The 144179-nt window shown below is 46.7% G+C and overlaps 2 protein-coding genes across 16 annotated transcripts; one reads left to right on the top strand and one right to left on the bottom strand.

Moving 5' to 3' along the window:
* Positions 1 to 13668: 13668 nt before the first annotated feature.
* LOC144888668 (uncharacterized) lies at positions 13669 to 37958 on the bottom strand. Its single transcript, XM_078767391.1, has 2 exons — positions 37385 to 37958; positions 13669 to 16154 (listed from the first exon to the last, which is right to left on the bottom strand). The coding sequence occupies exons 1-2, from the start codon at positions 37784 to 37786 to the stop codon at positions 15987 to 15989; spliced, it is 570 nt and encodes a 189-aa protein (XP_078623517.1). The 5' UTR covers positions 37787 to 37958; the 3' UTR covers positions 13669 to 15986.
* Positions 37959 to 38445: 487 nt separating this feature from the next.
* RABL6 (RAB, member RAS oncogene family like 6) lies at positions 38446 to 105873 on the top strand. Of its 15 annotated transcripts, none has more exons than XM_078767384.1 (18): positions 38446 to 38760; positions 46221 to 46369; positions 46586 to 46720; positions 46873 to 46920; positions 49114 to 49166; positions 49278 to 49369; positions 51617 to 51757; positions 51916 to 52021; positions 52138 to 52241; positions 63968 to 64148; positions 66455 to 66584; positions 76958 to 77078; positions 85206 to 85331; positions 91777 to 91832; positions 92408 to 92652; positions 103762 to 103936; positions 104047 to 104102; positions 104260 to 105873. In XM_078767384.1, the coding sequence occupies exons 2-18, from the start codon at positions 46234 to 46236 to the stop codon at positions 104443 to 104445; spliced, it is 2091 nt and encodes a 696-aa protein (XP_078623510.1). In that variant the 5' UTR covers positions 38446 to 38760; positions 46221 to 46233; the 3' UTR covers positions 104446 to 105873. The 15 variants fall into 15 exon arrangements, with proteins under 15 accessions (XP_078623510.1, XP_078623508.1, XP_078623509.1 ...); XM_078767382.1 differs by having other exon boundaries at positions 38462 to 38760; positions 85203 to 85331; XM_078767383.1 differs by having other exon boundaries at positions 38616 to 38760; positions 76955 to 77078.
* Positions 105874 to 144179: the final 38306 nt, after the last annotated feature.

Raw genomic sequence — 144179 nt, forward strand, 5'->3', positions numbered from 1 at the left:
CATTCATAACCTTATCATTTCTGTTCCTTTTCCCAATGTTGCTCTTTCCAATTTCCTCCCTCACCACCCAGTGTAGTGTAATATATTGATGCCTTATAAAAGGGCCATATCATGTATGTTTAAACAAGGAGGAGTTACTGCACGACCTTCTTGAACCATAGTACGGTTTATGAAAAGGTGAATTTGGAATGCTCTTCAATAAACCGGTATGACCCACTGTGAACCTCTGAAAGCATCGGCAGACAATTCTGGGCCCTTTTCCTTCATAAGTGATGCATTTTTTAAATCACTTGCATTCCACAACAGAGACTTTTATGGGAGAGTTTCTCTGAACATGCATAAATGATCAACATGTGGTCAGGTGCATTGTGGTTGTTAATTTTTAAATCCAATAAATGTTTATGCCTCTGAAGTCACCGGAGGCATTCTGTTTTGCGATTGTCCATCCGTCCGTGGTCGATTTTCATGGCTGAAGGGATCTAAGTCAAACATGGTACTGGTATGTATACTGATGTAAACATCTTGGAGCCATTATGAAAGAGCGAGTTGAAGACCGCTCGTTGGATTTTTTGGAGAGTGATAAGTGTTCCCGTGACAATTTAATGGATATAATCAACGAGGTCTTGGAAGGAATGAAAGGTGATACCTCTTTTGCAATTTGTTGAGGTCGGTTCGAACGCATTTGAATCTTGTAAAAGCCGCTGGCGGAAAATCGATTAAAAATTATTAAAGTCAGGTGTGCATCCGGTTGGGAAAAAGGCATTCTTTAGGGAAACACCCTTTTACAACTATTATAATGATGTAATAATGTGGGTGAAGGCATATCGGTCGACGGCGAAGAGTGCCATTCTAGTTTTGTTGAGTAAAATATCCAAGAGAAAAAAATGTTGCTTCCTTCCGTTGAAATCATTGTAATTGCTTCAGCCGTTATTGTGCTAGGCTGGATCATGTTTGTCAACAATTTGGTAGATTAATAATTTGGAGATTTTGCGATCTCTCGATTTGGTAATTTAGCGATGTATTCTCACATCTTTTTCTTCCCTTTCTTGTTACCCTGCACACACAAAGCAAAATGCAGAGTTAAGCAATAATTGTTTCATGACCCTCCGTCTCTCCCTCTGTCCAGAAACATCCATTTATGATCGAGGAACACCTTGATTTCAATAATTGAATGTTATATTATGAACACCAATTGGAAAATAAACCTGTAGTTTACCAGTACTTTCTCTGAATTCATCAGATCACACATGGACAGAGAGGAGTGAGATAATATTTTTAGTCTGATTGGCAGCCCAATTAGATTGAAAGTCATTGCAAACGGGGCACTTGCTGTTTTTAAGGACGCCATAAAGGACACAACAGGCATGAATAACTGATGAAATGTGTTAAATAAGGTGGTGTAAAAGACTGTCAATGGCAATAAATTCCGGAATTAATGTATGACTTTTACAATTTTTATTTGAATTGAATTATATACGAGAACACCAATCGCCTTCTTATCACTTCCAAGAACCTCCAGTTTTGCAGGACTGCACTTGGATGTGTTCAATTGGGTGTTGCATAAGACAGCTTCAATGGCGCTAAACGTCCAGAACTTTTTTTACGATCTTTAAAATAATTTTAATTCTATTGAAGTATATACTTGAAAACTTCATGGGGTAACGTGTTATATGAACTCTACTTAGTATTGAAAACGTTTGAGAAAAAGAGGTATGGCGTTTAAAAGTTTGTAACTACATTCTAAAGTAGCTTTTCTGGATATAATTTTGTACACATTTGATGGGGTGGCCATTTTTCCCCATGCCACCCAATGTAGGGAGCACTACTGTACTATATACTACTGCACTATGTACTACTGCACTACTGTACTATATGATACGAGGATGGCCTCGAGGCATATTAGCCTCAGCCATATAGCCCAGGTTTGATTCCGACCCAGCTATAAGCTGTTATCCCGGCGTTTCACAGGCAGGGTGATTCGACAATGTGTGCTGTACCTGCCATGGACGTTAAACTGGGCGACCCGTCTGTCGATATTAGTTGGTGTACGTTAAAGGTCCAATGGTGTCCTTCACGAAGAGTGGGCAAGTTATAAATTCCTGGCCTAACTAATGCTACATATCGTTTTTGAAAATTGAATTTTTTGAGATACTGTGTTTATCATTTTTGGCCATGTCTCTTAATCGTGAATAATCATTTTAAAACTTTCTGATTTGGATCTTCACCAATGTCGAATCGATTTGTCCTCACCAAACCTTTCCACCAAGTTTCGCCTGAATCCGTCCCAAAGCTCACGGATATCCTGCTCAGAGAGAGACCGACAGGGGTGAAAACATAACTCTCGGATTTACTTCATTTCGTACAAATTGTGGTAGAACAAGGATGACCGCACTGCGGTCAAAGCCTATGGCACACAATATATATTTTTGCCTACTCTGTCCACTAAACTCATCCATGCTATTGAAGGTATTGTACAATTAATCTCCGAGGGTCTTCATGGTTTTTTTCAATGTTAACTACGAGTCTGATGGACAGCTGGGTCTGATTTCACACCCCCTAAGATATTACGGAACACTTGAAGATGCCCTCCACCCTTTCCAACCACCATTCGACCCAAAACAAAGCCAATGGAAATCTGACGCAACTAACTCGGGCAGAGTATAACATTGGTCAACAAAATTTTTAAAGTTTTATGGTTCTAGTATATTTTGAGGTGATTCTAACCAACATGAACCTGTAGATTTCGATTATGATATCCAATTTTCACTAGCATATCCAGTTTTTGAGAACCAGTGTACCATAGGAATATCAGCCACAGCCGAAATTCGTCTTGTACTCACTAATCAGGACTTTGTAACGAGACTATCTGAGCTGGAAAGCGTTGCTTGGGATAGCTTTGTGGCTCTTGCTAACAATTACCTTGGAAATTTTCGAGCACCAAATTATGAAGAGCTTGTGGACAAGATGTTGAAGAGTTACCAGGCGCTCGGTGCTCGCATGTCACTCAAGATGCATTTCTTCCATTCTCATCTGGACTTCTTTCCACAAAATCTTGGCGATGTCAGTGATGAACATCGAGAAAGGTTTCACCAGGAAATTGCCATCATGGAGACTTGATATCAAGGCCGATTCAATCCAAACATGATGGGCGACTACTGTTGGACTTTACAGCGTGAAAGTGATTGCTCCTACAAACGCAAAAGTAAAGTTCAGAAGCACTTTTAATGTGATGTAAATAAAAATTTAAAGTTCATATTATTTTTGGAGATTTACATTTTTTTTATGTGAGGAAAATAAAAACTTTAAGTTCATATTATTTGTTGTGACAATAAATAGATTTATTGAGACTTGATCAAGAAATTCACATGCTCAAGATTTTTTGCACACTTATGATGTACTTCGTCAAAGTTACGTGATAGCGAAATTTTAAGGTCAGATTCGGATTCATGGGCACCAAATTAGTTATAAACAGTTGAAAATAAGTCAGAACCAATTTGGCTGTTGACCAGTTATAATCAGCAGAGGCCTCCAGGCCGGATGTGTTCGGCCCACCATAAAATCAATATGGCGGCCATATTTCATCTGGGTGCCATGGTGGGTAGAGTCACGCGACAAATGTGGGTGGGTTCGGCAGCTGTTGGACCAATGGGTGCACATTTCAAAAATCCACGAGTCATGATCAGTTTGTATGGTTATGTTAACATACTGTTATGTCTGGGGGTAAAGCAATATCTAGAGCCAGGTAGATCTGTATAGGTAGGTACTCGACTGTCACGATCGGGAATCTACCTGTAATAAGTTCTTCATGTTTAGGCGTTTGTCAGGATAAGATGTACGATTGTGGATCGACCAGGAGATTCGAGTGTTAAGTAGTTAGGGATTAAAGATAACGCCCCGGTGAGTCCAACCTGGTTGTTACATATTTATGGGAATGTATGTGAAGTACCATTCAGGTTGCTTATCCGTGTGTATTATATTAAGGGTTGTTGTGATGGGAGGGTCAGGAGCCCTTCGGAACCAGTGGCCGGAAACGGAAGTGGCCGGAAACGGAAGAAGAAAAGACACGAGGAGAAAAAGGACGGGGATTCTTTTTCCTCGCCCCGCGACGACGAGAAGGTGGAATCGACCTTGCGCTGCGCGGAACAAAGAGGCGTTCCGAAACCCGTTTGGCGAGAGGAGTTACCTGGACGCGTAATTACCTTTTGACACGTCAAGTCCCCGTGAGTTCGTGCACGGAACCAAGCGGTCGCACGTGGGGCCGCGCGCGCGCGTTGCAAACCGCTCTTGGTTTGGCCCCGTCTACAAGGACGCGTACGGGTCGCACGTTGAGCCTCGCTCGCGTTGCAAACCGCGTTTGGTTTTTGCCCCGTCTACAAGGACGCGTACGGGTCGCACGTGGAGCCTCGCTCGCGTTGCAAACCGCGTTTGGTTTTGCCCCGTTGCTTGGCAAGGAGGTGCGCTGCAACAGCTGTCCCCGGTACGAGACGGCACGTTGGAGCACGTCCGCCCGGGGTTCGTTCAACCGCCCGTGTGCGGAGACGAGAGACATTGTGGGAGACATTGACCACGGAGGGAGTCAGGAGTGGGGCTCACGTGAGGAATATATAAGATGGCCATCTTAGAGTTTGTGTAGATGAGTATACCTTTGTAATATTGACTGTGCATTGTTGATGGTTGTTGATTGCTCAAAGAATATATTATTGATTATTCCGGATCCTTGGTGTGGGGTTTCTTCTTGACCGGAATTCATATTGATTGCGTTACGAAAGCGAATAAACCATATATCTTTCTGGCGGGGTCCCTCCCACGGTCCGGGGGATCACCCAGACCAGGTAGTTACCGGGAGGACCACGTAACAGAATTGGGGGCTCGTCCAAATTACGATTTGCGGTTTCGCAATTGGGTCTACGTCCGGGATTTAAAATTGTATAAAATAATAAAATAATAATTTTTATTAATTAAAATTTATTAATTAATTATTAATTGGTAATTTTTTTTTTTTTTTTGAGAAATTGGGGTAAAATCTTGGGTGAAGGTTAACAGGTGTTAACGATAGGCACCATGGCGTTTGTGGCACAGAACTTTGGGGTAACACCGAGTGAGGCACAGTTCCGAGCGTTGCTAAAGTCGGACCTCTTGAAATTGGCCAAACATTTTAACTTGGAGGTCCGAACTAATTTGAGGAAGGCAGAGTTGCAGGCCACGGTGATACAATCTATGGTGGGATTAGGAAAATGGGACGAGTTAGCCTGGGAGTGGCTACCCGAAGAACCAGAAGACGTTGAGCTCCGGAAACTGGAGTTGCAGTTACGGAGCCAGGAACGGATTAAAGAAGAAGAAAGGAAAGCAGAAAAGGAAAGAGCAGAAGAAGAAAGGAAAGCAGAAGAGAGGAGAGAAGAGAAGCAAGCAGAGGAAAGGAGAGTGGAAAGAGAACTCCAGGAAAGGTTAAAAGAAGAGGAAAGGAAAGCAGAAAAGGAAAGAGCAGAAGAAGAAAGGAAAGCAGAAGAGAGGAGAGAAGAGAAACAAGCAGAGGAAAGGAGAGTGGAACGAGAACTCCAGGAAAGGATGAAAACAGAGGAAAGGAAAGCAGAAGCAGAGGAGAGAAAAGCGGAAAGGGAATTAAAGGAACGTGACATGGAGCTTCAGCAAGAAATCAAATTCAAGGAGCTGGAGTTAATGAGAGAACGGGGAGAGGCACCACCCTTGCTGACGGGGTCGACACCTAACCAGAAAACCTGGGATGTGGGCAGACATGTGAGGCTGGTTCCACCGTTCAGTGAAAAAGAAGTCGCAAAATTTTTTCCACACTTTGAGAAAGTGGCTCGACAATTAAACTGGCCGGAGGAGGCATGGACCATACTCGTGCAAAGTGTGCTGGTGGGGAAAGCTCAGGAAATTTATTCGGCGCTACCAATGGACCAATGTGCAGATTATGAGGTACTGAAGAAGCACATCCTCAAAGCCTATGAGTTGGTTCCGGAAGCTTACAGGCAAAAATTCAGGAATGCCAGGAAGAGGGAGAGTGAGACCCATGTGGAGTTTGCCAGAGTGAAAGAAAACATGTTTGATCGGTGGTGTGAGTCAAAAGGAGTCGGGAAAGACTTCGAGAAATTGCGGGACTTGATCCTGGTGGAGGAATTCCAGCAGTGTGTCCACGAGGACATCAAAGTGTACCTGCAGGAAAAGAAGGTACCAAAGTTGTGGGACGCAGCCACCAGGGCAGATGATTATGCCTTAACCCACCGAATAGGGGTCCAGGAACCTAACTCCTCGCCTAGATCTCCGCAGGGGAGGTGGGGAACAGCAGGTGCGGAGAACGACCATACATGGCGGCGGCCTCGAGAGGATTATGGGGACAACTATGATACCCCACCGGTTCGAAATCGGAGGGATGAGGGCCCAAGACAAACTTATAGTTCGGGGGGCCCGAGGCAGACCACGAGTTTTTCCTCCGGGCCTACTTGCGCTTTTTGCAAGAAACCTGGACACTTGATGTCCAGTTGTTACCGCAGGAAAAGCGAAGACCCAGAGCGGAGTCCGACTACTACGACTCCAAACGCAATGGCCATTGTGAGAAATCGCCATCAAAAGGGTTACCAACCCTTTATTTCAGAGGGGTTTGTGTCAAGGGATGGAGCCTCGACTAACCGGAAACCGGTTAGGATATTGAGGGACACAGGGGCACATCAATCTTTAATGCTTGAAGGCATTTTGCCATGGTCCGAGGAGACGGCAACGGGGGATAGTGTTCGTTTACAGGGGATCGGGGGCGGTGTTAGTGCTCCCCTTCATGTCATCCATTTGGAGTCCGATTTGGTGTCAGGACCGGTCAACGTCGGTTTACAAGCCACGCTTCCTGTAGAGGGTGTATCTGTGGTTATTGGGAATGATTTGGCCGGGGGTCAAGTTTATGGTAACCTGAGGGTTGGTAAAGAGCCCAGCAGGGAAAATAACGCCACACCAGCTCGGGATGGCGACAAAAGTGCCAAGTTATTTGTAGGGGGACTGAACTTCAAAACAGAGGAAGAAGTTCTGACCTCTGTCTTCAACAGATATGGGCCGCTGGTGGAAGTGCGGTTGGTAAGAGACTGGGAAACGCAACAGTCAAGAGGGTTCGGCTTTGTCACGTTTGCCAGCACAAAAGACGCCAGAGAGGCAGAGAAGAATTGGAATGGCAAGGATTTGGAGGGTCGGACCATAACAGTAGGGAAGGCATTTCGTAGGCGTCGAGAGGTCTACAGGAGAGGACAACTGGGCGGTAGTTTTGGTGGTGGCCGAGAAGGAGACCGCTATTCATGGGACTACAGGGACCAGTGGTCCCACCATAATTATTAGGGAAGTTCTGAAAAGTTGAAGCACTGAAGGCGGCGGAGCCGCCGAGCCAAGATTCCTACACGAATTAACCGTGAACGCCGTTCCTAAAGGCGTCCAGGCAGGGAACTTTCATGCACGGACTAACCGTGAACTCCACGTTCCTCAAGGCGCCCATGTAGAGAACTTTCCTGCACGGACTAACCGTGAACTCCGCGTTCCTAAAGGCATCCATGTAGTGAATACTCGGCTTGGCCTCCCGGAAAAAGTGCTATCGAGTTGCGTAACTTTGGATCTGTGATCAACCCCTTAACCTTCATTCCCAAGATACGGACGGGCAAAGTCAGAGGGTCCTGAGATGGAGTTTGATTTGGCAGGGACAAGGTCGTTGTTGGTACTTAGTCCAGAGGGAGTAATCTGGAGGGGTTGGGGTGAAATTGTGGTTGCTTTATTTTTAAGTGATAACTGTGCCCGGGGGGGACGGATAATGTGGGGGGGGTTGAGTTATCTGGTTTGTTTCTCCAAATTGGCCGGCAAAGAAAGTTTTCGCTGGGTTCAAACTTTCTTTCTTGAAGGGGGGGAGTGTTACATATTTATGGGAATGTATGTGAAGTACCATTCAGGTTGCTTATCCGTGTGTATTATATTAAGGGTTGTTGTGATGGGAGGGTCAGGAGCCCTTCGGAACCAGTGGCCGGAAACGGAAGTGGCCGGAAACGGAAGAAGAAAAGACACGAGGAGAAAAAGGACGGGGATTCTTTTTCCTCGCCCCGCGACGACGAGAAGGTGGAATCGACCTTGCGCTGCGCGGAACAAAGAGGCGTTCCGAAACCCGTTTGGCGAGAGGAGTTACCTGGACGCGTAATTACCTTTTGACACGTCAAGTCCCCGTGAGTTCGTGCACGGAACCAAGCGGTCGCACGTGGGGCCGCGCGCGCGCGTTGCAAACCGCTCTTGGTTTGGCCCCGTCTACAAGGACGCGTACGGGTCGCACGTTGAGCCTCGCTCGCGTTGCAAACCGCGTTTGGTTTTTGCCCCGTCTACAAGGACGTGTACGGGTCGCACGTGGAGCCTCGCTCGCGTTGCAAACCGCGTTTGGTTTTGCCCCGTTGCTTGGCAAGGAGGTGCGCTGCAACAGCTGTCCCCGGTACGAGACGGCACGTTGGAGCACGTCCGCCCGGGGTTCGTTCAACCGCCCGTGTGCGGAGACGAGAGACATTGTGGGAGACATTGACCACGGAGGGAGTCAGGAGTGGGGCTCACGTGAGGAATATATAAGATGGCCATCTTAGAGTTTGTGTAGATGAGTATACCTTTGTAATATTGACTGTGCATTGTTGATGGTTGTTGATTGCTCAAAGAATATATTATTGATTATTCCGGATCCTTGGTGTGGGGTTTCTTCTTGACCGGAATTCATATTGATTGCGTTACGAAAGCGAATAAACCATATATCTTTCTGGCGGGGTCCCTCCCACGGTCCGGGGGATCACCCAGACCAGGTAGTTACCGGGAGGACCACGTAACACTGGTCATCAAACCTTTGTCCATTATGGCACTGCAAACCACATAAACATTAGTTAGGACCTTTAGCACAACACTAAATGACACCCGAACCCCTGACATGACTTTGGAAGAAATCAGGCTGGAACACCACCACAATTGGCCGCCACCATTTACACCGCTGAAAGGCCTACCAACCTCGCATAGCACGTGCTATGAAGAAGGAGCAGGAATGGAGAGAGCGGCAGTGACGCAGAGGGCGTGACCTGGACGAGCCGGCGAGTCGTGGGAGGCTCTGATTGGCAGGGCAGTGCGCCAATGTGACGTCATCGGCCAGGGATATTATCGAGGGTCGGACGCCATTTTCGGCAGTGCAGATCGGATGAGCCCGGAGTTGGTGGAGTCTGAGGAGAATCGTTAGTATCCTAGTGGAGTCCGGAGTGCAGTCGAGTTGAGTGCAGTTCGGATGAGCCCGGAGTTGAGTCATGAGTTCATGTGCACAAGAGTTGAGTTGAGTGAGCACCGGACACCTTTGCTGGCAGTTGGATTCCCAGTCGAGTCATTCAGAGATCCCGACCCGAATTGGGCTGAGTTGTAGCCCGAGTGGAGCAGCGCTGGTGCTGTTGGAGCTTGGTGCACAGACCTCGTTGGCGGCGAGAGGATCGGAGCTTGGAGCGGGACCTCGGGTGCAGCGGTGAGGGTGTTGGCTCGGGCCTAGCGGGGCGTGCGAGGCGGACGGAGGATTCGTCCAGGCTGGTAAGAAGATGACAGGGACGAGATAAGGCTGTATCCGCGAATACACTTTACATAAAAGACGTGTTATTTTCATATTCATCTCCCTCGTATCGTGTTTGATATCTGTTGTGTGTGGGATCCCAATTTAGGCTTCTTATTATTTTATTACTGGCGTGTGCTTTTTCACTGTCTTTGCTTTTCATTAATAAATCCTTATATTATTTTTGTACATATACCTGAACGCAGTTTCCTGTTCGGTTTTAATAGCTAAGGCTGCAGGGATCTCGCTGTGTCCCGCCATTCCGCGTGTTTAAGTGCTCGAGTTGGAATCTGCTATTGAGTTTTGGCCTCGGGAGTTTAAAGCCTCGTAATCGGCCTCCGCAACTTTGATGTTAATCGCAGTTGCGTGACAATACATAAACAGCCGCATATTAAGAAAAGAGTGTGATCACACTCGCACACCCACAAAGGTGGATACTTCGAGACCTGGGAGGGCTCTGTTCCACCTGAAACAAGCAATTGGAGATAACAACCAATGGCACACACACACACGTTTTTGAGCATCGACACTGTCCCTTTATACATACATCGCTTACACTCCCTTCTGTTGTCCCATATACTTCATGGTGTCACTCTTTTCCATAGGTGGTGTACTTTCATTGGCTTGATTTCGTTTTTTATTTATTTATTTTTAGGTAAATTCCGTGCGCTCTCCTTGGAGAACTCGATCATCTTTCTGCTCCAAAGCTGCAGTTTTGTCGTCATCACGTCTGTATAGTTGGGATGCATCCGGAATGCCAGTTTGTTTTCACCCTCCCCTCCCCCCCCCCCCCCCCCAGCTACCGCAGACGGTTACCGCTGTCTACCGCTCCCCTTATTATATGTTCTATGTGTCGGTTTGACTTTTTGTGTGATTAGTTAGCTCTTTCACGAGCCTCGGCCTTGTATACAAAAAAATAAAGAAAAATAAAGATGGTCAGACTGTTATCAGGATCGGCAGATGGTTATCAAGATCGACCTACAGTTATCAAGATCGACAGACGTGCTAAAAGACCGAGTTAAAAAGAACATTTATCAGCAACCAGATGAAAGCAGCCGGAGAACGCTCGTAGACGGTGATGAAATTGCTCCTTGGATGATGGTGCGGGTGGAGGATCTGACCTCGAGCCCACCTCCAGTCGACCATAATATTGGGATCGTGACACTGGACCGAATCTGGCGATTCCAACTATGTATATATATATATCTTACTATAATTCACCAAATGTCTGTCCGTCCATCCGTTCGAAGGTACCGCAAAAACGGCTGAACCGATTGCAACGATATTTTGGGTGGGTAATCCTGGCATCTCCTGGAGTAAAATAGGCTATGTTTTTCCAATTTCAGCTTTGGCCTCCAGCATTTTCAGGTTTGGACTCCCGCTTAACGTTATTTTCCCGGGTGCCGCACAAACGGCTGCACCGATCGGACTCGGTGACCTCGGACAAAGACCTTTCATAAGGACATGGTTTGAATCCCTGTTTGAGAGAATGCCAACCCCCTCCCCGGCATCATGGCCGTCTCTCCAACTCACAATCCCATGAGATATGCGGAAAGGACGACCCAAAACCAATTATCTTTTTGATTCGTATATAAACATCATTAAAAGTAAATAATGACCTCTGCCAAAGTTCACACGACGTGGGTTTAATCTCTACATGAGAGAATTCCACATAGCTATTTGGGCAGTGTATAAGCCAACAGATCGCTGTCCATCGATCTTGTCGAGGCCGTAACACCTATCGGCTCAAAATCCTTTTAATTGTTGACTTGGTAGTTTTTACAATGAAGGAAACCTTTACAATGTTGTAAAAAGTTTATTTTGTGATTAGAGTTATGTTGTTTGGAATGAAAAAAGAGATATCGAGTTCAAGTAAATGATGACATGCCGTGATGGTTTCTACTTTCTGAACGTGAACTTTGCGGATCGCCATATGCAGATTCGCCACGGACCCACGATCGATGTTTCTATATGTGAACGTACCCGTTTTTCATGGAAGTCCTTCACGAACTTGATGTCCATGTCTGATGTGCGACTGAAGGTGCTACAGGAATGTGGAATTTAATGGTTTCATGCTTTAGCATTCGCTGTATCTGCATTGCCTGTTTGATTCTGGCCTCCCACCCGTGCGTAGCATGGGTACCTCACTAATATTTATAATCTTAAGCAGCTCTATTCTGGTCTTGCCCCTCAAACCCTCTGGCCTCGCAAGTCACCATTTTGCCAGAAACCCGAGTTTCCCTCAACTCAATACTCTCTCCTTTCCCTCTCCTTTCTTTCAGACGCTCTTCAATCACCTATGGTACTGTCTTATTGAGGGGCGTCTCCACAAGCCCCCAACCCTATTAGTGTGCTGCCAATTTCCACCTAGTGGTCTCTCCCATTGGATTTCCACTCATGAACTTTACTACACCCACTGAGATCCAGTTTGAATCCTTCTACAATATGATTTCCTCTCCTCGTCTTGTGCTGCATCGGTTTTCCCCACTTGTCCCGTTGCCCCCATTTTCTCTTGATTTGTTCTGTCGTCCCCGTGAGGTGGCTTGAGGATGAAAATTTCAATGATCGTTACTTGGTGGACAACACAACTTTTTTTTCACCAAAGCACCACATGGGCCAAAGGATTGAAAAAACAAGTCGAAACAACAAAAAAAAACAAGGGTATGCGAAAAGGTCTGGAAATCCACAGGTGGGATGGACAGACAGATGGAGAGCAAACCTATGGTCTCCTCAGGAAGGGGACTAATAATTACCCGTCAACCAAAAAATCTACCGAATATCGATTTGAATATGGCACATTATGATGTTTTACTGTAACTCTCCAACTATTGGTGCTTGTGATCAAATAATGAAGTGGTGATATTTCACCAAACTCATAACTTCATAACACAACTTCAATTAAGCGATTAAATTAATATTTGGAAAGCTTCAGAAATGTCCAAAAGATTTGATGATAAAGTCCAAAAAATAATGAAATACCACAATTTGATTGTTTGTTGTTTGCAGCAAATGTCCATGTACTACTGAAAAGTGTGAACTGATAAAAACTACCATATGCGTGAGTGCAACAATGTAACTATTCAATTCCTCAGCCTCAAACACATGTAATGACCCACCAAAAGCATTCAGTTACACATTGTACAGAGTTATGGATTTTAAGAAAACCGGTAGCCATTTTGAAAAAATTGTTACATTTGAGAGGATGATTTTATAAATCAGACTCGGTGGTGTAATGGTTAAGAGAGTCTGCTCCGAGTCAGGGAGGTCGGTAGTTCAAACCCCGGCCGGGTCATACAAAAGACATTAAAGATGGACATGCTTCCTTGGTAGACACTCAGCATTTGAAACGATAGAGCATGAACACGATGCGGGGAAGGCAATGACAAACCACCTAATATAATTCTTGCCAAGAAACTGCTTTGGCAGCACCAACGCTCTGTAGAGTATTGTACATCAAAATCAAATCAATAAATAGATGTTATGGTAATTAAGACATTATGACGACATACCTGCAATGTTAGTTGCAATGAGGCAAATTATACCACATCTTAACTAGAGGGGCACTCAGTAGAGAGCATACCTCCACCAGGCTGAAAAGTTTATGTTTTGTATCCCACTAATAGGCCGGATCTGGATTCAGAGCTGAACCAAAATTGAATCGGCTTGGGCTCGTCACCAAACAACTCATCCACCATGTTTTTGTCATAACTAGTCCCCAACTTTTGAGATAACGTTCTATTTATATCGTTTTTTTTGCCCTATCTCTCAATGGTGAAGAATCACTTAAATTTTTTAATTATATCCGGATCTGGATCTTCACCAAAATCGAATCATTTCGTCCTTGTCACGCACTCAACATGTCCACCAAATTTTGTCTGAATCCGTTCACAACTGTTTGAGATATCCTGCTCACAGACAGACAGGGGTGAAAACATAAGCTCCGTCTACGTTTGGTGGTCGAGGTAATTATTGATCACAAGCACCATCAGTTAAGAGAGTTGCAGGATAACATCATCAATGTCATTTTCATGTTGTTTGTTTCAGGGTTAATTGTTCGGCATGACATTATAATGACATGATTACACCTTATATTTTATTTCAAAAGACAAACGGTGACATCACCATTGAAATCGTTGGTCACAAAAACAAAGACGGTCACTTACAACCCAGTTATGGCATTTAAAGTTTGAAATCCTATAATTTATTTTAAGACAATTGAGAAATGACATCATACAAGACCCTTCCGGTTATCCAATTTTTTGGAGCTTTACTTAAAAAAAAAAATTTCAGCCCATGTGGTGCTTTGGTGGAAGAACTGGTGCGTTTGTAGACCATGTGACGATCCCATCATTAAGCTACCTCATCATTTCATGAATCTTGATACTGGTACAAAAAAAAACAAAAAAGCCTTGTGTCGTTTTACCGTTTACTTCAATCTTTGGCCTCATGCATCACCACTTGGCCTGTTGAGGTTCATTTACTTTACTTACTGATCATTTACTGGATAACTCGGAATATTAAAACAGAAGCGTAATAAATCTATACACGTCGTTGTGCCAGCAAATGTGGTATAATCGATGGTCTGTGCCAATTTTTAGCCACAAGTCCGTGGCGAGAGTTGCACAATTCTCAGACAAACGGTGAAAGGCCACAAGCCGTACAAGGCAGCTCTGGTGCAGTCCTAGTCCTTGTTTACAAGTGCTATTGATTGACTGAGCAGATGGAGCTGGAGGGTGTAACTTACACTGCTGGAATTCCCTCCTGTGCACTGAATGGTGGTTGTAAAACAAAATTAGTAACATGTTCAAACTTCACGCCCTTAGCAGAAATATTTTGGATACGGGGCGTTGTGGGGACTGCTCGGGGTTAGCATTCACCTTTCAGGCCTCTATTTGCATGAATGAAGTTGGTGTATTTTCAGTCTCAGTTTCGAGAGAATTTGGTAAACCCATAACCTCTGGGATGCCAGCTCGGTCTCCGCCAAACACGGCTACCATTACTCGATGTGTCGAAATTCTAAGCCGACGGTAAAAAAAACCCCAACTCAGTTGAATTTCACAAAGTCAACATGCAGTTCTAGTTTTGCTCTGTATGTGCGAAGCAAGTTCAGTCTTTAAAAGAATTTGAAGCAGTGTTTGTATTCAGCCTTTCAGCACCAAGTAATCTTAACCTCACTCCACGTTTGATGGCCCAGCTGGTGGGATATCTGACCCACAACAAGATCCCAATCCACTCCCACAGAGGCCTCAAAAGGAAAAGGAGTGCAAGAGATCCATCGTCGTCTTTCTACCATTACTCGGTGTCGAAATTCTAAGCCGACGGTAAAAAAAACCCCCCCAAATCAGTTGAATTTCACAAAGTCAACATGCAGTTCTAGTTTTGCTCTGTATGTGCGAAGCAAGTTCAGTCTTTAAAAGAATTTGAAGCAGTGTTTGTATTCAGCCTTTCAGCACCAAGTAATCTTAACCTCACTCCACGTTTGATGGCCCAGCTGGTGGGATATCTGACCCACAACAAGATCCCAATCCACTCCCACAGAAGCCTCAAAAGGAAAAGGAGTGCAAGAGATCCATCGTCGTCTTTCTACCATTACTCGGTGTCGAAATTCTAAGCCGACGGTAAAAAAAACCCCCCAAATCAGTTGAATTTCACAAAGTCAACATGCAGTTCTAGTTTTGCTCTGTATGTGCGAAGCAAGTTCAGTCTTTAAAAGAATTTGAAGCAGTGTTTGCATTCAGCCTTTCAGCACCAAGTTATCTTAACCTCACTCCACGTTTGATGGCCCAGCTGGTGGGATATCTGACCCACAACAAGATCCCAATCCACTACCACAGAGGCCTCAAAAGGAAAAGGAGTGCAAGAGATCCATCGTCGTCTTTCGTATGTAGCGCATGGCTGTAGGTTAGCATCAGTTCTCACAGGGGCATGGCATTGCTGGTGAAGCGGTGCCCCCGATAGATATGAGCAGCATTTTATTGAGGGTGCTTGTGATAGCTCGTGTACTCTTCAAGAAGGCCACTGTGGGATATTTAACGTCCATTAACTAATACTAGCAGACCGGACGCCCAGTTTAACATCCATCTTTGGGCCGGCACACACATTGATGAAACCTTATGGTTAAACTGAGATTTTTGAAATCAAGCGACGTAGGTCAGAGGTGAATGTGCATACCTCTAGGCCATCCTGCTATCCCTGCAAGACATCCAGACTGATGGTTATAACCGAGCTGTATTAATAGACTAGCGAGTAGATTTGTCTCTGGTTACGATGAAGCCCTTCCTAGCTGAAAAAAGCGCTCACCTGAAGCGTACGAACCACCTGGTTATTTTGTTAGCAGTGCAAAAGCTGCTGTGGTTACAGTGAAGTCTGGCCAGCAAAGTGTTGGTGAAACCACCCTTCAGCTGGATCCTCGACTCTGTGAGCATCGGGTCCATATTGCATTCAACTCCGCATCAACAAGCAAAGCCAAGAGGTGGCCGGTCGGCCCATCCAGCTGAGCCTTTGCGGCATGTACTGTTGCTCTTATATCGTCGAAGCATTTCTCATTCGCTTCTTCATTCTCAATCTGCAAAATACAAAAAAAAAAAAAAAAAAAAACTTGGCAGAGTTACTCAATCTCTTGCTCACTTTGACATCTACGATTTATACAGTATATATATATATATATACATATATATATATATATATATATAACAGACTTCCCTTTTGGGACCACAAGGCTGCACCATGATACACTATGAGGTCAAAACTATACACAGTTCTACCAAGAGGACTTTTCCCCAACTTCAATTTCAGTTTCAAACTCGGAACCAAGTTCCTTTCACTTTGCAACGGTTGTTTTTCTTTTCAAAATCTATCTATAATTCCAGTAATCTCTGTACGTTTGTACGTTTGTACGTTTGTCTGTCTGTGACCGCTGTTTCTCGACAACCACGGGTCCGATATACTTTTAACTTGCCAGGTATATTGCTGGGGACCCGAGGATGTGCCTTTTCAAGGTTTCATATTAATCGGACAATTACTTACCGAGCTATGTCCAAAAAACGATTCAACCAATCAGAGAGCAGCGAACGATCGCGTGTGCCGAACGTGGCGGGCACACTCTGCCTCGGATGGCACATTTGAGAGCGTATTCATTTATTTCACGTTTGCAAACTATGTTGGCGTTAAACTATGTTTTACAACTAATAAAAACGAATTTGCGATTCATTCGCTTTCCTGCGCGTTTGTGCACGCGATGGCGATTTCTTTACCAAACTCCGGAAGCCGTTCGCTTTGGACCAAACCATTGCATGTAAATAGAGGGGGGGGGATTGTCACCACTCGCAAGCCGTTCGCTTTGGACCAAACCATTTCATGTAAATAGAGGGGGGGGATATAATTTTAGATATAGATATAGTACGGGCAATGCCCTAGTATTTTAAATGGACCAAAAAACATTTACCCATCTATCCTTGGCAAATGCAATTTGATGGCAAAATTCTACAGATCGAAGTCTGAACAGAAAATGACTGGAAGTTGCCCCATGTAAATAAAGAAGGGTCAAATGAGGAGCTCAGGAGTTCAGACGTGCCAAGGAAGGACTTCGCACGACGGAGGATGCCCAGACAGCGACTCGCTTTGGAGGCGAGCTTGGAAATGTGGTTTTCCCCGGACATATCATGGCAGATATTGAGACCCAAAAGATTGAGTGACAGAACTTCTTCAAGAGGATTGTTCAGAAAGTAGATAGGAGGGTTATCCAGACGGTCTTTTCGGAGAGACATGGTGAGAGTGTGAGATTTGTCAGGATTGAAAGACATGTTCCACTTGTTTGACCAGTTTGTGATGTTATCCAGGTCTGCAGAGAGTGAGGAGGCTGCAGACTGCCTATCTGAGGGATGAGATATGGAGCGGCAGAGAGTGGAGGCATCAGCAAAGAGATAGAGAGAGCATTTTCCAGAGAGTCGGAGATATCATTAATGAAGACCAGGGCCCATAACACTGCCTTGAGGAACTACAGCCTGGACAGGAAGAGGAGATTAGAGAATTCCATTCAGGGTCACACGTTCGTTGAGTGCGACCAGAGAGGAAGTCGGTAAGCCATGTGTGGAGGTTTCAAAGGATACCATAGGAGGAGAGTTTGGTGAGTAGGGCGGGGTGCCAGACCGTATCGAATGCACAAGATATGTCAAGGGAGACAGCTCTGATTTCCTGTTTGGCGTTGAGGACCTCCATCCATTGATGAGACAATTTAATAAACATTGCATGTGTCATATAGCCATGGGGCAAGGATGGTTAATTTAACATTTTCCAAATTATTTATTTACTATCAAGGGTACCCAGCATTGCCTGGTGCTGTTCTAATCCTATTGGCATTTTGAAGAAAGAATTTTTTTTTTCAGCGCCCCCCCATGCAGTGGGAGACCGGGTTTTGTAATCACATGTGTGTATGTGTGTCCAGGCCATCCCTTTGTTTTACCATTTGAGCTATTGGCATCAAATTTTCAACAAAGCTTTATTCTGAGAATTTGGAGAGGAAGTAACTTTTTCAAAAGGTCAAAGGTCAGCATCACCTAAAATCATAAATTTTTATCCAATTGACCTGAAAATTAAAATTTTCATTTGAGTTTTGTCATCAAATTTTCACCAAAGCTTTATTATGAGAATATGGAGAAGGCAAATTAATAATGTTGTCAAAAGGTGAAAGGCCAGCATCACATAAAATCATCAATTTTCATCCAATTGGCCTGAAATTTTAAGAATTTGCATATTGGGTCACTGAATTGGTTCACCATTCAAAAGCAAGAAGCTGGTTGTTGTTTTTTTTAGATCAAAGGTCAAGGTTGCATAAAATTGTCAATCTTCATCGATCGACTTGAAATTTGAGCAGGGTTTGCATATTGGTTTGCTGAAGCCTGTTGCATTTGAGCTCAAAATGTCAAGGTCGCCTAAAATCGTCAAAGTTTTGTACACCGCTCCCTCCCTATTCCATCTCCAGGCGCTACATGACGTCATTGCCGGGCACCGAAGGGGGCCCGGCGATGATGTGCGCTGAAAGGGAGTTATCAGTTTTCACTCTGTTTGTTTGTTTGTCCGGGCGATATCTCAGCCATCCTTTGAGCTACAAAGCTGAAATTTTAGTCACAATAGTGAACAAGTGCTTTGGCACTTGATTAATCAACTGATTTATTAATTGCTTAATTATTATCGATTTATTAAGTACTTAATTATTTTCTTTCTCATCTGAGCAATAACTCAGGCACCTTTTTAAGCTAGGAAGCTGATATTTGGACACGACAAAGACCAAGTGATTTGGCTATAAAGGGTATTTTTTTATTTGATTAATCAAGTAATCGATTATTTAATTTTGACAATCAATTAATTAATTTTCAAAAACTTGCAGATTCGGATGAAACGGTGGTGGTTTCGGTATGCTATGAGCTAATTTATTAATAAATTAATTATTTTACGTTTATTATTTATTTTAATTAATCAATAAATTATTGTACACCGCTCCCTCTCAATTCCATCTCAATGTGCTGTAAGGTGGCATCACTGGGTGCTGAAGGCGCCCTGGCAATGTCGCTTGCTGGAGGATATGTTCTTTATTTATTTGGCATGGGGGTGGTGTACTTTGAACGGTTGAGCGCAAACCTCTGCCAGGCTGAACAGTTTGTTTTGTATCCCACTGATAGGCCGGATCTGGATTCGGACCTGAATCAAAATCTAATCGTCTTGTTCGTATCATCGACCGAACTCGTCCACCAAGTTTAGTCATAACTCATCCACAACTTTTTTAAATATCATGTTATATATCGCTTTTCGCCCGATCTCTCAATGGCAAAGAATCACTTAAAAATTAAATAATTCTCGTATCCGAATCCATATTCAGATCTTCACCAAAATTGAACCATTTCGTCCTTGTCACATACACTACCTCTCTGTCAAATTACGTCTGAATCCGTCCAACACTTTTTGAGATATCTTGTTCACAGACAAACAGACAGACAGACGGTTGAAAACATAATCTCCATGCACCTTTGGTGACGGAGGTTAAATAATAATTAAATAATAATAATTAAATAATAATATATATATATATATATATATATATATATATATATATATACATATATATATACATGAAGAGTTTCATCGCAATAAACGCCATATCCGACATTTTGGAGTTGGCACCACCCTTATGTTATATTGTCAGTGCATAGCCGGACGCTGTCATCAGTCTAGTTTTTAGCAACACGCGATATTTCCTTCAGTTTAAGCTCTTTGAATATCCGCTTTCTTTTCATACCACGATATGGGCCCTTCCCCTTTTTACACAAAACGCGATATATCCGCTCAGCCAATCAGCGCCAATCCAAATCAGAGGGAACAGTTTCCTTCCGGCAGATCGTGTCTTTGGTCGTATTGAGCAAACGATTCGAAAACACGACACAATCATGCTTCCTGAGGAGTATTATTCCATTATGAAGAAGCATGGGAACCTTCATGTCTATGGAGAAGACTGGCATGCGTTTGATTTTAAGTCTGAGACGCGTGCTTTTTTGAGGTCACAGAGGTCATTCAAACTGAGCGATGCCCGCATGCCTTCCCTTACCAGTGAGCAGGTTGGGTTTAAGTCGACTTATGCCGCAGAGTACTGTTATCACAGCGTCCTAAAACGAGGCAAAAAATGGGGGAACTTCAAACCAGAATCTCTTGCGCTGGTTTCCTATCTGCAAAGCCGCAAAAAAGAAGGATGTTGAAAACCTGTTGAGAGAAATGGGGGCTGAAGACGATATAATGCAGTTCTATGACTATTTTCCCGGTGTGTACCCCGGTTTAGAATAGGTACACGATCCCTGCGTGTCGTAAGAGGCGACTAAAAGGGTTGGCGTCAGGAAGGGCATCTGGCCATAAAAACATTGCCTCAAAAAGAGAACCATGGCAATTGCAACTACATATGGGCAGGGTACAGCCCGAAGTACCCCGTGGGGGACCCCACTCCCTCGTCAAAACTCAAGGTGGGGAACCCGATCGAAGCAAGGGTGGAAATCACTCCATTTATGACGACGAAACGTCTGATGCCCGAAGTGGAGATCGGTTTCTGAGGTTTGGGACATGGAATGTACGGACAATGACAGGGACATCAGGAGAAGTGGTGGAAGTATTGGTCAGAAGAAGAGTGGACATATGTTGTGTGCAGGAGACAGATGGAAGGGAAGTGGTGTGAGAATGGTGAAGGGTAGGCAGGGACACAAATACAAGTTTGTGTGGCAAGGGTGCCCAGAGGGCGTGCATGGGATTTGGTGTCCTGTTTTCTGAGGAGTTTGTAGACAGTGTGGTGAGTGTCACTAGAGTGAGTGATAGGTTGATGATGGTGAAAATGATGATTGGAAAGCTCTTGGTGAACATCATCTCGGGATATGCTCCGCAGGTTGGTCGGAGCGATTTTTTTTTGTATACTGAATCGAGGCTCGTGAAAGAGCTAACATTTACTTCACAAACAAATCAACCAGACAAACAAAATATATAAAAAGAGGGAGCGGAAAACAAGATGGGGAGAGAAGGGAAAGCACACAAACACAACATTTGAGAGCAGGGAGATGTGTGGAAGGGAGAGGGCTTGGGGGGAGGAGGCGTGGGAAGGGGGGTGGGGGGAGTGAGAAGTATAAAACACAAGGACACCAAGGACTTCCAGGACAGAAGTTGGTATTTCAAAAAAGTGGAATTGGGGTGAAATTAGTGGGGGTAGAAAAGATCAAGGTTTTGGATGGGGGAAGATAAGAGATGGTGGTGAATAGCTGTTTTAAAGACCTGGAGGGTAGAGTGGGATTGAAGAGAGTGAGGGAGTTTGTTCCAGAGGCGGGAGAAAAGAGGAATGAAGGAGTGAAGGTGAGCAGAGAGTCTTGATTTTGGCAGTTTGACCATAAGAGGGTTGCAGGCAGATCTTGTGCGACCTGTAGGAATATTTGCGGGACAGAGCCCAGAGAGAGCTGGGGGGGGCAAGGCCAGAGAGGAGTCGGTAGAAGACGGAAAGACCACCAACCTGCCTGCGGTGAGTGAGTGAGAGGCCCTTGGAGTTAGCTTCATCGCGGGAGATTCCAATGATTCTGAATGCTTTGGTTTCAACAGCGTGAAGACGAGCTAGGTGTGAGGCAGGAGCACCAGCCCAGAGGGGAGAGCAGTATTCCATTGAGCTGCGGATGAAAGCCTTGTATGTGGTGAGGAGCTCAGGTGTGCCAAGGAAGGACTTCGCACGATGGAGGATGCCCAGTCAGCGACTGGCTTTGGAGGCCAGATTTGAAATGTGGTTTTCCCAGGAAAGATCATGGCAGATAGTGAGACCCAAAAGCTTGAGCGACAGAAGTTCTTGGAGAGGATTATTCAGAAAGTGGATGGGAGGGTTGTCCAGTCGGTCTTTTCGGAGAGACATCGTAAGAGTGTGAGATTTGTCAGGATTGAAAGACATGTTCCACTTGTTTGCCCAGTCTGTGATTTTGTCCAGGTCTGCAGAGAGTGAGGAGGCTGCAGACTGCCGATCTGAGGGATGAAGAATGGAGCGACAGTGAGTAGAGTCATCAGCAAAGTGATACAGAGGATTTTCAAGAGAGTCAGAGAGATCATTGATGAAGACCAGAAAATGCACAAGGCCCAGAACACTGCCTTGTGGAACTCCAGCCTGAACAGGAAGAGGAGATGAGAGAAACCCATTCAGGGCCACACGTTGACTACGACTAGAGAGGAAGTCCGCCAGCCATGCGTGGAGATTTCCATGGATACCAAAAGAGGAGAGTTTGGTGAGCAGAGCGGGGTGCCAGACCGTATCGAAGGCACGTGATATGTCAAGGGAGACTGCTCTAATTTCCTGTTTGGCATTGAGGACCTCCATCCATTGTTGAGAAAGCAGAAGCAGCATGTCCAGAGTAGAGTGTCCAGGTCTGAAACCAAATTGATGATCAGAGATCAAGCCATTGGAGAAGAGGAAAGATTTCTAATCTGAAGCAATGATGGATTCCATGACTTTGCTGATAATTGGGAGAAGGCTGATTGGTCTGTAGTTGCTGGGATCTGTTTTTGCACCTTTTTTGTGCAAAGCGGTGATGTTGGCAGATTTTCAAGCAGATGGGAGATGACCTTGAGCAAAAGAGAGGGTGAAGAGAACAGAGAGAGGGAGTGAAAGAGCGGAAGAACAGGATTTTAGGACCCGTGGGCTGATGCTGTCAGGTCCAGTTGCAGAATCCGAGTCGAGGATTGACAGAAACTTTTCCACCTTGTCAGGAGGAAAGGACACAGAGTCCAGGAGCAGCTGGGTACGACTGGGTACGGTGGGTACAGAGAGGGATGGGTTTGGGACACAAGATTTAGAGGCAAACACAGAGTTGAGGCATTCAGCTTTTTCACGTGCGGAGTCAGCCGTGTGGCCATTTTAGGTGAGGGAGGGGATGGAGGGGGAACAAACACCAGAAACAGATTTGACCAGACGCCACCAGGATTTGGAAGAGGGAGACAGATAAGAGAGTTCGGTCCTGAGAATGGAGAGATATTGTTTCCTGGCTCTCCTGAGGGTGGACACACACTTGTTTCGGGCTTTGTGAAAGGAAATGAGATTTCCTTCCGTTGGATTTGCTTTCCAGGAGACGAAAGCAAGTTGTTTCTGGGCAATAGCCTCACCACAAGATTCCGTGTACCATGGACGGGAGGAAGGGTATGACAACAGAAGACGAGATGGGATAAATCTGTGCATGAGAGAGAGCAGTTTGCTTTGGAAGAATTCCCAGGAAGAATTTATGTCAGAGGCAGTAGAGATGGGAGAGACCAGTCCAGATGATTGATGGCTGCTTGAAGACCGTGCCAGTTGGCCTGAGTGAAATTCCAGACTCGTCGACGCTGAGGAGGCTCTCTGAGAATGGTCAGAGAGATGTCCACTTTAACAAGCACATGATCAGAAGAGCCGATTGGAGCAGAAGAAGAGGAGCAGACATTTTCAGGGAAGTTAGTCATAACCAAGTCCAGAAGAGAAGATGCTCCGTTGACAGAAATCCGGGTCGGGAAATTGACAGATTGTGTCAGTCCCAGTGAGTCACAGAAGTCCTTTGCTGAAGAGCCATGGCTGGTGAGAGAGGTACCCACACCCAGCCAACTGGCATGGTGACAGTTGAAATCACCACATATGAGGAAGAGAGAGAGTTGGGATGGGTAGATAGAAGTTGGTCCATATTCTCAGACAGCGAGATGTAGATGGAGTCATCACTGTTTGGTGGACGGTACAACACACATATGAACAAAAGGTGGGAGCGAAGGGGAAGCTGTAGCCAAAGGTATTCCTGGGGGTGAGGTGGAGAGAGGGCAGTGCAGGGCGAGTGAGGAAGAGAGTTTTTTTTTATAAAGATAGCAACCCCACCTCCAGGACGAGGCTCAGGTCTATCATACCAGAGGAGGGAGTAACCTGGGAGAGATACCAAGGAATCAGAGACATCATGAAGGAGGAAAGTTTCTGTTAAGCAGATCACGTCTGGTTTGTCAGAAGCAACCTGCATGGAGAGATCAGACAAGTTTGAGCGAAGGCCCCGGATGTTTGAGGTCCATACTGTTAAGGAAGAGGAAGGGGGAGCATCGGATACAGAACAGGGGGGGGGGGGGAGCAGTAGGGTAAGATGTGAAAGAGGAGGAAGAGGTAGGGAGAGCTGTTGAAGGTGTGTCGGAGATTACAGAATAGCTTGGAGAAAGGGAAGAATGGGGCGGACAAAAGGTTTGATGGTGATTGGGAGAGGCGCAGTGAGGTGTTATTTGACGAGGGGGAAGAGCGAGGCAGAAGGTTGAGGGAGATGAAGGTGAAAGTTGGAAGGGGGAAGAAGCGGGGAGGACGCTTTGAGGAGGAGGGGTGAGAGGGGAGTCTAGGAGGGGAGGAGCGAGGGAGAGTCTCGGAGGGGAGGGGTGTGGGGGGAGATTTGAAAGGAATGGGTGATTGGGAAGATTTGGAGGGGAGGGGCAAGGGGGAAGATTTGAAAGAGATGGGTGATGGGGATGATTTGGAGGGGAGGGGCAAGGGGGTAGATTTAGAGGGGAGGGGTGATGGGAAATGGGATTTTGGGGTGATGGGATTTTCAAAAGTGTACGATTAATGGGAAACGAACATTTATTGCAAAATGAGTTTCTTGAGACATTCGAGTCAAAAATACGTTTGAGGACGCTGGAGGGAGGATGGAGTGCTGGAGAGTTTAGGTGAATGAAAGATGCACGATAAGAGATGGAATTTTTTTTGGAATGAATAGATTTGGTGAGCAAGTCGAAAGCATCCTTTTATAGAAGAAGAAGAAAAAGGTGTTATAGAATATGACAGAGTACAGGTCTTCAGGGGACAGATGAGACATTTTTTAACGTCATCACGTGATCACAAACAACGTGGTCGAAGAACAAACGAATAAATAAGAACGAATAAACGAATAAGAACAGAAGGAAATGTTTTTTTTTTTTGTTTTTTTTTTAGATTTTAAAACAAGGAAGTATGGGATGAAAAGACCGTGAAAAACAGAGACCGGAAAGTAATTGCAGCGCGATCGGAGAACCGCTGATACAAAAACAAAGCCTCAAGCCAAGGTCGGACACGGGAGCCGAGTACTACACTTAGGCCTCAGAATACGCGATACGAAAGACCGACGATTCTGTACACAGGTATGAAAAACCAACACCAAGAATACTATTAAAGACACCCCAATAGGTACATACACCGAGAGAAAGATACAGTTTCGACAAAAACACAATTGTGAAAAGTTACTTCACTTCGAAAGCGAGCGCGCATGGACAGCTTTGAAGAGACGAGACCTCCAATCTTGCGCATGCGCAGGCGATGAAGAGAAGGACAAGTTCTGGTGTGCAATAGCGAAGCTGATGGAAAATGTGAAAGATGAGGAAGTTGTTGTGGTAGGAGGAGACCTAAATGGACATGTGGGAAGGAGTATGGACGGTTTTGAGGGAGTTCATGGGGGTTACGGATATGGTGTGAGAAATGGAGAAGGTGAAAGGATTTTGGAGTTTGCTGATGGAGCTGATTTGTTGATTTGTAATACTCAGTTCCAGAAAGAGGATAATAAGCTTGTTACATACACGTCAGGTGGGTCGACGACAACCGTTGACTACCTGATGGTGCGTAGGCGAGATAGGGGGGCACCTCCGGGACACAAAGATGATCCCGGGGGAGGAGGCTGTTTCACAGCACCACTTGGTTGTCTGCGACATAAGGGTGAAAGGTGCGAGGAGAGTTCGGCAGGTGAAGTACGAACCGAGAATGAAGGTGTGGAGGTTGAAAGAGGTGAAAATAAGGGAGGCATTAAAAGAGAGGCTGAGTAGGGTAGAGCTTGAAAGTGTTTGGTTGAGAATGAAAGATAGTCTGTTGGGATCCGTTGGTGAGGTATGTCGATGGACAAAAGGACCACCGAGGCACTCGGAAACATGGTGGTGGGATGATGAAGTTGGAAAGAGGATTGACGAGAAGAGGAAGAAGTTCAAGGAGTGGCAGAAGGCGAAGGGTACGGGGGCAGAAAAAGCAGGGCATGAAAGTTATAAGGCAGCCAAGAAAGCTGCAAAGAAAGAGGTAGCAAAGGCGCAGGAGGAATGTAGGAAAATGTTTGGAGAACGCTTGGATTCAGAAGAGGGTCAGAGAGCGGTATTCAGGATTGCAAAGCAGATAGCGAAAGAGAGGTGTGATGTGATGGGGGTGAGTTGCTTGAAGGATGAAGTGGGACAAATCGTTGTGGATCCAGATGGAATTAAAGGAAGATGGAAGAGATATATGGAAATGCTGTTGAATGCAGAGAATGAATTGGATGGCAACATAGGGAGTAACCCGGGTTTAGGACCAGCAGAAAAGATAACTGAGAAGGAAGTTGAGGAAGCGATAAAAGCAATGAAGAGTAGAAAAGCGGGAGGGCCGACGGGAGTTGTGGGAGATATGTTGAAGGCAGCAGGAAGTTGGGGTGCGAAGAGAATGACAGAGCTCTGTAATCTGGTGGTGAAAGAAGGCCGCATTCCAGTGGATTGGGAACTGAGTACCCTTGTCCCTCTATACAAGGTGAAAGGTGACCCTTTGGACTGTGGCTCGTATCAAGTGACAAGGTTATTGGAGCATGGAATGAAGGTATTGGAAAGGGTGTTGGAGAGGAGGATAAGGAAGAAAGTGAAGATTGACGAAATGCAGTTTGGATTTATGCCAGGAAGAGGAACGACAGACGCGCTTTTTATTGTAAGGCAGTTGCAGGAGAAGTACATGGAGAAGAGGCAGAAATTGTTTCTTGGGTTTGTTGATCTGGAGAAAGCATTCGATAGGGTTCCACGTGAAGTAGTGACATGGGCATTGAGGAAGTTAGGAGTGGAGGAATGGTTGATCAGAGTAGTGATGGCAATGCACAAAAGAGCGCGCACAGCTGTAAGGACGAAGGACGGGAACAGTGGTGAGTTTGAGGTGAAGGTGGGAGTGCATCAGGGGTCGGTACTAAGTCCACTACTATTTGTAGCTGTGATGGAAGTGCTGGCTCAGAACGTAAAGGAGGGTTTACCGTGGGAGTTGTTGTATGCAGATGATCTGGTGTTGATTGCGGAAAGTATGGATGGACTGAAAAGATGAACAAGTGGAAGGAATGTCTGGAGACAAAAGGTCTGAAGGTGAATATCGGAAAGACGAAGGTGATGGCAAGTGGAAAAGCATGTGGTGAGGTGGAAAGAACTGGGAAGTGGCCGTGTACTGTGTGCAGGAAGGGTGTCGGAGTGAACTCCATTCAATGTACAATGTGTGTAGTGAAATTATACCAAGGTGAACCCAGGGGTGCTCGCTACGGAAGGGGCCGTCTATAAGACCCGGGACAACCGGGGCGTGCGGACACTTCGGCGGGACTCACTGTGACATTATCCAGTAGTTTGAATGGTATGTACGCCCCCAAATGCTGCGCTGACGATGCGCTGCGCTAACCATTGTTATATTGAAACTTCCATTGCTGTTCTTGAAATGCTCTGATTTAATGCCTATTGCTGCATGTATTGTTACAGGATGTATTGCCGATCTAAATGATATTAAAGCCTACCCAGAGGTCAAGTCGTGTCTGAGCTTGATTTTCACGACATTTAATATCATTTAGTTCGCCGAATGGCTGACCACAAGATGATCGTGGTTCCGATTCTCGGAGCCGACCCTCAAGCTGAAGGATCTGCATCGGAGTTTGCTCATTGGCTCAACACGCTGCAGAATTACTTCGCTGCTCACGAGACAGAGCCAACCGCTGCGATAAAGCTGTCCGTGTTACAGTCCAAGGTCCATCACACTGTTTTCAAGACCATTTCTCGATTTGGGACGTATGCTACGGCCCTAGCCGAGCTGAAGCGCCTCTACGTAAAGAAACGGAGCGCCGTGCACGGCCGGCATCAACTCTCTCAGCGACGACAACAACCGTCTGAATCGATCGATCGCTTCGCGCAGGAGCTGCGCTATTTATTGGCAGACTGCGTGCAGGACGTCCGGACCCACGAGCAAGTGCAGGACGATTTGCTCCGAGATTCATTCATATCCGGAATTAGTTCTGGAGTCTTGCGGCTCCGTCTCTTGGAGGTCGCGGAGCTGACCTTTACAGAAGCACTACGGCTGGCACGCGTATACACAGATGCTCGAGAACAATTGACCGCATATGATCACCCACGAGTCGTGGCGGGGACCTCGCAACTCGCGCGACCCGAGAGGGCTACCGCCGAGGATACGGAGGAGGACCCGACCCCCACGACGGCCGAGTCTCTGGGTGCTCCGGAAGCGGACTCTGCATCCGGCCTCACTGCGGCCGCCGCTGCCAGGCCACGGCCTGCCCGGTATGCAAAATGTTATTTTTGTGGAAATCGGCAGCATCCGCGCTCTGAATGCCCGGCCCGAGAGGCGACATGTCACCTCTGCTCCACCAAAGGCCATTTTGCAAAAGTCTGCAGAAAGGCCGCTCGGGGCACGCATTCCCGAGCGACCTTGAATGGGCTCATCGCGGAGCCAACGGATCGAGCGCCGGACGGGGAGCCTTGCACAGCTTTGATGAGCCGCTCTCCTCCTCGCGGGCCTCTGGCTTCTCGCCCGACCTTGGTGAGATACGTCGGGCCGCCGAAACAAATGGCGCGAACGCGACCGGTCACAGAGCATCCAACCTTGACTGGCTTTCAAACGCCTACTTCAAACAAGCGGCATGCACCCGCTTTGGCATATGACTCTGCAGATGGCAGGACTCTTTCTCACGTGGCTCGAGCGCCATCTGACGGCAGCTTTTATGGATTACATGCACCCGCTGTGGCATATGACTCTGCAGATGGCAGAGATCTTTCTCCCGTGGCTCGAGCGCCATCTGGCGGCTGCTCTCACGACCACCCCACACCCACTCTGGCAAATGAAACTACCGATGAGCCAACTGACTTCAATGCTCCTGCTGAGGCCCGAAGGATTGCAGCCGGCGTGGGATCCACCCGCGAGGCGCGATCTTCTCGCCCGGCCGGAACTATACCTACCGGGTCTGCCGGCCTAGCACAGGCCTTCATTCCGCTCACGGTCGCGGGCGTTTTTGCGCAAGCTTTGATTGATACGGGATCCACGGATAGTTTTATTGATCAGCGACTCGTGCATCAACATGGGTGGCCGGTTCTCGGGACAACCCGCCGGATCTTCATGGCATCTCAGGGACTTTGGTTGAGCACAAAAGGGGCGTGTCGATTGAAACTTGTGATAAATGGATGCACGTTCCCGGACGTGTATCTCATGGTATTACCGGCCTTATGCGCTGACGTTCTGTTAGGACTTGATTTCCTTAAGCGGCATGGACGTTTGGAAATAGACTTCGGAGGGCCGGACACGCTCGCTGTGTGTGCCCTTGCTCAAATGGACATGGAGCCACTCTCACTGTTCCCCAACCTGACCACTGATTGTACCCCTGTAGCCATCAAATCGCGGCGCTACTCTCGCGCGGACGCGCAATTCATTGCGGAAGAAACGGCCCTGCTCTTGAAGGACGGTATCATAGAACACAGTAGGTCACCGTGGCGGGCCCAAGTCTTAGTGGTGCGGAGTGAGGCCCACCGCAGGCGAATGGTAATCGACTATTCACAAACGATTAATCGTTTTACACAGCTGGATGCCTACCCATTACCGGGGATGGACGCCCTGGTACGCCAGGTGGCCCTGTATTCCGTTTATAGCACTCTCGATCTACGTAGTGCGTATCATCAAGTCCCCATCTCTAGGGCTGATCGCGTCTTTACAGCCTTTGAATCGGGTCAGCGGTTGTACCAGTTCACTAGACTTCCCTTTGGGGGTAACGAACGGCGTCGCTTGTTTTCAGAGAGCTATGGATGACCTCGTTGCGAAGGAGAATTTGACCGATGTCTTTGTCTATCTGGACAATCTTACGGTTTGTGGGTATGACCAGGCGCATCACGACGCTAATCTAAAACGCTTCCTCGAGGTCGCGCGGAAATATCGCTTAACCATGAATGCGGCGAAGTGTCAATACTCTCTACGCACGGTAGACCTTTTGGGGTACACCGTGACCCATGGTTCCGTCTCTCCGGATAAGGAGCGTCTGCGCCCTTTGCTCGATATGGCTCCGCCTAGCGATCGGGCTTCGCTGAAACGCGCTCTAGGGCTGTTCGCCCACTACTCAAAGTGGGTGCAAAATTTCTCCACTAAGCTCCGCCCCCTCGTGGCCTGCGACACTTTCCCCATGGGCCCGGCCGCCCTGGCGGCCTTCGAGGGCCTTAAAGTCGACATTGCTGGCGCCGCTGTCGCAACGATTGACGAGAGTGCCTCTTTCGTTTTGGAGAGTGATGCCTCGGATCATGCGATAGCGGCGACTCTCTCCCAAGGAGGCCGCCCTGTGGCTTTCTTCTCGCGGACTCTCACCTCCGCCGAGCGGAGGCATTCGTCTGTCGAAAAGGAAGCGTACGCGATCGTCGAATCAATTCGGCGATGGCGTTCGTATCTGCTTGGGCGGAGTTTCCAAATCATCACGGACCAACAGAGTGTTGCGTTTATGTACGACACCTTACATGCTCAGCGCATTAAGAATGAGAAAATCACCCGCTGGCGTATCGAACTCGCCGACTTCTGCTACACCATCAAATACCGCCCGGGGAAGGATAACCTGGTCGCTGACGCCTTATCGAGGCCGGCCACTTGCGCGGGGGTCGTATCTTTGGAGGGGCTGCGCACTTTGCACAGCACTATGTGTCATCCCGGGGTAACGCGCTTCGCGCATTTTGTGCGCGCGGGCAATCTGCCGTACTCGATGGAGGACATCCGCCGCATCTGCCGTGATTGCGCGATCTGTGCGGAACTCAAACCGCGTTTTTATAGCCCCCCTCTGGGGACACTCGTTAGGGCTACTAGACCGTGGGAGCGCTTGGCGATGGACTTCAAAGGGCCACTGCCAATGTCGAGCAACTCTCGCTATCTGCTCACTATCGTCGATGAGTATTCCCGATTCCCCTTTGCTTACACGTGCGGGGATATGTCGGCTGCCACGGTTATTCGGTGCCTGCAGAATTTGTTTTCTATGTTCGGGTATCCGGCCTACGTGCATACCGATCGGGGTGCGGTGTTCCTGTCCCAGGAAGTGAGGGGCTACTTGCTCCAACATAATGTCGCTTCGAGCTACACCACCCCGTACCGGCCCCAAGCAAATGGACAGATCGAACGCTTTAATGGGATTATATGGCGGGCCGTCATGCTAAGCCTTCGGACCCTCGGCCGAGGCCTCGATAAATGGGCGTGGTCGCTGCCTGCCGCTCTAAACTCGATCCGGGCTCTCCTATGTACTGCCACCAACCAGACTCCTCACGAACGACTGTTCCACCACCCTAGAAGCTCCGGCAGTATCCAGTCTTTACCCAGCTGGCTCGCTGAACCGGGGCCCGCCTATCTCAAACGAGCGGTTCGCACTAGCAAGTACGACCCCCTTGTTGACAAGGTGCAGGTCCTCCAGGCTAATCCCGAGCATGCCCGCGTGTTAACGGCGGATGGCCGCGAGTCTACTGTCTCCGTACGCCATCTCGCCCCTTGTGGGGGCGACGACAGGGATAACGACGAACCCGTCTACGAGTCTATGGACTCTATCGAAGCTTCCCCTATGGAACTACCACTGTTACTCCCGTCGTCCCCCGCCCCCGTGCCCGAAGGCGCAGGGGCGCCCCCTCCGACTCCAACCTCCGGCGGCTATTCCGACGCGGGGGACTCCGGGCTAGGGGACGCCGTGCCCGGTAGTTTCCGAACACGAACTGGCAGGGAGGTTCGCCGCCCCGACCGCTACGGGTGGACCGACTGACGTGGATTGACGTAACCCTTTGGTTTATTGCTGATGCTTGCTTGCAAACTGCCGAGCGGTAGTATAGTTTTAACGACGGGGAGAATGTAGTGAAATTATACCAAGGTGAACCCAGGGGTGCTCGCTACGGAAGGGGCCGTCTATAAGACCCGGGACAACCGGGGCGTGCGGACACTTCGGCGGGACTCACTGTGACATTATCCAGTAGTTTGAATGGTATGTACGCCCCCAAATGCTGCGCTGACGATGCGCTGCGCTAACCATTGTTATATTGAAACTTCCATTGCTGTTCTTGAAATGCTCTGATTTAATGCCTATTGCTGCATGTATTGTTACAGGATGTATTGCCGATCTAAATGATATTAAAGCCTACCCAGAGGTCAAGTCGTGTCTGAGCTTGATTTTCACGACAATGTGCACTGAGTGGGTTCATCAAAAATGTAGTGGTCTGAGAGGGTCATTAACCAGTGTGGCAGCTACATTCAAATGTAAGGTGTGCACAGAGGGTGCTGCAGATGGAGGAAATGTTGAGTTGGATCTTGGAGACGGTGTGAAGCTGGAAGGTGTGAAAACATTTTGCTACCTCAGAGATGTGCTGAATGGAGAAGGTGGATCAGACTCGGCAACGGTTGCAAGAGTGAGATGTGCATGGAAGAAGTTTCGGGAACTGAGTGGCGTGCTGATGAGGGGAGTGTCGTTGAAGCTGAAGGGAAAGGTGTATGCTGCATGTGTGAGAAGTGTTATGATTTATGGGTGCGAACCATGGGTAATGAACGTAGAGCAGCAACGAAGGCTGGAAAGGGTGGAAATGCGAATGGTTCGGTGGATGTGCGGAGTATCGTTGAGAGAGAGGAAGACAAATGATGAATTGCGAAAGATGATGGGAATAGAGCCTGTGATTGATGCTGTGAAGAGAAACAGGTTGAGATGGTTTGGTCATGTGTTGAGGAAGGATGAAAGTGGGTCATTCCATGTCAAATCATCAAAGAATCTGCCGTCATCTCTCAGAATTTTGTAAAACTTTGGGAACCAATTGGGACCCATGAAAAACAGCTAGAACTCAAATATTTTTGCTAACAGCCTCTTAATTAGTGAGATACAGGTTAACGAACTTTGGACTAATTAGCGCGATGTCGCGAATTCAAATGGCCATATCTCTAAAAGTATAACACCTAGAGAGCTGGTTTTGGTGTAATTTTAAAGGTATTTTCATGCCCTATAAATTTGTCTGGGCAACATTTTCCTACCTCCAATCACAAAAAAGTTATCACAAAATATAAACTTCAATCGTGAATCCAAAATAAATGTATCCTTCAAATTTCCTCAAATTCATCCCAGATGTACCTTATGATGTCAAGAAGCTTCCACATAAGTTTTGTGATGGGCACTCCAATAGTTTCTGAGATATGAGCAATAATGTACATGTACGTATGGCATATAGGTTCGAAAATCAGCATTTGTAATGTATTATACAATCATTCTAACCTAGCCATGACAGGGAACACAGGGAACAACCATCAATTGCTTTGAAGTATCATATACTTTCATTTTCAACTGGGCCTGAGGGGAATTCTCATCTGGGGAATTCCAACTGGGATTTCCCATGTGGGTAAGTCGAGGTGATGCAACTTTCACAGTCTAAGATCCCCAGGGAAAGTCCAAGTTGGCTTAGTGTAATGCTTAGGCCTGCCACCAACAGAAATTGGCAGTTCACTTCTGAAGGAGCTGCAGAAAAATGACGACTGCCAAGGAAAAGTTCATCTTGAAGCAGAAATCCTGCTGCAATCCCTTTGGAGCTCATGAAAAACCAAAGTCGTCTGGCTTGAGAGCTGTTAGCCAAAAAGCCATAGCCGCTCATCCAAGCCTCAAACTGCAAAGTGCACAGAAAATCTGTACCCAGTGTCGTAAGAAACTGGCAAAAAGACAACCAGGTGTGGTAGAGACTCAGAGTGAAATACCATTACCAGTGACCAGCAGCGCTATTAGCAGTAGTGAGGACAATGATGGTGGAGGTGAATCACCAATACCAGGCAGTTCAGGGGAGTTTGAATTTCATTCTCCTGAAATGGAACTGAATACACTGAATGAGTCTTTGGGATTGATTGGAGAATCACCTATTCCAAAAAAGAGACTTGCTGCAGATAAATATGTGAAATCCAAAACCAAGAAAATCGGTAACACTGGTTAGTGAACCTAAGTCAGGTTAGTGAACACTGTGTACTTGAACTCACTTATCGATTGTATAATACATTACAAATGCTGATTTTCGAACCTATATGCCATACGTACATGTACATTATTGGTCATATCTCAGAAACTATTGGAGTGCCCATCACAAAATTTATGTGGAAGCTTCTTGACATCATAAGGTACCTCTGGGATGAATTTGAGGAAATTTGAAGGATACATTTTTGGGGGATTCACAATTGAAGTTTATATTTTGTGATAACTTTTTTGTGGTTGGAGGTAGGAAAATGTTGCCCAGACAAATTCATAGGGCATGAAAATACCTTTAAAATGACACCAAAACCAGCTCTCTAGGTGTTATACTTTTAGAGATATGGCCATTTGAATTCGCGACGTCGCGCTAATTAGTCCAAAGTTCGTTAGTCTGTATCTCACTAATTAAGAGGCTGTTAGCAAAAATATTTGAGTTCTTGCCGTTTTTCATGGGTCCCAATTGGTTCCCAAAGTTTTACAAAAATCTGAGAGATGACGGCAGATTCTTTGATGATTTGACATGGAATGGCTGAAGTGACTGGTTGAGAAGAGTGATGGAAATGAATGTAGAAGGAAGTAGAGGACGGGGAAGACCGAGAAAGACTTGACTAAAGATGGTGGAAGAAGAAATGCGGGCAAGGGGGTTAACAAGGGGAGATGCAGAAAATAGGGCAAAATGGAGAAGATTGTCATGGGGACCGCAAAGCTAACGCCCGCTCTAGGAGGGAAAATGGCCTTAAAATGCATGTTGTTGTTTGTTGTTTATGACAATGCAGTTGTCATTGGTGCTCCTGCCTCACACCTAGCTCGGCTTCACACTGTTGAAACCAAAGTTTTCAGAATCATTGGAATCTCCCGTGATGAAGCTATCTCTGAGAGCCTTTCATTCACTCACCGCAGACAGGTAGGTGGTCTTTCTGTCTTCTACCGACTCCTCTCCGGCCTTGCTCCCCCAGCTCTCTCTTTGCTTTGTCACGCAAATATTCCTACAGGTCGAACAAGATCTGCCAGCAACCCTCTGATGGTTCAACTGCCGAAATTTCGGCTCTCTGCTCACCTTCACTCTTTCATTCCACTTTTCTCCCGCCTCTGGAACAAACTCCCACACTCCCTTCAACCCCACTCCTCCCTCCAGGTCTTTAAAACAGCTGTTCGCCACCATCTCTTATCTTTCCCCATCCAAAACCTTGATCTTTTCTACCCCCACTAATTCACCCCAGATCCACCTTGTTTGAAATTCCAACTTCTTTCCTGGAAGTCCTGGCAGTGTCCATATGTTTTATACCTCTCCCACTCCCCCTTCCCATGCCTCCCCGTCCCCCCAAGCCCTTTCCCTCCCACAGATCTCTCGATGTCCCTGCTCTCAGATGTTGTGTTTGTGTTCCTCCCCCTCTTGCCCCATCTTGTCTACCGCACCCCATGTTATATGTTTTATGTGTCGGTTTGTCTTTCTGTGTGATTAATGTTAGCTCTTTCACGAGCCTCGATCTTGTATACAAAAAAAAAAAAAATGCACTCTCAGATATCAATAATAATGACGCTCAGGAAAGTGATATGGATTGATGAGTCAGCGCAGGAATGTGCCTTTTGCTGCCACAACCATAAACAATGGCCTCTTTGTCGCTTTTGATACTGTGCTGTTTTACTCTGTATGCGCATTGTACAATCCTGTATTCTTTCATACAATATCAGGGCATAAACACTGTCGTCTGGAGATTACCTACAAGGTGCGAAAAGATCTGGCCAAATTTCAAAGGCCTTTATTCTTTATTATTTGAATGTTATTTAGGAAGTTTAAACAATCTGGTATTATTTTTCATACAACATCAGGGCATAAACAGTGTGGAGATGTCCAGAGATGATCTACAAAATTCGGGCTAAGTTTCAAAGGCTTTTGCTTTTCATCTAAGTCCGAGTTTTAATCAATACTTACCTGCAAACCAGAATTCTTGCTTTTTATCTAAGTCCGAGTTTTAATCAATACTTACCTGTAAACCAGAATTCTTGCTTTTTATCTAAGTCCGAGTTTTAATCAATACTTACCTGCAAACCAGAATTCTTGCTTTTCATCTAAGTCCGAGTTTTAATCAATACTTACCTGCAAACCAGAATTCTTGCTTTTTATCTAAGTCCGAGTTTTAATCAATACTTACCTGCAAACCAGAATTCTTGCTTTTTATCTAAGTCCGAGTTTTAATCAATACTTACCTGCAAACCAGAATTCTTGCTTTTTATCTAAGTCCGAGTTTTAATCAATACTTACCTGCAAACCAGAATTCTTGCTTTTTATCTAAGTCCGAGTTTTAATCAATACTTACCTGCAAACCAGAATTCTTGCTTTTTATCTAAGTCCGAGTTTTAATCAATACTTACCTGTAAACCAGAATTCTTGCTTTTTATCTAAGTCCGAGTTTTAATCAATACTTACCTGTAAACCAGAATTCTTGCTTTTTATCTAAGTCCGAGTTTTAATCAATACTTACCTGCAAACCAGAATTCTTGCTTTTCATCTAAGTCCGAGTTTTAATCAATACTTACCTGCAAACCAGAATTCTTGCTTTTTATCTAAGTCCGAGTTTTAATCAATACTTACCTGCAAACCAGAATTCTTGCTTTTTATCTAAGTCCGAGTTTTAATCAATACTTACCTGCAAACCAGAATTCTTGCTTTTTATCTAAGTCCGAGTTTTAATCAATACTTACCTGCAAACCAGAATTCTTGCTTTTTATCTAAGTCCGAGTTTTAATCAATACTTACCTGCAAACCAGAATTCTTGCTTTTCATCTCAGCCCCAACTTTTTGCTTCCGAGTTTCATCTAAGTTCCGAGTTTAATACAATACTCACATTGAAAAGAACTAATTTTGTAATCTTTCAATGATGTACCCACGTATAGCACATTACCCAAACATAACCGGTGGATATATCGCTTTTTGTCAAAAATCCGTCTAATGACACTTTTTGTTCAAGAGAGTGAAAAACCATGATTTTGTGTCTACACATTTTATAATATGATTACATTCAATAAAACATTTTGAGGTTTTAATTTTGGTATTTTCCTCTCCGTCTATTCTTTATAAAAAACGTAAGTTTTCTCAAAAGAACATCCTGTGCATTTATCGCGTTTTGCGATGAATCTCTACATATATATATATATATATATATATATATATATATATATATATATATATATATATAATATAATATAATATACACCTCCTCGTGATAAATGTGCCACCCTCACTTCTCACTACTCCCATCCTCACCTCTTCCTGCGCTTTCTCCATCGCAGCAAACACCGTCCCCATTGCCTCCATTTCCCGCAAGAATCGCGACTCAACTCCGACTCTTCGAGCCATCATCGTTACGGGTTGTGGGAACCGTAACGGAAACAGCCAAGATCTGGACCCAGGGCAGGTACGTGATGTTCTCCAGGATAATCGGAGAGCCCGCGGGGCAGCACACCGAGGTGGAGCATTGTTGCTCCGCCAGACGGCCGAGACCGATCTGCGTCGCAAGAACGCGGGCACCCCGGGGAAGAGCGCGAAGACCCCCGAGGCGCCGAGGTCCGGACACGTTTTCACGGAGCGTTGCGTGCGCAGGAGGCCATACCTGTACTGGCACCGGATGAGGGCAGCGGCGGCGGCGGGAGACGGCACGGAAGCCATGACCCGGTGGTGGCGCTAATGAGGATCCAAACACACCTCCGGCCCCGTCCCTGGAGATTTTATTCTGGGGGCGGGAACGGCAAACTCCCGCATTTGCCTCCCTCCCCGTCTCCGTCGATTCACAGGGTTGCGGGGTAGCATCATTGGCTGTGTTACTGATGCAGTGCCCCCTGCAGCTTAGGGCAGGAATTTCCAATTTGTTCAGGATGCCGGCGATAGCTCGCTTACTCTCCGCGACCGACATCATGTGATCTTTAACGTACGTTCTACTTTCTCGCTTGACTTGACGATCGACATGTAAAAAGGATAGAGCTGGGGCAAATAACCATAGGTTGGCAACCATTGTGCAGACTTGCTGGGAGTAATGACCTCCTGCGTTGAAGTTCCTTGTGAGGAAACTCATTTTGTCGTATTTATAATCTTCCTTTCTCCAGCATTAGCCGTGTGACGTTCGGGCTTTCGCACGCCACCAAACAATGCATATAACCCTCAGCGGAACAATCGCCGCCTGCAGCACATAATCATTGGGTCTCCAAACATTTTGTGATAACTAGATTTATTACGTCTCTTGTCAGTTGTTATCTTCCTGCGTTTGATTTTTACTGTGAATTACAACATTTTTACTGTGTACAACTGTACATATATTTGTTATTGCATTCGACGTACTCAGATGTCAGATCAGATCAGATCTCCAATCTCCATACTAAGCTCAGTGGAGACCAACCTTTGCAATGTAGTTACGCTTTAATGTCCCATTCGGCGGGAATTTAATTTTTAACAGTTAATCTCTTTTTTTTTTTAGGGTGACGTGATAACTCACCTCCTCTTCGCAGAAGACGTCCATGATCTTTAATCCCAACCAGCCAATGATACTGATAGCAATGAGATTTTAATATCCAGCTTAAGCACAATAATCGGACCGTTTATATTCTGATTGGGAATCAAACGCAGACCGGACCGCTTATTGTTTAAAGGTAACAGTGTCACCTCTGAATTTTGCTTTCGAGTACGCCTTATAGTTATATATTCGGGGCGGTGTATCTCGTCAGTTTCGTTGGTTGTGGCTGGTTTCGCCTTTTGCGTAAATTATTCATTTAACAGGTTTAATCGGACGCATCTTACATGGATTTTATTAATGTTCTTTGATTCGAGGCAAATAAAATTAACGACACGAAGTATTGAACGAATAAACCAACACCTCATTTACTTTACATCTTCCTTCCGCACAAACTCAAAGGAGTGTGTGTGCGGTTTTGGTGTACTGGACTTCAAGGTGTGTTTGTGGTAAATAACTGTGCGTGAAGATTAATTGCCTCGACCATCTGTTTTGTCATGGCTGTCGGTATTGTCATAATTTAATCATCTTTGTCAATGTTGGTTTGTTTGGATTGATTACTAGAGAAATCCCAGAATGTTGTTTTTTTTCTCCTCGTCTCTTCTCTCAAAACACTTAAATAATTCGAACCTGATACTGAAGTTAATTTACTTTCCAGAGCCTGTTTTGGATGTTCATCGCGCCTGTTTTGTTTTCGTCACTAAACGATGACGTCTTCATTTCATACCAGTCATTTTTGTATGCCTAGTCGAGGCTCATAGAAGAGCGGGGCGATTGAAGTGAAAATGTAGGACAGTGGGACAACTGAAGGACGCAACAAGGGAATGAAGTGTGTGTGTGTCTGTCTGTGTGTCTGTATGTGTGTCTGTGTCCGTGTATGCTATGTGTCCGTGTCCGTGTCTGTGTGTCCGTGTCTGTGTGTGTGTGTGTGTGTGTGTGTGTGTGTGTGTGTGTGTGTGTGTGTGTGTGTGTGTGTGTGTGTGTGTGTGTGTGTGTGTGTGTGTGTGTGTGTCTGTGCGCTTTTTTCTTCTTCCCCAACATATCTCTCTATATTTGATGATGTTGACTGCTACTGAGCTGCTGTTTTGCTCTGTCCGCATTACTCCCCCACTGCCCTCTATCACCAGCAATCTTTATCCACTCTCCATTTACCTCAACCTTTCTGACATTCCTCTTCACACAATCCTTTCATCTCAACCTCAGTCTACCCCTCTTTTTCTCCTACCTCTCTCTTTCAACACATATGCTCTCTTCAGAAGTCTATCTTCCTCCATCTGCACCAGGAAAAAGCTGAATGCCTCAACTCTGTGTTTGCCTCTAAATCTTGTGTCCCAAACCCATCCCTCTCTGTACCCACCGTACCCAGTCATACCCAGCTGCTCCTGGACTCTGTGTCCTTTCCTCCTGACAAGGTGGAAAAGTTTCTGTCAACCCTCAACTCTGATTCTGCAACTGGACCTGACGGCATCAGCCCACGGGTCCTAAAATCATGTGCTTTCACTTTTCACTCCCTCTTTCACTCCCTCTTTTCACTCCCTCTTTCTGTTCTCTTCACCCTCTCTTTTGCTCAAGGTCATCTGCCATCTGCTTGGAAATCAGCCAACATCAACGCTTTGCACAAAAAAGGTGCAAAAACAGATCCCAGCAACTGCAGACCAATCAGCCTTCTCCCAATTATCAGCAAAGTCATGGAATCCATCATTGCTTCAGATATGAAATCTTTCCTCTTCTCCAATGGCTTGATCTCTGATCATCAATTTGGTTTCAGACCTGGTCACTCTACTCTGGACATGCTGCTTCTGCTTTCTCAACAATGGATGGAGGTCCTCAACGCCAAACAGGAAATTAGAGCCGTCACCCTTGACATTTCACGTGCCTTCGATACGGTCTGGCACCCTGCTCTGCTCACCAAACCCTCCTGCTTTGGTATCCATGGAAATCTCCACGCATGGTTGGCGGACTTCCTCTCTGGTCGTAGTCAACGTGTGGCCCTGAATGGGTTTCTCTCATCTCCTCTACCTGTTCAGGCTGGAGTTCCCCAAGGTAGTGTTCTGGGCCCTGTGCTTTTTCTGGTCTTCATCAATGATCTCTCTGACTCTCTTGAAAATCCTCTCTATTGCTGACGACTCTACTCTCTGTCGCTCCATTCCTCATCCCTCAGATCGGCAGTCTGCAGCCTCCTCACTCTCTGCAGACCTGGACAAAATCACAGACTGGGCAAACAAATGGAACATGTCTCAATCCTGATAAATCTCACACTCTTACGATGTCTCTCCGAAAAGACCGACTGGAAAACCCTCCCATCCACTTTCTGAATAATCCTCTCCAAGAAGTTCTGTCACTCAAGCTTTTGGGTCTCACTATTTGCCATGATCTTTCCTGGGAAAACCACATTTCAAATCTGGCCTCCAAAGCCAGTCGCCGACTGGGCATCCTCCGTCGTGCGAAGTCCTTCCTTGGTACACCTGAGCTCCTCATCACATACAAGGCTTTCATCCGCAGCTCTATGGAATACTGCTCTCCCCTCTGGTCTGGTGCTCCTGCCTCACACCTAGCCCGTCTTCACGCTGTTGAAACCAAAGCGTTCAGAATCATTGGAATCTCCCGCGATGAAGCTAACTCCAAGGGCCTTTCACTCACTCACCGCAGGCAGGTTGGTGGTCTTTCCGTCTTCTACCGACTCCTCTCTGGCCTTGCTCCCCCAGCCCTCTCTGGGTTCTGTCCCCCAAATATTCCTACAGGTCGCACAAGATCTGCCTGCAACCCTCTTATGGTTAAACTGCCAAAATCAAGACTTTCTGCTCACCTTCACTCCTTCATCCCTCTTTTCTCCCACCTCTGGAGCAAACTCCCTCACTCTCTTCAATCCCACTCCACCCTCCAGGTCTTTAAAACAGCTGTTCACCACCATCTCTTATCCTCCCCCATCCAAAACCTTGATCTTTTCTACCCCCGCTAATTTCGGTCCCCTTGTGTTTTATACTTCTCCCACCCCTCCCCCACCCCCCTTCCCACGCCTCCTGCCCCCAAGCCCTCTCCCTCCCACACTTCTCCCTGCTCTCAAATGTTGTGGTTGTGTGCTTGCCCTTCTCTCCCCATCTTGTCTTCCGCTCCCTCCTTTTGTATATTTTGTTTGTCTGGTTGATTTGTTTGTGAAATAAATGTTAACTCTTTCACGAGCCTCGATTCAGTATACAAAAAAAAGAAGAAAAAAAAAAGGGTATCCTACCCACTTCATCCGGCTCTCTACCAATGTTCCCGTCCACCTCGTCTGCACTTATGTCTGCTTCTCAAACGCCTCCTTCCACTCCTCCAGCAATTGAATACATTCGCTTCCTGAGAATGTCGTTTCATGCTGCGCATGTCCTGAGAAACATTGCAACCTGCAAATGGGTTTGGAAAGAAGATGGAAGGGTGGAGCGGAGGTTCGTGGGGGTAGAGAACATCATGGTAAGGCCAGGGAGTGACATAACATGGTGGTGCCCTGCCTGGATGCATTGGAGGGAAGAGTGTGATTGAACAAACTGAAGAAAAGAGAAACAAATGAGTTGTTGTTGATTATCCCTGGTCAGTTATGATGATGATGATGATGATGCATTTATTTTATATAGCGCTTTTCAGGAAGCCCAAAGACGCTTTGACAGAGTGCAAAACATAACGCATAGCAAAACATAAAGACAATTGCAAAAAAAGAAGAATCAATAGGGAAATATTCAAAGCACAAAGGAGGGAGAAGGAGAGGAGATAGTCAGGGGTTAGATGCTGTGGGTTAAATGTTGAATGCAGTGTTGAACAGGTGGGTCTTGAGTGATGTTTTGAATGTGGTGAGTGAGGAGGAGTCTCTGATGGTGTGAGGTAGCGAGTTCCAGAGGGTGGGAGCAGCGATGGAGAAGGCCCTGTCCCCCCAGGATCTAAATTTGGTCCGGATGGGGGGGGTCAGGAGGTTGGTACCAGCAGAGCGGAGGTTGCGGGTGGGAGTGTGTCTGGAGAGGAGGTCAGCCAGGTAGGATGGGGCCAGGTTATGGAGGGCTTTGTAGGTCAAGAGGAGGATTTTGTACTGGATTCTCTGGGAGATGGGGAGCCAGTGAAGCTTGTAAAGGACGGGGGTGATGTGGTCACGGGTCCGGGAATGGGTGAGTAGACGGGCAGCGGAGTTCTGAATGTATTGGAGTTTATTGGTGATTGTTGAGGGTGAACCATAAAGGAGGCTATTGCAGTAGTCCAGACGGGAAGTGATGAAGGCGTGGATGAGGGTTTCTGCAGCCACAGAGGAGAGGGATGGACGGAGACGGGCGATGTTTTTCAGGTGGAAGAAGGCTGTCTTTGTGATCTGTTTAGTGTATTTGTCGAAGGAGAGGGTTTGGTCAAAGATGATGCCAAGATTCCGGATGTGAGGGGAGGTGGACACTGGGAAACCGTCGATGTTGAGGGCAAAGTTATGGGTGGACTTGGTGAGCGTTTTTGGGCCAATGATGATTATTTCAGATTTATCACAGTTAAGTTTGAGGAAGTTGATTTGAAGCCAGGATTTTATTTCAGTGATGCAGTTTGTCAGGATAGAGTGGGTGGCGGTGGAGATGGACTTGGTGGAGATGAAAAGCTGGATGTCATCGGCGAAGCAGTGGAATTGGAGACCATGACGGCGGATTAAGTGACCGAGGGGGGACAGGTAAAGGATAAAGAGGAGGGGGCCAAGAACTGAACCTTGGGGGACACCTTGGGGGAGGGGAGCAGTGGGGGATTTGCAGTTATTGATGGAGATGAACTGACGTCTGTCAGAGAGGTATGATTTAATCCAAGAGAGGGCAGTGCCGGTAATGTTAAAGGTGGTTTCAAGTCGGGTGAGGAGGATGGTGTGATCGATGGTGTCAAAGGCAGCGCTGAGGTCGAGGAGGATGAGAATGTTGAGGTTGCCAGCATCAGAGGAGAGGAGAAGGTCGTTGGTGATTTTGAGGAGAGCAGTTTCAGTACTGTGGTTGGACCGGAATCCGGATTGGAATGTTTCATACAGGTTATTGGCAGAGAGGTGATGCTTGAGTTGAGTGGCTACAGCGCGTTCCAAAACCTTTGACAGAAAGGGTAGGTTGGAGATGGGTCTGAAGTTATTTAGGGTGTCAGGGTTTAGTCCAGGTTTTTTCAGAATGGGGGTAACAGCAGCAATTTTGAGGGATGGTGGGACGATGCCTGTAGACAGGGAGGAGTTTATTGTTGCAATGATAAGTGGAGAAAGAGCAGGAAGGGAGGCCTTGACAAAGCTGGAGGGGATGGGGTCAAGAGTGCAGGTGGCAGTTTTCATTCCGATGAGGAGTTCAGAGAGGTCAGTAGGGGAGACTGGGGAGAATTGAGACAGGGGATGGCAGGATAAGGGGGGGCAGGTGGTTTGAGGGGGAGCGGGTGCGGCGGTGGTCAAGCTGTTGTAGATGTTTTCAATTTTGCGTTGGAAGAATGAAAGGAAGGAGATGCAGTTGTCTATTGTGAATGACTGGGTGGTGGTGTTCAGGGGGCTGAGGAGTTTGTTTATTGTAGAGAAGAGTGCTTTTGGGTTTCCGGAGCCAGAGTGGATAATTTGAGAGTAGTAGGCGGAGCGGGCGCGGGAGAGGGCATCTTTATAGTGTTGTATGTGGTCCTTGTAGGCCTGGGAGTGAACTGTGAGACCTGTTTTATTGCGGAGTCTTTCAAGTTGGCGAGCACGAGTTTTCATTAGGCGGAGCTCAGGGGTAAACCAGGGAGCAGAATGGGTGAAAGAAACTGTTTTGGTTTTTATAGGCGCAATTTGGTCAAGGCAGGAAGAGAGAGTGTGGTTGTAGTAGTCAGTGAGGTCAGAAGGGGTGTGGAGGTCAACGAAGGGAGAAGTGGACATTTTTTCAGAGAGGGTCGATGAGAATGAGGCAGGTGAAAAAGCGTTTAGCTTACGGAAGTTGATAGTGCGATAATGCCTTGGTGCTGGGGTGGGGATGTTGATGGTCAGAGTGATGGCTAGGTGGTCAGAGAGAGTGAGGTCGGAGCCAGAGAGATGGTGCAAAATTAGTCCAGTAGAGCAGACAAGGTCCAAAATGTGACCACGGTTATGGGTAGGAAAGTTGACATGTTGAGTGAGGTTAAAGCAGGTGAGTAAATCAGTGAAGTCAGTGGTTAGCGTGGAGTCAGTGGAGTCCATGTGGATATTGAAATCACCAAGGAGGAGGATTGAGGGGGAGAGGGAACATAGCTGGGTCAGAAAGTAGGAGAAGTCAGACAGGAATGATGGGTGTGGTTTGGGAGGGCGGTAGACAACAGCCATGACTGACTGTGTGTGACCAGAGAGTTTAAAAGCCAGGTGTTCAAATGATGGAGCAGATGAGATGGAGATGAGGTTGGTCTTGATGTCTTGTCGGTGAATAACGGCAATTCCACCACCTCGGCCCTCCGAGCGTGGTTTATTGATGTAAGAATATCCATTGGGTGTGGTGAGGTTGAGCGTGTAGTAGTCCAGTGGTTGTTGCCAGGTCTCAGTGAGACAGAGAAAGTCCAGTTTATTTTCCAGGATGTAGTCGTTCAGGATGAGGCATTTGTTGTTGAGGGACCGGGTATTGAACAGGGTGAGCTTGATGTTGTTTTGTACGGCGGGTATGAATCCAGGTGATTTGGCCAGGGTTCGCAGACAGGAGGTGCGATTTTGTGCGTTGTTGTGACCAGGTGTGTTGGGACGATGAGTGGGAGTGCGCTGAGCCGACCAGAGGATGGGGATGGAGTGACCTGATTGTAAATAAACAAACTTACGACCGGAGCCACGGTGAATGTACCTGGGTCGACGCAGGAGTCCATTCGATCTGATTGCAGAGATGCATGATGGGGTGGAGCGGGTTTTAAGCAGGAGAAGCCTTGCGGCAGAGTACCGCAGAGCCATGCCAGCAGGAGCGAAGGCAAAGCGAGCACGCGGCCAAGGGTGAGGAGGCGAAACAATCGACACAACCAACGGGAGTGGGCCCGAGGAAACAGCGATGGAGCCGAGCAGGTGAAGCCCGGAGCAGCAGAGCAGAGCCGGGACCGCGCAGAGGAAGACTCAATGGCCATAAATCCGCCACGACCACCAGGAAAGCAAGACACGGACAATGGTCCAGTCAGAGAAGCGGCGAGCAAACGACGCCAGCGTCCTCTCACGACCGGACCGGAAAACGGAAGTTATGCTCAAACAGGCCTGTGGCATGGAGATAACCGCTCCCTGGAGTAACCCAGAGATCCTCACTTATAAGGTTCTTGCCTTCTTGGGAGCCAGGATCGCAAAGTCTTCCATGATGTGTTGTATTTTGTGTGGGGCAGCCTGGTAGAGGTTGCAGGTGTCGTCGAGCCTGTTTGTACTGTATATGCTGTGGGTGGTGAGCGCAATGCTGATGTGAAAGGTAAACACAATTAAGAGTTGAAACCAAGGAGCTGCAGTGTCTGGTAAACCTGGATGTTGTCAGATTAACCAAGAGGGGGTTATTGGAAGGATGCGTGTGACCTGGACGGACAGAGGGATTAAAGAACAGAGGGAGCAAGATGTATTCTATGATGCGATAATGGTCCATATGCAATGTCTCACATCGTGGTACATTTGTTGGTAATGGTGTCTCCGAGCAGGAAAGCGAGTTTGATGATCTCAGCATGGCGGAAGTTTTTGGGTGCCGAGCCGGGCCCCAATTCAACAAGGGACAAGGGGACCCCAGCCGGGATCCATTCCATGGGTGCATCCTTACAAAGGAAGTTCGCCAAAGGAATCCAGTACAACAGTACGTGTTTAAAGGAAAAGGCACGGTAGATAGTAGGGAGATGTCGTGAGCTAGTGTTGTTCTTATCGATATCACTATTATCACTAAAATCACCGTGTGCATCCACGTGCAACTTGCCAGCATGACAAGTTGGCTTTGTTTTTTCAACATTTTCCGAGCAACGAAACATCCAGTTGGTTTTGTTGTTTGCTGCCCCCGACTGTTCGTTGCCCTCAGTGAAAATTGTGATACGTGGTGATCGGAACACTGGAAAAACGGCACTATGGCAACGATTGCAGGGGCAGCGGTTTTCAGAGGAGTACCTGCCGACACAAGAAATCCAGGTCGCCTGCATTCAATGGAACTACAAGGGTCAGGATACTTTCCTCTGCCGTTTTCTCACGTTGTACCTTGCTTTGCTTCGATCAGATTGGCTCTGAATTTACACACCCAGTTAGATGCGGTCAAAGCATTGTTGGTACAAACGCGTGACACCGATATATCCCTGTTTCATGCATTTTCAGCAACGGATGACATCGTCAAAGTAGAAGTTTGGGACGTTGTGGATAAAGGTGAGAACTCGGGTATTGTGACAGTTTTCAGATCCCAGGATCATTCTCCAAGCTGAATGCGTGGATATTTTTTTGGTGGAAGCGTTTGTGCGACGTACTATGCATAGGAGTTTTGTTTGGAATCGCAAGTGAAAGTAAAGTTGGAATAGATGTTTACATCCAGGGCTTCACTGAAATATGGAATCGTTTAGTATTGGATCATATTACCTGATCCTCTTGTACTAGTACAGCGGATAACAACAACAATTGTGCATTTTATGAGAAAAGCATGAAATTTCTAACATAGTTAGTGCATACCATAAGGTTTATTTTCAGATGTGGAGGGAAGTCAGATTTGACCTCTGAGAACCGTGAGAGGTGAAATCCAAAATGGCCGCCAGTCCACCGAGTCTAATGTTCAAACGCGCTTAATTTTGGAACCAAATAGTGTAGAAAAACATTATAGGTGTCATTTCCAACTAAATTGGGGATGCCCAGAGGTGAATGATGCTTTCAATGAACTCCTAGGCATGCCAAGTGAGGTCGGTGAAGGCTCAATGTTACTGCTAGAGCGATTTGTGGTGCTGATGTACGATAGAACCAGTGAGAGCATGGAAGTGAATGATGCCAGGAAACGGCTCTTCACACAGAAGTGTAGAACTCTAGAGAACATTCCTCCAACCCAGGCAACACTCAAGCAGCACGTCAAGCGCACTTGCTACCAGGCCAACTGTTGTAACCAGGCATTTGTCATGGATCCAGAGATGCCAGACCCACCTGACTGAGGCTGGACAAAGGAGACAACTGGGTGGCAGCCTCTTTGGACCACTCTTCCTGAAGCATCAAAATCGTGCCATGAATTGATCGACTGTGGCTGCAAGAAAGGGTGCACTGGACGCTGCAAGTGTGCCAAAGCTGCATTCAAGTGCACTACACTGTGCTTCTGTTCTGAAGACTGTTAGATTTAGATCATTACCAATTTTCATCATTGCACTTGATTTAATGTAAACTTTTGTGGACATACTTGGTTAACTACAGTTATTTTTTCAGAGGTTATTGCATCATTCCTTGCAGTGTAAACACTTTTCTTTCATCATTTCTGGTCTTTGGGTGTTCTGTACCTATCCCTGTACCTGAAAAAATAAAGTTTTAAAAGTTCAAATGAACTTTTTCCAAGAGCAGTTCCAACTGCAGTATCATAAAAATAGATATTTAACGTAATTTGACCTTGACCGTGACCTAAATGCATGTCCTTGAGTTCTGGCGATCTCAAAAGTATCACCAAATGAATGGGCATCCCCAATTTAGTTGGAAATGACACCTATAAGCGCGTTTGAACATTAGACCTGGTGGACTGGTGGCCATTTTGGATTTGACCTCTCACGGTCCTCAGAGGTCAAATCTGACTTCCCTCCACATCTGAAAATAAACCTTATGGTATATACTAACTATGTTAGAAATTTCATGCTTTTCTCAAAAAATGCACAATTTGTTAAAATATGAGAGCTTATCTGCTGTACTATACGGAGAACTCATCCTGGAAAGAAAATTGCATTTGTTGGTGATGATTTCGGTGGTGCTAAAACTGAAAAGGTTACCAATCACCTAGGCCGGATTAATTTAACGGGTAATGTACTCGTTTAAAGGACCACACGTGATTGGGAATGAAATAGATTTTCCTGCAAAAATGTACACCTTTTCTCATTGATGTTTTCACCCCTGTCGTTTGTCTGTCTTTGTCTGTGAGCAGGACGTCTCAAAATGTTATGGACGGATTCGGACGAAATTTGGTGGGCAGGGGTGTGTGACGAGTACTAATCAATTTGATTTTGGTGAAGATGCGGCTAAAAGAAGCGATTCTTCACCTTTGAGAGATGCGGCCAAAAACGATATATAGCATGACATCTCAAAAAGTTATGGACGAGTTATGAATAAACTTGGTGGTCGTTGGGTAAGTGACAAGAACAAGACGATTAGATTTTGGTTCTGGTCCGGATCGAGATCCGGCCTATCAGTGGGATGCAAAACATAAACTGTTCAGCATGGCGGGGGTATGCGTGCTACCGAGTGTCGTTCTAGTTACTCCTGTTTTGATCTCGATTTGGGATGGAGGAGATATTTTTTCATGACATGACAGAATCACAAATTGCACTGTTTATCTGCTTGTTTCTGCAAAAGATTGCATAACATCTCCGTGTTTCTGCCATCACTCAGGGAGAAGTCGGAAAGGTGGGGACTGCTTGAAGCTGGAGAATGATCCTCCTGAGGTGCAGTCGCTTTGCCTTGAACACCCCAATAAGAGTTCTGGCCTGTTTGGTTGCAGGTCCTAATGCTTCATGGCAGTTTTGTTTTGTCTTCTAAATCATCGTCCCTGTTAGGCCGACCCCAACATGGCCCTGGATGCACAGTCTATCGACGTTTATAAGGACTGCCATGGTGTCATCGTCATGTTTGACATCACAAAGCAGTGGTGAGTTTGTAGAGATCATTTGTTGTGGTTCTTTTCCAGCAAAGTGAATCCGCAGTTAAGATTTCCAAAACTGTGTTGCTTAGGAAGGCAAAGCAACACCAACTTGTAAAGGACAACACCAACAAGTAGTGATGAGCTCAACCAAAGCACTTGAGAGTTTTTATAAAACCTCCCCCTTCCAACCCCAAGCCCAATTCCTTTCAAATTCCAGTTTTTCCTTCCTGAGAATTCCCATCTCTATCCATGTTGTCCACCCCATGAGTCCTTCCCTACAACTCATTCCTCTCCACATCCATTGTTTGTCCTTCAACTCTGCTGTTGTGCCCCCGCCCCCACCTCCCTCCACTCTGTCTCAACTGTTCCGTTTGTTCTGTTGTGTCCTGATCTGTCCAGTGTTTTTGACGGGCCTTTTTATAGGGAAAGGAAAAGTATCGAGTTAAATTAATGTGCAGTAATAACATTTCCATAAATCAAGAAGCAGAAAAACTATGGGGATGAAGAAGATGTTGAAAAATATGATTGAAGACCAATTCCATTGAGTCGGAATGTCTGTTTATATCACAAAAGGTTCCATCCGGTCGTGTTTCGATGCGCCAATTATGTTTGCCAGAGCAACGGATTAGTTTTTCGTTCATTTTGTGTGGAATGTCATCGCTTCGGGTTTTTAAACCGCAGAATCTTTGCGAGTGACGCGGAGTTAGGAGAACATAGCACGTCCTTGAACGGTGGTGTGGCGAAGTTCTTGAGCAAATATTTTACTTATGAGGACATGCCTTCTTGAGGTAAAGTGTTTTTTATTAGCCAAGCCATCAGTGCTTTTATGACATACAGATGAGCTCGGCCGATCGGGTGTCATCACGAATTCACACGCGAGCAAAACATGGTCAAATCGCACGACCTATGGAGGATCAACGGATGGAATGGACTGAACCCTTTGATGCTGTCATTAATTTTTGATACCTTAAGAATGATTATGATTGTTATACTGCTTTTTGTGTTGTTGCAAAAACTATCTTCTTAACCCAAATAAGGCCGGGTTATTTTGGACCTTCTCAAAGCCAGGGACTGTGGGTGGAGGAGGGGGGTGGGGGTGTGGATTCCACCCTCTCTCCACCCCCAATATCTCAGCCATAAAGTGAAGAAATAAAAACAAATTTGGCACACCTGTGGATTATGTTAAGGTGAACATGTCTGTGAAGTTTAGTCATCATGACACTGAATTCGTTTTTTACTTATTAGCTCATTACATATTCGTATATGTACGTTTTTGATGTGTTCTTGTGTAAAGCGGGGAAAACACTAGTTCATAGCGCGTAGTGTCGAAAAATTGCGCACTGCGTGGCAACCGTAGTTCTGATTTTTACAAAATTATTATCAGAACGTGCACAAGATTTGAACAGGAAAAGTAATGAAAGCTCAGCACGAGAACACAATTTCTACAAAAATATAGCGAAAAACATGGATGAGGGGGTGGAATCGCCCCTTCCCCCAGCCTGATTGGGGTTAAAGAGTAATCATTTGGAATATAAATATTAAGGAAGTCGAGGCTAAATGGGTCGACCTTTTAGCATTCCCATTTAACTTTTGGGATGGAGGGAACCATTGTTCAAATCCCATACACAATACGTGTTTGTCCATTGTCTACTGATGTCCATGTAATTTGCTTAGATGTAATTGTCGTCTGTGTCGTCCATGTGATTTATGTTTAAGCTCTCCATACGAGCCTTAAGTTGTTGCACAAATTTTTAAAAATAGTGCCAACATTGAAGAAATGCATCACTGCTGATGTGAAAATATTGAGCACAATCGTAACGAGGACAAAGGAATGTTGAAAATGACACAGTATACAAACAGGAAGTAACATGTATCACCAGAATGAGAGAAGATCAAATAAATAGCTTAATGCTTAACCATTTTGTGACATTTTAACATTGAAGATTGTGTGATTTTTTTTTTTTTGGGAAAACCGGTACCCCATTGGTCATCCGAAGATTAAAAGGGTAAGTTAAAATGAGCAAGTGGACTTTGTTGTCACAAATAAACTGTATTATAGTTCAGGAGATCCATATTGAACACTTTTCACTTGGTTATAAAACGTTTTGAACTTTTAATGGTCTTCATCCAGGACTGTCAAGGAATCATGCACCTTGCCTGCTGCACAGTTCAACTAACTAATTTGTGCTCTCTTCGTTTTTGAAGGCTTTGTTTTGTCCTTCTGCTGCCCTGTGTCTGCCGTTGGACTTGTAGGACATACAGCTATGTGGAGCGAGAGATTCCTCGTGTTCCTTGGCACATCCCGGTGTGTGTCCTTGGAAATCACCGTGATATGGGAGAGCATCGGGTGGTACTACCTGATGTCTCTCGTGCATTCCTCCATCATCTTAAGCGGTACACTTCGCATTCATTTCTGACACTTTTTGTTTTGATGGAGACGACACCCCCCTTCCCACCCCTCCCCCCCCCAACTGCTGTTATTCCAAAACTTGATCCAATGCTTATTTACCTGCATTTGCAGTGTTCTTACCAGTATCCTGTTTTCTATTTAGGTCTCCTGGAGCCTCCTATATTACGTATGCTGAATCGTCAATGAAGAATGGATTTGGCCTTAAGTTCTTGCACAAATTCTTCAACATCCCCTTCCTACAACTCCAGGTGCGATCGAGATTGTGCCCTGTGCACCTGTGCATGGTTTATCAACGTTCAAGTGATGCGCAACTGTGGTTAACTTTATCTGAGCCCGTGCTGCTTCCCCACTTCCCTGTGATCAGAGGGAGACTTTGCTGCGCCAACTGGAGACGAACCAACTTGATACGGATGCTACGTTGGAGGAACTTTCTGTTCATTGGGAATCGGAGGAACAGAATTACGAGTTGTGAGTTTTATTCATGCCACTTCTTGTCATCACTTCTCAGGCATCCCATAACTTGATAAGATGTCCACATCATGTGCAAGCATGGAAGAAATGAATTTTAATTTTCAACCTCATACCCTGCAGTTGATGAGATCCAAACATGGTGATGAGTTCCAAACAGTGAAATCTAGATGGATGAAAAATGTTTTGTGTGATATATATATCACGTATACACCAAATTAATTGCAGCTTTTAAAAATATACATGAGTGAAGTCGAATGCACGCCACCGCAATTCCTCAATTCCTACCCAGTGCCGTATATATTTATATTGTTACAGATCGCGGTTAGATGTTATAGACCGAGCGGTGGTGTAAGACCGCGACCTAACAAAACTCACCCGATTCACCCAGACTTTGGCCGTATCGCACCCCAGCTGCTCAATGAGGGAAAAGACGAAAACGACGCAATGCAAAGAGGAAAAAGGAATAAAACGAGAAGACGTACAGACGAGTAATGGGGTTTATTATTTACACAAGCAAAACGGAGCAATCAAGGTTTATTTACAACACATAAGACGCAGGTGACACAGTGCAAATACTAGCTTATCTACAGGCTTAACTTATCCCAGGACAGAACAAACAAAAGACACTGACTCACGCGGGGAATTGCAGGAATCGCAGGATGTGGATGGCTGGATGGAGAGGGAAGTCCAAGGGGGGTCCCGCAGCACAACCGGCGCGTTTAGCAGCCGCCGTTCAGGCCAGGCCCCACGCTGCTATTTTGGCTGCTGTTTTGGCTGCCGTGTACGTCGCGTGCTTTGCCAGGCCTTATCCCACTCGTCTGGTCCAAACCCTCAACTCTTTCTTCTTTCTCTCACTCTTTACCACTCTCTCTTGACGACCAACTCAGACCTCTCTCACCAAGACCAACCCTTTTTGACCAACCGACTCAGACCCTCTCCTGGCAATCGACTCACTCCAACTCCTTGTGACCAACTCCAGGGCTTTTTGTCTTCTCCTCTCCTCTGTAAAAACGCATCTCTCTTGGCCACACCCCTGCCTTGGGTTATATAGGCCCCCGCCCCTCAACCTTTGCGACCCTCCCCGATCGCTCTTCCTCCGCCCTCTCTAGCCGAACCCCTGGCTCATGGTTGGTCGAGTGGGGCGGGCTCACTCCTCCCCTCTATGACGAGGTGGAGACACGCCTTTCTTCCCCGACTCGAGCCTCGTGGTCAATGGCGGTTATTGGAGGGGAGGTAATATGGACAATCGAGGGCTCAGCGGTGACGAGAGGGGATGTAATATGGAAATGGAGGTTTTGGGGATGGGAAGGAAAGGGAATCTATTCTCTTTCACTGGTGCAATGGAGTATTTCAATTAATGGAAGACACAGCCTTACACTAATACACAGAATAAGAGATAACTATCAACAGGTATATTCTATAACTTGGCTGACGTGTATGCTTGTGGACTATGGGACGCCCTTTTGGTCTTTACACAGCTCCGGAGGCAGGAGGCACAGAATAAACAATAATCACAATAATAAAGCACACAATAAAAAAAAATATACAGTCCTCATATCCGCAACACTGCACCCTCCTCCTCTTAGGCACGTCCCGGGCCTACAACTTTTATTTAGTGTGACACGTAGGTGTAGTTCCCTCTACTTTTAACCTGACCCTGAGTGCGACAGTTTTAAAACATAAATAAATGTGTCCCGCTGCTCCATTGCACCCTGCCTAACAGACTTACGCCCACAGTTAACCGAATTGCGGAATGGTCTTCAAACTATACACTGACGGTGGGAAGCATTATTTACACTGACGCTATTTTTATTTACAAAACTAACCCAGGACCTGTAATTGTTCTTTCTGGGGGGGAGACAGTCTGCTCTGCATCGACGCACCATGAACGCACCCAATAACGCACCATTGTTCAATGAATGTTCAACAATAAAATAAAACCAACAACCCCTAACCCTGCAGGTGGTCTCTTGCTCTTCGGCTCCCTCTGCTGGTGATTATTATTTGTCTTCCAGATGTTGTCATTTTCATTTTGCTTTGCTTACTGGCGGCCTATTTTCAATAAAGTGTGCCCAATGTGTCCCTTTTTTATTTTCTTTTATTTATAGCCCACAGGGCCGACTAGTGTGGTTCACCTGTGGGGCATCGGTGCCCTGTGGCCAAGGTCCGCCAGCAAGATTTCAGGCCCTCATGGCCGGTTCCAGCAGAGGGGCCATGCCCCAACCCATGGGGTCCATAAGTGGTGCTCGGCCACAGGCATGTGGTCCATAATGTGGTGCATCGATGCAGACAGCTGGTTCTGGGAATTTCGGGCGCACAATGGCCGACCCACGCACGCTCCCCTCGGCGCCCAACGGCGCACAGGTCATGTGGGAGACAAAAGGGGAAAGACAATTGAGCGAGGGGTAAGGTCACAAGGGTACACGTCAATAAGGCAATGCAAGGCGAAATGCGTACGGAGGGCGAAGTGAGAAAGCTCGTCCCTACCGTACGTCACCCCCCTGTCACCTAGCCTACCCTTGCCCTTACCCCATATGTACAAAAATCTACACATTTACAAATTCGTCACTACTGTCACGTCTTCCCCATATTTCCCCTATACCAAATTCGTATCCACAATCCCTCTACTTCAAAATTTGCCATCACCAAATTCATCATCAATCCTCATAAGGAGGCAGAGATGGAACATCAAAGCACAATGTCACACCCACGTCATGATGCGTCTCACAATCCAAACATTTGCATCATAAAAAATAATCAAAACATGGCATGGTGTGGAGTACCTGTCACCTCAGGTGAGTGGATGCAGATGGTGCGAGGAGATCCTTCATCCTAACTATCCTCTAAATGACTTTAACACACTTTACACTACCCGGGGTCTTTCCCTGCCAATCCATTGGCCAACTTACACTATGGGTTCTAATAACCAATTCCCATTGGCCAAACTGTGGTGCTTCTCAATTTGGGGTCTCACTCCCCCGATTCATCTCCCGGTGCTCTAGCACAATTTCTGGGCTGCGACGTGTACCTCTCCCAACAGGTCTACCCACCTGCACACCTCCACCACTGTAGTTGCCTCCGAGCTTACCTGCTCCTTACCCTAACCTAACTACCTGGGGAAGGCCCTCTGGCGCTCTCCCCACTCGGTGCCCTCTCTGGCACTGGGCTGCCCGATCCACACCCGGGATCCTCAGGCACCCACTCACAACTACCGGCTCCCAGAGCCCACCTGCGGCCTCACCTGGCCGACATCCTCACAGTGGTGGAGTGCCCAACCAACTACACACACTAACAGGCTACACGCCCAGCCATTTCCACCACACTAATGCACCCATCCACAATACCATTCTGCAACCGCACCACAAATGCCAATATCCAACCACAATTTACCTATACCCTCTACCTAACACTTACACTACCCGCCCCGGGTACTCGTGAAAGGGGTCCACTCTTCCCCCATCCACACCTTCGCACCATGCACACCACTCCGTACCACTTACTCCAACTCTCTCCACACACCTGTACCTGCACACCTGTGCTCTCACACCTGGTGCCACCTGCACCCTTCTCTCGCCAAGCGCATTCGCGCTGATCCACATCACTCACTACTCATACACTGCTCCACACACCTGTCCAGTTGCACACCTGTGCAATCACACCTGTTCAATTCTCACACACACGGCATCATCTCAGCTAACTACTCCCTTCTGAAACTTGCGCTTCCCAGTCGTCCCTTTAAACTATTGCGCTCCCACGTCATTATCATCCACACTAAACTACCTGCGTCCCCACTACAGGTATCAGTCACTAGCTAACCTTAACGTCACCTAATGTCATCTTCTAGGGCCCTATCAATATAACCTAACCCACCCGGGCTAGTTTTCACTGCCATACACCCCATAAACTATTGCGCATTTGCCCCCATATGGGAAGGGTGGCAGGGATGCCCCCCTTACCCACCGGGCCCATCGCTCACTACCAATTTTGCACATCAAATTTCAACAAATCAAAAATTTGCCAATCACTACCCATCATCTGCCAATCACTACTGCCAATCCTTTGCCAATCACCAAATTTTGTTTTTCTCTAATTTTGGGGCCAAAACACTAACCTCATCACCCAGTCTACTCACTAATGCCTCTCGGTGCGCCAATTCCTGTCCAAAGCCCGGCTTCGTAAAGCCGAGCAATGAATGTGGGTTGTTTGGTGCCAGCGGCTGGATACGTCCCGCATTCGGTGCAGGGAAGGAGGTTTACCCGGGCCGAGATCCCACGCACCATCTCGGCACGGAGCCATCCCATGGCTCGATCTCGACCTGCCGGAATGCCTCAACAGAAAGTGGTCGCCATGACGACCCTTCCTATCCAGCCGCCCGCTCCGCCTATTGGAGCACAGACGCGGCCGTTCAAAGCGAGGCCCAGCGTGGATCGCGCACGGCGGTCCTTTCGAACCCGCCGTGGCTCGGATCCCCGCTGGTTCTCGCGGCACGCGAAGCCCGGCACGCACCGAGGGCCCGCTTCGGCTAAAAGTCGTTCTAACCTTTAACCCGGTCACCGTCGATGCTTCACCTGGATGCTTACACCCCGCAGCCAGCCCGTTCCTTGCTCACACATCCAGCCGTTTCCATCCTCCTCGTACCTTTCCTTACACACCCAGGTACACCCATTCCACTCACAGCCTTGGTCACACACCTGGCCACCGAACACCTTGGCACACATTCGTTGGTATCACACCTCACCAACACACCTCTTCGCGCCCCCTCCTCGGTCACCTCCTCTGTGACAATCACAGGTGTGCCCTCATTCGCACACCCAACCACGTGCCTCACTACCAACTCAAATGTGCCTTCCCACACACGCTCTACCATTCCAGGTGTGCATCCTTCCATCCCAGGTGTACATCCTCGCTCACCTGTCACAACCAGCTCACTCTCCTTGTCACTCTCACTACTCTCACCACCACTCTTGACAGCGCACTCACCCTTACTTTCGACGGCACACTCTTTCCTCATGCACCCGTCCGTTACACACCTTTCTCGCGCACACCCTCCCGTTACATCCTCTGTAACACTCACCACAGGCGTACACTTCCTCGTTACATCCTCTGTAACACTCACCACAGGTGTACACCCTTTCGTTACATCCTCTGTAACACTCACCACAGGTGTACACTCTCTCGTTACTTCCTCCGTAACACTCACCACACCGCGCTTCCATGTACCCCCTCGCACACGCGCTTCGACCGGCTCACTCCTGACGGCACACTCACTCCTCGGCGTGCACTTTTTCCTCACACACCCCATGGTCGGACATTCTCGCACACCTCTTTTTTCGCACACCTGACCTGTCACACACTTCACCAACGGCCTTTCACGAACACCCGGATCCAAACCAATCCCCAAGCCGACTGAAGCTTTCCTCACATCATATACATTGCCACTCACCTCCGTACTTCGTCTCCGCACCTCCTTTGCCACCTGCAAACTCTTTATTTGGTTAGTGAGCATCACATCATGATTTGAACACAGACCTTGTACATATTCCATGACTTCCTCCTTTATCTCCCTCTTAGTTTCCCTCCGTCTCTTCTTAATTTCACTCACCTCTTCTTCCACTTCCTCTACTTTTTGTTTAACCTCTTTTATTTCTCGGTGCGTCTCCTCAAGTTCGTCCTCTAAGGCTACCTTAACCGTTTCGATGTGCGTTCTCACCTGCCGGTCCTTTGTCTCCATTATCTCTGTCACCTCCTCCACCCTCATTGTCAGTTCCTCCCGTACCATCTGACATTGCCTCTGCGTCGCTATTAATTCGTTTTTAATTTCTTTTTGTGTCGCCTTTAACCCTCCGAGTACTGCAGTGTTCCTTTGAACCTGCTCCACTAATTTCGTTTGTCCCTCTGTCAGCTGTTCCACCTCCTCCGTCAGATCTTCTATTCCCCCTTGTAACTTAGCCGTATTATTTCTCACCTCTTTCTCTATACGCTTTTCGCCTCGCTTTACCTCCTCGCGTAGCCCCGAGACCTCCTCACTCACCCCTCGTCGTATTTCCTCCATCTCTTTTGTAGATGCCACCCTCATCTGTCCCAATTCATCCCTCTGAGCATCCAGTTTGGTTTCTACCCCGATTTTCACCTCCTCTATTTGCTCTCCCATTTGTTTGATTTCCCTGGCAGATTGTTCCCCTATTTCCCGCAATTTGTCCTCCATCCTATTTTCTAACCCCATTAACCCATTTTTCACCCCCTCTAACTGATTCTCCTGGGCAGCCATTCTGTTTTCCACCCCCGTTAACCCATTCTTTACCTCTTTTATCCCGTTGTCTAACCCCTCAAAATTATTGTCGAACTTCCCAAATTTCTTGTCTAACTCCTCACCGGTACCCCTCGCTTCGTCCCTCATTACCCCCATTTGGCCCTCCAATCGCTCACCCTGAGCATCCATCCGGTTCCCCATTACCCCCATTTGGTTTCCCATCCTGTTTTCCATCCCTTTGAAATTATCGTCTGTTTTTACCATAAAGGCCATCATCTGTTTCATAAACAGGTTCCAATTCATTGGCATCTCGGGTTCGGCTACCGCGACCACGGCCGCGGCTAAATTTGGTGCCGCTACACCCACGTGCGCGAGGACGCCATTTCGTGCACCTGATACACCCTCAACCACCTCATTGCTCTCCTCTTCCCTTTCTTCCCCGAAGTCCTGGGTTACTTCTAACCCCTCTATCTCTCCCACCGGCATCCCGTCGCCTTGAACAGCCATGGCGCGATTTCAAAATTCAGGTTTTGTAAAACAAAACAAATTTCGGCCGCTCCAAATTTTGACCAAATTTTTTTTTTTCCTCTATTCGTTTTTTTTTTTTTTTTTTAATTTGGTCGGGCCTCGAATCCCACTCCCAGACACCAATTGTTACAGATCGCGGCTAGATGTTATAGACCGAGCGGTGGTGTAAGACCGCGACCTAACAAAACTCACCCGATTCACCCAGACTTTGGCCGTATCGCACCCCAGCTGCTCAATGAGGGAAAAGACGAAAACGACGCAATGCAAAGAGGAAAAAGGAATAAAACGAGAAGACGTACAGACGAGTAATGGGGTTTATTATTTACACAAGCAAAACGGAGCAATCAAGGTTTATTTACAACACATAAGACGCAGGTGACACAGTGCAAATACTAGCTTATCTACAGGCTTAACTTATCCCAGGACAGAACAAACAAAAGACACTGACTCACGCGGGGAATTGCAGGAATCGCAGGATGTGGATGGCTGGAGGGAGAGGGAAGTCCAAGGGGGGTCCCGCAGCACAACCGGCGCGTTTAGCAGCCGCCGTTCAGGCCAGGCCCCACGCTGCTATTTTGGCTGCTGTTTTGGCTGCCGTGTACGTCGCGTGCTTTGCCAGGCCTTATCCCACTCGTCTGGTCCAAACCCTCAACTCTTTCTTCTTTCTCTCACTCTTTACCACTCTCTCTTGACGACCAACTCAGACCTCTCTCACCAAGACCAACCCTTTTTGACCAACCGACTCAGACCCTCTCCTGGCAATCGACTCACTCCAACTCCTTGTGACCAACTCCAGGGCTTTTTGTCTTCTCCTCTCCTCTGTAAAAACGCATCTCTCTTGGCCACACCCCTGCCTTGGGTTATATAGGCCCCCGCCCCTCAACCTTTGCGACCCTCCCCGATCGCTCTTCCTCCGCCCTCTCTAGCCGAACCCCTGGCTCATGGTTGGTCGAGTGGGGCGGGCTCACTCCTCCCCTCTATGACGAGGTGGAGACACGCCTTTCTTCCCCGACTCGAGCCTCGTGGTCAATGGCGGTTATTGGAGGGGAGGTAATATGGGCAATCGAGGGCTCAGCGGTGACGAGAGGGGATGTAATATGGAAATGGAGGTTTTGGGGATGGGAAGGAAAGGGAATCTATTCTCTTTCACTGGTGCAATGGAGTATTTCAATTAATGGAAGACACAGCCTTACACTAATACACAGAATAAGAGATAACTATCAACAGGTATATTCTATTACTTGGCTGACGTGTATGCTTGTGGACTATGGGACGCCCTTTTGGTCTTTACACAGCTCCGGAGGCAGGAGGCACAGAATAAACAATAATCACAATAATAAAGCACACAATAAAAAAATATATACAGTCCTCATATCCGCAACAATATGTATAGTCTGGCCACCTGAACAATAGGCACCATGTTTCCCTCCAACGAGCCATGACCCATTGGCATACAGTACAAGAGCGATGGGAGCCGATGTGCATACTTGTACTAATATGTTTATAGCTGCTGATAGTGATATATGCAATTTACGAGAATGAAACTTGGCAAGTGATATGATGAATAGAGACATTTCATACCCTTTGAATTGCATCCAAAGATTATTTTTTTCAGGACTTTTCCTCGATTCGCCGATTGAATTCAGAACACGCCGCCTGGCTTTCGGCTCCGGCTAAATTCAGAGTGCTATGGCCGTCAGCACATTGAATGGCCAGCTTGGACAGCATAAAAAGGGGATGGGAAGGAAGAGAAGGGGTGGGGGAAGAGAGGCACACATATACACAGAGACAGACAGAGAGAGAAAGAGAGAAAAAGAGATAGAGATAAAGAAAGAGAAAGACACAAATAAATAAAATAAAAAGAAAGAAAGAAAGAGTGTTTATACTGGAAATCAAGTTATGTTCGCTTGGACGTGCGGATCAGAAAATAGGGAGCAATACCTTTGTGTTGAGCGTGTTAGGGGATTTGTACAAGACAGAATAAAGAAAATGACAGAATTTTATTTGAACAAATCGGGACACCGCAATTTAAATCGAGAATGAAAGAAAAAAATACACGACACTTGCGACACAAAAAGGAGAATGAAAACCGGCATTTCCAAACCTACATCGTCATTTGGAGTCCACGATTGCAGGGCACCGTAGATGGAATGAATGGCGTCATGTGATGATGACTAGTCAGACATGGCTTATGATGCTTTGGTTGGATATCTTTAGCATTCAAGCACTGACAAGGGTTATAGGGTTGAGCGTTTTTTTCCATGACGACACACATGGCCGCACTCTTCCTGCCAAGTTCGCCTCCAGATTTTGAGTCCTGTATTCTCTGCTTTTGAATGTCTTGTTGATTCCGTGCAAAGATGTGTAGCTTTACTGTGCTGAACTATCGAGCAGTTTATCCTTCATATCATCCCAGGATGGAATAGGAACATCAGCTTGCTCATCTAGTTTCACTAATAAGTTCTTCCCTTTCAGTTGGCCTTTGACCTCTGTAAAGTAGCTCTCTCCAGCGATGAAGAGTTTCGTTCCTATGCCCGAGTAATGGATGAGACAGCCCTCCTTGTATTCCTTGAGCACAGTCAAAGCTGTTCAAATGAGGGGGGGAGGGGGGGGAACATGGCGCCTTGAAACCACGTGACTGCGATTGGCCAAATACAGCGCTCCACGGAGTGAACAATAGATGGCCAGACTCTCTTTATATGCAGCACTGTTCCCACCTAAGGCTAAGTTGAAAGATGGCAGAAAGTTCCACCAGGAACAAACACAATATCAAACTTAGTTTTTTTTAAATCTTCTGTTTTGACCCCTGTGGCTCCAGATCCGCACTCTCTGGAGCATGAATCACAGGTCAAATCCAAAAAAAGCGTTAAATATTTCATGCATCCACCAATTTTATTGCATGTAAAAAGTTTCATTAAAGAACATTTAAAAATATATAAGTAATTGCATTTTTTGACATTTGACATTTTGAACCCACCATAGGACCAATAATGATACTGCTTTCACACCTTGCCATGTGGCAATCATAACTATCAAGTTTGGCGATTTTTTGCACAACTGTTTAGAAGATCGCATGATAGACAGACAGACAGAGGCGATAACAATATCCCTTCGTCCACCTCCATACCCATCCCCCCCCCCACCCCCCCCCCCCCCCCCCCACCCCCTCAGTTTTTTTGTTTTTTTTGGAAGTGTGGGGATAACAAGTGAGAGATTCTTAGCTGCCGTGTATGGTACTGCAAGAAACTCCATGTTTGGGGTTTTTAGAAATAATTGTGGCAGAACTTTCCGAATGTATCGATCAATCAATTAATGAGTTTCTTTTCTATTCAAAAATCAAATCAAATAAAAAGTGGTTTATTAAAAGCATGTCTGGCAGCCAATGGCTGAATTACACATGCATACATATTCATAATTTCCATTCAGGAATTGCTTGCAAGATAGAAAATATAAGTCACAAATTCATATGCAGACATGTATAACATCTGAAAAATAAGGATCAATGCAATCATATGAGGTTAAAATAATATAATATAAGATGCAGCAAAATGTAAATCATGAAATGCAGAGACAAATATAAAGTTATGACAACACAAAAACGCCTAAAGAAAAAAATGAAAGGCAATATCAAGTATTGCAATTAAAAATATCAAAATAATGAAGTACATCAACATAATTAGAACAAAACAATCAATTGTGATAGAGTAGAGTCAGTAGACTCAGAGTGGTGCGCAGAAAAAGCATCATGAAGTGTAGCGAGAAAAAAAAACACAAAAAAAACTGTACCAAGCCTCTCCATGAAGTTCTACCAAACCGAAAAAGCCATGGAGGCTGCAACAATGACCGTCTCACCGACCTTCAGCCCACATCCTTGGTGAGTACATCTATGGCATTTGTGCAGAAAAACAGAGAAGTCCCATGCACACTCAGCAGAGAACATCAAGGTCCACACGCAGACGAAGCAGCGGGAGAGCCACAGAAACGTGCACGATGGTGGGCCCAACAGCAAGCAGACAGGTCATGAGCAGGGGGGGGGGGGGGGGGAGGAGGTGGGGAGGGGGTTTCCGTGGCAGGAAGGGGGTGCCATTCCGTGACGACAGGGCAGGCCCAAAACGTCGCCAGCAACCCCCGAAGATATGTGTGCAACACAGAGCCAGGAGTGCAGCCAGGAGCCGAGTCAGTGAAAAATCCAGTACAGCTCCCGTCTAGCCAGCAGCCCATAGAGGGCACGGATGGGCACGAGGGTAAAATGTAGGGCCAAGATCATGGCACCACTCACGACTCTCAAGGCTTTAGGCATTCTTCCATCACAATCCCTGCTCAAAACCCTGCCGATGACACCCACCGCCAGAAGCTTCCCTGCCATCGCAGGGGCAGCCAGCCTGAAAGGCCACAAACCCGAACATCACCAAAACCGCCACACCCACGAGCAGGGCTACGCAGTTCATGCTGGCAGGGGTGGGAGGGTGCACCGAGCCGGCACCGAGACCATCAGAGGGTCGGTCACTGCAGAACCGCATAGGCCTCAGAGGCAGAACATCAGCACCGAACCGTGCAATACAGGAAACTCAAGGGGCCTGGACAGTCATTATGGATCCATATTGAGGCATTGGAATTCCCTCGTTTGCTAAATTTAAATATGAATGAAAATAAACTTGAAACAGAACTGCAAAACTTAAGGACTCTTTTTACCACGAGACATGCACGATACTAGCTAATCCCGGGCACTGCCCATCAGCAGACAAAGTCATCACTGTGCTTCCTCAGTCTAGCACTTTCACTTAGAAGCAAAATTTCTTTTATCACCTTGTATCTCAAAGGAATTTAATTTTCCCATGCTTACCATCTGAACACTCGATGTCATCAATGTTTTACTTTCTGTGTGTACTCCAGTCCATTTGCCTCCACCACTCCCCAACATAACCTGAGGTTCTTCATGATGTAGATTTTTGGAGATGCTGGCCAATCGGAGCCGCAGTCCAGCACCACAGTCAGCAAATCCTGTGGACAACCCAGTCAGCCAAGGAGCCCAAACTCAGGAAGTGGACATTGGGCAATGCCAGACACCTCCACTTACCCTACAAACCTCTGTTGCACCTGCAAGTCCAGCCACATGCACAACAGAGGTACTTTATTCACAATATTTTAGTCTGGTTTAATCCCTGTGAAATGGATTGTTGTGAACATTGCACATTCTGCAGCATTGTTTATACCAAGATTGCGTCATATGTTGTGGTATGTCACAAAATCTGGAATTTTAGCATTGCGCTATGGCTGGCCTTTTATTTAACGTGTGAGGAAGAGTTCAAATATTGTCATTCCTGGTGGAACTTTTTACCTTCTTTCAATTTTTTGATGAAGTGTGGGGATTTACGATTGCACTGTTAGGGTTTTACTTTCGCTCGAAGCGAGTGTACAGCACATGTGCTTTGCTCACCCCAAAGGTAAATTCTGTGTGAATTTTTTTGCATCTGCCACCTGTAGATACGTTTCATTAAAACTTGAGTCGCTCCATTACTCTACCTGCAAGTTTCGATTCTGGTGCCTAGGGTGTTCTTGGTTTCTTCATCACTGGGAAATCCATTGTATAATTGTGCAGAAAACTTCACCGTGGTGCAGGAATGTTCCTCACTCCGCTAAGCAAGCTCTACCAGCTTCTTTCTCTAATGAGTTTCTCTACTAAATATAACAAGCAGTGGGTCATTGACCGACAATATATTTTGAATTTAGGAAAGTCTTAAAAATGGTCAATTATGAAGTAGAATAATAATGTATTTAATAAAAAGAATAACCGCATTGTGGTCACAACCTGTGGCAAAATCCGTTAATGGGCCGATTGGGAAACGCACATTTAACGCACTGTTAAAAGATGACCTCTTATCCATGTCACTCTCCCCACGGTTATATCCAGACGAGCTGACTTGCCACACGGTCACGGATTGCTTAACCCCAATATGGGGTCATTCCAAAATTACGTGACGCTATTTTTTTTCGGGAGGCGAATACTGTGCATGCTCACACAGTGCATACTGTGCATGCTCACAGACTTGATTAAACCTTACTCGTAATTTTTTTCGACATATGATTAGATTTTGTCGAGTAGCACTCGACCCAAACAACGCCAATGTAAATCTGACGTAACAAACATGATATTTGAAAAAGTTGTGGATGACTTATGACAAAACTTGGTGGATGAGTTGGGTAGGTGACAAGAACAAGCCAATTCGATTTTGGTTCAGGTCTGGATGCAGATCCGGCCTATCAGTGGGATGCAAAACATAAACTGTTCAGCCTGATGAGGGTATGCATGTGCTCTACCAAATACCGTTGTAGTTTGTTTTTGTGACAGTTCTTCCATCAGCCTTAGAAACAGTCGAAAAAATGTGAGGTACTGCAGCGGGTCCTCTGTCAGTTTTCATCTGGAAATAGTGGGTGAAGTTCATAATCTACATACTTCCTTGAATTTCTGTGTGTGTGTGCTTGTGTGTGTGTGTCGCTGTGTCGCTGATACTTCTACAGTTCTGGGCCAAGTACATCCAAACTTCCTACATGGGATCAGCATGACCCCAACAAGTGCATAGGGGTGTTCTTATCTTTGCCGGTGGTGTTGGAGAGAATGGGGTGGGGAGGAATGCAAATTTCTCAATGTAAATGTGTATCGTGTAGTGCCATTCCAGGTGGGAGAGGCTATTACAAGGCTCCACTCTTTACAGTACAGTTTTCCTGTGCAGTGATGTGTTTTGAATTGCGCAGTGAGAGGTATTTTGGACAGGTATTTTGAATTAATTTTTTGAGTAAGGATAATAACATAACCCCCCTGGCCTGTCCCATAGAGAACAGATCCTTCTAGTTTGGGTATTTTGAGCTAATATAAACCCATGGTGTCCAGTTTTACCCTTGTTTTGCCAATCACGGTCACTTTTTTGTGGAATGTAGAACGAGTCTTCCTTGTGAAGGCTAGTGTTGACCTTTGTCGGTCGACAGGTAGAACAATAGAGGAAGTCAATAGAACGTTGATCGATGTATGCTAACTGATGCTAATTGCCGTGGGAAGCAAGAGGGTGACATTTTGGGCTTAACCTGTCGTCTTTGTGCTCTGATAATTGGTTAAGCCTGAAACATCACCTTTTTCTTGCTTCTCAGCAGTTAACCTACATCAATCAACTTTTAGTTGATCTAATTTATTAATTTAATTTAATAGATTTAACTGCCATTCAATCTACATTGACAGTCTCCAGAATCGACTTGTAAGGAAATGTGTCACGGCATAATGGCTCAAAGGAAATTGAGCCGGAAAAGAGGTACTCAGGTTGGAGTATATTGGCTTTTAGTTCTGATGTTTTAATTTTGTCTTCGTGAAATTCTCACAGGTGGGTCACCATTTGTTTACCACTTTGTTGTGGTTTTTATTTTGGATCTTGTGACTCAACAGGCCACTATCCAGCCTCCAGAGGTGGTTGACCTACAGCCCTCCAAACAGCCGCAACCACCAGCTTCCCGGCGAGGGTTTATCGCTCGTCTCTTTGGATCAGGTTCTTCTGCACCTCCACCATCAAAACCCAGTAAGTCCATGTCTTCCATGTTAATGCCAAGGATTTTTTTAAAGTCAAATAGGCTTTTGGATTTAAAAAGGAAAATGTATTTTGTTTAATCGACATCGACACCACTTGACCCAGCTGACATCTCCTTCAGCGATCACACCACTTATGACTGATACCATAAGGAAGGTAGAAGAACAGGTCCCTGCACTTTTCTTGGGCGTGTCAAGATATGGTATTCGAGTAACTGACGAAAAGGTATTTCGACCTTCAAACCGAGTTGTGACCCATTTATGGCATTTTCATTCATTGCAGATTTTCTAAAATCTCACCATCGGTCTGAGACAAGAAGTTTGAAGTTTTCATGAAGACACATTGACATGCAGTACACCATAACACAAGAAAGCATCCCAGATTTTATTTTTAATGGAATCATTTCATGATTTTATTTCATGGAAGAGCTAGAACACAGAATGGAACAGGACGCAACCAAACAAAGGAACAACAGAAAAAGAAGGGGGAAATGTCATCAGCAAGGCTGAGGGAGAAAATAGATGGAGATGGACAAACAAAGGATGCGGGTAATGATATGGGGTAAGGGAGAACACAAGGAGTGGATAAGATGGATGCAGAAGCAAAATTGTGGAAGGGTGGGTTTGGTTTAATGGGTGTCAAAGATCATGGTTTTAGATGTGGGATGATTTGAGAGATGGTGGTGAACAGCTGTCTTGAAGACTTGGAGGGAAGAATGAGATTGAAGAGTGGAGGTTGGTTCTACAGGTGGGAAAAAAGAGGAACGAATCGTTATTGCTTCTCTAGATATGACCGATTATATCTGAGGAACAAATATGTAACTTGTCATTAGCTACAGGACAGTTGTTGATGTCCTTTTCAAAAAAATGTCCTTATTTTGTATCAAATTAGACAAGTTTTCCAGTGCACTAAATACGATGAAAGGTCAAGGTTGGCATGGACTATTTATTGCAGAACATGTATAAAACTAGAACAATGCGACTGTCGCCAATATGCCTCCACATAGTCCCACAACGGGTAGATGCCTTCACTCTGCATACAGTGCATTCAGAAAGTATTCAGACCCCTTCACTTTTTTCACATTTTGTTATGTTGCAGCCTTATGCTGAAATCGTTTAAATTCATTTTTTCCCTCATCAATCTACACTCAATACCCCATAATGACAAAGAGAAAACAGGATTTTAGAAAGTTTTGCAAATTTATTAAAAATAAAAAACTGAAATATCACATTGACATAAGTATTCAGACCCTTAACTCAGTACTTAGTTGAAGCACCTTTGGCAGTGATTACAGCCTCGAGTCTTCTTGGGTATGACGTGACAAGCTTTGAACACCTGGATTTGGGGATTTTCTGCCATTCTTCTCTGCAGATCCTCTCGAGCTCTGTCAGGTTGGATGGGGACCGTCGGTAGACAGCCATTTTCAGGTCTCTCCATAGATGTTCGATTGGGTTCAAGTCAGGGCTCTGGCTGGGCCACTCAAGGACCTTCACAGAGTTGTCCCGAAGCCACTCCTGCGTTGTCTTGGCTGTGTGCTTAGGGTCATTGTCCTGTTGGAAGGTGAACCTTCGGCCCAGTCTGAGGTCCTGAGCGCTCTGTTTCAGGTTTTCATTAAGGATATCTCTGTATCTCCATTATCATTTCAGGTATCAATGGCTCCATTCATTGTTCCCTCAACCCTGACCAGTCCCCCAGTCACTGCTGCTGAAAAACACCCCCACAGCATAATGCTGCCACCACCATGCTTCACCCCTTTGGGATGGTATTGGGCAGGTGATGAGCGGTGCCTGGTTTCCTCCAGACATGACGCTTCAAATTGAGGCCAAACAGTTCAATCTGGGTTTCATCAGATCACAGAATCTTGTTTCTCAGTCTGAGAGTCCTTTTGGTGTTTTTTTGCAAACTCCAAGCGGGCTTTCACGTGTCTTTCACTGAGGAGAGGCTTCCGTCTGGCCACTCTGCCATAAAGCCCAAATCGGTGGAGTGTTGCAGTGATGGTTGTCCTTCTGGAAGTTTTTCCCATCTCCACACAAGATCTCTGGAGCTCAGCCAGATTGACCATCGGGTTATTGGTCACCTCTATTACCAAGGCCCTTCTCCCCCGATTGCTCAGTTTGGGTGGGCGACCAGCTCTAGGAAGAGTCCTGGTTGTTCCAAACTTCTTCCATTTAAGAATTATGGAGGTCACTGTGCTCTTGGGAACCTTCAATGCAGTAGAAAGTTTTTTTTGTAGGCTTCCCCAGATCTGTGCCTCGACACAATCCTGTCTCTGAGCTCTGCAGGCAGTTACTTCGACCTCATGGCTTGGTTTTTGCTCTGATATGCATTGTCAGCTGTGAGACCTTATATAGACAGGTGTGTGCCTTTCCAAATCATGTCCAATCAATTGAATTTACCACAGGTGGACTCCAATCAAGGTGTAGAAACATCTCAAAGATCAAGAGAAATGGGAGGCACCTGAGCTAAATTTCAAGTGTCATAGCAAAGGGTCTGAATACTTATGTCAATGTGATATTTCAGTTTTTTCTTTTTAATAAATTTGTAAAACTTTCTAAAATCCTGTTTTCTCTTTGTCATTATGGGGTATTGAGTGTAGATTGATGAGGAAAAAAAAGAGAATTTAAACGATTTCAGCATAAGGCTGCAACATAACAAAATGTGAAAAAAGTGAAGGGGTCTGAATACTTTCTGAATACAGTGTATGTATTGGTAGTGGATCACATTTGTGAAGTTTCGTGTTGATTGGATAAGGTTCGTTGTTATATCCAAGATGGCTGCCAAACCACGTGATTTATGGCATACTCATTTTCAAATTATATGCAACAGTGCTGTTAGATGATATTTGTAAAATTTCGCATCGAGAGGGTGAGCGGTTTCAGATATAATTATTTAATATTTTCAATCCAAAATGGCTGCCAAACCATGTGACTTATGAGGTCATAAATTTAATATTTCAATACAAATGTGTCATAGATCATGTGCATGCAATTTCAGATTTTTAGGATAAGTAATTCGATTGAAACATTTTTGGCTGGTATACCACTTCACCTATGATGTCATCATTATCATGCTTTTGTTCCCCATTGGGAGTACTTGATAATGTGCCAAGTTTCAAATTTTCCCATTCAGCGGTTTCCAAGAAATATATATTTTTAATTATTTGCTTTTAATCCAAGATGGCTGCCATACCACGTGACCTATGACGTCACAATTATCATAAAAACATTCTGAATGGATGTCATTCCTACCCTGAAAGTTTCGTCTCAATTGGACTTATGATTGCTGAGAAAAACGAGGTTTAGCACAGGCGGACGTACGTACGGACGGACGGACAACCCGAAAACATAATGCCTCCGAAAACAATGCCTCCGGCAACTTTATCGACGGAGGCCTAATTAAAAGTTAAATGTCAAGCTTTTGTGCAATGATATTGTCTACCCTGAGCAAATTGTCGATGAAATGACATCAATGCTGCTCAAATCATTCTGGATAAATTCAAGATGGTGGCGAGCATAGTTTTGTGTACTATAGACCAAAGGTCTATCATCAACATTCTTGTGAAAGAGGATATCAAACGAGAAATTCACATGAGATTGCCTGCACAATTTGATGATAGATGTCTTTCACGTTGTTGTGTGTTTAAATGGAGTTCACAAGTATGTATCCAGAAATTGGTGAGTGGTCTTGAGCATTGTCACAGATAACCATCAGCTGTCATTCAATCAACAATTATACATGTTGAGCAGTTTATTTTGGAGAATTTCCAGATTGCTATAGAATAGACTGACATTGCAGAAGAAATGGATATCAGTGTTGGAAGTAGAAACAGTCATTGTCACTTGAAATTCAATAAAGTCAATGCAAAGTGGCTACCAAAGCACCTGTACTCTTCCAGACCTTAAAGGATCTGGGTACACTTGCAGAGAGGGCTTGGAAAGTTGTAAATCATTCCCCATACAGTCCAAATTTGTCATATCTTGGGACTTGTCTCTTCGGGTCACTGGAAGAACATCTGGAGAGTTTTAAGTTTACATATAATGAAGAAATCGAACCACGCATCTTGAAATGGCTGCATGACCATCCCAAATACATTTCTGCAGATGGTATCAAGGTATTATTGTATCTGTTGGTGGGATGAGTGTGTATGTTTAGCAGGTTGATTCCTTGAGAAATAGGTTAATTTTCATCAAGGCCCATGTGCTTTTGAATTTTGAGAATAAAAAGTTTACAACTAGAACGCCACTCAGTAGAGCACATACTCTACTGAGTGGCGGATGCTGACGGTCAGCGGTTGCTGACCCTCTTCTGAGGTACAAAAAAAAGAAGTTTTAAAGCATTATACGTATCACACGATACATTTTATGAAACGGGGAAACCTAATACACACTTTGGTGGTTTTAAAATGACAGAATATGTCTTTATTAAAAAAAAAACAAATGAACATTGAAGACGACGCTGCTAAAAAAATACGCCACTTTAACGCATAACCACGAGTTTAAACTACATTTACAACAAATATGAAAACTATTTTCATATCACAATGTTAAATATAGAATATATGGAAGATAATGTTAAAAAAAAAAAATGAGCCCTGTATTCCAATGGTAAACAATTCCTGGATCCGGAATAATATCCTGAGCTTCACCAAAAACTAATTAATTCTTCCTTATCCCAAGGGCAATCATCCCACCAACTTTCATCCAAATCCGTTCAGAACTTTTCCAGATATCTTGTTCACAAACGCACGAACACACACACACACACACACACACACACACACACACACACACACACACACACACACACACGCACACACACACACACACGCACACACGGACGGACACGATCGAATGCATTCCTCCCTGGCGGGAGTGATAACCTTGAATTCCCCTCATATATTACAAGAGCCAATAAATCTGGGCTTGCATCACAATGTGATACATTTAATAGTTTAGCTGGAAGTCGTTGTTCTGATTGGTGAAACTTAGCAGAACATTTTTGTCCTGTATTTCTATTCCTGGTCAGCTACATGTTACTTCTGTGGAATTGTGACATTGCTAACCTACAAATCCACCACCTGCCACATCTACCTAATAATGCTGTCCCATCAACAGCAACCTCCCAATAACCACAACCACAATCGAAGCGGTTGCTGACCCCAGTTTTACATGGAACAATTCCCGAGTGGTTGAACTTTAGCTCGTAGTCTAGCAGGGTCGGAAACTTTGCCGGTTATAAAATAAGATCGCTTCAATTTTTGTACTCCAGGAATCCCAAGTGAGCCCAAATGTTGGTGTGGCAAAACGCCGGTTACACAAGAAGCACATTGTCTGAATAAATAAATAATTTATTTACGCACGAGAATGTGACATCAGAATCCCAAAAGATTAAAGACAATTCTCCAGAATAAAATAAACTACATAATGAAGATTTACCCCCTATAGGCCCTCAAACCCACCAATTGAGCACAAAAAAGTGGGCAAAAGGACAAAAGTTCAAACAAAGGGTGCCACTCCCCATTGTTAGCCAACTCCCCCTACCCAACCCATCAACCACCTCCCTAAATGATTCAACTGGACCAATCGCTACAATAATTGGTATCTCAAAAGCCTTTGAAAGAGTTTGGCATCGGGTCTCATATCCAAGCTTCCCTCTTTCAGCTTCCTCCTTAACTCTGCTCTCTCATATTGAGCGCTCTCCGACCGTTCTATCTCTGTGATTGTTGATGGTTCAACATCTCCCTCCTTCTCTATCAACAGTGGTGTCCCTCAGGGTTTCGTCCTGTCTCCAACACTCTTCTTTCTCTTTATCAATGACCTTCTTTCTTCTACAAATGACCAAATGCGCTCGTATATTGATGACTCAACATTACATTCCTCCATGTTTTTCCCATCTGCCGCATCTTTCCTCACTCGATCTACATGTCGTTTCATCACAGCCAACTCTTTAAATTCGGATATGGACAAGATTTCCCAGTCAGGAAAATGTGATCAAGTTAAGTTTAATGGTTCTAAAACTCAATTTCTTCCCATCTTTTTCTGGAACTCCTCTCAACTCTCCAATATCCTTTGAAAGCTCCACAATTATGCCATGTGATAAAATAAACCCACCGAGTATTATTCTAACAAATTTATCCTGGAATCCACACATTACGCAAATAGCTAAGACTGCCTCAAAGAAACTGGGAGTCCTGTTCAGATGTTGAAGATTCTTCTCTCAACTGTTGCTTCAACGATATAGAGGATTGATTCATCCTTGTATGGAGTACTGGTCTCACATCTGGGGAGGTTATAGCTCCACATACTTACTGGACAGAATTGAATCCAAAGTAATCCGACTTACAGTGCCTATCTAGAAAGTCTACACCTCCTTTCAAAATTGTCACCTTTTGTTGCCTCATCGCCTGGAATTAAAATGCAATAAATCAGTCTTTTTCCACCTTTATTTACACATTGTAACCCACAACTTCCAAGTGAAAAACAAATTCTACAAATTTCAGAAATTTAATTAAAAATACAAAACTATAATATCGTGGTGTGTCTATATAATCTACCTATAATATCTACCTTTGTCTATATTATAAAATATCTAAACTATAATATCGTAAGTGTCCACCCCCTTATAATAACAATTGTAAACTAGAACGACACTCGGGAGAGTGCATACCTCCGCCAGGCTGAACAGTTTGTTTTGGATCTCACTGATAGGCAGGATCTGAATTTAGACCTGAACCAAAATCTAATCTGCTTGTTCTTGTCACCTAACCAACTCGCCCACCAAGTTTAGTCATAACTCGGCCAAAACTTTTTTTCAATATTATGTTATATATTGCTTTTCGCCCGATCTCTCAATAGTGAGAAATCATTAAAAAAAATTAATAACTCTCGTATCTGAATCCAGATACAGATCTTCACCAAAATCTAATGAATTCTTCCATGCCACACACACACACAACCTCTCCACCAAGTTTTGTCCAAATCCGTCCATTACTTTTTGAGATATCCTGCTATGTATAGATTTTTGCCATATCTCCCAATGGTGACGAATCACTTAAAAAATTATACTAGCCGGATCTGGATCTTCACCAAAATCTAATCATGTTATCCTTGTCAAATACCCAACCCATCCACCAAATTTCGTCTGAATCTGTCCACAACTTTTTGAGATATCTTTTTCGCAGACAGACAGACGGGTGAAAACATAACCTCCATTCACCTTCGGTGGCAGAGGTAATTAGCTCAGATAATTGGCCTCCACCTTTTTTACCCTTTTTTTTTTTTTTTTTTTTTGTATGCAAGATCGAGGCTCATGTAAGCTAACATCAATCACAAAAAAAAAAACCCGACACACAAAACATACAACAAAGGGAGTGGGAGACAAGATGGGGAGAGGGAGGGAAGCACACAAGTACAACAACAGAGAACAGGGACATTGGGAGATCTGTGGGAGGGAGAGGGCTTGGGGGGAGGAGGCATGGGAAGGGTGGGGGGCGAGAGGTATAAAACACATGGACACTGCTAGGACTTCCAGGAAAGAAGTTGGTATTTCAAAAAAGTGGATCTGGGGTGAATTAACGGGGGTAGAAAAGATCAAGGTTTTGGATGGGGGAAGATACGAGATGGTGGTGAACAGCTAAAGACCTGGAGGGAGGAGTGGGATTGAAGAGAGTGAAGAAGTTTGTTACAGAGGCGGGAGTAAAGAGGAATGAAAGAGTGAAGGTGAGCAGAGAGTCTTGATTTTGGCAGTTTCACCATAAGAGGGTTGCTGGCAGATTTTGTGCGACATGTAGGAATATTTTGGGGACAGAGTACAGGTAGAGCTGGGGGAGCTAGGCCAGATAGGAGTCGGTAGAAGACAGAAAGACCACCTACCTGCCTGCGGTGACCTTCTTGCCTCGTGAACTGTTTGATCAATAATCAAAAACCTGTGTTAAATTTTAGTGATTCTGATTATTTCAGGATAAAATCAGCTGTTCCTGTGGGCTTCCTCTGGGTGTAGTGCATTTCACAGAAAAGACTCAACCATGAGCACCAATGAGCTTTCAAAAGATCTCTGGGATAAAGTTGTAGAAAGGCTCAGGGTATGGGTATAAAAATATTTCAAAGGCCTTGATTATCCCTTGGAGCACAGTCAAGACAATCATTAAGCAGTGGAAGGTGTATGGTACCACTAAGACCCTGCCTATATCAGGCCGTCCCTCCAAACTGGATGACCAAGCAAGGATGAGACTGATCAGCGAAGCCACCAAGAGGCCAATGGCAACTTTGAAAGAGCTACAGGCCTTTATGGCAAAGACTGGTCACTGTGTGAATGTGACAACAATATCCCAAGCACTACACAAGTCTGGCCTGTACGGTAGGGTGGCAAGAAGGAAGCTATTGCTCAAAAAGCCCACCTTAAGTCCCGTTTGAGGTATGCAAAAAAACCACTCCAGAGATTCTGAAGCCATGTTGTAAAAAGTTTTGTGGTCTGACGAAACCAAGATGGAACTTTTTGGCCTGAATGCAAAACGTTACTTTTGGCGCATATCTAACACAGCACATCACCCAAAGAGCACCATCCCTACTGTGAAGCATGGTGGTGGCAGCATCAAGTTATGGGAATGTTTCTCATCAGCAGGGACTGGGGCACTTGTCAGGATAGAAGGAAAAATGGATGGAGCAAAATACAGAACAATCCTCGAGGAAAACCTGCTACCCTCTGCAAGAAAGCTGAAATTCGGACGGAAATTCACCTTTCAGCACGACAACGTCCCAAATCACACTGGAAAAGCTACACTGGAGTGGCTGAGGAACAAAAAGATAAATGTTCTTGAGTGGCCCAATCAGAGCCCCGTCCTAAATCCAATCGAAAATCTGTGGCATGACCTGAAGATTGCTGTATGTTAACATTCCCCACGCAATCTGACTGAGCTTGAACAGTTTTGTACAGAAGAATGGGCAAATATTGCCCAATCAAGGTGTGTACGGTTGGTAGAGACCTATCCCTACAGACTCACAGCTGTAATTGCTGTCAAAGGTGCTTCCACTTAGTATTAACTCAGCGGTGTGGATACTTATCCGATCTAGATATTCTAGTTTTGTATTTTTAATTAATTTTCTGAAGTTTGTAGATTTTGTTTTTCACTTGGAAGTTTTGGGTTACGATGTGTAAATAAAGGTGGAAAAAGTCTGATTTAATGCCATTTAATTCCAGGCTTTAAGGCAACAAAAGGTGAAAATTTTGAAAAGAGGGTACAGACGTTCTATAGGCTCTGCATCAACGTCTCCCAATCTGACCTCAAAACTCGACCCGCTCGAATTACGCTGCAAAGTTGGTTCACTTTCTCTTTTATACTGATATTACTTCGGTTTCTGCTCCCAAGAACTTGCTGCTTGTGTACCTCCGCCATGAGTGAGACCACGGAATACTCGACAAGCCATGATATCGCATGATTATTGTGTGGCCATTGGCAACTCAAGGGTTGCGCGTTATGATTTTTGTTTCTTTCCCTCCACTGCCAATCTCTGGAACTCTTTACCTTCTCATGTCTTTCCAAACACTTACAATCTTCCCCTTTTCAAAAAGCAGATTTTTTTTTACTTCTTCAGAAACTCTTAGACTATTCTCTCTTTTTTCACTTTTTTATCAATGCAAGTCTTTTATTTAAGGCTTCATCTCGATGAGGACTATATAGGCCATGACTGGAGCCTTCAACATAAAAAAAAGTTCCTCGTGCAAATAGATGGCAGTACATCCATACATGGTTCCTCACCCTGGGGCACAGCAAACCAATCCCTGACCCGGAAGGTCAACCACCTGGAACGGTCCAGGGCCCATCTCCGACACGCTAATGGATAGCTGGGTGGGGCCATCTCCCCTGGTCCAAGGCCCATCTCCGACACGCTAATGGATAGCTGGGTGGGGCCATCTCCCCTCCCCTCACAGTTGGGAGGGAAACCTGCGTACTGCCCTCTCTTCACTTTCCCGACCTTGCCCAGTTCACGAAATGGAATAAAAGGGAGACGACACCGAATTATTCTATATCTTCATTGCTTTCTCAAAATTTTCCAATTCCAAACCTTTACTGGGGGAAAATAGAGATTTAGATGACAAAAACCCTCTGGCATGGAGCATCATGCAATCAATAAGTTGCCATTGACATGAGATGACGTGAAAGGTGAGGATTTTGGTTTATGTCGGTGATCAATAATTATGTAGTCTTTTGTAATTCTTTCTGCCCTGTTCATGAATAATGTTTGGTAACTTTTTGTTTTTGCGCAATATCTTGTGACAATTGTGAAATTGTGCAATATAAGCTGCTCTTGTTTTGTTGGTTCATTGAAATAGTTTGAGTGACTTGTAATTAAGTTGTTTGTCAGCAGCAGAGCCAGAGAACTCCACAGACAATATTGAGGAGTTTACTCCTGGTGGTACTTTGGAGCAAGGGTTTCTAGATGAGGTCGACAGTACGACTCCATGGACGGCGGCTGTGGAGACGGACAGGTGAGGATCATGTTTGTGGTGTGAACCGATTCAAATGTAGTCTTGCTGATAGGCTGCAACGACCATTCGCACATCACCAGTGTAGCTCAAAAATACCGGAACATTAGTGTTCCTGGCTATACTTGCGAGAAACAGTAACTTAGATGTGAGCCTTACTGTCACCTTTCCTATGCTTCGCCACATTGCTCCAAAGCTCTTCAGCCATGTGTGAATGCCCATACAAGAGTGAACGGTGTTGTGAATGTGCCAACAAGTAGTGCCCACTGACCTGTAGAACATGCACGCCACGCCTGCAGACCTGCATACTGACACTTTGTTTTCAATTTTTTTACAAAGCAGGCTGAAACATTGCAGGAAAGCAATGTGACATTTTCTCCGATTGTAAAGCTTCAGAGCACTGAAAAGATGCATCACCTAGTCATGATGTACGAGATATTTTTGTGCAAGATGTCTTGAAAGCCATGGAACGATGATGATTACACAGCTTGAAGGGAACTGCTCAGTCACAGAGGATGACGAAGGGAACTGCTCAGTCACAGAGGATGACAAAGGGAACTGCTCAGTCACAGAGGATGACGAAGGGAACTGCTCAGTAACAGAGGATGACGAAGGGAACTGCTCAGTCACAGAGGATGACGAAGGGAACTGCTCAGTCACAGAGTATGACGAAGGGAACTGCTCAGTCACAGAGGATGACAAAGGGAACTGCTCAGTCACAGAGGATGACGTAGGGAACTACTCAGTCACAAAGGATGATGAAGGGAACTGCTCAGTCACAGAGGATCTTGGAAATGCTCAGTCACAGAGGATGATGATGATTACCTGAAAAAGGTCATGCTCACAGACGAAGCTTGCTTTCATGTATCGGGGAAGGTCAATCGGCACAAAATGAAGATCTGGGGCTCTGAAAACCTCCACATGGCCATTGAACACACACGTGACAGTCCAAAGGTCAATGTGTGGCGTGGCCTTCTCCATGATCGCTTGTCTTCGAGGTCTTTGACTTCGATTTTGTATGTTTTTTATTCTTTGGATTTTCTTTTTTAATTTTGCGTGCCTGTTTCCTTTCCTGAACTGTTGTATTTGTCCTGCTTCCTTCCGCAGTTGCTGCCTTTGTGTCTCTAATCTCTGTCTCCAATGTGGAATTTGATTTCTATCTGCAGGGCTTGTTTTTTTTTCTTCTTTTGGTGTTGTTTGCCCATTACACGGCATTGACTTCCTTCAAGGTGGATGACTTTGAAATCATTTTTCTGTGTGTGTGTGTGTGTGTGTGTGTGTGTGTGTGTGTGTGTGTGTGTGTGTGTGTGTGTGTGTGTGTGTGTGTGTGTGTGTGTGTGTGTGCATGCGAGCCATTAAATATTTATTTTTCATGATGAATTGTGCCTTGAAGAGTGATGAACTATAATAATGTTCTCATCCCTGCTTGAGTGGCATAATTACCACATGTCTTCACTGTTTTATGAATGAATGAATGAATGTCTTCACTGTTTCATGATAAGGTAATTCGTGTTGCTAGTGAAAGAAAACCTTCATGGATTTTTGCACAGTAGTCAGGTTCACTATGTAATTTCGTTGGAATTTTTGGGGGATTTGGAAAACTATATATTTTTGGAAACTATATTGTATAGTCAGTCAGAAAACCAATGTTGCTATTTGCACAGACTCCTGTATGGCGGCCATCTTGGATTTTCAAAATTGCCGCCGTAGAACTAATTTTTCTCAATATCTCAGCTTCTAAATAACATAGAGCTTTGATTCTAACGGCTAAACATACATTTTCAAGGGCCCCGAATCCAATGGTAACAAGTTCGATAAGCTAGACATGACCATAGAGCTCCTATGTGGCGGCCATCTTGGATTTTTCAAACTGGCCGCCGTAAACTTGATGTTTCTCAATATCTCAGCTTCTAAACAACATAAAGCTTTGATTCTAACGGCTAAACATACATTTTCAAGGGCCCCGAATCCAATGGTAACAAGTTCGATAAGCTAGACATGACCATAGAGCGCCTATGTGGCGGCCATCTTGGATTTTTCAAACTGGCCGCCGTAAAACTGATGTAACTCACCTTCTAAAGAGCACAGAGCTTTGATTCATCATTGAGTAAAGTCATCATCATCCTCATCATCGCTTTCGTTCATCACATCTTGAGAGTCCTCATCATTTTGGCACTGGATGTCACACTGACAAAGGTCTGTACAAGCCAAGTTGTTTGTTCTGCAGGAACATCGAGATGAAGAACAGTCTGTTTGGCACTGACATCTAACCATTTGAATGATGGCCTTGGGGGCTGGAAGCTCCTCAGTTGTGGTTGGTTTCACTTGTCCATCTGTGTCTTTGTAAAAGCCGTTTTGCAGGGGATTCAGCTGAGGATCCTGTTGAGCAATGCTTGCCTGACCCCACACTCTGGCTTGGATATGGACTCTAAGGATGTGCTGCTTGAGAGCTCCAAGAGTAGGAGGAAGCCTGTCACTTTCTGCCATGTGTTTGCAAAAGAGATACTATCGTAGTTCGGGGATGCTGTCGATGTGGATGCCATTTGGAGAGTAAGCAGCGCATACAAAGTTAGCTAGTGTGGACAACATGTCCTCCGTCACTTCAGTTGCATCTGAAAGCATTCGCACGGTGTCTATGACATCTTCACTTGCTTTGAGGTAGACATGCAGCCAGGTTGCTTTGCCTATTCGAGAGAACCTCCCAGTGTTGTCTGCCCCTGTGAAAGCATGAAAGGCTGGCAACGCCTTTGCTCTTTCGACCCCTAGAGCTGTCCACAGTGGCTCTATTTGAAGTATTCCAGAGGCCATGGAAATGGATGTATTCCTCAGCAGTAGGTCATAGTTTGCTATGACTAGTACCAGGACATCTGTGTCGGGAGAGAAGAATACCAACTGCGCATCATGTGGGTTTCGCTGGGATGCCAGCACGGCCTGGTGGATCAACAAGGTGTCAGCTTCTTCATGGTTGTTGTCCTCGAAGAGCAGGTCACTGTTGGTCCTAGTACGCCCTGAAGCAGACGTGATGATTAACTTGGATGAGTGACTGTTGTATTCTAGAGTTTTCGCTGCCAGATAGTCAGTCAGATCAGCCTTTGTTTTGTCATGAGAAAGGAATCTGCTCATTGGGATGTGTTTGATGTTGGTGTCATCTCTGACTTGATACTGTACTGCATCCTTTCCTTGCCTTCTTTTAGCCCTGGTAGCACTCTTCAGAGAATCGTTTTTGTACGTGTCAAAGACCAGTATGATCTCATCACAATCTTTTGTTAGAGACATGAGTCTGTCATTGAAGCATTCACCCAGATCGTTGACTTTCACTACAGTGGCTGGTTTCTTTGTCAGCTTATGCACAAGTACCATCCCATCCAACAGTGCAATCTTCCAACTTGTAGGTTTACTAGATGTGGATGCCATAGTTCTTGTGTCCATTGGATCTTCTTATAGAACACTTGCAGCTGGTGTCTGCTGCTGATCTTCGGGGTGAATTTCTGCTCTTGCTAACTTGTCGAGGAGATGAATTAACTTCGACTTGTCAGTGCATGGAAGAATTGTCCCATCTGGAGCGAACAGTGCTCTTGGTGTCACAGTGAACTCGTAATTTCCGATGGCATATTTCTGGTTGACGTCTCTGTTTGACTTGGCAAGGACCATGAGCCTTCCGTACAGTTCCTTAGTCTCCTTCAGATCCACAGTCCTGTCTCTGAGTTTCACTGTGGTTCTCTTGTTCCCAGACGTGAACATCTTGTTGTTCTCCTTCTTGACTGGTGCCCAGAGGCGAATATCTCCATCGATACGCTCCGACACGTAGTCTTCATACAACTTCTGACCAGTGACATCAATGTTCAAGATCTGTGGTACATACTCGTCTGGGATGTAAGCATTCGTTATCACATTGTGCAGCTTGTCACCTTCAGTGTCAAATGGATTCCCGTGACTCAGTATCGCAGCCTTGATCTTGTTGATTGCTTCATGCTCCCTCTTGACTGCACTTGGACCAAGGTCATGATGTTCTGTGATCTTGTCACCTTCCAGGCCAAACTGACTCTTGAAGTCTATTGACAGGCGTGATAATTCTGGTGTAACCATGAAGAATCTCTGTCTAGCATTGGCATTGTTAGAGATGCCAATCAGTTCAGAGTGAATCTTCATCAGCTTGTTCAGATGTTCACATGCATGATCTGGTCCAATGGATACAAACGGGATGTCATTCTTGGTTACTGATAGATTGCCAGCTCCTAGTTCTTCCCAGGTCTTAGGGTGATTGGTTCTTAGGTCATACATGTCTGCGATGTATCGGGGCCAGAGCCGCTTGTATTTGATCCGGTCCATGGCAAAGAATAACTTGCTCAGTTCTTCTCCAGCTTGGAGGTGAAGCACCAGGTCAGCACTCCGTGATGCTGCCACGAATAACAGGATTGTCTCCACCCGATGTAGATAGTTCATCATTGACTTGAACATTGCATTCTTGGATCTCCGTGCTTCCCACTCCTCGAGTGCCGTCACCACCCCATCAGATGTCAAGACTTGAAGGAGTTTGGTGTTTGCTTGTTTTACAGATTCAGCTTTCGTGCACTTGTTCGTCTCAGCACAGGCAGCTTCTACTCCCTCTGTTGCCTCGAAACACACATCCTTTACTTGTGGGTTGTCCTTCAAGAACTCCTCCAGAACCATTTCATAAAGTGCTACATATGAATATATATGGGCACGGAGAGACCGCTTGTAGTGTGTACATTTCAGGATTTGCCGCGTCGTGGCTGGACCATAGACATCAGCTTCTACCCAAGCATCATCAATGCCTGAGTTCTCCATGGAGGCTCCGAGGGCTCGGAGAGCCGCCATGACAACATGCAGCTCACCCAGTCTGGGGACGACTGTGCGTTTCAAGTCAGGTCTTGCATCCAGCAGTTGCACCACCTTCTCGTAGAGGGCCATGTCAAATGAAATTACAGTGGGATTATCTTCACCAACTGCCAACATCCTTAGCTGACTGGCTTGCATGATCACGGTCAGTAGGGTTGGCCACTCATGCGCCACCTCTGGAAGTAGTGGCAAGGCACCAACCCGAGTCATGGACTGGCGTTCAGACAAGAGCGAGTTGTATCCTGCCCAACTTGGAATCTTGCTGGAGTGTTCCCTCGCTTTCATCCTGGATAGAGCAGAAGCAACAACCCATCCCAGTTGTGTCAGTTGATAGGATCTGGAGACCCCCTTGTTGATGACAAACTCCTCTGTTCTCTTCGTAAGCTGTGGTTTCGGCTTGTCAGAGTGCAGCACATCTACATGGTATGGAGTGACCGATAGACTCTGTGCATCACCGATGATCAGAGGTTGCGCAACTGGTTCTCCAGGGACATCTGACTTCTGGTACACTGCAGTAATCGTTGCGTGAGTGGTTCCTTTCCCGTCAGGAGTATCCTCGGCAAAGTCCGTGTTGTCTGCAGCAAAGAACACAAAGGCTCCCCTTTTCAGGAATGGTGGCACGTACAGACCTTCAAACTGCCTGGTGTTTTCTACGACAGCATTGGCAAGAGCAGTTTCCATGAGGAGGGCGCGGACAATTGAAACACAGTAGCCATGTGCATTGAGAAGTCCCATCAGCTTTTTGTTGCGTGTGTCATGATGGACAGTCAGAGCCAATCCCAGGACTTGGGGGTTTTCTCTTGAATGGGGTGGCCTGAATGTTGCGGATTCGCTGCTTGGTTTGTACTTCACCTGTCTGTTGGATTTGAATCCATACATGATGTTCTGACTCACAGTGAGTGTTGATCTGTCAACAACACTGGTCCTCTTCTCAGTTTCCAGCTTGTCGACAGGCCCTACCATTACCCAGCGGATCATGGTGTATAGTTCAGCCGGAACATCGTTGATATCGCTGGACACCTGTATGGTATTTGCTTCCTGGTCCTTCTTAATGAATTCTGCGATGCTCTTCCGTATCACTTGTGCTGCTTTGTAGATTGTCTTCATGTTGTTCTCGTCATCGCCATCACTTGTGATTGCAGAATGAACCATGCTTTCCTCACATGCATCTGGACAGTAGAGGATGGCCGATTTTCTTCGGTCTTTTTGGAGAACAGATGTCACGCTTGGCAACTCAGTGACGATTCTTTCTTTCAGCCACTTTCTATTGAATGTAGGTACATGCTTTTCCAAGTGTTCTGCGCCAATCATATTGACATAAGTGGTTTCAATGTCATCCATGGAGAGATAAGCTTGGTTTTGTGTTTTGACATCTATCAGGTTGATCATCTCAATCAGACTTGCCCGTTGCAGCAATAGTTCTTTGTCTGCACTGCTTCTGTTTGCGCTAGGTCTGTCTCGTACTACATGGAACACATGTCTTCTCCAACAAGATTTGTGGTACCGAAAGGTCAATTGCGTGTGCATCACCTGGTGAGATACATGTGTTGAATCGTGTTTTCAATAATGCATCTTGGGACTTCTCTACAGCCTCTCTAAGCTCTTGACCAGCATTTTCAGTCCTAACCTGGTAGAGTAGTTGGCCATCATCTTTTTGGCAGAAGAAACACTGCTCTTTATCCAGTGACACTGTACACGAGCGTGTGAACGGGGATGTTGCATCAGATGTTGATGAGCCTGGCTCGTCCATTTCTGTGCTTCCTCTCTTCTGTCCGCGTTTTTTTGCAGTATAGTGTCCAGTTGTTACTGCATGCGCATCGCGGTCTCTGGCACGTTGTATCTCGCTCTTGTTAGTTGCACTGGAGTAACAAGTGCGATGCCAAACTGCCTTCTCTGTAGAGAGTGTTTCTTTTGTGCTGTTTTGGAGTCGTTTATGGACTTGAACGTAGATGCCATCATGCAAACTGGCCCTTTCTTCTATTGTCTTCAATAAATGTTGGTAGGAATCTATTCTGGGGTTTAACACCAAGGATCTTTTCTTGACATCATCAGCCTTGCATAAAATGCACTGCTTACAGTTCGTGGACTCCTGGGCCCCTTCACCATCTTGTTGCATCTCACTCATAATGTGACATGTAGAACCTGCAAAGACAGCAAAGCAAAGGGAACCGTCACCGATATATACAACCACCACCACAGACATATTGATGTATAATAGGCTACAAATACACTACCACCATCACCACAATATCAGGTATATTGCTCAGCATATAAATAATACAAAAACACACGCTGTAAACTAATTATTTTCCTCAGCTGTACCCTGGGGATCAAACTTATTACTTTAGTAGCTTGTCCACCCATAAACAGATTTTAAGTTCTCATGAACATTAGGAGTATCTGTGTGTTATTTGGCAGTATGCCACAAAGGCCCACAAAGGGCAAAACACTCGCAGTAGAATAGTATTTCTCATTACAGTCAACACAGTCAGGTTCAGCATGTCCAGATTTTAGATTTCGTTGGATTGTTTTTGGGATTTAGAAAAATCAAAGCTCCATCTTATTTAGAAGATGAGATCCTGAGAAACATCAATTTTATGGCGGCCAGTTTGAAAAATCCAAGATGGCCGCCACATAGGAGCTCTATGGTCATGTCTAGCTTATCGAACTTGTTACCATTGGATTCAGGGCCCTTGAAAATGTATGTTTAGCCGTTAGAATCGAAGCTTTATGTTGTTTAGAAGCTGAGATATTGAGAAACATCAATTTTACGGCGGCCAGTTTGAAAAATCCAAGATGACCGCCACATAGGAGCTCTATGGTCATGTCTAGCTTATCGAACTTACCATTGGATTCGGGGCCCTTGAAAATGTATGTTTAGCCGTTAGAATCAAAGCTCTGTTATTTAGAAGCTGAGATATTGAGAAAAATTAGTTCTACGGCGGCAATTTTGAAAATCCAAGATGGCCGCCATACAGGAGTCTGTGCAAATAGCAACATTGGTTTTCTGACTGACTATACAATATAGTTTCCAAAAATATATAGTTTTCCAAATCCCCCAAATAATCCAACGAAACTTTAAATCTGGACATACTGAACCTGACTACAGTGGGAACATTCAGATTGGCAGACGGGTAGTTGTGGAGACAAAACAGATGTACACGAGGTTGTTTTAAAGAAAATTGAATAATCATTAACCCTTATGAAATCCTTTACGTTCCTACTTTTGACCGAAATTGAATTGTGGATTATTGGTTGTTGTGCCAGTAGTGATGGAGAGTCAGGTGGTAACCCACTCGTGACCAGGCTGGAGGAAGAGCCTGATACAGACAGCGACCAATATGCCCTCCCTGAATCCACAGAGCCTTTGGTCACCATCACCAGAACCACAAGCAGGTAAGAATACAGTGTTGTTATCACTATGGTGATTAGGCATTGCTTTCGCTGAACTCACCATTCCTGTTTGGCATTTGCTCACAGGGCATTTCATTTACCTGGAACTCCATTTTGGGGACGTTATTCCATGATGATTTGTTAGTCCACCAGTTTTTACCTCCACCACCGAAGGTGGATGGAGGTTATTTTCACCCCTGTCTGTCGCTTGTCCGTTTTTTTGTTTGTTTGTTTGTTTGTGAACAAAATATCTCAAAAAGGTGTTGACGGATTCGGACGAAATTTAGCAGTGAGGTAGCATATGTGACAAGGACGAAATGATTAGATTTTGGTGAAGATCCAGATTCGGATCTGGCTAGTTTAATTTTTTTAAGTGATTCTTCACCATTTGGAGATGGGGGCAAAAACGATACGTAGAAGGATATCTCCAAAAGTTATGGATGGATTTGGACGAAACTTGGTGGACAGGTTGTGTGTGTGTGTGACGAGGAAGAATTGATTCGATTTTGGTGAAGATCTGAATGTGGATTCGGATATGATCATTATTTAATTTTTCAAAGTGATTTTTCACCATTTTTTTGTATACAAGGTCGAGGCTCGTGAAAGAGCGAACATTAATCACACAGAAAGACAAACCGACACATAAAACATATAACATAGGGAGCGGTAGACAAGATGGGGAGAGAGGGGGAAGGACACAAACGCAACATTTGAGAGCAGGGACCGAGAGACATTGAGGGATAGGGTCAAAAACGATACATCGCAGGATATCTCAAAAAGTTATGGACGGATTTGGACGAAACCTGATGGACAGGTTGTGTGTGACGAGGAAAATCGATTCAATTTTGGTGAAGATTTGGATCTGGATCCGGCTCGTATAATATTTAAAGTGATTCTTCACCATTGAGTGATGTGGCCAACCAGGCGGAGGTATGCGCTCTGAGTGCCGTTCTAGTCTGTTTATTTGTTCATTTATATTCTGTAGGTGATGGTGAAATGTTGACTGATCTTGGCAGAAACCATCATTAAGTTGCACATTGTCAAGTTTGTCAGGGTATCCAACTCAGTTTGTGGGTCATGTTATCTGGGTCTTTGCTCGAATGTGGGATTTCATTCAAAATGGTGATTGCTTTCTTTTCTAGACCATATTGACGAGGGATAAAGCTTCTATCCAAATTAAAAAGATTCAAAATGTCAGATAGGCTTTCCAGACTTTACTCAAGTACGAAACATGAGACTTGATCAACATGGAGGATTTATTTTCATTTATTGGGTGCCCTCCCTGAATGGGAGGTGTGTACCCTGGATACCGGTGTGTACCCTGGATAAGAATAGGTACACCGTATCCCTGCGTGTCGTAAGAGACGACTAAGAGGGTTGGCGTCAGGAAGGGCATCCGGCCATAAAAACATTGCCTCAAAAAGGGAACCATGACAATTACAACTACATGTGGGCAGGGTACAGCCCGAAGTGGAGATCGGTTTCTGAGGTTTGGGACATGGAATGTAGGGACAATGACAGGGAGATCAGGAGAAGTGGTGGAAGTATTGGTCAGAAGAAGAGTGGACATATGTTGTGTGCAAGAGACGAGATGGAAGGGAAGTGGTGTGAGAATGGTGAAGGGTAGGCAGGGACAGAAATACAAGTTTGTGTGGCAAGGCTGCCCGGAGGGCGTGAATGGTGTTGGTGTCCTGTTTTCTGAGGAGTTTGTAGACAGTGTGGTGAGTGTGACTAGAGTGAGTGATAGGTTGATGATGGTGAAATGATGATTGGAAAGCTCTTGGTGAACGTCATCTCGGGATATGCTCCGCAGGTTGGTCGAAGCGATGAAGAAAAGGACAAGTTCTGGTGTGCGATAGAGAAGCTGATGGAAAACGTGAAAGATGAGGAAGTTGTTGTGGTAGGAGGAGACCTAAATGGACATGTGGGAAGGAGTATGGATGGTTTTGACGGAGTTCATGGGGGTTACGGATATGGTGTGAGAAATGGAGAAGGTGAAAGGATTTTGGAGTTTGCTGATGGAGCTGATTTGTTGATTTGTAATACTCAGTTCCAGAAAGAGGATAATAAGCTTGTTACATACATGTCAGGTGGGTCGACGACAACCGTTGACTACCTGATGGTGCGTAGGCGAGATAGGGGGCACCTCCGGGACACAAAGGTGATCCCGGGGGAGGAGGCTGTTTCACAGCACCACTTGGTTGTCTGCGACGTAAGGGTGAAAGGTGCGAGGAGAGCTCGGCGGGTGAAGTACCAACCGAGAATGAAGGTGTGGAGGTTGAAAGAGCTGACAGTAAGGGAGGCATTAAAAGAGAGGCTGAGTAGGGTCGAGGATGATGTGGTTGAGCTTGAAAGTGGTTGGATGTCAATGACAGCTTGTCTGTTGGGAGCCGTTGGTGAGGTATGTGGATGGACAAAAGGACCACCGAGGCACTCGGAAACATGGTGATGGGATGATGAAGTTGGAAAGAGGATTGACGAGAAGAGGAAGAAGTTCAAGGAGTGGCAGAAGGCGAAGGGTACGGGAGCAGAAACAGCAGAGCATGAAAGTTATAAGGCAGCCAGGAAGGCTGCAAAGAAAGAGGTAGCAAAGGCGCAGGAGGCATGTAGGAAAATGTTCGGAGAACGCTTGGATTCGGAAGAGGGTCAGAAAGCAGTATTCAGGATTGCAAAGCAGATAGCGAAAGAGAGGTGTGATGTGATGGAGGTGAGTTGCTTGAAGGATGAAGTGGGACAAATCGTTGTCGACCCAGATGGAATTAAAGGAAGATGGAAAAGATATATGGAAATGCTGTTGAATACAGAGAATGAATGGGATGGCAACATAGAGAGTAACCCTGTTTTAGGACCGGCAGAGAAGATAACTGAGAAGGAAGTTGAGGAAGCGATAAAAGCAATGAAGGGTAGAAAAGCGGGAGGGCCGACGGGAGTTGTGGGAGATATGTTGAAGGCAGCAGGAAGTTGGGGTGTGAAGAGAATGACAGAGATCTGTAATCTGGTGGTGAAAGAAGGCCGCATTCCAGTGGATTGGGAACTGAGTACCCTCATCCCTCTATACAAGGGGAAAGGTGACCCTCTGGAGTGTGGCTCGTACCGAGCGATAAAGTTATTGGAGCATGGAATGAAGGTATTGGAAAGGGTGTTGGAGAGGAGGATAAGGAAGAAAGTGAAGATCGACGAAATGCAGTTTGGATTCATGCCAGGAAGAGGAACGACAGACGCGCTTTTCATTGTGAGGCAGTTGCAGGAGAAGTACATGGAGAAGAGGAAGAAGTTGTTTCTTGTGTTTGTTGATCTGGAGAAAGCATTCGATAGGGTACCACGCAAAGTATTGACATGGGCATTGAGGAAGTTAGGAGTGGAGGAATGGTTGATCAGAGTAGTGATGGCAATGTACAAAAGAGCGTGCACAGCTGTAAGGACGAGGGACGGGAACAGTGGTGAGTTTGAGGTGAAGGTGGGAGTGCATCAGGGGTCGGTACTAAGTCCTCTACTATTTGTAGCTGTGATGGAGGTGCTGGCTCAGAACGTAAAGGAGGGTTTACCGTGGGAGTTGTATGCAGATGATCTGTTGTTGATTGCGGAAAGTATGGATGGACTGAAGGAAAAGATGAACACGTGGAAGGAATGTATGGAGACAAAAGGTCTGAAGGTGAATATCGGAAAGACGAAGGTGATGGCACGTGGTAAAGCATGTGGTGAGGTGGAAAGAACTGGGAAGTGGCCCTGTGCTGTGTGTAGGAAGGGTGTCGGAGTGAACTCCATTCAATGTACAATGTGCGCTGAGTGGGTTCATCAAAAATGTAGTGGTCTGAGAGGGTCATTAACCAGTGTGGCAGCTACATTCAAATGTAAGGTGTGCACAGAGGGAGCTGCAGATGGAGGAAATGTTGAGTTGGATCTTGGAGACAGCGTGAAGCTGGAAGGTGTGAAAACATTTTGCTACCTCGGAGACATGCTGAATGGAGAAGGTGGATCAGACTCGGCAACGGTTGCTCGAGTGAGATGTGCATGGAAGAAGTTTCGGGAACTGGGTGGCGTGCTGATGATGAGGGGAGTGTCGTTGAAGCTGAAGGGAAAGGTGTATGCTGCATGTGTGAGAAGTGTTATGATTTATGGGAGCGAGACATGGGTAACTAGAACGGGCACTCGGTAGAGCGCATACCTTCGCCGCAGCTACTGTTCTGTACTTGGTAAAAATACGATTTTGACCTTTTCGTGACCTTGACCTTGACCTTTGACCCGATTGCTCCCAAAATCTAATCAAATGTGTCCCGTATAATAACCAATCATCCCACCAAATTTCATGCAATTCGGTTGAATACTTTTTGAGTTATGCGAATAACATACACACACACACACAGACATACAAATAAATACACAGCGATCAAAACATAACTTTCCGCTTTTGCGAAGGTAATAAACGTAGAGCAGCAACGAAGGTTGGAAAGGGTGGAAATGCGAATGGTTCGGTGGATGTGTGGAGTATCGTTGAGAGAGAGGAAGACAAATGATGAATTGCGAAAGATGATGGGAATAGAGCCTGTGATTGATGCTGTGAAGAGGAACAGGTTGAGATGGTTTGGTCATGTGTTGAGGAAGGATGAAAGTGACTGGTTGAGAAGAGTGATGGAAATGAATGTAGAAGGAAGCAGATGACGGGGAAGACCGAAAAAGACTTGGCTAAAGATGGTGGAAGAAGAAATGCGGGCAAGGGGGTTAACAAGGGGAGATGCACAAAATAGGGCAAAATGGAGAAGATTGTCATGGGGACCGCAAGGCTAACCCCCGCTCTAGCAGGGAAAATGGCCTTTAAAATGCATGTTGTTGTTGTTGTTGTTGTTGTTGTATTGGGTGCAATACAGATGTAGTAACGTAAAATCTCCATTTTACCTCGTTCATCCTTGAGCCAAAAATGTCTGAATGCTTGATGCATCCCGATTTTGGATTGGAGTAATTCTTGTCCGTCTCATGTGAGCTGTAGGACCCTTTATACTTATTGTCCCCTGTCGCACCGCGGAGCGAAAGGGGGACTATGGTTTTCCCGTCCGTGCGTGCGTGCGTACGTGCGTGTGTGCATGCGTGTGTGCATAAGCGAAGGACCGCATTCGAATTTCGTGTGTGGGTGCAACCCACGTCAAAATCCAAGATGGCCGCCACCATGTATGTCTGATGCCATGTATGTCTGAACCTTGTGAGCGGAATATCTTGAAAAATAAGCGAAGTACCAACTTCTAATCTGGTGTCTGGATGTATCTTGGCACAAGGAAGAACGCTATTGAAAATTGGGTCGCCACGTCAAAATCCAAGATGGCCGCCACCATATATATGTCAACCTTGTGAGCGAAATATCTTGAGAAATAAGCGAAGTACCAACTTCTAATCTGGTGTGTGGGTGTATCTCGGCCTCAGGAAGAACCCTCTTGAAAATTGGGTCGCCACGTCAAAATCCAAGATGGCCGCCGCCATGTATGTCTGAACCTTGTGAGCGGAATATCTTGAAAAATAAGCGAAGTACCAACTTCTAATCTGGTTTGTCGTTGTATCTAGGCATAAGGAAGAACGCTATTGAAAATTGGGTCGCCAAGTCAAAATCCAAGATGGCCACCACCATATATATGTCTGAACCTTGTGAACGAAATATCTTGAAAAATAAGCGAAGTACCAACTTCTAATCTGGTGTGTGGGTGTATCTAGGCATAAGGAAGAACCCTATTGAAAATTGGTTCGCCACGTCAAAATCCAAGATGGCCGCCACCATATATATGTCTGAACCTTGTGAGCGAAATATCTTGAAAAATAAGCGTAGTACCAACTTCTAATCTGGTGTGTGGGTGTATCTCGGCATAAGGAAGAACGCTATTGAAAATTGGGTCGCCACGTCGAAATCCAAGATGGCCACCTCCATGTTTGTCTGAACCTTGTGAGCGAAATATCATATCATAGCATGTTTTCTGCGTCTTCCACTTTGTCAACTCACATCACTTCCCCGACGGGGGACCTAGGCGTAACGCTTGTTATTTCCTTCAAGTAATGGTGACTTCTGGAGGAGCAAATCTACAGACAGTGATTAGGGCAGAAAGTGTACATTGGGCAATGGGCATATACAGAGTGTGCTGCTTTATAGCATTAAACAAAACTATGCGATTGGACAGACACAGGAAGATTACTTCCACCTGTGGGAGAACAGGGGAACAGGAGCTCACGGATATCGGTGTCGTTTTACTCGAATTGCAAGTGCTAGAAAAGTGTGGATGAATTGAGAAAGTGGGAGGTAAGTGCTTAGATGGGACCACCAAATGGGAATTTGTAATGTTTGCCTAGGCTTCGGAAGATGGAAGGGGTGTTATCTTATGAATGCAATCATTGTAAACATGTATTTGTGAAGGGGAGGTTGTTGTTTGAAAATGGCCTGAATTCTCCTCTTTACATGTTCCTTCACAAACAGCCCTGATTCTTCCAGAAAGCAACCTCAAAATCAAAGTGTCTCATCCCACACATCTGGTAAGATAGAATATCGTAATCTGGGAAATAATCCTGATACTGAAAATAAATAATGAGCTTTAGTATATGTGATGCCGGATGAAAAGCCACTGAGGCTGTTCAAAAGTAAAAGTGATATAACCAGCTTTCTAGTCGAAGACAAAATGGGGTGTGCTGTTGTAAGGGGTGACGTAATGTTCCCACTCCTATTTATCCAACATAGCACGGTCGCGTCAAAATGATGTTAAATTGACTGTCTGTTTTGCTACACCTTGTGGTATCGATCTCAATGGCGACTCATCCACTGTAAACTCTGTGATGTTGAGAGGAGGTTTTGAAGAGTCACTTTAGGCATGCAATTTGAGAATTTGATTTGTATTCTAAAGCTGTTGAATACTTTTCTGGACTTTAGCATTATTTAATGTCGAATTATTCAGTCTGTGCAACGTTTCTTTCGACGTTGCAAACCATGTCCCTTTGTTGCAAGCACACCAAAAACAGCACACCTTTCCAAGGAAGGAAAACGATTCGTGTGATTAGTGTAATTTAAAAAGAAATCGCTTGCTGCTTTGTCCATTTTTGCATTACCTGTGCAGTTCCGAAGGATGCGGTGCTTAACCTGGCTCAGCTGGCCATGAGCGACAAGGCATCGGGCGACCTGGGAAACCACGCCAAGGGTGGTCAAAAAGAGGAAACTTTAAGGGGCTCTGGAGAAGAAAAGTTTGAACATCTGTTGGACGAGAGCGACTGTGAAGGTCCTGCCCCAGATCAGCTGCTCTCCTTCATTTTGGACGATCCCGATTACGAGGCGAATGATTCATTCAAAGGTTTGACCACGAAGGTATTTCACGTTTTATGCCTGCGCCGACGAAGTCGCCGGAGGCATGAAGTTTTCGGGTTGTCCGTCTGTCCGTCCGTGATAGGTTTTCGTTACTGCAATAACTTGATAACAGCTGAAGGTATCTTGGTGCAGGTATATATAATGAGGTAAATATAAACCGATTAGATTTTGGGCTCACGAGGTCAAAGGTCAGATAAATAACACAAAAGTGAGAATTGCTTTGCAATCCATGTGCCCTACCGGTGCCGATTCATGTTTCTTGTTTTTTTTTTTGTTTTTTTAAACTAATTTTAAAAATTGATGAAACATCCTGAAACTCGTAATAAAGCTGTGCACCCAGTTTCAGTTCAATATGTTATTAAAGGGCAAGGGGAAAAAGTAAAGAAAACTGACCCATGTACGGTATATAATGTGATATATTCTGAGTCCAAAAAGGGCACAACTCCATGGAAAATTGATGAAACGCCCCAAAACTTGAACTTGTTCTGTATCTTATCATAATGAAGCCATGTACCAAGTTTCATTTGAATATGTTAAAGGGCATGGAAAAAAGTGCAGAAAACCACAGGTGGGACAGACAGATGGAGAGCAAACGTAGAGTCCCCTTGTAGGAGACTAATAAGACAAGTTCGACTGAGCTGTTTTGTTTTTTTAAATACAGAGGCCAAGGCTAATGGAAGAGTTGACGAGCAATTTGTGGAATGTCCATAAGACCTTCTTCCATTCTTCAGTAGTCCACTGGCGGTGCTTCATGGCCCAGGCAAGCCTCTTTTTCTTATTTTGCCATCTTAGCAATGGCTTTCTTACTGCCACTCGACCTGTCAAACCTGCAGCTCGAAGTCTTCTCTTCACAGTTGAAACTGAGACTTGCTTACTTTCGACCAGTGTTAAGCTGTGCTTGAAGCTGTTGTCCTGTGAGCCGCCCATCACGCAAGCTGTTGACTCTCAGAAACTTGTCTTCTGATTCTGTTGTGGCTTTGGGTCTGCCAGACCTCTTCCTGTCAGTTTCCGAGTGCCTTTTGATGGTGTAGGAAACTGCACATACTGACACCTTGGCTTTCTTTGCAATTTTTCTAAAGGAAAGACCTACACTTTTAAGGGTTTTAATGGTTTGTCTGTCCTCCTTTGTTAATTGCCTTTTCTCGCCATTATGATAGCAATATACTACTTCCTGCAGTGCAATATTGTCCAAATAATGCTTCAGAGGGTGTAATAACAGTTGGTTCCAATACTGTTTTTATACAGACAGAGGGTTCATAATCAAGTAATCAGCAGAGGTTGGGACACCTGTAGGAATTGTTTTCATCAACTTTCAAGGCTTAATTTACTTACATTGCTGCAGAACAGCTGTAAGTTGTTAACCCATTACTTGTTCCCTGAAGAAGTCCTTTTTTTTTACAATATAACTGTGCAATTTACATTATTTTCCAGTTTTTGCTAACCTAAACTTTTTCTTTTTTTTAACCTCGAGCAGTTTACTGCGTACCTTTGTACCATTTCAGGTTATTCACTAGACTTTAATTGCTTAAATTTCAATAAAAACTGGAAAAATTGAGGTGTTCTAAAACTTTTGACCGGTAGTGTATATATATATATATATACACAAAGAATTAAGTTAAGCACCCCCCCCGTTTTTTTACAACCTCGCACATTACAAGTTTGTTGTCGTCAAAACAGTGTAATATACCCATGATATTGCTATATTTTCTGCAGAAGTGATATTATGGTCACATAAAAACATAACAATCATGCCGTTTTCAATATTTTATTCTGAATAATTGAAGGTGAAATTTTTTGGGAATTTTAGGCATATTTTCACCTCGATTTAAGTATGGAGCTATAGGTCCATCACGGACAGTGTGGATGACGTTTATGTTTTCTAACGTACAGTCATTGTTCTGAGAAGACCTCTAGCGATCTTTGCGTCAATAACGTGTGTAGGACCCACGTGATCGGATCACTGACTCAACCCTACGTCTCATAGACCCTGTAAGCCGTCGTATGCGTTGCTGTGGCAGGTTGTTCCATTCCCGATGTAATGCACGTTCCAATTCATCCAGATTGGCTATTGGAGGGACCATCTTCGCAATTTGTCGTCCCAACATGTCCCAAACGTGCTCGAGGGGGTTCAGGTCAGGACTGTACGCAGGCCAGGGGATGGTTGTCACAGCACCTTGCTCCAGCAAGGCTCGGACGCGTCTCGCACGGTGAGGCCTGGCGTTGTCATCCATGAAGATGGGTCTGCTGGCGAGGGTGTGGTCATCGAAGTGCGGGATTACGGTGGTATTCAGGATTTCCGGACAACGCCAGGCCTCACCGTGCGAGACACGTCCGAGCCTTGCTGGAGCAAGGTGCTGTGACAACCATCCCCTGGCCTGCGTACAGTCCTGACCTGAACCCCCTCGAGCACGTTTGGGACATGTTGGGACGACAAATTGCGAAGATGGTCCCTCCAATAGCCAATCTGGATGAATTGGAACGTGCATTACATCGGGAATGGAACAACCTGCCACAGCAACGCATACGACGGCTTACAGGGTCTATGAGACGTAGGGTTGAGTCGGTGATCCGATCACGTGGGTCCTACACACGTTATTGACGCAAAGATCGCTAGAGGTCTTCTCAGAACAATGACTGTACGTTAGAAAACATAAACGTCATCCACACTGTCCGTGATGGACCTATAGCTCCATACTTAAATTGAGGTGAAAATATGCCTAAAATTCCCAAAAAATTTCACCTTAAATTATTCAGAATAAAATATTGAAAACGGCATGATTGTTATGTTTTTATGTGACCATAATATCACTTCTCCAGAAAATATAGCAATATCATGGGTATATTACACTGTTTTGACGACAACAAACTTGTAATGTGCGAGGTTGTAAAAAAACGGGGGGGGGGGGGGTGCTTAACTTAATTCTTTGTGTATATATATATATATATATATATATATATATATATATATATATATATATATATATATATATATATATATAAATGTATGTATATATATATATAAATGTATGTATATATATATATAAATGTATGTATATATATATATAAATGTATGTATATATATATATAAATGTATGTATATATATATATAAATGTATGTATATATATATGTAAATGTATGTATATATATATATAAATGTATGTATATATATATGTAAATGTATGTATATATATATATAAATGTATGTATATATATATATAAATGTATGTATATATATATGTAAATGTATGTATATATATATATAAATGTATGTATATATATATGTAAATGTATGTATATATATATATGAATGTATGTATATATATATGTAAATGTATGTATATATATATATGAATGTATGTATATATATATATAAATGTATGTATATATATATATATGAATGTATGTATATATATATATATAAATGTATGTATATATATATATATGAATGTATGTATATATATATATAAATGTATGTATATATATATATAAATATATATATATATATATATATATATATATATATATATATATATATATATATATATATATATTGTCGCCCCGTGGGTTTGTTGAAGTTGTCTGGAATGTCACTGCATTGAAATTGGGTCAGCCATTACATATCTTTCCACTACAATACCATGCAGGTGTGACCGTCAAATTAACCGGGTGTTACGCTAATTGGTACTGTGCTCATAGTCTCCAAATAATGGACGAGTAAGCCGAGAGACACATGGAACAGTCTAGGTACATGGCCTTAAGATCCAGGCACCATCCCAGCGTAGCCAATCAACCCCCAACGGACATTCCAGATTACAAAATTGGCCACGACAACCCAAATTAACCTGAGATCAGGTATATTTAATCGAACTAGTAATGGTCACATGGGGCAAGGAATACAAAGAACAAATATCAATGGCAATAAAATCCCTTACCGTTTTTGAAACAGGCGCACCCACGAAACAACGAATAAACAGGATTCCTTAATTATCTATATCCTTAATCTGGGCCCACATTCACACTCCTGTATATAAGACAGAGGTAATCTAAGAGACTGAAATACTGGGTACTCATGGAAAAATTTTACAGTAACATTGTGTCTGGTCTGGAAGAGAGTAGAGTGTATGGCTCTGGCATAGGTGGGGCGTGGCCTTGGCATGGTTGCATGAACGAAGAAGTGTGTGCAGCATTCTCCCAGGCTGATTCTGGACAACTCCTCACTCCACCTGCTTTTAAAGCATCAGGCATCATCCATGATGTGCTACGCCCCTCCCCTCTCTCGCCATTGGTCAAGGGTCCCGTTTGATGGAGGTGGACCAACCCTCTCGACTGGTCAGTCATGCTAGGTCTTCCCCCTTTCCATCTCAAGCAGGAATGAAGTTGTTTCCACACCTAAACTGGTGCTGATGGCCTAGCAAAAGCTTTAAAAGAACATAAAGACAGTTTTACAAAGGGCAGAACCTAAAATGAAGGCTTGCAGGAATGGTGATTTTTTAGACACATTAGGAGTGGTGGATTTTGTCTATCTATCATGTATATCGACGCATGTAACGAGCCAGCAGCAGATGTAACAAGCCAGCAGCAGATGCAACAAGCTGGCGGATGATCTCATCGGTGGCAGAAGCGTGCGGTGGCAGAAGCGTGCGGTGGCAGAACTGTGCGGTGGCAGATGGCAGGATGGCCAGCTTCAGCCCGACCCAAACTGCCCCGCTAATCCCTCGATCCTGCTCTCTGGCTCCTGCCCCTCTAGATACCTCTAAATTAAGCGATCTCTCCAAGGCCCTCTAATCCAATAAACTAACCTAGCACCTGGAAGAAGATCAAGGAACATATCATGACTGCAACGATAAGATGGCTTGGCCTTACCTGGCTTGCTGGCAGAGTAGCCTGATGGGGGAGGAGGGGTTGCTTACCCCTACTCTAACAATTTGGGACACAATGGGTCCTTGCATAAGCCAATTTCCCAGCACCATCACAATAAGCTCATTGTAACCCAAAGGGGATTTCTGCAGTGTTTTTAAAGCCTGAATGGCATGTTTATTAAAACTAGGGCATGCCCGTACTATATCTATATCTAAAATTATATCCCCCCCCTCTATTTACATGAAATGGTTTGGTCCAAAGCGAACGGCTTGCGAGTACGGTGACAACCCCCCCCCCCCCCCCCTCTATTTACATGAAATGGTTTGGTCCAAAGCGAACGGCTTGCGGAGTTTGGTAAAGAAATCGCCATCGCGTGCACAAACGCGCAGGAAAGCGAAAGAATCGCAAATTAGTTTTAATTAGTTTTAAAACATAGTTTAACGCCAACATAGCGGCAACATAGTTTGCCAACGTGAAATAAATGAATACGCTCTCAAATGTGCCGTCCGAGGCAGAGTCTGTTCGCCACGTTCGGCACACGTGATAACTCGCTGCTCTCTGATTGGTTGAATCGTTTTTTGGACATAGCTCGGTAACTACTTGTCCGATTAATATGAAACCTTGAAAAGGCACATCCTCGGGTCCCCAGCAATATACCTGGCAAGTTTCAAGTATATCGGACCCGTGGTTGTCGAGAAACAGCGGTCACAGACATACATACATACATACATACATACATACATACATACATACATACATACACACAGAGATTACTGGAATTATAGATAGATGATGTTTTCGGGTTGGAGAACTGATCTTTGTGATGTATTCCCAAGAGCAAATTGTAGATCCCTAGCTGTGCAATAGCAAGACAGACGTTAATGCGTCCACATAGCAAATGACTTCTTTTGTATCACAGATTATATGGTAATTACCGTAATGATATTCGTACTATTATCTGTGTAAAAATGTATATATTGTGGGAGTTACCACCATTGAGGCATAATCCACAGGCACGGGAGCAGTGGGTCTATTGATGGTATGGGCGTGGCGTGCGCTCGGTTGTTGGAGCCACACCCCCTTAAGAGGGCGGGGCGGAAGTGATTTGAGTTATAAAAGATGCATGAGTTCCGGTCGGGTTTTAGTTATGTTGAAATAAAGGAGCCTTGAACAAGTGAAGAAGTGTTTCACCCTCTCGTTGTCCGCAACTCCTACATTGTTGACCCCGTCTTGCTCTTGAATGTTTTCGGAGCTTCAAACGAACATGGCGACTAGTGCAGTTTCGATTAAACTGCCGGAGTTTTGGGAACGACAAGCTGCTGTTTGGTTCGCTCAAGCTGAGGCGCAATTCGCCATTCAGAGCATTTCTGCTGATGACACGAAGTATTATTATGTCGTGTCTGCGCTCAGCGGCTCCACTACGACCAGGGTTGTGACCTTTCTCCAGGATCCTCCGAAGGGCGGGAAGTACAAGACGCAAAAGGCGCTGCTGCTCGAAACCTTCGAGTTCACTGAGGCCGAGCGCGCCCGTCAGCTCCTTTCTCTACCCGGGCTGGGTGACTCCAAGCCGTCGGAGCTGATGGACCACATGTTGTCTCTCCTGGGCAGCCACCGACCATGTTTCCTCTTCAAAGAACTGTTCCTGCAACAGCTGCCAGGACAGGTATGGCCAGCCCTGGCCAACTCGCCTGTTAAGGATTTCCGCGCCCTGGCCAGGGAAGCAGACAAGTTTTTCTCCGCCAGACAGCAATGTAGTGCGGCCGCATGGGACCCCGGCCCCGTCGAGCCTACGCCACTGACGGACACCGTTGCGGCCGCCATTACGGCCCAGCGGCGGAAGGCCCCAGGCTTGTGCTTTTACCACGCAAGGTGTGGGCCCAAGGCCAAGGCATGCCGGCCACCCTGCAACTTCAGCGAGTCGGGAAACAGGGTGGCCGGCGCTCGTTAACTGCTATGAGCTTCGGCCGTTCGGGCAGTTTGTTGTTCATTTCGGACACAGACTCCGGACGTCGTTTCATCTGCGACACAGGGGCCCACGTGAGCGTTCTACCTGCGTCGGCATTGGACTGGGAGGCCGGGAGTCACAGCCCCACCCTGGAAGCCGCCAACGGCAGTGCTATTCAGACTTTTGGCAAACGGACCGTTGCACTGTGCTTTGGCGTGCAGCGGTTTCCATGGGATTTTGTCACGGTGAGGGTGTCCACCCCCTTGCTGGGCGCTGATTTCCTCTGCACCAACGGCCTATTGGTGGATGTTAAAAATCTGCGGCTCATTAATGCGGAGACATTCAGTTCTCTTCCATGCTCGCTGAGTGGGTCCGCCTCGACGAGGCTTGCTTGCACGCTCTCGACCTCTGATGAGTTCGCCCACCTCCTCATCGAGTTCCCGGCCCTTACACGGCCCAGCTTTTCAGCCGTTGTCGTCAGTCACGGAGTGGAGCATCACATTCCGACCACCGGCCCGCCTGTCTACGCCCCGGGCTCGACGCCTCGACCGGGAGAAACTCGCTATCGCAAAGGCGGAGTTCGACACGTTGGAGCGCCTTGGCATCGTGCGACGGTCTGACAGCCCGTGGGCCTCACCTCTCCACATTGCGCCGAAGCCGGGTGGCGGTTGGCGCCCATGCGGAGATTATCGCCGCCTTAACGACGCCACTACCCCTGACCGCTACCCAATCCTGCACATCCAGGATTTTTCTGCCCGCTTGGCCGGTAAAGTTTTTTTTTTTTCTAAGGTGGACCTCGTTCGTGGTTACCACCAGGTCCCCGTCCGGCCACAGGATGTTCCTAAGACTGCGGTGATTACACCGTTCGGGCTTTTCGAATTCCTCCTCATGCCTTTTGGGCTCAAGAACACGGCCCAGGCTTTCCAGCGCCTGATGGACAGCGTGTTGCGGGATTTGCCGTTTCTGTTCGTCTACCTCAGTGTTTCCCAACCTGTGGTACGCGAGGGCCTTCCAGGTGGTTCGCGACTCAACCTTAACAAAAAAAGATTTTGCCTGATAATTTTTTTATTTCTGATTTCTGATATATTTCATGATTTCCGATGTGCTGTGAGCAAAGTTATGCCCCGCATCGACCAGCTGGTGGAGAAGAAACAGATGCAGCCCTCGCATTAAATTGAAATAAGCCTGATATCTTATCGAATTGAGTTTTTCTGGAACCAGGTGGTACGCGGATTGAGTTTTTCTGAAACCAGGTGGTACGCGGCGACGGTACGGGACCTCCAAGTGGTACTCGATCAGAAAACGGTTGGGAAACACTGGTCTACCTGGACGATATACTCATCGCCAGCGCTTCCAGGACGGAGCACATGCTTCACCTCCGAGCGCTCTTTGAACGCCTCAGTCAGCACGGCCTGATTATTAACCCGGCCAAGTGCTTGTTCGGGGTTGCCTCAATTGACTTTTTCGGCCACCGCATCACGAGGGAGAGGGCCGTCCCACTGCTGTCTGAAGTGGAGGCTGTGAAGGGTTTTCCGCGCCCCGTCACCGTCAAGGCCCTGCAGGAGTTTTTGGGCATGGTTAACTTTAACCATCGTTTCGTGCCCCGGGCGGCCGAGCTGATGTGGCCCCTTTATGAGGCCCTCAAGGGCAAGCCTACCAAACGCGCCATCGACTGGACCGAGGAGATGTCCAAGGCTTTCACGGATGCTAAACTGGCCCTCGCCAGCGCAACCATGCTGGCGCATCCGTCGCCCGAGGCACCGATTTCTCTCACCATGGACGCTTCGTACTATGCTGTTGGCGCCATGCATGAGCCAGTGGGTCAACGGGGCCTGGCAGCCGCTTGCTTATTTTAGCCGGCAGCTCCGCCCTAACGAACGAAAGTACAGTACCTTCGATCGTGAGCTCCTAGGCCTCTACCTAGCTGTCCGACACTTCCGTTACCTGTTGGAAGCCCGCCCGTTCACGGCGTTTGTGGACCACAAGCCCCTGGTTTTTGCCATGGCCAAGGTCTCGGAGCTGTGGTCTGCCCGTCAACAACGCCAGCTCTCCTTCGTTTCCGAGTTCACGACGGACATACAACATGTTGCTGGGAAGGATAATACGGTCGCCGATTGTCTCTCCCGGTCCATAGCTGGCGCGATTCACCTTGGCATCGACTACGCCCGCATGGCGGCCGATGAGATCTCCGACCCGGATGTCCAGCCCCGCCGGCTGGTGGTCACGGGGCTTCGACTGTCTGATGTGCCGTTCAAGGACATGGGCACCACGCTACTGTGCGACGTATCTTTGGGACAGCCTCGCCCCGTCGTACCCACCAGCTGGAGATGGCTGGTGTTCGATGCCATCCATGGTCTTTCTCACCCAGGCAGGAAGGCGTCGCAAAAGTTGGTAGCAGCGAAGTTCGTTTGGCACGGGCTCAGGAAGGATGTGCGCGACTGGGCCAACACCTGCGTTGAGTGCCAACGCTCGAAGGTGCATCGCCATACCTAAGCCCCATTGGCGCCATTCACAGTGCCCGAGCGACGGTTTGACCATGTTAACGTGGACCTGGTAGGGCCCCTCCCCCCCTCGCGGGGATTCACCCACCTCCTCACGGTGGTCGTTAGGACCACCAGGTGGCCAGAGGCCGTCCCGCTCACATCTACAACGTCCACCGATGTGGCCCGGGCATTCATCGGCACTTGGGTTGCCCGTTTTAGCGCCCCCTCTGACATCTCTTCACACAGGGGGCCCCAGTTCACTTCAGAGCTCTGGGGTGTTGTTGCCCAGGGGTTGGGGGTAAAGCTCCATCGCACCACTGTATATCATCCCCAGGCTAATGGATTGTGTGAGAGGTTCCATCGCTCAGTGAAAGCTGCTCTCAGGGCCAGCCTCCGGGATGACAGTTGGACCGACAGACTCCCGTGGGTGATGTTGGGCCTCAGAAAAGCCCCTAAGGAAGACCTCCAGTCCTCATCCGCTGAGCTCGTCTATGGCCAGCCGCTGCGGGTTCCCGGGGAGTTCATGCCTGATGCCACAAGCCCCTCGTCCGCTGCCCGTCAGCGGTCGGTTCTACGGGAGAATGCCAAAATGTTTGCACCAGTGCCCACATCTCAACATGGTTTGCCTCAGGCCCACGTCCCGCCGGATCTACATACAGCGGAGTACGTCTTTGTTCGCCATGACGCACACTGGGGGCCGCTTCGGCCGCCTTACGACGGGCCTTTCCGCGTTCTGGAGGCCGGGGACAAGTCCTTCGTGGTCGACGTCGGCGGCAAACCGGACCACCTTTCAGTGGACCGCCTCAAGCCGGCTCAATTGGACCTAGACCAGCCCCCTCGGTTGGCTCAACCCCCATGGCGGGGCCGTCCTCCGTCGGGTAAGTCCCCGGTTGGCCCGCCTACCGCCAAGCCGCTAACAGTCCCTGCTCGGGTCATCAGGGGTCGTTTCGGCTGGGTGGTTAAGGCCCCCCAAAAACTGACATTGCCCGTGCGAGTGAATTCTGGGGAGGCACATGTGGGGGTTACCCCATTGAGGCATAATCCACAGGCACGGGACCAGTGGGTCTATTGATGGTATGGTCGTGGCGTGCGCTCGGTTGTTGGAGCCATGCCCCCTTAAGAGGCTGGGGCGGAAGTGATTTGAGTTATAAAAGATGCATGAGTTCCGGTCGGGTTTTAGTTCTGTTGAAATAAAGGAGCCTTGAACAAGTGAAGAAGTGTTTCACCCTCTCGTTGTCCGCATCTCCTACAATATCAAGTTTCGGGTGGTTGGGAATACCGTATCCTTTAAGAAGACCCAAAAAATGTTTTGAGACCTATCCTACCAATTTGGTAACAACCAAATGGGAGAAGTCCTGGTTACCTCATCATCCTAGTCATCCACTAACTCCCCTCCCATAAAAAGCAGCTGACTGAGTCTTACCTCAAACCCCAAATACCATGCCAGCTTTCCAAATGGATAGAAAAGCTTTCCAAATGGATCCACTAACATCCTAGAAGACCTAGTAATCCACTAACGTAATTGACTTGCAAAAGTCTTGGTTTGGCAAAAATATATACCTGGTGGTATGCATCGTCTTCAGGTTAGCTTTTCTGTCAGCCATGAAAATCGAACCTACACCTGTCAGGCAATGCAAAAAGGTTTTAACCACTCCACCACCAAGCCACATTATGTGTCGTGGTTGATATTTTTCGTATCACATATTTCGCTCCATTTTAAAAATCCTTCACCCATTTATCTGTTACTATGAAGAACTTTGACTCTTTATCCTGTTAAACCCTCTTTTCTCTCCTGCAAACCCCCATCTTGCCCTTTTCAGGAAGAGTTTCCAACCTGGCAGGAACCTTCTGATATTTCTGATGTTGAACCAGGATCCTCCTCTACTCTCCCTGGTCTGCTTCCCTCACCACTTCCCCCCATCCCTGTGGATCCCCATCCTATACCTGATACATTTTCCCTCATTGCAGAAGAAAGAAACAGCATTGATGACGAAGGTAAAACTGTTTTGTGTTTGAGTTTTGTTTTAACGTTTTCTTCTTCTTTAAAAAAAAAAAAAATCGGTAAATATTTCCCGTTGCTTGGCAATTCTGTCAATGTTCCACAGACAAAGTTCTGGTGAAGGAGAAGAAGAAAAAGAAGCGAAAAGAGAAGGAAAAGGTGGTGAGTTTTCGGTGATGGGTTTGATAATATATGAGATAAGAAGATGCATGATGACAGAAGCAGATTGCAATTGTAAATTTTTACTCTTACCATTCTTTATTTAAATAAATGTATGTTTATATATATATATATTTATATTTTGGGATGTTTATTTCAGGCTTTGGAGGACAAGAAAGGGAGAGAGCGGAGAAGCAAAGAGAAAGATGGTTTGGGAGAGGAGGGTGAAAAGAAAAAGAAGAAGAAGAAACGGCCAAAGGGACGGGATGAGCGGGTTGGTCGAGACAGTGCAGGAGAAGATGACGAATTGGGGCCTGTTGTGGGAGTGGATTATGAAGAACTATGACTATCGAACTTTGGCGAATGTGAAATTTGCAAAGGAACATGTGGTCTGGTGACCCAGCATTTTGAGAAAGAAATTTTACATATTTTAATATATTGCTTTTCTATCCATTAGGAAAGCTGGCATGGTATTTGGGGTTTGTTGAGGTAAGACTCAGTCAGCTGCTTTTTAGGGGAGGGAGAGATTATGTGGTTGTAATCCAGTCTGGATCTCTAAGCGGGTAGAGGTGATATAGCCGAGACACTGCTGAATGTTGATAAAATGGGAGGGTGATGACATTCTGAGAGTATATGTGTATTTTCAGTCATCCTGTTGCAAAATTGAGATCTTGCTGGATTTCGACAAAGGTGCCAGATTTTTGGACACGATGCATTTGGTGTCCAATCGAATATGATAGGACATAGTTCACGTGAAGCTGAAAACTTTATCTCCGTCGTACTGTCATTAAAGCGTCTTTCATTCGGATCTCAACGCCCACGGAGACGTGATCAGTTTGGTTATCCCATTTTTCTGATTCTTTTCTTTTGGAATCGAAGAATGTTGAAGTTTTGGCTGAAGAGGACGCACGGATTGATTTGCTACAAACCTGGGCTATCTTCAAAAATTCCTTCACGGACAGCGTCAAAATAACCAGTTCGGTGAATGAAAGGGACGAGAATCACTATTGGTCGTGTAAGGTTTTGTCTCGTTTTAAACAACCTTAATTAAGCGTCTCATAGCCACAACCTATTTAAAATGGGCACGACTTTTATTTTATGGGGGAAAACCCCGATTTTAGAAGATTCTTGCTCTGCACCGCACTTTCGGTGGTTCTCTTAATTAGGGGCAGGAATTTGTCACCGATATAAACGGAAGCCATTTATGTAAATTATCAACTTTACTTGCATTTGTGTTTGAGTTGGGATCAGTTTTGTTTCATTTCATGTGTTTTGCGAAGACGTACGCATTACCTGCTTTGTCCCCAGCTTGAGAAATACGGGCATGATATGTGGAAATGATTGTTTTACGATACAAAAGCCTCTGATTTCACAATTGCATGTTGTCTTGAGTATATGGCTTGTTTCTCATTATTTTTAAATTTGATGATAAATGTGGATTATTTGTTCATTTTGGGGCCTTTGATTCTTTTTGATTTGTGGTTCCCGGCAGTGCAGCACGTTCTGTTGCAACCAGATCTTCGTATGAATCACCATGAAAGTATTTATTGTGACCGTGAGCACTCATCCGACCACACAGCTTCATGACCAATGAAACTTGGCTGAATCACATGTTTTGTGACATCTCCAGCAGTCTTCATGTTACGAGAGCATGTTTACTTTAACGTGCTCCAGATATAACGAGTTTATATAAATAAATAAATATATTTTACACCAGCATCTGTAAATACGTGCATGAGTTGTTTTGGCACCAAATAAAAAGCCTCCATTCCAATGGTCTAGTATTTGGTGGGAAATAATGAAATAACTTGTTTCCCAAGTACTGGTACTTGATTTAATCATAAGCTCATTCACACCGTCACTCAGTGCTACCTATCACTGAGCCAATTAACTACTCCACAAGCCCTCACTTTAGTTTCCATATGTTACCTTTTCAAATGCCTTGTGAAAGTCGAGATTGCACTTCTCTCATTATCCACCGAATCAGAAACTGCTTAATTGAATAATAAATTAGTTAAACATGACCTGCCTTTAGTAAATGCATGCTGATGACCTTTAAGTCGATTATATTTTTACGTTTGTGGGGGTAGATGAAATACCTTATTCGAGATAGAATCGTACAGATTAGAATGCTCCGTATGCCGCGAAGAACCCATCTCGATGTCCATAAGTAGGCCGTCTGTCCGGGTAATGCGTTTGCACGTCACCAGAAGGAGGGCGGGTGGTTTTGTGCTAATTAATTATAGGGACTGGAAGGTTAAATTCCCCTGTACATGATTGCCTCCCTGTGGTTTTTCCCTAATGTTCTTATTACATTCGGCCAGTCAGGATATCAAAGGCTCAGTAAAACAACGATTGCACTGTAAATGGACTCATTCGCTCACAACGCCACCAGGGCTAACCAACACCCAGCATTTGCCGATCGGCATGTAAATCCTGCCTCACGACCAACGACGTCATCCGAACAGTGACTGGACTCCACACCCCGACGACTCGTAACGGGGAGGCCATGCCCCGGCCTTCGTGATTGAGGAGCGCTTGATGATTGGCCAGAGTGTGACACCATCGTAGAATATTCGAGAGCTGAAAGAAAAAAGATGCGTCTCGCCAGCTTGCTCTCTCTCTCTTGTTCTGGCTCTCGTGTCGAGTGGACGCTGTGGTTCCGAGTGCAGTGGTGAGGAGAGGTGTCGGGAATTTGGGACTTTTGCAATGTGAAAGGAGTAGGTGTTGGTTGTTGACCCATGAGCCATGAACTTCACCACCGAAATTACCGATAATAAAACTTCACAATCGCACCAGTCGTCAATGTACAATTTCAACTAGCGTACCCAGAGTTGCGACCCATGAGCATCATTGTTTATGTTTACTGCTCACAAAACAGTTCCTCACTTTGCCATTGTAATAATTTCACATCCTGGACCAAAAGGATGGCCAGTTAAGCGTTAATGATGGGTTCTCCACAAGCGGGTTTCCCTTCCATTCACCTCCTCTCAACAACTCTTGTGGGGAGCATCACGATGTGCCCAGCAAATCTGAAATTGTGTTTATGCATTTGCTCAAAATTGCTTGCCAACTTCTTTCACGAGTCCTCAGTTTTTGTTGTTCCTCGTGGCTGCATAAAAACGATGATGTGTGACACGGCGACACATTGCTATCTCAACTGTAGATTGGCACAAACGCATCATGGTGTTTTTTGAGCTAGTGACCATGTTGGCTCTGACCACTAAACCAAACCTCACATAAATGACCATTGAAAAAAGAAACAAAATCAAACAAACTCAGAAACAGGAGTCCTAACACTAATAGCTCTCGCTGTTCTCCCATAATTTGCCAGAAGTGTGTGTGATGACTCCTGACATATACTTTGATGGTTCTGGGAACACTTTCTGATTCCGTCTTGCCTCGGCCCTCAATATTTCTAGTGGGTACACAATCTCTGGCTGGTTCCGCCTTGGTCTGGTTGCGACTCAGAAAAGTTCCAAATCTATCAGTGGAAACGGACGACAATCGGCTGAGAATCCATTTCGTCACCCGACAGTATGTTTTTGAACTATCTCCCACCCATTCTCCCCAACATTTGCACCATCATGTATCTTAGCAGAGTATTGCAAACACGGAGAAGAATGCACCCTCCTGGCACTCTCCAGTTCTGCCATGCTTCTCCCAATTGCAAGACAACAAAGCATGGATCGGGCATGCCACATTCTTCGCAAGGTACCTGCATTTGCCTTGAAGCTTCCTATTGGAGTACCTGTTTTGTCACTGAAGATCGAGTAAAGTTTTTCTTTCCCATTCGGTCTAGATTCCTCCTGGAACTCTGGATCCAGCGTGAGTGGTTAGATGGGCTTGGAAGATGAAGACTGCTGTGGATGTGGAGGTTGCGGGTGGAAATGCTCAGCAAGTGATATTTGTTGTGTTGTGACTAAAGTTTGTTCACGGCATTAAATAAATGGGGTTTTAAGGTGGTCTACCGGGGGTCAAATTGGATCCAGGTTTGACCCCCCAAAATATGAATTTGCTTTTTCCTCTGAAACTACACACACTATTTTGATGAAACTTTACCACAACCTTCATCCGTGATGTACCAAAGTTTGTTCACGGCATTAAAAAATCTGCCCCTTTGAGGATCTACAAGGGGGTCAAAGTGGGTCCAGGTTTGACCCCCCCCCCCCCCCCCAAAAAAAAATAGGAATTTGCTTTCTTCTCTGAAACTACACTGAAATCTCTGAAATAGATAGATATAGAGAGAGACATAATAGATATAGAGAGAGAGACATAAGTCACATAATAGATATATAGAGAGAGATATATATAGAGAGATATATAGAGAGAGACATAATAGATATCGAGAGAGAGACATAATAGATATAGAGAGAGACATAATAGATATAGAGAGAAAGACATCATAGATATAGAGAGAGAGAGAGAGACATAATAGATATCGAGAGAGAGACATAATAGATATAGAGAGAGAGAGACATAATAGATATAGAGAGAGAGAGAGAGACATAATAGATATAGAGAGAGAGACATAATAGATATCGAGAGAGAGACATAATAGATATCGAGAGAGAGAGAGACATAATATATATAGATAGAGAGACCTAATAGATATAGAGAGAGCGACATAATATATATAGAGAGAGAGACATAATAGATATTGAGAGAGAGACATAATAGATGTAGAGATATAGATATAGAGAGAGACATAATAGATATAGAGAGAGAGAGAGACATAATAGATATAGAGATAGATATATATATAGAGAGATATATATGTAGAGAGAGACATAATAGATATAGAGACAGAGACATAATAAATATAGAGATAGATATATAGAGAGATAGACATAGAGAGAGAGACATAATAGATATCGAGAGATATATATAGAGAGAGACATAATAGATATAGAGATATAGATATAGAGAGAGACATAATAGATATAGAGAGAGAGAGAGACATAATAGATATAGAGATAGATATATATATAGAGAGATATATATGTAGAGAGAGACATAATAGATATAGAGACAGAGACATAATAAATATAGAGATAGATATATAGAGAGATAGACATAGAGAGAGAGACATAATAGATATCGAGAGATATATATAGAGAGAGACATAATAGATATAGAGAGAGAGATATAATAGATGTAGAGAGAGAGATATATAATAGATATGGAGAGAGAGACATAATAGATTAAGAGAGAGACATAATAGATATAGAGAGAGATATATATAATAGATAAAGAGAGAGACATAATAGATATAGAGAGAGATATATATAATAGATATAGAGAGAGAGACATAATAGATATAGAGAGAGAGAGACATAATATATATAGAGAGAGAGACATAATAGATATCGAGAGAGAGACATAATAGATATAGAGAGAGAGACATAATAGATATAGAGAGAGAGACATAATAGATATAGAGAGAGAGACATAATATATATAGAGAGAGAGACATAATAGATATCGAGAGAGAGAGACATAATAGATATTGAGAGAGAGACATAATAGATATAGAGAGAGAGCATAATAGATATATAGAGAGAGACATAATAGATATAGAGAGAGAGACATAATAGATATAGAGAGAGAGACATAATATATATAGAGAGAGAGACATAATAGATATAGAGAGAGAGCATAATAGATATTGAGAGAGAGACATAATAGATATAGAGAGAGAGACATAATATATAGAGAGAAGAGAGACATAATAGATATCGAGAGAGAGACATAATAGATATAGAGAGAGAGACATAATATATATAGAGAGAGAGACATAATAGATATCGAGAGAGAGACATAATATATATAGAGAGAGAGACATAATATATATAGAGAGAGAGACATAATAGATATATAGAGAGAGAGACATAATATATATAGAGAGAGAGACATAATATATATAGAGAGAGAGATCTAATAGATATAGAGAGAGAGACATAATAGATATAGAGAGAGAGACATAATAGATATCGAGAGAGAGATATTTAGAGAGAATTTGAGAACTAACACCATTGTCATAAAAAATCGAATTTTAAAGTGAATCTTTTTGTGTGTTTTTAACTTGTTTGTCAGTTTCTTTTTTTTCTGTTCATGTTTTTATAAAACTGTAATTGGAGAACATTTCACGAAGTGCTGCGTTTGGTATTAACATCCCATTTAACGAAATACTTTTTAGTTTATCATTTCGCTTTTGTATATTTAAACCCAAGATGAGTTCTGTACATTTGAAATGGCACTTTCCAACATCAACTTCTATTCCTCCTGTGTTATGAGGGAAATTGCAGTCTTCATGTTTTCATAGCCACTCGTATTTTAACGATTTATCATTCCAGCTTTGTCAACACAATGACAACCAGCAGTACGAATGGGTTCATTCTTCGGTCACAAGACCCTCTTCTTTTTGCTCGTCCAAGTCCCCAAGCGTCTGTTTATATAAAGTGAAAGATTTATTTTAAAGGAAGAGGGCTAAACTGGTCGGATGGTTCCGTATCTGCAGCGGATGCCCTGGAATAAGCCCACTACAGTGACAGTGTGATTTGATATTCATAAGGTTGTATTGCATTTGTCTTCATTGAACATGACTCCATAGACCACTACAGAACATGCAAGCTACATGACTGTGTTGTGTAATTCGGTCCTGTTACACACGAGCTACATGTTAGTTCAGCCCTTTGTTTTCACCTTATAATCGTCAACATATGAAACTTAAATTTTCACTAAACGATTGCTGTGAATGATGGTAAAGTTATGCTGTTTGGTTTGGTGATTAGACCAAGTCTTGAAAGGGTCAAAAATCATTTCTACGCAAAAGGAATTTTTAAACGATGAAGCTGCTTCAATATTTCACCACGTCCATCCGTCACAAATGAAGAAGCACCTTTATAACCCAACGTGTTTCATTCTAAAGGGTAATTCTAGAGGGTTCCAAAGTGTAATTCTAATGGGTTCTATAAAGTGTAATTCTACCGGGTTCTATTTTTCAATGTAATTTTTGACATTAAAATTTTTTAAAAGTGTAATTCTGAAGAGTTCTAAAGTGTAGTTGTAATGGGTTCTAATTTCCAAAAATATAATTATAGGAGGTTCTAAAGGGTAATTTTAAAGGGTTTGAAAGTGTAATGCTAAAGGTTCTTTCTAAACGGTAATTCTAGAGGTTTCCGAAGTGTAATTCTAATGAGTTCTAAATTGTAATTCTAATGGGTACTTCTAAAGGGTTCCAAAGTGTAATTCTAATGGGTTCTAAAGTGTAATTCCAGAAGGTCCTAAAGTGTAATTCTAAAGGGTTCCAAAGTGTAATTCTAATGGATTACAAAGTGTAATTCTAATGGGTTATAAAGTGTAATTCCAGAAGGTCCTAAAGTGTAATTCTAAAGGGTTCCAAAGTGTAATTCTAATGGATTACAAAGTGTAATTCTAATGGGTTCTAAAGTGTAATTCCAGAAGGTCCTAAAGTGTAATTCTAAAGGGTTATCAAGTGTAATTCTAATGGGTTACAAAGTGTAATTCTAATGGGTTCTAAAGTGTAATTCCAGAAGGTTCTAAAGAGTAATTCTAAAGGGTTTTAACGTATAATTCTGAAGGGTAATTCTAATGGGTTCTAAAGGGTAATTCTAAAGGGTTGTCAAGTGTAATTCTAAAGGCTTCTCAAGTGTAATTCTAATGGGTTCTAAAGGGTAATTCTAAAGCGTTGTAAAGGGTAATTTTAAAGGGTTGTAAAGTGTAATTCTAATGGGTTCTAAAGGGTTGTAAAGTATAATTCTAAAGGGTTCTAAAGTGTAATTCTAGAGGATTCTAAAGTGTCATTCTCGAGAGTTCTAAAGGGTAATTTTAAAGGGTAATTCTAAAGGGGTCTCAAGGGTAATTGTAGTGGGTTCTAAAGGGTAATTCTAAAGGTCTACCCAAAGGAGGGCACACACATTTATGAATCACTGCCTGTGAAGCACCGGGCTGACAGTTTAACTGTTTTCAGATCGATACATGATCACCAAATTTGAGTTGCTTTTGTGGCTCATTTTTGGGATTTTTTTTTTGTGCAAAGTTAAAAATTAGAAGCAGATCTACTTTCCCTTCATTCTGGCTGGCTGCTCGTTGTTCATCGCGATTTCCTATAATACTGTAAGATCGTGACTTTGGCCACCTGTGGTGGCCTATTTGCTGGAAACCATGTAAGAATGTTTGTAAAATATTTCATCTGAATCTGCCTACTTTTTCTGCCTACCTGCTATCGTGATGGTTTTGCATATTGTGTATGAATGACTAGAAAGATCCACTCCCATCGGGAGCAGCCTGGGAGTGGGGGTGGAGGATAGTGGAGGAAGTGGGGCAAATATATTTTGTGCCATGGCTAATACTCCCCCATGTCTGCAGCAGGGGTCAGTAAACTACCATCACTGTGGTACGTGTAAGTGAAGATCACAAGTTGTCTTCCCCCGCCCACCTTCACAGGGACCTAACGCTGTGTACTACCAACACATATGCAAAGTTTGGTGGAGATCAGCCCAGTCCTGGTTTTTGTTTTCTGATTTTTCAGATGTACATACAGACATCTATCTATAATTCCAGTAATCTCTGTGTGTCTGTGTGTCTGTGTGTCTGTGTGTCTGTGTGTCTGTGTGTCTGTGTGTCTGTGTGTTTGTCTGTGACCGCTGTTTCTCGACAACCACGGGTCCGATATACTTGAAACTTGCCAGGTATATTGCTGGGGACCCGAGGATGTGCCTTTTCAAGGTTTGAAATTAATCGGACAAGTACTTACCGAGCTATGGCGATTTAGCCGTTCGCCGTTCGCTTTGGCGTTGCGAATGGACCAAACCATTCATGTAAATAGAGGGGGGGGGGGGGGGTTCTGTGGTCGTTCGCTTTGGCTTTGCGAATGGACCAAACCATTCATGTAAATAGAGGGGGGGGGTTCTGTGGTCGTTCGCTTTGGCTTTGCGAATGGACCAAACCATTCATGTAAATAGAGGGGGGGATTCTGTGGTCATTGCGAATGGACCAAACCATTCACATCGAATCATCGAATCACATCGAATGGACCAAACCGTTCGCTTTGGACCAAACCATTGCATGTAAATAGAGGGGGGGGGTTCTGTGGTCGTTGCGAATGGACCAAACCATTCATGTAAATAGAGGGGGGGGGGGGGTTCTGTGGTCGTTACTGCCACGTGGTTTCAAAGATTTTTTTTGTTGTTGTTTGCACGCATGTTTTTTTGCACCCACGTACGGGCACGCCCTAGGATGTTTACACACACACACCCCTACACAAATTTTTTTTTTTTTTTTTTTTTGGCAAGGAACGGGCACCCACGTACGGGCACGTCCTAGCTTATATATAGTACGGGCATGCCCTAGTACATAATAATTCATAATAGCACATACATACATGCACAGATACGTACATACATACATATGTACAATATTGTCTCATTTAATATAGTAGGGTTTCCTTCTCCCACCTCTTCCACTTCACAGTCAAAACAATTTAGTAAATGCAAATGGCGATTAAAAGGTATGCTTTGAAGTGACTTCACGTACCAATAAAACTGATGGACTTTGCTGATTTATTTTACCTGTGATATGTGGCAGGTCTACACGAGCTCTGCATGGTTGTTGTTGCTGTTGTGGTTCTTATTAGGGGACGATTTTTGAAATGTGCACCCATTGGTCAGACAGCTGCCAGACGCCAGCACATTTGTCACTTGACTCCACCCACAATAGCAATCAGACAAAATAATATGGCTGCCATCTTTGTTTTCTGGTGGGCTGAAAAGACATCAGGCCTGTAGGCCTCTGCTAATTATACACTGCCTGGGTTTGTTGTCAGCTTTCCATTGGCTTTGTTTGGGTCGAGTGCTACTCATGATGAGTGACACCGAAAAATCTAATCATATTTGGAATAATAATTATTAGTAAGGTTTAATCGAGCCCGTCAGCATGCACAGAATGCGCCTCCCTAAAAAAAATAGCATTACGTAATTTTTGAACAGCCCTATATTGGGGTTAAACAATGCGTGACCATGTGATGAATCAGCTGGTTCTGATATAACCGTGGGGAGGGTGACATGGATGAGAGGTGTTGAGTTAATCTTTTAATATTGCATTAAATGTGTGTTTCCCAATCATGCTGTTCATATTTTAAGAGTGCTTTAAATGTGTGTTTTCGTGTTTCCCTATCGGCCTGTTACCAGATTTTGTTGCAGGTTGTTTCAACATAAAATATTCCCAACTTTATGATCACCAATCATGAGTCTGCAGAGGTGGATATAGACCAGGGGTTCTCAACCGATTGCACCTCAAGGCCCATTTCAGTATATGTCAGAAAGGTTTAAAAGGTTATATTGAAGGAGCTGGGGCTCCCACGTCGATCGGAAGAATGGACGCGACAAGAAGCTGGAATTCATCCGAGTTGCTTTAATCAAACCAAACACTCAGGCACTCTGAAAAGCCCGTTTATCGGGCAGCAATATATATACATATTATCCCGGAGCGTTTGCCCAGGAAAGGCGAGAGGCGGCGTGGCCCAGCGTCCTGGCTGCGGCCTGGCAAGTTGAGGGCGAGCCTGCCCGGGCGTCCTGGACGAGCCCGGCATGGTGATCGCTCCGCGTCCTTGATAGGTGCAAGGCGATTGTGAAAACCCAGCGGTAGCCGCTACACACGTCCCCCCAGAATCGACTTGCACCGGCAGGGTCAATTTGAGGGGGGTCCTGATGACCCGGCCGAAGCGACCCCTGGCGGGTCGTGGGAGGGGGTCCGGTGTGGTGGTGGGCGGTCGAGTGGGGGGCACCGTGGACGGGGGGGCGGCCTCGCCGCGGCGGAAGGGCCACCCGTGGTGGGTGGTCGACGTCCACGTGCGCCGGCTTGAGGCGGTCCACCGCAATCCGGTCCGACCTGCCGCCGATGTCGATGACGAACGACTTGTCGTCCAGTCGCAGCACCCGGTAGGGCCCGTCGTACAGCGGCCGGAGTGGCCCCCGATGTGCGTCGTGACGCACAAAAACATACTCCGCTGTGCGAAGTGCTGGGGGGACGTAGGACTGGGGGTCACCGTGGTGGGATGTTGGCACGGGGGCAAACCGTCGGGCGGCCTCCTGGAGGTCCGAGCGCTGGTGAGCTGCGGACCAGGGACTGGTAGCGTCGGGCACGAATTCGCCCGGGACGCGTAGCGCCTGGCCATAGACAAGCTCGGCGGTGGATGCCTGGAGGTCCTCCTTGGGGGGCGTGCGGAGGCCCAAAAGGACCCACGGCAGCCGGTCGGCCCAACCGCCATCTTGAAGGCCGGCCATGAGCGCGGCCTTCATGGAGCGGTGGAATCGCTCGCACAACCCGTTTGCTTGGGGGTGGTAGGCCGTAGTACGGTGGAGCTTGACCCCCAGGTTGCGGGCGACCTCGCCCCACAGCTCGGAGGTGAACTGTGGTCCGCGGTCTGACGAGAGGTCCGCCGGTGCGCCGAAGCGGGCGACCCAGGTGGCGATGAAAGCCTGCGCCACGTCGGCGGTGGTGGTGGAGATGAGGGGAACGGCCTCCGGCCACCTGGTGGTCCTGTCCACCATGGTGAGCAGGTGGGTGAACCCCCGTGACGGGGGGAGGGGGCCCACCAGATCCACGTTGACGTGGTCGAAACGTCGTTCGGGCACGGTGAAAGGTGCCAGCGGGGCCTGGGTGTGTCGGTGGACCTTGGCCCGTTGGCAGGCCGTGCAGGTGCTGGTCCAATCGCGGACGTCCCGACGAAGGCCGTGCCAGACGAATCGCGCCGACACCAGCTTCTGGGAAGCTTTCCGGCCCGGGTGGGAAAGGCCGTGGAGGGAGGCGAAGATGCGGCGTTGCCAGGTGACGGGCACGATGGGGCGAGGCTGGCCTTGGGAGACGTCGCAGAGCAGGACAGTGTCCGCGAAGGGGATGTCGGCCAGGCGGAGGCCCGTGTCCGCCGCCCGGAGGGCTTGCACCATGGTGTCGGTGGTTTGGTCCGCCGCCATAAGTGCAAAGTCCACGCCCAGGTGGACCGCGTTCGCGCTGGCCCGGGAAAGACAGTCGGCCACGGCGTTGTTTTTGCCGGCGACGTGCCGGATGTCTGTGGTAAACTCCGACACGGCGGAGAGGTGGCGCTGTTGGCGGGCCGACCACGGCTCCGTGACCTTGGCCATGGCGTAAACCAATGGCTTGTGGTCGACGAACGCCGTGAAAGGTCGGCCCTCCAGGAGGTGGCGGAAATGGCGGACGGCCAGGTGTAGACCGAGGAGCTCCCGGTCAAACGTGCTGTATTTGAGCTCGTTCGGCCGGAGCTGCCGGCTGAAAAAGGCGAGTGGCTGCCAAACCCCGTTCACCCATTGCTCATGTACGGCGCCCACCGCGTAGTCGGAGGCATCCGTGGTGAGGGCGATGGGAGCGTTGAGCACCGGGTGAGCGAGCAGTGTTGCGTCGGCGAGGGCCCGCTTTGAGCTTTGGAAGGCCGCATCCATTGCTGCGGACCAGGCGATGTCGTGCTTGGCCGGCTTGGCCCGGAGGGCTTCGTAGAGGGGCCGCATGAGTTGAGCAGCGCGGGGCACGAAGCGGTGATAAAAATTCACCATTCCCAGGAATTCCTGCAGGGCCTTTATGGTGCGGGGACGCGGGAACGTGGTGATGGCCTCGACCTTGGTTGGCAGCGGCACGGCCCCGTTCTTGGTGATGTGGTGGCCCAAAAAATCAACGGCCGTCGTGCCGAAGTGGCATTTGGCCGGGTTGACGATGAGGCCGTGCTCGCTGAGGCGCCCGAACAGTGTTCGGAGGTGGAGGAGGTGCTCGGCCCGGGACGTGCTGGCGACGAGGATGTCGTCCAGGTAAACGAAAAGGAACGGCAGGTCACGCAGCACGCCGTCCATCAAACGCTGGAACGCCTGAGCCGCGTTCTTGAGACCAAACGGCATCCGCAAGAATTCGAATAAGCCGAACGGCGTGATGACTGCCGTTTTAGGGACGTCGGCCGCCCTGACAGGTACCTGGTGATATCCCCGTATGAGATCAATTTTCGAAAAAATGACCCATCCCGCCAGACGGGCGGAGAAGTCTTGGATATGCGGGATCGGGTACCTGTCGGGGGTGGTAGCGTCATTGAGACGGCGGTAGTCGCCACACGGGCGCCATCCACCCCCCGGCTTTGGCACGATGTGCAGTGGCGAGGCCCACGCGCTATCGGAGCGCCGCACGATGCCGAGGTGCTCCAACGCGTCGAATTCGGCCTTCGCCACGGCGAGCTTGGCTGGGTCGAGGCGGCGGGCCCTGGCGTAGACCGGCGGGCCCGTGGTTGGTATGTGGTGCTCGATCCCATGCCGTACTGCGACGGCCGAAAACGTCGGCCGCGTGAGGGCCGGGAACTCCGTGAGCAGGCGAGCAAACTCGTTCGCCGCCGGGACGGCGCATGCCAGCTCGGTCGGCGCGGAGCTGCTCAATGTGCATACCAGGGAGCTGAAGGTTTCGGCGTTGATTAAACGATGCCGTTGGACATCCACCAGCAGTCCGTGTGCGCAGAGGAAGTCGGCGCCTAGCAGAGCCATGGGCACGTTTGCGGTTACAAACGTCCAAGCAAAGCGTTGGCCGCCGAAGCAGAGGGTGACGTTGCGCGGGCCGAAGGTGCGAATGGGCGATCCGTTGGCCGCAACCAAGGAGGGGCCGCAAACCGCGGATTGCCTGTCCTGGTCAGAGGCGGGTATGACGCTCAGTTGGGCGCCGGTGTCGCACAGGAAGCGCCGTCCGGACGCTTTATCCGTGATGAACAGTAAGTTGCCCGTGTGGCCGGCGCTCATGGCTGGTAATGAACGCCGGCCCGGCCGTTTCCCGGCCTGCCGAAGGTGCACGGGGGTCGGCATGTCCGGGCCTTCTGTCCGAACCTGGCATGATAGTAACACCACGCTTGGTCAGGTGGAGGCTCCGGTCGTCGTGCTGGAGGTGGTCGGCTCGGTGTAGCGGCCGCCAATTGCGTCGGCAGTTCGGTCGTCGACCGTGCCGGGTGCTCGGGCGCCATGGGTGTTGCGTCGGACGGCGGTGGGTCCCATGTCGCCGCTGCGATGCGCTGTCCTGCGGCGGAGATCTTGTCGGCTTCTCTGGCAAGGGCCCGGGGATCTGTGATCGTCGTGCTTGCCAGGGCGAGGCGTACCGGGTTAGGCAGCTGACGGAGGAACAGGAATGCCGGAGAGTGCTCGCCGAGCAGTGAAAGCATGTAGTCCATTCGCTCGGAAGGGCGCGTGTCGCCGAGCTCGGGCAGGTCGAGCAGGCGCCGTGCGCGTTCCGCCGATGGGAGGGCGAAAGCGTCGAGGAGAAGCTTCTTAATCGCGCCGTATTTGTCAGCGGCTGGCGGGCTCTCGAGGAGGCTCAGGGCGCGGGCCGCGGTGGCCGAACCGAGCGCTGCTACCACATGGTGGAAGCGGGTGTCGTCGGCCGTGATGCCTCGCAGGGCGAACAGGGAATCCGCCTGTGCGAACCAAACCGCCGCGTGAGCCTCCCAGAAGGTAGGCAGTTTAAGGGCGACTGCCGTGTCCATGTCGGTAGGTCACCAATGAAGGAGCTGGGGCTCCCACGTCGATCGGAAGAATGGACGCGACAAGAAGCTGGAATTCATCCGAGTTGCTTTAATCAAACCAAACACTCAGGCACTCTGAAAAGCCCGTTTATCGGGCAGCAATATATATACATATTATCCCGGAGCGTTTGCCCAGGAAAGACGAGAGGGGGCGTGGCCCAGCGTCCTGGCTGCGGCCTGGCAAGTTGAGGGCGAGCCTGCCCGGGCGTCCTGGACGAGCCCGGCATGGTGATCGCTCCGTGTCCTTGATAGGTGCAAGGCGATTGTGAAAACCCAGCGGTAGCCGCTACAATATAATTATAGCAACTTAAAAAGCGGGGTGCTCTGAACTTACTTATATGTATCTGTCTGCTGCAAAGGATTAAATAAAATCTAATAATAATAAAAAGACATAAAATGTCATCGCCCCTTTCGTGGTTTTACTAATTTTGCTGTACGGAATGAAAGACTCTCAGTCGGCCATCTTTGGTCGGATGACAAAATAAAATCTTCTGCATATTATGTATACTCATGTATTGTCTTTTTGCCAAGTTTGAAGAAAATCGGTCCATGCATCTCCTAGATATGGTTGCGGACGGACGGACGAGACCAAATCAATAAGCCCCTGTTTCGGATGTTTCGATCAACCAAATACGGTCAATGACGAAACTGCAAATACCGAATCCGCGAATGTCATGAGTACAAACCCTCACGTCATTTCCTAATTTTCCTTAAAACTCAATCTCTATATTTTCATTCCAAACAGCATCATTCCAATCACAAATGAATACAATGGTTTTAATATAACTTTTATTTCGTGAGGTAAATTTTACCAAGCTTCGTAAGGTAAACGAATAACTTGCCTTCTCAGGTTGGCCCACTGATGGGTCGCGGGAACCAGTTAGGAATCTCTGTTCTAGACCAATATGGCCACCTTATGGGACAATAAATGCCCATGCCTGAACTCTCATCTCACTCGCTCCTTCCTGAGCAAGCAACGACCAATGTGGAATTTTTCCAAAGGTTTTGAACAATGGGGCTTTTCAGACGTCTCGTATTGAACAAGTCCTCATGCTTCCAGCAGATGTCGCTATTGCATTTCCAGTTTCACTTGTAAATTCTACAATAAATATAATTAATGATTTAGACCTCAATAAATAATAATTTAAAATTGGGAAAAAATTAAACAATTGAAAAATTTAATAATAAATAAATTAAATAATGGAAGAATTATTCTTCAAAAAGTGAGACACCACAGACACCGAGACTAAACAACTGATGTCTCGCTCTGAGAATTATAATTAGAAGATCTGTGTGAATATCAAATTAAATGATTTTCAGAATCATTGGAATCTCCCGCGATGAAGCTATCTCTGAGGGCCTTTCACTCACTCACCGCAGGCAGGTAGGTGGTCTTTCTGTCTTCTCCCGACTCCTCTCCGGGGCCTTGCTCCCCCAGCTCTCTCTGTGCTCTGTCCCCCAAATATTCCTACAGGTCGCACAAGATCTGCCAGCCACCCTCTGATGGTTAAACTGCCGAAATCTCGGCTCTCTGCTCACCTTCACTCTTTCATTCCTCTTTTCTCCCGCCTCTGGAACAAACTCCCACACTCACTTCAATCACACTCCTCCCTCCAGGTCTTCAAAACAGCTGTTCACCACCATCTCTTATCTTCCCCCATCCAAAACCTTGATCTTTTCTACCCCCACTAATTCACCCCAGATCCACCTTGTTTGAAATTCCAACTTCTTTCCTGGAAGTCTTGGCAGTGTCCATATGTTTTATACCTCTCCCACCCCCCCCCCCTTCCCATGCCTCCCCCCCAAAGCCCTCTCCCTCCCACAGTTCTCTCGATGTCTCCATGTCTCTCGGTCCCTGCTCTCAAATGTTGTGTTTGTGTCCTTCCCCCTCTCTCCCCATCTTGTCTACCGCTCCCGATGTTATTTGTTTTGTGTGTCTGTTTGTCTTTCTGTGTGATTAATGTTCGCTCTTTCACGAGCCTCGATCTTGTATACAAAAAAAAAAAAAAAATGGGTGGTGTGACATGATGGACATCCTGGCGTGGTCAGTAATTGTAGGTGCACAATCATAGGATTATAATACAGGTGTTGTCACCGACCCTCATACCCCCATTAGGGAGGGAAGTGGGAGAGGGAAGTGTTAAGCGTCTATGCCGTTTACCGGTGGTTGGTGTATAGAGGTTAAGCTGAATTTTCCATCTGCTGGCATTAGTTGGTGGATGTTAAAGATCCCAGAGTGCGATTCGCTGACACCCTAAACAAATTACAAATTCCTTCCTAAATATGGTCCATTTGAACGTTAGGCCCAGCCAACAGTTATTGAAAGACTTAGGCCGAAAGCCTTCACTGGGCAACCTCACAAGAAGATGAGATAAATTGCAACCATTATTATTATACACTAGCCGAAAGCACCCGGCGTTGCCCGGGTTATTTTTGAATGAATTTACTACGATAATTCAGCTTTTACTCGCGGCCGTAGAAGATTGACTACTATAATTCAGCTCAGCTTTTAATTGTGAAATGGGCCCAGTCCAGCTGAGGCAGCCTCAACCGGCCTCGCCACCTAGCCTATAACCTTCCCGGGGCCCGTCCCGACATTTTTGGTTCTTTTTGAATGAATTTGCTACTATAATTCAGCTTTTACTCGTGGCCGTAGAAGATTGACTACTATAATTCAGCTCAGCTTTTAATTGTGAAATGGGCCCAGCCCGGCCGAAGCGGCCTCAACCGGCCTCACCACCTAGCCTACAACCTTCCACAGGGCCGTCCCGACGGTTTTGGTTCTTTTTGAATGAATTTACTACTATAATTCAGCGTTTACTGGCGGCCGTAGAAGAATGACGACTATAATTCAGCTCAGCTTTTAATTGTGAAATGGGCCCAGCCCGGCCGAAGCGGCCTCAACCGGCCTCGCCACCTAGCCTATAACCTTCCCGGGGCCCGTCCCGACATTTTTGGTTCTTTTTGAATGAATTTGCTACTATAATTCAGCTTTTACTCGTGGCCGTAGAAGATTGACTACTATAATTCAGCTCAGCTTTTAATTGTGAAATGGGCCCAGCCCGGCCGAAGCGGCCTCAACCGGCCTCACCACCTAGCCTACAACCTTCCACAGGGCCGTCCCGACGGTTTTGGTTCTTTTTGAATGAATTTACTACTATAATTCAGCGTTTACTGGCGGCCGTAGAAGAATGACGACTATAATTCAGCTCAGCTTTTAATTGTGAAATGGGCCCAGCCCGGCCGAAGCGGCCTGAACCGGCCTCGCCACCTAGCCTAAAACCTTCCCGGGGCCCGTCCCGACGTTTTTGGTTCTTTTTGAATGAATTTACGACCATAATTCAGCTTTTACTCATGGCCGTAGATGATTGACTACGATAATTCAGCTCAGCTTTTAATTGTGCAATGTATATATATGTATATTGTATGTATGTATGTATGTATGTATATGTATATATATATATATATATATATATATATATATATATATATATATATATATATATATATACATACATATATATGTATATATATGTATACATATATGTATATATATGTATATATATTGTTGCGAATATGGAATTTGGCCTCCATATCCGCTTGTAAATATTCCCCTATTTTCTCCAATACTCCCCAACTTTCCCCAATCCCCCACTCCCTAGTCCCATTGCATGTAAATAACAATCAGTAGAGCCGACCTTCCCCTTATTCCCCCATTAAATGTCGTGCCCAGGTCCACCGCACCACACGTAGACAACTTTCGGACATCTTCCTAGTTATTCTTATTCTATGTCAGTTAAGGCCTCGTCTCCATTAATTATGACTCTTCGTTGCACCAGAATGTGATTATATGGCATCAGTAGTGAGTTTAGGACCTTTCCCATACCTCCTTCCATCTTCTTCCCCAACAATTACAACAACAACAGAGGAGATGGCGGCGGAGCGGGGGAGGATGCGTCCTCACACCGGCTCGATTAGCGCCATTGACCACGCGCTCCACGGGGTTACCACGGAGGGGCTGGCTGTCAGCTCCTCCTCAAGGGCGGAGCCTGGTAACCCCCCGCACCCAATCAGAAGGGCGGACCGATTCCATCTGGGGCGGCGCTAGCGAGCCGAGGGCGTGTCACTCCCCGCCGGATATACGCGGCCACGTAGCGGACGTGACGTGAGATGCGCCCCCAGCTGGAGCAAGACGGACCTGCGAGCGCTGAAACAGATGCGCCTGAGTTTGGAGAGGCCTGAGAAAGACCCGCCTGAGAAAGAACGTCACCTCTGAGTGCTGCGACGAGACCTCCCCGCATCTCTGGACCGAACCGTGTTGATCCTGCCCCGAGCCCAGGTGCACCTGGAGCCATCGCTACCTTGCCTTTCCTAGCCATCAATCCCCGTGTGAGTCAGCTTTGTCCCGTTTATCTGTCGTCTGTTGGGAATAATATAAGATTGTGTCTAAGTGCTTGTCTTTCTATGTTGTACCTCTCGTCCCTGTAATCTGACCTTCCGTAACGAATATAATCTCCTCCGGAGGTCTTGAGAACCGTATCCCTGGTGTCGTCATTTTATAACCCAGCCGGGTGTCTTCTTTTTCTTATTGAGCCAGCGTAACGCGACTTCGTCAACGTCGAGTATAGTCGGGTAATTTGTGCGGACACGACGGCCATTCCGCTCGGCCCACTTTAACATCAAAGTCGTGTCTGTAACAATTGGTTGTCAGGAGTTGGATTCGAACCTGGGACTAAATTTATTTAGCCCAAATTTTGGACACCAATTGTGTTAGTACGGTAACAATTGGTGTCGAGGAGTGAGATTCGGACCCGGGACTAAATTAGTTAGGCCCAAATTTTGGGAGGGAAAATCGGTTCGGAGCGCGTACTGCGCTCGACAAAATCGAGCCGGAGCGCGGTCCCGCGGTTACTGCGCTCGCCGAAATTATAACGAAAAAAAAAATAAAAAAAAAATTTGGATTTGTTTTACGAAACTCGAATTTTGCAAGTCGCGCTATGGCGGATCAAGACGGCTGGGGTCCGGTAGCGGAGAGTGAAGCAGGGTCGGTCCAGGACCAAATTGAGGGACATGAGGAGAGCGAAACAGCGAGGGTAGCAGGCACGCAAAATGGCGCCTCGCAAGAGCGCGCGGTAGCCGAGCCCGCTGTATCAACGGGCTTTAACATGCAGCCGATTGACATACAGGCCCTCATTGCGCAGCTACAGGCAGCTGTACAGATGAGTATGGGGAGCCAAATTGAGCGATTGGGTGAGCGATTGGGAAACCAAATTGAAGAAATAACGAACCGAATGAGGGCTCGGAGTGAGCGATTGGAGGGCCAACTGGGGGTAATGAGGGACGAAGCGAGGGGTACCGGAGAGGGGTTAGACAACGGGATAAAGGAGGTGAAAAATGGGTTAATGGGGGTAGAAAATAGAATGGCTGCCCAGGAGAATCAGATAGAGGGAGTGAAAAATGGGGTAGAGGGAGAGGAGATTAGAAGAGGTGTGAGTGAGGAGGTCGGAGGAGTGCGCGAGGAGGTGAGGCACTGTAAGGAGCACATGGAGAAGGAGGTGAGAAAGGGGACTGTAAAATTACAAGGGGGCATAGAGGACCTGACGCAGGAGGTGGAGCAGCTGACGGTGGGACAGACGGAGTTAGTGGAGCAGGTTCAAAGGAACACTGCGGTATTAGGAGGGTTGAAAGCGACACGGAAAGAAGTGGAAGAGGGGGTGAGCGAAATTAAGAAGCGACGGAGAGGGGATAACAAAGAGATAAAAGAGGAGATAAAAGAATTGGTCCAAAGTCTGTGTTTGGATCGTGATGATGTGCTCATTAACCGGATGAGGGATTCGCAGGTGATGGAGGAGAAGCGAAGAGGAAGAGGACCCGGTGTAAGTGGTGACCAATATGGTCGTGCGTATGATGCGCCAGGGGATTTAATAAGCTTGGGGGTCGAGATAGACCCGGGTGTTCGTGAGAGGCCGTTGGTGAAGTGTGCGACAGGTCTGGTGTGCGAAAAAGGAGGTGTGCAAGAAAGTCCGACTCTGGGGTGTGTGAGGAAAAAGTGCGTGCCAAGGAGTGAGTGTGCTGGCGAGAGTGAGTCGGTCGTAACGCGTGTGCGAGGGGGCACATGGAAGCGCGGTGTGGTGAGTGTTACAGAGGGTGTGACGGGAGAGTGTGCGCAGGAGTGTGCGCGAGAAAGGTGTGTGACGGACAGGTGCATGAGGAAAGAGTGCGCTGTCAGAAGTAAGGAAGAGTGTCCACCTGTGGTGAGTGTTACAGAGGGTGTAACGGGAGAGTGTGCGCGAGAAAGGTGTGTGACGGACAGGTGCATGAGGAAAGAGTGCGCTGTCAAGAGTAAGGGTGAGTGCTCTGTCAGGAATGGAGGTGAAAGTAGTGAGAGTGACATGGAGCGTGAGTTAGTTGTGACAGGTGAGCGAGGATGTACACCTGGGATGGAAGGATGCACACCTGGAATGGTAGAGCGTGAGTGGGAATGCACGCTGGAATTGGTAGTGAGGCACGTGGTTGGGTGTGCGAATGAGAGCACACCTGTGATTGTCACAGAGGAGGTGACAGAGGAGGGGGTGCGAAGAGGTGTGTTGGTGAGGTGTGCTACCAACGGATGTGTGCCAAAGTGTTCGGTGGTCAGGTGTGTGACCAAGGCTGTGAGTGGAATGGGTGTGCCTGGGTGTGTAAGGAACGGTACGAGGAGCATGGAAACGGCTGGATGTGTGAGCAAGGAACGGGCTGCGGGGTGTAAGCGTCCAGGTGAAGCATCGACGTTACACAGGTTAAAGGTTAGGTCGACTTTTAGCCGAAGCGGGCCCTCGGTGCGTGCCGGGTTTCGCGTGCCGCGAGAACCAGCGGGGATCCGAGCCACGGCGGGTTCGAAAGGACCGCCGTGCGCGATCCGTGCTGGGCCTCGCTTTGAACGTCCGTGCTCCACTAGGCGGAGCGGGCGGCCCGATAGAAAGAGTCGTCATGGCGACCACTTTTTGTTGAGGAATTCCGGCAGGTCGAGATCGGGACATTGGATGGTTCCGTGCCGAGAAGGTGCATGGGATCTCGGCCCGGGTAAGCCTCCGTCCCTGCCCCGAATGCGGGACGTATCCAGCCGCGGACACAAAAGAACCCGCATTCATTGCTCGGCTGTACGAAGCCGGGCTGTAGATGTGAATTGGCGCACCGAGAGGATGTAATAAGTAGACGGGTGATGGTGATAGTGATAGTAGTGATTTGATACAAAATTTAGAAAAGTGAATAGAATTGGCAGTAAATGGAAAATTTTTAAATTGTTGGATTTGAACGAGCGAAATTGGTAGTGAGAGACCCCCGATGTGGTGGGATGGCAAATCCACCATCCCTCACAGATGTGGGGCAAAGGAGCAATAGCTTATGGGGTGTATGGCAGTGAAAACTAGCCCGGGTGGGTTAGGATATTATTAGTAGGGATCTAGAAGAGATTGACATTAGGTAACGTTAAGTTTAGTTAGTGACTGATACCTGTAGTGGGGACGCAGGTAGATTAGTGTGGATGATAATGACGTGGGAGCGCAATAGTTTAAAGGGACGACTGGGAAGCGCAAGTTTCAGAAGGGAGTAGTTAGCTGAGATGATGCCGTGTGTGTGAGAATTGAACAGGTGTGATTGCACAGGTGTGCAACTGGACAGGTGTGTGGAGCAGTGTATGAGTAGTGAGTGTGTGGATCAGCGCGAATGCGCTTGGGGAGAGAAGGGTGCAGGCGGCACCAGGTGTGAGGGCACAGGTGTGCAAGTACAGGTGTGTGGAGAAAGTTGGAGTAAGTGGTACGGAGTGGTGTGCATGGTGCGAAGGTGTGAATGGGGGAAGAGTGGACCCCCATCACGGATACCCGGGGCGGGTAGTGTAAGTGTTAGGTAGAGGGTATAGGTAAATTGTGGTTGGATATTGGCATTTGTGGTGCGGTTGCAGAATGGTGTTGTGAATGGGTGCATTAGTGTTGTGGAAATGGCTGGGCGTGTAGCCTGTTAGTGCGTGTAGTTGGTTGGGCACTCCACCACTGTGAGGATGTCGGCCAGGTGAGGCCGCAGGTGGGCTCTGGGAGCCGGTAGAGTTGTGGATGGGGCCCGAGGATCCGGAGGACGGACCCGGGTAGCCCAGTGCCAGAGAGGGCACCGAGTGGGGAGAGTGCCAGAGGGCCTTCCCCAGGTAGTTAGGTTAGGGTAAGGAGCAGGTAAGCTCGGAGGCAACTGCAGTGGTGGAGGTGTGCAGGTGGGTAGACCCACTGGGAGAGGTACACGCCACAGCCCAGAAATTGTGCGAGGGCACCGGGAGATGAATCGGGGGAGTGAGACCCCAAATTGAAGAGCACCACAGTTTGGCCAATGGGAATTGGTTTTTTAGAACCCATAGTGTAAGAGGGCCAATGGTTTGGCCGGAGAAAGACCCCGGGTAGTGTAAAGTTGATAAAGTCATTTAGGAAATAGTTAGGATTGATGAACCTGTCGCACCATACGCAGCCACTTACCTGTGGTGATGATGATGACTCCACACCTGTGTTTTCTTTGTTTTGTTGCAGGAAATGAAATTGCTGTGTGGATTGTGAGACGCATCACGACGTGGATGAGACATTGGGGTGATTCCATCTCTCCCTCCCTAGGAGGGACTGATGATGAATTGGTGATGGCAAATTTTGATGTTCAGTTGAAAATGGCAAATCTGATTGGTTAGGAGGGAGAGAAGACGAATTTGGTATATGGGAGGAACGGGGAAGACAGTAGGGATGTTTGTTGATTTGTAAAGTAGATGTTTATGGGTAGTGTTGTGTTTTGTGGATACAGTAAGGGGTAAGGGAGGGGCCATGTAGGTTACCTGGTGGGGGGGGGGGGGGCGTACGATAGGAACGTACCTGTCTCACCTGGTTCCCATGTGCCCCCAGTGTGCATCACCTTACATTGCGTGCACTTTTGCGCCCTTACCACCTTACTCACTTGTCTGCTTCTTTTGTCTCCCACCTCCGAGGATCTGGCTTTGGGGTAGAGAGAGAGGAGAGAGAGGTGCTGGCTGCGCAGTTGTGGGCCTGCACTTTCGCTGTTTGCTGCCGGGATCGATACACCATATGGACCGCAATGTTTGTGGCCACCCACAATGGACCGCAGTTCGTTTGCGGCCAAGCACCACCCGGGGATGGACCTATGGGTCAACGTGGCACCTATGCCATACAGGTGAACCACTTTTAGTTAACACCAAGTGCACCACAAGAAGAGCAAGAGACACCTGCAGGGTTAGGGGTTGTCGAATTTATTTTTATTCCAATGAACAATGGTGACTGCACCGATTGGTGGTGGGGTGGTGCTTTTGATGCTGGGAAAGGGTGCTCTGCACGTTATTAAAGGCCGTCGGCCACAGAGCACTCGTGGGTTGGTGTATCGATGCTGGCAAGCGCGCTCTCTCTATGCATAACATCTGCATGTGTTCCTCCAAAAACAGGTCCTGGATCGTAGTGTAAATAGCAGCGTAGTCTTGTAAATAATGCTCCCTACCGGCTGTATGTTTAGTTTGAGAATTCTTTCCGGATTCGGTTATCCTGTGGGTGTGTTTCTGTGAGGAGAAGGGTGCAACGTCGCAGGGGGACATATTTACTCATTTGTGAATATCTGTAAAACTGTCGCACTCAGGGTAGAGTTAATAGTAGAGGGAACTACATTGCGTGCCACACTAAAGTAGGTAAAAATTTATCGGGTCGGGGCGCCCCGAGGGTAGAGAAGGGTGCAATGTTGCGAATATGGAATTTGGCCTCCATATCCGCTTGTAAATATTCCCCTATTTTCTCCAATACTCCCCAACTTTCCCCAATCCCCCATTCCCTAGTCCCATTGCATGTAAATAACAATCAGTAGAGCCGACCTTCCCCTTATTCCCCCATTAAATGTCGTGCCCAGGTCCACCGCACCACACGTAGACAACTTTCGGACATCTTCCTAGTTATTCTTATTCTATGTCAGTTAAGGCCTCGTCTCCATTAATTATGACTCTTCGTTGCACCAGAATGTGATTATATGGCATCAGTAGTGAGTTTAGGACCTTTCCCATACCTCCTTCCATCTTCTTCCCCAACAATTACAACAACAACAGAGGAGATGGCGGCGGAGCGGGGGAGGATGCGTCCTCACACCGGCTCGATTAGCGCCATTGACCACGCGCTCCACGGGGTTACCACGGAGGGGCTGGCTGTCAGCTCCTCCTCAAGGGCGGAGCCTGGTAACCCCCCGCACCCAATCAGAAGGGCGGACCGATTCCATCTGGGGCGGCGCTAGCGAGCCGAGGGCGTGTCACTCCCCGCCGGATATACGCGGCCACGTAGCGGACGTGACGTGAGATGCGCCCCCAGCTGGAGCAAGACGGACCTGCGAGCGCTGAAACAGATGCGCCTGAGTTTGGAGAGGCCTGAGAAAGACCCGCCTGAGAAAGAACGTCACCTCTGAGCGCTGCGACGAGACCTCCCCGCATCTCTGGACCGAACCGTGTTGATCCTGCCCCGAGCCCAGGTGCACCTGGAGCCATCGCTACCTTGCCTTTCCTAGCCATCAATCCCCGTGTGAGTCAGCTTTGTCCCGTTTATCTGTCGTCTGTTGGGAATAATATAAGATTGTGTCTAAGTGCTTGTCTTTCTATGTTGTACCTCTCGTCCCTGTAATCTGACCTTCCGTAACGAATATAATCTCCTCCGGAGGTCTTGAGAACCGTATCCCTGGTGTCGTCATTTTATAACCCAGCCGGGTGTCTTCTTTTTCTTATTGAGCCAGCGTAACGCGACTTCGTCAACGTCGAGTATAGTCGGGTAATTTGTGCGGACACGACGGCCATTCCGCTCGGCCCACTTTAACATCAAAGTCGTGTCTGTAACAATATGTTGCGGATATGGGATTGGCATCCATCCATATCCGCTTGTAAATATTCCCCTATTTCCTCCATACTTCCCAACTATCCCCAATCCCCCATTCCCTAGTCCCATTTTCTGTAAACAACACTCTGTAGACCCGACCTCCCCCTATTTCCCCCATTAAATGTCGCATCCAGGTCCACCGCATCTCACGTAGACAACTATAGGACATCTTGCTAGTTATTCTTAGTCTATGTCAGTTAAGGACTCGTTTCCATTAATTCTGACTCTTCGTTGCACCAGAATGTGATTGTATGGCACCGTTAGGAAGTTTAAGGACCTCCCAATACCTCCCCGCAGCTCTTCCTCACGGTTCAACAACAACAACAACAACAACAACGGTGGCGGCGCGGGGAGTGCGCGTCCTCACTCCGGCTTGGTTGGTAGGGGGTGTTGGGAGGGCACCATGCCTTTCCAACGAGCCGCCATCGAGCATGTGCTCGACGGGGTTACCAAGTAGGGGCTCGCTGTCAGCTCCTCGTCAAGGGCAGAGCCCGGTAACCCCCGCACCCAATAGAAGCGGCGGACCGATCCCATCTGGGGCGGAGCCAACGAGCCGAGGGCGTGTCACTCCCCGCTGAGCATGCGCAGGAAGAGGGAGGTGACGTCAGATGCGCGCTGAGCTTGGAGAGAGAAGGATGCCACCTCCGAGCGCTGTGACACCTCCCCGCATCTCTGGACTGGACCGTGCTTTATCCTGTCCCTGCGCCAAGGTGCACCTTGTGCTATCGACTGCCTGTCCTTCCCTGCCATCAATCCCTGTGTAAGTCAGTCTTGTTCCATTTGTCTGTGGTCTGTCTGGGATAGATAAGATTGTGTCTAAGTGCCTATCTCTTCTGTGTCTTTACCTCATTACCTTGTAATCTACCCCTTTTCTCCACCACTAATTATATCCTCCTCCGGAGGTCTTGAGAACTGTACCCCTTGCGTCGTTTCATTTATCCCAGTCGTTGTGTCCTTTCCAATCATTGATTTAGCATAGCGCGATTTGGTCAACGTCGGGTGGAATCGGGTGAGTTGGGGGTAATCGGGTAAACTGTGCGAACACGGCGGCCATTCCGCTCGGTCAAGCAACATCTTAAGCCGTGTCCGTAACAATTGGTGTCGGGAAGTGGGATTGGACCCGAAGCGCGCTTCACGCGCTCGAAATTATTAACGGTGGAATTTGTTTTGTTTTAAAATAAAAACCCGAATTTTGAAAGTCGCGCTATGGCAGATCAAGACGGCTGGGTTCCGGTAGAGGAGAGTGAGGCAGGGTCGATCCAGGACCAAATTGAGGGACATGAGGAGAGCGAAGCAGTGAGGGCGGCAGGTTCGCTAAATGGCGTCCTCGCGCACGAGGTTACGGGCGCGCAAAATGGCGCCTCGCACATGGCTACGGCGGCCGCACCCGCTGCACAAGCGGGAGGGATGGCCCAAATGCAGGCCCTCATGGAGCAATTTATGGTACAAATGCAGGCGTCCCTCAACCTGCAGAAGGACGAGATGAGGGCTGATAGGGAGCGATTGGGTGAGCGATTGGAGGGCCAAATGGGGGTAATGGGGAACCGGATGGATGCTCAGAGTGAGCAATTGGGGGTAATGAGGGACGAAGCGAGGGGTACCGGTGAGGCGTTAGACAATGGGATAAAAGAGGTAAAGAATGGGTTAACGGGGGTAGAAAACAGAATGGCCGCTCAAGAGAATCAAATAGAAGGGGTGAAACATGGGTTAACGGGGGTAGAAAACAGAATGGCCGCTCAAGAGAATGAAATGGAAGGGATGCAAAAGGGGTTAGAGGGGTTAGAAAACAGTATGGAAGGCAAATTGAGGGACATGAGGGACCAAGCCGAAAGGGAAGTTTAAAAAATGGGGCAGCAGATAGAGGGGATCAGAATGGGGGTAGCAACTAAATTGGATGCTCACAGGGAGGAAATGGAGCAGATGAGGGTGGCATCTGGGCAGGAGATGCAAGTGATGGGAGAGGAGATCAGAAGAGGTGTGAGTGAGGAGGTCGGAGGAGTGCGCGAGGAGGTGAGGCACTGTAAGGAGCGCATGGAGAAGGAGGTGAGAAAGGGGACTGTAAAATTGCAAGGTGGTATAGAGGAGTTGACGCTGGGAGTAGAACAACTGACAGTGGGACAAAAGGAGTTGGGGGACCAGGTAAAGAAGAACACAGCGGTAATAGAGGGTTTAAAATCGACACAGAAGGAGATGAAAAAGGATGTAGGGGTAATTAAAAAAGTGTCAGATGGTACATGAGGACCTGACGAGGAAAATGAACAAGGTGGTAGAGGTGATGGAGGTTAAAGAGCGGGAGGTGCGGGAGCACATAGAAAAAAATAAGGTGGAGTTAGAGGAAGAACTTAAGGGGGCGCACGAGGAGATGAAGGAGATGAAGCAGAAATTAGAAGAAGTGGAAGAAGGGGTGAGCGAAATTAAGAAGCGACGGAGAGAGGATAAGAAAGAGATAAAAGAGGAAGTAAAAGAATTGGTCCAAAGTCTGTGTTCGGATCGTGATGATGTGCTCATTAACCGGATGAGGGATTCGCAGGTGATGGAGGAGAAGCGAAGAGAAAGAGGACCCGGTGTAAGTGGTGACCAATATGGTCGTGCGTATGATGCGCCAGGTGATTTAATAAGCTTGGGGGTCGAGATGGACCCGGATGTTCGTGAGAGGCCAAGAGTGAGGTGTATGGCTGGTCCGGAGGGTATGGAACGAGGGTGCAAGCGAGAGGGTCCGGTGATGGGAGAGGTGCGAGGTGTGAGTGAGCAAGGTTGTGGTGGTATGGAATGGGTAGCGGGTTGCGGAAGTGTGACCCATGCATCGACACCAACAGGGGTAGTTTTTAGAGGGACAGGGGAGGCACGGGAGCCCCTTGGGGGTAATGTACTGTGGGGGCCCGGCCGGTTCGGCCCCGCGCTGACCCCGAAAGGGGCGACGCACGGGGTCCAGCAGGCGGGCAACGACTCGCATACGAGGTGGTCCCACAAGGTCCCACTCGCGCCGTATGACGGCAAGAGTGATATACGCGCGTACCTGGCGCAGTTTGACTGTGTGTGTAAGGGCAACGGTTGGGATGAGGATGAAGGTGGAGTACACCTGGTGGCCGCATTGCGCGGCGCGGCGGCGGAGGTGCTGACGGCATTACCACCGGGTGCTCTCACCCTGCCAGCCCTCCGCGACGCCCTAATTAATCGATTCGGCATTGAACAGCAGAGCGAGCTTGTTAAAGCTCAGCTCGCGCTGCGAAAACGCAAGCCCCAGGAAGCCATCGGGGAACTTGCCCACGACATTCGCCGCGCAGTGGGGATCGCACATGCTAGCATGGCAGCGGATTCCCGGGAAAGCCTGGCGCTAGACCATTTTATCCAGGCCCTCCCGGATATTGAGCTCCGGCAACAGCTCGCCATGTGGCGCCCGCAGACTCTGAGCCAGGCGGCTGACGCTGCGGCCCGTTGGGAAGCAGCGAGGCCCCTGGCCCGGGGGAGCGAGCGTCACGCAATGGCGGTCCGCCAGGTGGGACCCCCGATGGAGGGCGGACCCCTTAGGGGGCCCGCCCCCGACGTGAGTCCTGACCTGGCGGGCATGGTCCGGAGGCTGGTGGACCAGCGCCTGGCGGGACCTGGACCATGGCAGGCGGCCCCGGAGGTGGCCCGCGGTGGACCACGAGCGGGTAATCCAATTCGGACCTTCAGGGGGGGAAATTTGGAATTCCGGAGACAAGCACCTTATCAGGTGAGGTGCTATACTTGCAACCGTCTGGGTCACCTGGCGCGGCACTGTCGAGCCACGCGCCGGGATGATCCCCGGCGGTTGAGGTCCTCAACTCCGCCCAGGGGGGAGCGGGTTAGCCGACCCCAGACACCCCCCCGCCAGACCCCGGGAAACTAGAAGGTGTCGGGCACGTAGGGCGGTGTTCGGCAGAAGAGGATGGAGGAGAGCCCTCATTGACGCGACAGGTCATTTATTGTGGCCAAATTGGAACCGGTAGCCTGACAATCAGATGCAAAATTGCCGGCGTGGGGGTAGACGCCGTAGTGGACACAGGAGCTAGCGCCACGATCATCAGCCCTGTGGTCCTTGATTCGAGCGCAGGTGGCTGGGATAAGATCCAGCGCCTGCAAAATTATAGTTTGCAACTTGCTACCGGGGTAACGGCCCCGATCATAGGGCGTGGTTCTGTGACCCTCAAGTTAGGGTCGGTAAGGAGGGAGATAGATGTTTGGGTGGCGGAGGTGTGCGACCCATGTTTAATAGGGTTGGATTTGTTGACTGCCAGCGGTTGTAAAATCGACTTGTGCCGGGGGATCCTGCAGGTGGGAGTAGAAGAGCTGCCGTTAGGGGGAGTGAGCACAGCCGAGAGAGCGGAGCTGGAGGCTTCCGAGGCCGTGACCATTCCCCCAAGGGCCGAGGCGATAGTGCCGGCCCGGTGGGCAGCTCGCCCAACATGGCAGGAGTCCTGCGGCCTGGTCGAACCGGTGGCAGCGCAGTCCATACCGGGTTTAATCGTGGACCGCACCCTTGTAAAAACGGACGGACCGGTAGAGGCCGTCCGAGTAATAAATATAAGTACAGAACCACGCACTATAGTAAGGGGCACGAGGGTAGCTGGCTGCACCCCAGTTGAGGAAGTCGCGACAGTGAGGGGCGAGAACGTCCAGCCGAGCCAGCCCCGGGGGGAGCCTTCAATAAGAAGTAGGAATTGGCCCGATCCCATTTGCGAGATGGTAAATCGTAGTAGCGTAGAGTTGGGAGGTACCCAGAGGGAGGCCTTACACAAACTGGTTGGGTCCCATTTGGACCTCTTCTCCCTGTCCACCGAGGATATTGGACGTACGGGCCTGGTGAAACATCAGATCCACACCGGTGAGGCCCGGCCTATTCGTCAGGCCGCCCGACGGCTCCCTTGGAGCAAGAGGGCGGAAGCTGACGAGCAGGTTGAAAAAATGCTCGACGCAGGCGTGATCGAGCCCTCGGGAAGTCCTTGGATGTCACCTGTTGTGCTGGTCAAAAAGAAGGATGGGACCACGCGGTTCTGCGTGGACTATCGTCAGCTAAACAACGTGACACTCAAGGACTCATATCCCCTGCCAAGAATTGATGACACCCTCGATGCCGTTGCGGGCTCAAATTGGTTCTCAACTTTGGACCTCAAGAGTGGGTATTGGCAGGTGGAGATGGATAGGGCAGGGAAGGAGAAAACGGCATTCTCCACAGGTAAGGGACTGTATCAGTTTACTGTGATGCCGTTTGGTTTGTGTAACGCCCCCGCCACCGTTGAAAGATTGATGGAACATGTACTAGGCGGCATGCCATGGCAATCATGCCTGGTGTACCTGGATGACGTCCTAGTACATGCCAAAACGTTCCCCCAGGCAGTAGCTAATTTGGACCAGGTGTTCGGGTGCCTCAGACAGGCAGGGTTGAAGCTGAACCCGAGTAAGTGCACCTTGTTTGCCAAGGAGGTGGCCTATTTAGGCCACGTCATCGGTTGCGAGGGGGTAAAAACGGACCCAGACAAAATTAAAGCGGTAGAGGAGTGGCCCGCACCACGTACCATCAAAGAGGTGCGGGGATTTTTGGGACTCTGCTCCTACTACCGGCGCTTTGTGGCGAAATTTGCGGAGTTGGCCCGTCCCCTCCACCGGCTTACGGAGAAGGGGACGCGATTTAATTGGACACGGGAGTGCCACGAGGCCTTCCAAAAATTGAAGGGGTGTCTAACATCCGCACCCCTTCTAGCTTACCCCACTAGCAACGGGGCATTTACCCTGGACACGGATGCGAGCCAGGAAGGATTGGGCGCAGTTTTGTCTCAGACACAGGAGGGCGTGGAGAGAGTGATTGGTTACTATAGTCGGGCCTTAAGTAGGCCCGAGCGAAATTATTGTGTCACTCGCAAAGAGTTATTGGCTATGCTGGCTGCCATGAACCATTTCCACCCGTACCTGTACGGGCGGAAATTTTTGGTTAGAACTGACCATTCCTCCTTGCAATGGCTCCTTCGGTTCAAGGAACCGGAGGGCCAAATTGCAAGGTGGTTGGAAAAGTTGCAGCAGTACGATTTTGATGTGGCCCATAGGGCCGGGAAGGCCCATGGTAATGCGGACGCACTCTCTCGGCGTCCTTGTCTGGGGGAAAACTGTAAATTTTGTGCGAGACACGAGGAGAGGGAGCAATTGGGCGATTCCGCCCCGATTCTCGTCGTCCGGGCAACCCGGGTGAGAGGGCCAATTTTGCCACTAACCGCAGAGGAGGAATTCGGAACTTTGGCTTGGAGCGCGGCCCAGCGGGAGGACCCCGTACTGGGGCCGGTGCACGAATGGGTGAGATTGGGGCAAAGACCTAATGGGGAAGAGGTCACCCCCCTCGGGGCACAGACCAAGGCATATTGGGCTCAGTGGAAAACCCTGGAATTGAAGGATAACATCTTGTATCGCAAGTGGGTGGAGGTTCCCTCTGATAAAACTTCCTGGCTGGTGGTAGTCCCAAATAAATTTAAGACCGATATATTGCAACAGGTGCATGGTACCCGCCCCGGCGGCCATTTGGGCAGGACAAAGACGACATCGCAGGTACGCCGGAGGTTTTATTGGGTGAATATGGGGTGCGACATACAGGACTGGTGTCGGAGATGCGACGCCTGTACTGCCAAAAAGGGACCAGCACGGAGGATGAGGGCCCCCCTTCAATTACACCAGGTGGGGGCCCCCCTAGAGCGGGTGGCCATGGATATCCTAGGCCCACTACCCCGCACCCGCCTAGGTAATAAGTACATCCTCGTTGTGATGGACTACTTCACCAAGTGGCCGGAGGCCTACGCCCTCCCCAACCAAGAAGCAGGGGTGGTAGCGCAGGCCTTCGTGGAATGATTTGTGTGCCGGCATGGGATTCCACAGGAGTTGCACACCGACCAGGGACGAAATTTTGAGAGCAAATTGCTAAAAGATGTGTGCAGTCTCCTGTCAATTCGGAAAACAAGAACAACGCCTTTAAGACCTCAATCTGACGGGATGGTGGCAAGATTCAACCGAACTTTAATCCAACAACTGGCACTGTTCACCGCCACCCGTCAGGATGACTGGGACGAACAGCTCCCTTATTTGCTCATGGCCTACCGAACCAGCCAGCACGGGGCCACCGCATGCAGTCCAGCGTTGCTTATGTATGGGCGGGAGTTACGGGCTCCCGCCGACTTGCTATGCGGTCCCGTGCCAGACACAGTGGTTAACCCGCCGAGGGAGGGGTACGCACGTCACCTAGAGGAAGGCATGGAGCTAGTCCATGCCTTCGCCCGCCGCCAACTCCATCTGGCGGGGGAAAAGATGAAGCGCAGGTACGACCACCGGAGCCAGGGGAGTCAGTACACTCCGGGGATGAAGATTTGGTTCTTCAATCCCCGGAGGAGGAAGGGTAGGTGCCCGAAACTCACCTCTCCCTGGCAAGGCCCGGGGGTCGTCCTGTCGCAAGTCTGTGACGTGGTAGTAAAAATCAAAATGGGGCCACGAGCCCTCCCTCGGATCGTCCACGCCGACCGGATAAGGCCTTACACCGGCGAGCAGGCGCCCCCGTGGATTGTCTCGGCTTTAGATGCCGAGGCGGGACCCAGTACCTCTGAATAAGGGGGGCTTATTAGTGCCAGAGGACTGGGGGATTGATGAGCGATGGGCCCGGTGGGTAAGGGTGGCATCCCTGCTACCCTTCCCATGATGGGGGCAAATGCGCTATAGATTATGGGGTGTATGGCAGTGAAAACTAGCCCGGGTGGGTTAGGATATTGTGTGTAGGGATCTAGCAAAGATGACATTAGGTAACGTTAAGGTTTAGATAGTGACTGATACCTGTAGTGGGGACGTAGTAGCTTAGTGGATGATAATGACGAGGGAGCGCAATAGTTTAAAGGGATGACTGGGAAGCGCAAGTTTCAGAGGGGAGTAGTTAGATGAGATGATGCTGTGTGAGAACTGGACAGGTGTGTGGAGCAGTGTATGAGTAGTGAGTGTTGTGGATCAGCGCGAATGCGCTTGGGGGAGAGAAGGGTGCAGGCGGCACCAAGTATGAGAGCACAGGTGTGCAAGTACAGGTGTGTGGAATATATGGAGCAGAGAATGAGTGGTGTGGAGAGAGTTGGAGTAAGTGGTACGGAGTGGTGTGCATGGTGCGAAGGTGTGGATGGGGGAAGAGTGGACCCCTTTTCACGAGTACCCGGGGAGGGTAGTTTAAAGAATAGTTAGAAGGTATGGGTAAATTGTGGTTGGATATTGGCATTTGTGGTGCGGTTGCAGAATGGTATTGTGGATGGGTGCATTGGTGTGGTGAAATTGGCTGGTCGTGTGGCCTGTTAGTATGAGTGTGAATGGTTGGGCACTCCGCCACTGTTAGATGTCGGCCAGGTGAGGCCGCAGGTGGGCTCTGGGAGCCGTTAGTGTCAGTGGGTGCCTGAGGATCCCGGGTGTGGATCGGGCAGGCCGTGCCAGAGAGGGCACTGAGGGGGTGAGAGTGCGAGAGGGCCTTCCCCAGTTAGTTAGGTTAGGGTGAGGAGCAGGTGAGCTCGGTAGGCAACAACAGTGGTGGAGGTGTGCCGGTGGGCGGACCAGCTGGGAGCGTCACACGACCCAGCCACCGAAATTGTGCAGGGGCACCGAGTGATGAATCGGGGGAGTGAGACCCCAACTTGAGAAGCACCACAGTTTGGTCAATGGGAATTGGTTTTTAGAACCCATAGTGTAAGTTGGCCAATGGATTGGCAGGGAAAGACCCCGGGTAATGTAAAGTTGTTAAAGTCATTTAGGAAATAGTTAGGATTGATGAACCTGTCGCACCATACGCAGCCACTTACCTGAGGTGGTGATGATGACTCCACACCTGTGTTCCTTTGTTCTGTGTTGCAGGAAATGAGAATTGCTGTTGGATTTGTGAGACGCATCACGACATGGATGAGACATTGGGGTGATTCCATCTCTCCCTCCTTAGGAGGGACTGATGATGAATTGGTGATGGCAAATTTTGATGTTGAGTTGGAGATGGCAAATTTTGATGAGAGTTGGAAATGGCAAATTTGATTGGTTAGGAGGGAGAGAAGACGAATTTGGTTTATGGGAGGAACGGGGAAGACAGTAGGGACGTTTGTTGATGTGTAAAGTAGATGTTTATGGGTAGTGTTGTGTTTTGTGGATACAGTAAGGGGTAAGGGAGGGGCAATGTAGGTTACCTGGTGGGGGGGGGGGGGGGGAGCGTACGGTAGGAACGTACCTGTCTCACCTGGTTCCCATGTGCCCCCAGTGTGCATTACCTTATATTGCGTGCACTTTTGCGCCCTTACCACCTTACTCACTTGTCTTCTTTTGTCTCCCACCTCCGAGGATCTGGCTTTGGGGCAGAGAGAGAGGAGAGAGAGGTGCTGGCTCTGCAGTTGTGGGCCTGTACTTCCGCTGCTTGCTGCCTGGATCGATACACCATATGGACCGCAATTTTGGTGGCCGCCCACAATGGACCGCAGTTCTTTTGCGGGCAAGCACCACCCGTGGATGGACCTCTGGGTCAACGTGGCACCTATGCCATACAGGTGAACCACTTTTAGTTGGCCCCCTGATGGCCACAATTAAGAAATGGATGCTGTTGGCGCCTTTCTTTATTTCTAAAGAAGCCAGAAGGCCAAGTGCACTCCAAGAAGGCAGGACCAGCGGCAGAACATCGGCCGGCTGCGACACCACCGGTGACTATGAACACTTTATTGGTGCACCGGATGGTGCTGACTGTGTGTATGGGGTGGTGCTTTTGGTGCTTGGATGGGGTGCTCTGCACATTATTAAAGGCCGTAGGGCCACAGGGCACTCGTGGGTTGGTGTATCGATGCTGGCATGCGTGCTCTCTCTATGCATAACATCTGCATGTGTTCCTCAAAGAACAGGTCCTGGATCGTAGTGTAAATATCAGTCAGTCTTGTATAAATGATGCTCCCTACCGGCTGTATGTTTAGTTTGAGGATGCTTTCCGCGATTCGGTTATCCTGTGGGTGTGTTTCTGTGAGGAGAAGGGTGCAACGTCGCAGGGGGACATATTTACTCATTTGTGAACATCTGTAAAACTGTCGCACTCAGGGTTGAGTTAATAGTAGAGGGAACTACATCTGAGTGCCACACTAATGTAGGTAAAAATTTATCGGGTCGGGACGCCCCGAGGTAGAGAAGGGTGCAATGTTGTGGATATGGGATTGGCATCCATCCATATCTGCTTGTAAATATTCCCCTATTTCCTCCATACTTCCCAACTATCCCCAATCCCCCATTCCCTAGTCCCATTTTCTGTAAACAACACTCTGTAGACCCGACCTCCCCCTATTTCCCCCATTAAATGTCGCATCCAGGTCCACCGCATCTCACGTAGACAACTATAGGACATCTTGCTAGTTATTCTTAGTCTATGTCAGTTAAGGACTCGTTTCCATTAATTCTGACTCTTCGTTGCACCAGAATGTGATTGTATGGCACCGTTAGGAAGTTTAGGACCTCCCAATACCTCCCCGCAGCTCTTCCTCACGGTTCAACAACAACAACAACAACAACAACGGCGGCGGCGCGGGGAGTGCGCGTCCTCACTCCGGCTTGGTTGGTAGGGGGTGTTGGGAGGGCACCATGCCTTTCCAACGAGCCGCCATCGAGCATGTGTTCGACGGGGTTACCAAGTAGGGGCTCGCTGTCAGCTCCTCGTCAAGGGCGGAGCCCGGTAACCCCCGCACCCAATAGAAGCGGCGGACCGATCCCATCTGGGGCGGAGCCAACGAGCCGAGGGCGTGTCACTCCCCGCTGAGCATGCGCAGGAAGAGGGAGGTGACGTCAGATGCGCGCTGAGCTTGGAGAGAGAAGGACGCCACCTCCGAGCGCTGTGACACCTCCCCGCATCTCTGGACTGGACCGTGCTTTATCCTGTCCCTGAGCCAAGGTGCACCTTGTGCTATCGACTGCCTGTCCTTCCCTGCCATCAATCCCTGTGTAAGTCAGTCTTGTTCCGTTTGTCTGTGGTCTGTCTGGGATAGATAAGATTGTGTCTAAGTGCCTATCTCTTCTGTGTCTTTACCTCATTACCTTGTAATCTACCCCTTTTCTCCACCACTAATTATATCCTCCTCCGGAGGTCTTGAGAACTGTACCCCTTGCGTCGTTTCATTTATCCCAGTCGTTGTGTCCTTTCCAATCATTGATTTAGCATAGCGCGATTTGGTCAACGTCGGGTGGAATCGGGTGAGTTGGGGGTAATCGGGTAAACTGTGCGAACACGGCGGCCATTCCGCTCGGTCAAGCAACATCTTAAGCCGTGTCCGTAACAATATTGTATGTATGTATATATATATATATATATATATATATATATATATATATATATATATATATATATATATATATACATACATATATATGTATATATATATATATATATATATATATATATATATATATATATATATATATATATATATATATATATATATATATATATACATATATATATATATTCTGTTCCATATTCTTGGTAATACTGACTGGTAAAATTCCATATTGACTGGTAATTCCCTGTTTGTCGTTGAAGGCGGCAAAAAGGGTTGGCGTCAGGAAGGGCATCCGGCCGTAAAACATTGCTTCAAAAAGGGGACCAAAAAACAACAACTACCACGGTCCTCGAAAAGGGGGGGAAAAATGGCCTCTAAACGGTCGTTTTATACATATATATATATATATATACATATATATATATTTATATATATATATATATATATATATATATATATATATATATATATATATATATATATATATATATGTGGCGGTTACCTTATGTGCAGGTAACCGCATGTGGCGGTTACCTTATGTGATTACCTTATTTGGGCATAATACACGTGCACGGGCCTGTTGGACTTGTGGTTGTGCGGACGTGACGCACGCGCGGTTGCCGGAGCCACGCCCTCTGAAAGAGGGCTTTTGGCTTTATATAAGCATGCTGACTTCCGTTCGAGTTTAGTGTGCTGGATCTTGCTGTTACAATAAACCATCTTCGAACCCTACGAATGGCCTCGTTCTCTCGCCTTCCGCGACTCCTAAATACATATATATATATATATATATATATATATATATATATATATATATATATATATATATATATATATATACTGTATATATATATATATATATATATATATATATATATATATATATATATATATATACAGACTTGGCATTTCATATGGAATATTTTTTTGTGGGGGTGAACTTACTTTTCAAGATGACTTAGAACCAAAAGTTCATTGGATTTATGTTGAAATTATTCTAGATTTTGTTAATGTGACCTTTAAAAGAAACAAAAACCACATTTGACATTTCGAAGCAAATAAATTGATCCTTGAAAGTGATGTAAACTGATATCGAACTCAATTCACAGACAGTACTGTGTTAAACTTCTGTACGTTTTCCAGAAGTATCTCTTTATTTTACACATGAGCCAAAAAAATTTTCAACAAAAACAAAAGTTAAATCATGACTGGGATTACGGACAGTAAAATTACAGTTCAGTTCAGTGTTAACCCCCACGAGCATTCAGGAGAGCACGTACACGTCGAGGCATGCTGTTCACGAGATTTGCCAAGGTTTGGACAGGAATCGCTTGCCATGCAGTGACAATAGCCTGCTGCAATTCACGCACAGAGGTCGGCTGCTGGACCAAGTTGTCGATTTGACACGTTAATTCTGCCCACAAGTTCTCTATCGGATTCATATCCGGGGACATGGCAGGCCACTCCATATGCTCGACACCGCGGTCAACAAGAAAGTGTTGGATCATGCGAGCACGATGAGGCCGTGCATTGTCATCTTGGAAGACAAAGTTTCCTCAAAAGGCTGCACGAGCAAATGGAAGCAATGTTTCTTCCAGAATGGCCCTGTACTTGAACTGGTTCAGGTTTCCATTCAGAACAACCAGGTCAGTTTTGCCCCCTGCATGAAAAGCAGCCCAAACGGTCACCCCACCACCTCCAGCTTTGACTCTTGGCACTATACAATCTTCGTTGTAGGCTTCATGTACTTGTCTGCATACTCGGATGCGGCCATCTTGACGATAGACCAGAAATCTAGACTTGTCATTGAAGGTCACGTGATTCCAGTGTCCTGGATGCCATTGACGGTGCTCTCTGGCCCATTGCAATCGGCGCTGGCTGTGTTGTCTGGTCAGGCGTGGCTTTCTCAGGGGATGCCTGGCACGATAGCCTGCTTGAACCAGTCGTTGGTTGACTAGCCTTCTGGATACAGGCACATTTGTCAGTTGCTGCCACTCAGCCCTTAGCCGATTAGCTGACTTGGTACGGCCATTGCAGACTAACCGGTGCAGATGGCGATCATCTCTCCTTGTGATTCTGCGGGGACGTCCTGGCCTCGGCATTGGAGTAGGGACACCCCTCTGAGCATTTTGTTTCAGGATCTTTGACACCTGACCTTGAGTGATGCCATACTGCCAAGCAATAGCACGCTGTTTCATGCCAGAATTTCGTAAAGCCACCACTCCATGACAAACAGCATTGTCAAGTTAACGGACCATCTCCAGAGGAAGCGGCAATAACTTTTGTAGATGTGCAGCAGTTGTTTTCCACTAATACAGAACCAACAACCCTTATATACCCGATTGTGAAGCCAATCGTCAAATGTACCTGTCCTTACATTTTGTCACGCCACCTGTGATATTATCCTGTTATTGACTTCTTGCTGCGAAAGACAATCAGTGACATGGTTCTTTTGACAAAGAAATCACCGAAGCGTAAAATAAACTCACCAGATTGATATACTGAGTCCAGAAAGTAAACCCGTCAAGAATAAAAAAAAAATTCCATATTAAATGCCAAGTCTGTATATATATATACATATATATATATACATATATATATATATATATATATATATATATATATATATATACATATATATATGTGTGTGTGTGCATGGCTACAATTATATTGGGTACACTTTTACACAGATGAAATAAAATGCCCTCAATTAAAAAAAAATGAACTGAATGAAAAGACCGGTTTTTTTTTGTTGTAGCAAATAGTCTTGTGGACGTGCAAAAACCTGATTTTCACATTATATCATGCACTTAGATTTGCGATGGTTGAGTGAACAAGACAAAAATGGCATATTTTCGAAATACAATGTTACATTCTCCCTATGTCAATTTTTATTTCATTGTCTTTAAATACAAATGTGCATTGATAATGCGTGGCAAAATAAGTGATTCGTGCATAACGCTTGGTGTCCACCAAATTCACAATAATTGTGATGTCGGTTTCATTTTCAAATCTCAAAGGGCTCATGAAATGAACTCGGTGTGTAGGTTAAGAAATACCTTAAGAAGAATGCCGTTGATGCTTATTCAATCGACCAATCGGAAAGTTTATTTTTTGCGCGATAAACTTGTCGTATATTTTCACCCCGTTATGAACGAATCACATCCCAGCAAAAGTGAAAAGAAACCCGCATCGCTCGAAACTTGATTATGTGTAATGCGGGACCCGTTTGTTGTGATAGCAAAGCAGTCACTCGCTGGCAGTCGACCACTTGTTTACGAATGAC

Source organism: Myxine glutinosa, chromosome 13, assembly GCF_964187855.1.
Source record: "Myxine glutinosa chromosome 13, kmMyxGlut1.1, whole genome shotgun sequence".
Taxonomy (NCBI): Eukaryota; Metazoa; Chordata; class Myxini; order Myxiniformes; family Myxinidae; genus Myxine; species Myxine glutinosa.

Bases quoted from the DNA above. Each gene is read 5' to 3' on its own strand.
- LOC144888668 (XM_078767391.1), bottom strand. From the start codon at position 37,786: ATGGCTTCCGTGCCGTCTCCCGCCGCCGCCGCTGCCCTCATCCGGTGC. The intron at 16,155-37,384 runs GTGAGGATGGGA...TGTATTTTGCAG, and splicing joins TGGAGAAAGCGCAGGAAGAG to ATTGAGAATGAAGAAGCGAA.
- RABL6 (XM_078767373.1), top strand. From the start codon at position 46,234: ATGATCTCAGCATGGCGGAAGTTTTTGGGTGCCGAGCCGGGCCCCAAT. The intron at 52,242-63,967 runs GTGAGTTTTATT...TTCATGATGTAG, and splicing joins GAGGAACAGAATTACGAGTT to ATTTTTGGAGATGCTGGCCA. The intron at 92,653-103,761 runs GTATTTCACGTT...TGCCCTTTTCAG, and splicing joins TCAAAGGTTTGACCACGAAG to GAAGAGTTTCCAACCTGGCA.